The sequence below is a fragment of the Chrysemys picta genome, chromosome 3, assembly GCF_011386835.1.
Source record: "Chrysemys picta bellii isolate R12L10 chromosome 3, ASM1138683v2, whole genome shotgun sequence".
NCBI classification, from domain to species: Eukaryota; Metazoa; Chordata; order Testudines; family Emydidae; genus Chrysemys; species Chrysemys picta.
This window is the reverse complement of record NC_088793.1, coordinates 68,398,225-68,542,403: the sequence shown is the minus strand read 5'-3', so window position 1 is coordinate 68,542,403 and position 144,179 is coordinate 68,398,225. Positions and strand designations below refer to the sequence as shown.

The 144,179-nt window shown below is 43.2% G+C and overlaps 1 long non-coding RNA gene across 1 annotated transcript; it reads right to left on the bottom strand.

Moving 5' to 3' along the window:
* Positions 1-70,184: 70,184 nt before the first annotated feature.
* Positions 70,185-142,060, bottom strand: LOC135982266 (uncharacterized). The gene is made up of 3 exons (XR_010599533.1): positions 141,887-142,060; positions 139,749-139,829; positions 70,185-71,709 (listed from the first exon to the last, which is right to left on the bottom strand). It is a non-coding gene; the product is annotated as an uncharacterized LOC135982266 (long non-coding RNA).
* Between the last annotated feature and the right edge of the window lie 2,119 nt (positions 142,061-144,179).

The following is a 144,179-nucleotide window of genomic DNA, read 5'->3' as shown; positions in this document are numbered from 1 at the left end:
CTTTCCAAAAGCCACCAGAGGAGCGAGGGGAGGCGCAGGCTGGCGGCCCACAGCGCCGCCAGCAGCCATGGGGGGGCGGCGGGCGCAGCCGGGGTGGGGCTCAGCATGCAGCCCGCAGAGTGGCCCGCAGCCGCAGCCGGAGGAGTGGGGGGGGGCGCAGGATGCGGCCTGCAGTGTGCCCGGCAGCCGCGGCCGGAGGAGCAAGGGGGGACACAGCATGGTGGGCGGCCGGCAGCTACGGCCAGAGGAGCAAGGGGGGACACAGCATGGCGGGTGGCCGGCAGCCATGGCCGGAGGAGCGAGGGGGGGCGCAGCATGGCAGCTGGCAGCCACGGCCGGAGGAGGGGTGGGGCCGCGGGGGTGGCACGGCAGGGCTGGAGGAGCCATGGGGGCGGAGGGGCGGTGCGGCTGGAGGAGCCAGCCAATGGGGGGGGGGGAGCAGCCGGAGGAGGAGCCAAGGGGGGCGTGGCCAGAGGAAGAGCCGGGGGGGGCGCTTTTTTAATGTTTGCTCCCCCTCCTCTTAGAAGCTGGCTACGCCACTGAAAGAACACTGCCCAGCATACTGTGGGGTGGATGTTTTGCACACTTTCAAGTTAGTGTTGCCATGTTTCCCAAACTAATGCAGACCTTTCTTCTTTTAATGAAAACTCTCTTGTTATACACAGACTCAGTGGCTATGACTGGGGAAGTATGGCCTCTTAGAGGTGTCCAGGAAATTTTTTTCCTGTTCCCAGATTACTGGCTGGGGTATTAAACCAATTCTGTTTTGTAACATTAAGAAGAACCCCTAACTATTGAATCCAGCCCTTTTGCTCCTACACCACCTAGCAGAAGGTTTACATACAATTAATATTACTTGGATAGCCACACTAGCCTTGTGACTAGTGCACTAATGTAAAGCTACTTGCAAACTATCAGTATTTAAATGACAACTCCAGTACTCCTAGTTTTCTAATGTTTACGTGTCATAAAGCGAGATATGCATCTGAGTCTTATCAATTTCATTCATAATTTTGCAAGTCTCTGTTACTGTAGGCTGTTATCTGACGAGAGATGAATAGCTGTCTTGCAGTTGCTGCTGGGTTAATGTGTTCGAATAGCTATGAATCTCAAGCAGTACCAGGATCACAGGATAAGAGAGAAAACCACCTTTGTCAGCCACCTTTGTTTTAGTTAGCAGAAGCCTGCAATGGTGATACAGACAAAATCAGCATCAGAGTGGGGAAAGGAGAGTAAAGACACATCAGAGATTGAGCTGGGCAGCAATGGTTCATGCTGTACACAGCCGTGACACCATCTTTAGACTCCAAGGAATAGGAAAGGTCTTATAATCTGACAGATCAGAGGATTGGAAGCATTATCGCAATTTCCTGATAGGATTCTCTGGTGGGCCTACCTGGCTTATTGCTTGGACTGCCCATCTGTCATTTGCTGCCTCTCATTATATAAACATTATATAAACATGCTACTGTGCGCTGCAATGGGGGGTGCCGCAGATCAACTCTTCTTGCATGACACAGGACTGCTTTAAGATGAAACAAGCCAGGAGAGGGCACCCAGGATCAACTCCAAGCCCCTGCATCTCCTCACCTTTTTTCTACAAATCGCTGCATTCCTATCTTCAGTAGATGTGGTTGCATGCCATACCATGCTATTAGTTTAGACCCTAATTCTGCTTGGGTCAATCTGATTGATGTACCAGTGGTATACTCAGTAAAGTCTTTGGAAACAAAGTGTGGCCATTTCCAGCAAAGGACACTTTAGCTATTGGTTGGAGGAAGTTTTTGTTTAAGTGAGAAAACAAATAGATTCTCTGGTCCCTTTCCGCCAGCCCCATGCAAGTGCATGTAGCATGCTGAATAGGATTTATCACAGGCTAAGGATGGGACATTTTGTGGGTTGTCTCTTCCAGACAGACATTTCAAGCTGAACTGTTTAATTAGTTTAAATGCTGCTGTACTGAAGTGTGGGTGAATTATGTGCAAATGTATCTGAGGTCTTGTGTCTCTTGGGCTGCTAAAAGTTGGTAGTGGTGTCAAAAGCAATGAAATGGAAACAATTTTAATAGCTATAAAAGTGTGGTTCCCAAAGTTAGATTGCTAAATCACAATAGCAGTTTAATGAATATTTATTTGAAAAATATTAACTTTGGAACCACAGTTTAGGAAAAAATGTCCAGATATTTATATTTGCAAAGTTAAGTTAATAGCATGCTATTATATAATACAGCACAAGTGAAATTGTTTTGTACACACCAGCCACTCTTTTAAAACCACACTTGACTGAATAAAAATACACAGTAGGAAAAGCTATTGTGCTACAGAACTTAAGAGAGCAAAAATATAATCAGGATAAAAGTGTTACAGTAGCTATATACACAAGCTTTCAAAACTCAGTTCAGAGTTAACTCTTTGTTGGCAAGGTCTGAAGGAAAATATTCTAAAATAATCATAATAACAAATTTAGGCCCCGCTCCTGCAAAGACTTCAGCATGTGCAGAACTTCGAGTACTCCCCTTGACTACAGTGGGACTACTTACAATGTGTGAGCTTCAGCAAGTACGTTAGTCTTTGCAGAATCAGGGGCCCTCCTTATTATGAGTAACCCTAACTGTTGGCATTAAACGTGAAAAAGGACCAAATAGCTGTCAACTGTACAGCATATAAAATGTTGAAACACTTCAGGCACAAAAGTAAACTTCTGTTTCACCACACTAGCTAACAATAACTCATAAAAGCAGATTCCCTAAGCATACCAATCCTTGTATCACCACCAAAAACACTAGGCTTAGGCCTGGTCTACACTGGGGGGGGGAGGGAGGAAATTGATTTAAGTTACACAACTTCAGCTCCGTGAACAACGTAGCTGAAGTCGATGTACTTAGATCTACTTACCACGGTGTCTTCACTGCAGTAGGCCAACTGCTGACGCTCCCCCGTCAACTCTGCCTACGCTTCTCGCTCTGGTGGAGTAATGGAATTGACGGGAGAGCGCTCAGCGGTTGATTTATCGTGTCTTCACTAGACGCGATAAATCAACTCCCACTGGATCGATCACTCCAGAGGTAAGTGTAGACATGCCCTAAGCGATGAGTGGTTCTTTAAAACCAATCTCCTCAAATAAAAGGTTCTTCTGATCCCAAAGGACCAGCCACACACCCAGGTCAATATATAACTCAGCTATTACCCAAAAAGCATGCTGATGCCAATCCTTTAGTATCTAAAGGTTTATTTATAGAAAGAAAGAAAGGTGAGAAATTGGTTAAAGGAGTCAAATACATACAATAAATGCAAAGTTCTTGGTTCAGGCTTATAGCAGTGATAGAATAAACTGCTGGCTTGATAAGTCTCTGGTTGCTTCCAGATCATTGGAAGGTCCTCAGTCCACTGGTTTGAATGCTCCCATTAGTATAAGATCATAGTCCAGAGGCTGGAGCAGGAAAGACGCAAAACTGAGATGTTTCTAGCGCCTTTTATAGCTTCTGCCATGTGAAGAGAAATCCACTGTTTCAAGCAAAGCCCTCAGCACAGTAAGTGGAAAATTACAGGTACAAGATGGAGTTTGGAGTCACATGAGCAAGTTACATGTCCATGCATGATTTTTCTTAGTCCTGGCAGGAAAGTCCATTAAGAGTAGATAGGTGTCTTCCATTGTAAGTTAAGTGTCCTTTAATGGCCACTCAATTTGAATAGTCCCTCTAAGATATGCTGGCTAACTACCTTGTCGGCATTACCCCAGGAGCAAACATTTGAAATCCAGGTATAGAGCCAATACTCATAACTTCAAATACAAAAATGATACATGCATATAAATAGCTTAATCATATTCAGCAAATCATAACCTTTCCATAGACATCTTACATGCCACATTTTGTACAAGATTTGTTGCAAATATATAACAGTGGTTGCAACAATGATCTATATGGTTATATTTTAATCAGATAACGTCACACTCAGATCTGTAGATTTGTTTTCAGTCCTCCTCTGATAATCATATAAATGCACACTTCTACCATGACAGGAAAATGTGAGCTGTTCAGTATGCTACCTAACAGTGCTAGACAAGAGACAAAATGTCTCTTGGGAGCAAAGGAACTTTCATGTCATTTAATCAGCTTTACACGGATTAAAAAAATAAACCTGCAAGAGAAAGTCATTGACTTTTAATTTCCTTAGACTTGGCATTAATGAAGGACTTACTATTTCTTCCTCTTCTTTGGTCTATTCTAAAAGCCTGGGGAATGCAGAGACAATGTGGGACTTCATAGTTCAGTTCTTTAATAAGAAATTACTTGTTAGGTTATTTTATTCAGATGTTAGTTTCTTCTCAGAAGTGAAGGACACTTTCAAGCCAGATTCAACCATCCTTTCTCACAACGAGGAATACCTTCCTCCTGAAGTAATTCCATTACTCTCCCTGGAACTATTTACAGAGTAAGGTACCACTCGGCCTGAACAGGGTGCTGGACTTTGGCCTTTAGTCTTTAGGTTCTCAATTGCCCTTTGTTAGGGTGACCATAAAGGCCATTTGCACATTCACTGGTTTTGTATACATAAAGCACTTGCAAATATTTGCATGTGTAAATGCCCATATGTGCATGCGAGACAGATGTGCTTCAAATCTGATATGTATATTAATGAAGGTCACTTGAAAACTTGGTCCTTAAGGGGAGGGAAATGTCACTGGCATCTTGTCTCTTTTTCTTTATTTTCCCTTTGAGACTGAACAATCTATACACATTCAACAATTCAAAATGGTATATTAGGCAGGAGAAGCTGATAGGAAAGAGATTCTGAGGAAACAATGGATGGATTGCATCACAGAAGAAAATGAGCAGGTGGACCTCAGTGCTGCCTCAGACAAACTAAGATGGCAGATGCTTGCATGATGACCCACCCCCAGATGGGATAAGGGGAAGAAGAAGAATCGCAGGAATAATTCAGTAATGTTTTTGTTTATTAAAATGTACACTCCCATTAATTTTTTGCTCTCTCTTCTGGCCTGCAAATAGTACAGAGTTTTCAGTTAGGCAATAGCCTTTTGGTAAGTCCAGCATCAGCATTCAGATGATCAGTGCATCAACACCAAATGCACAGAAACAAATCCAAAAGTATACCAAATGAGCAAGTAATCTGTTGCGTCTCTGTACAGCATTCAGCACAATGGGGTTTCAATCCCAGCCATGGCCTTGGACCATCAAATATCATAAACCTATTTAGTACTAATACCACTGACCTGCATACACTGAAACTCATTAGCCACAAAATTTAATAATCCTACTTTCCAAAAATTGCAATTACAATTTCATCTAAGAACAGTACTTCTCAGATGTTGTCACCACAAAGTCCTTTGTCTAATGCATTATAACATCAAGTCTTGCTCATATAACAGCACAACTTCAGAGAGAGGGGGAGAGAGAGAGAGCGTGCAATGGGGTAGGAAGAAAGACAACTTTAAAAACTGATGTGCATCTGAAATTTTATATTACTTATGTAATGGGTGACATTTTGCAGACTTTACTTAAGCAAAGGTCCTTTTGATTTCAATGGAAGTTTGGCCTCAGAAAGGACTGAGGATTAGGTCCTTACTCATTTGTTAACCATTTTAGATTCACCCCCAAATTATAATTAATTAACTAATTACATAACTATTCTTCACTAACCAGTCATAGTTATTTAGTCCTCCTTCACGTGGCCAATTGGTATTTTTCACAAGGGAAGTGTGATGACTTGGGAAATCTGTGTAAAGCTTATGAATTCTGTTTGATATTGCGGAGTGTCTACATTTGTCTCTAATCAGACTGAAGACTCCATTTTGAATGTGGGGCTATTGCCACTTTACTTCCATGTTGGACTGAAATTCCAAGGGCTAGTGGCACAGACTGACAATGGAGTCATTAACCTGAACTGTTCCCATTCAAGTGGAAGCAACTTGGGAAAATGGGATGACTGAAACCTGGGGAAATCCATTTTTCTCTGATATCTCTGAAGGGGGCTGGGGTCTAGAGCCATGGAATTTTCCCCAGCAGCAGAAGAAAGAAACTAGGTAGTGGTGCATCCCTGTAAAACTGCAAAGGTTGAGAAGGTGGGGCAGGGACTCTGACCCATAGGAAGCTTGAGCAGGAGAGAGGGAGATGGGCATGCTTTCAGAGCAAAGGGGTGCTATTTAACTGCAGGACCAGCTGAGGAAGAAGGTAACTGGTTGCAGTAGAGAAAAAGACTCCATGATTTGGCACAGAAGCAATGTGCAGGTGGGAGGACTCTGATCTAAGCCCAAAGAATGCTCAGGAGTGGTGAGGAGACTGAGGCAGGGAAATGGATGTAGGTGTACTTATTGTTTTGGGTAGGTCTGTGTATCTGTTGTGCTATATAAAGAAATGAATAACTGTGCTTAGGAACCCTTTGCAAAGTCTGCTGATCTTTTGCTTTCAGCTATCCTATGGGTGCCCACAAGGTTGAAGCTCTGGGACAGGGTGTGCTTAAGCCACTGGGGGGTATGGGGTCAGCACTGGTCCTGGGAGAGCTGGGCCATAAGGTCCCATTTCTCTGAAAGGATAGCAGACAGAACTTGGGCCCAGGAAGTGAGCCACAGTATATGTCTACACTGCAATTACATCCATGGCTGGCTTGTGCCAGCTGACTCAGGCTCGTAGGACTTGAGCTAAGGGACTGTTTAGTTGCAGTGTAGATGCTCAGGCTAGGGCTACAGACCAAGCTCTGGGACCCTCCCACCTCACAGGGTCATTGGGCTCAGGCTGGAGATTGGGCTGGAGAGTGTAGACATACCCAGAGAGGCCAAGAGAAGAGATGGTGTTGCAGCCTACCCAGACCAAGTGAAGCTTAAGAGCACGCAGGTCCAGCATACCACGCTCCAAGCACAACAGCTTGGTGAGTGTCCTGCAAAGGGAAGTTCTACAAGAGCTGTGACAAAAGCCTTTAGATGTAATCTGCAAGACTTAATGAAGGGCCAAAATCCATGTGCTGTGTATGTAAAATCTTAACACAGGCTATGTCAGCAACTTTTTACAGGCCCAAAGTCCAGAGTTTGGTCAAAGAGCCTAGCAAACAGTGAACAATATTGACTAAGAGAAGCAGAACAAACAAGAGACAATCTTGCTTTTTACTAAGATAAGCATGGTCAGCAAAACGCCAGATGGGGAGCAGTAATTGGCACTCTTACGTGAAGCTGCAAACAGACCAAAGGATTGAAAGGGGCCCTGTGTCTGTCTGAGTCCACAGCTCTGCAAGAAAAGACAGCCATGCTCTCCCCATATACCAACCTTGAGTTCATGGAAGAGGTTCAAGCATGTCAGTACGAGATATGACATCCTCCCTCCTAGATATCAATGTTAGCCTTTAGAAACACAATGGGCAAACTGAAAAACAATTTCTATTGCCATGTACTTTTCAATGTCTTTTTGCTTTAACCCCCGGGAATGTACCTGTTGGACAATCAGAAGGGCTACCTCATTCCTGTGGACCCCAAATCAGAATTCAACATATATATTTTATACTAATACACTTTATACATTGTTTAAAGGAAAACGCCTGTGTACTAACAGTATGTTACTTGTTAACCTGACACCATGGGCGGAAACATTATGTAATCTTTAGACTATTGGCTCCTGTGCTTATCTTGTCTTGCTGCTAGACCTATCCAGGGGCCCGGGACCTCCCACCCTGTCACTTCCCTCCGCCCATGAAGATTCCATATAATCCATTATAATCAATTGTTTGGCACAGTCTCTGAGCCTAATAAGCAAAGTGACACTCCACCAGCACTATGCATAATAAACTCATGTGCTTGATTCTACATGGTGTCCATTTTGTTCCTTCACTTAATAAATTCTAGTAACTTCTGAAATACATACTCAATGTTCCCACCACCACTCCTACAGTAGCAAATGTATTGATAAGTGTAATGGGTTCTCCCGGGGGTGCCACCTGGAACTGGGGGACCACTAAGCCCCCCTGACCTACCAGCCTGGGCTCCCTTTACACTGTACTGCTGTGACCACCCTTCCAAGCCCTCTCCAAGTCTCCAGCCTGCACGTTCCCAGCACATATATAGGTATGACACACCCAGCTGCAGTTATATGCAGATGCTATGACCAGCTCTGCATGGGAAGGCTGCAGCTAAGGAACTTCCCAGGTACTCAGGTACGTACTTCCCTCTTCAGTGTAAAACAAATATTATACAGTCTTGCGCTGCACAGGGAACTGTATAGCGAAAGCTCATTAAATTCGTCCCCTCCCTCAATGTGGAGAGAAATATACAACAACTTTCTGCCCTGAGTTATAACTCCCACACACTGGTTTTAGACAAAGCAAAAACAACTTTATTAACTACAGATGATAGATTCTAAGTGATTAGAAGGGATAGCAAATGGATCAAAGCAGATTACCTAGCAAATAAACAAAAACGCAATTTAAGCTTAATATACTAAAGAGATCAGATATGAAGAGCAGATCCTCACCCTAAGTAGGATGACCAGACAGCAAATGTGAAAAATCGGGATGGGGGTGGGAGGTAATAGGAGCCTATATAAGAAAAAGACCCAAAAATCAGGACTGTCCCTATAAAATTGGGACATCTGGTCACCCTAACCCTAAGTGATGATACAAGCATGCTGCAGATTCTTAAGGGGCAAGCTGCAATTGATTACAGCTCAGAATCCCCAGGTGTTCCATTCACAGGCTAAAGATCCCTTTAGCCTGGGTCCAGCTCTTCCCCTAGTTTTGTCTCTCTTCCTCAGTGTTTCTAGGACTCTTAGGGTACGTCTACACTTACCGGAGGGTCCAGCAGCAGGCAATCGATGTTCTGGGATCGATCCCGGAAGTGCTCGCCGTCGACGCCAGTACTCCAGCTCGGCGAGAGGAGTACGCGGCATCGACGGGGGAGCCTCCCTGCCGCGTCTGGACCCGCGGTAAGTTCGGACTAAGGTACTTTGAATTCAGCTACGTTATTAACGTAGTTGAATTTGCGTACCTTAGTCCGAAGTGGGGGGTTAGTGGGGACCAGGCCTTAGGGTGGGGAGTCAGTGAAGAACTCCATGATGATGCCACTCCCCTGCCTTAAATAGTTTTGTATATGGTGGGAACCCTTTGTTTCAAAGCTTGGTTCCCATGCCAGTCAGTGGAAAAACACTGATATTGCAAGATAGAGTCTAGCACCAGGTAACCTGGTCACATGTCCCTGTAGTGTCACAGCAGCCATGAGTCTGAGGCTGTCTGCAGCATCCTCAGGAAGGCCCCCGGGTAGGAGATAGGCTTCTTCTAAGGCCTATTGTTTTCTCTAATGGCCATTCAACCTGAATGGGCCATTCCCAGCCAGATTTTCAGAATGAAAGCATTTTGTCTAGTGGGTGTTCCCTTGGTGTAAACACATTTGTAATACAGATGTATAGTCAATATTCCTAACTTCAAATACAAAAAGATACATACAAACAGGATAATCATATTCAGTAAATCATAACCTTTCTAATGACACCTCACATGACTTATCTTGCATAAAATATGTTATGATTACATCATAATCATATAATATCACTGAAGAAGATGGTACAGAATTTATTTTGAAACTTTTCTCCCATTCCAACCATCTCCAATGCTCAGATAACTTCACAATACTGCATCAAATACTTTTATCTGCTTCTACATGGTGGAGCAGCCATTGGATCCATTTAATTCTCATCTCCTGGATAAAATTCAGTAATCTTCTTAAAGTGTCCATAGCTCTTCTAACCAGCATTAATCAAAATGGATTTCGATTTACCCTCACTTTAGTCAACCTGATTGTCTTCAACTGTGTAAAGCACTTGTAACCAGCAATAAATAAGGTTTTAATCCTAAAAGGCTCCAAAACGTTGCAACATTTTCTGTTTTCAGTGTTAAGGAGGGCATTGTCTCTCTCTATGAAGAGCACCCACCCTGATGCTACAGATATATTTGATACAGGGCCTATTTTCAGCCCCTAGATTTCAGACGTGCACACACAACTGCCCACCTACATATATGCACTCACAATTTCCAAGTGCAAACATCTGCACCTATACTTCAAAAAGTCTAACCATTGTGTGCACACAAATGCCAATATTGGTACTTGCAAAAATCATTGGGACATATGGGCTTTGCAAGTGAAAATCCTAACATGTTACTTCAGAGGAGTAGCTCTGTGTGTACAGTTCCATTGACAGCAATGAGTTACTTTGCATGAACATAATCAAAATGAGGGGAAAAATGGCTTTTAACCTGCATCCTCAGAATATTTGAGTTTTTTTCAACTGTTTTAATTTTCATGCTTTTAGTTTTCTTCTTTTTCCCTCCTTGTTCCCTGCTCCCCCATCAGAGATCTAATTTAATCTGAAGAAATCATATTTAATTCATGATTTTCCTCATTATTTTAGTGGCCTATGCTGCATGGGATAACCCTGATATGTAGATGCCTCTGGTTTTATTTGTTCCTATAGTCCCTTTGTTGTACCATTTTCCTGTTTTGCTAGCTGCCATTTTTAGCATGGAGACTCTGATGTATGCCTGGCTAGCTTCTCACACCACGTCCTTCTGTCTCCAATCACCTGTCCTCCCCAGAAAATAAATGCTACAAAACTTAGTTCTGATGTGTTGAGTAATCCTCTTCTCTTTTATAATGTAGTGTTCAGATTCTGTGATATTAAACAACCCACCAGTCTCACAGGGCCCTCAGCCCTGTGCCTTAACAAGCCTGGCTTTCCACTTTTTCTGACAACTCACCCAAACACTGCATTAACTTTTCAAAAGTTAAAATGCAGGGGAAGAGAATGCCCCAGCTCTGACTCTGAGGGCAACAGATACATGTGGGGTGCCCCATTGGGTGCTAAAACATGATAAGATGCACCACAAGTGACTAAAGACAAGTCATGGAGCAGTATAAAGTGAGGGGACATGGATGGCAGTGAGAGTATTAAGGCTTGCTACAGAGAGCCATGGAGTAGAAGGGGATGAAGTGTAACATGAGAGAAGGAAATGAGCTGATTGGGACAAGATGAGGGAAGAGAGGAGATGAGGACAAATACAGAACAAGGAAAACAGAAGGGATAACTAAGACAAAGCAAGAGATCCAGGTTGTATATGTGCTAGAGAATACAGGTAGGACGGGGGGACCCTTAGCAGAGTTGGGGAAGAGACTCCTCCACCACCTGAATAACTCCAGTAAAGGCACGCTTTAGATTAGCAAACTTCAGTGAAGGAAATCATTTGAAGTCATAGAACTTAGACTGATATGACAGCTTAGAAAATCTGTTGTGCAAATTCTCTCTCTCTCTCTTTTTTTTTAAAGCTGGGAATCATTAAACCTGCAAGTTTCTGGCTTCGTGCGGTGTCCAGAGGCGGCTGCTGGTCTTTTTGAGACACTGCATAAAGACCATTGGCAATGTTGTAGAGAGGCTCATTTAAAACCATGCTCTTGCCTCTCCTTCCGCCTGCTGCAGATCCTGCTCCGCCCCTCCTTTTTATCCATACGTTTTAGCGACAACCATCTCAAATCTTCAAAATAAAAATATCATTTGTCACCTTTAGTTCTGGTTCCTGTTTTCAGCGTCAGATGATAGAATTATTTCATAGAAAAATCCAGCCTTTTCTAGTGCTTTCTTCAAGGTGACTGGCTTGTCTTTTACACCAACTTGACTATCATCATCCAAGTGGGACAACACGAGTGCTTTCAGCGATAGTTTCTACAGTCTCCCTCGGCCCTGATCTACCCTGTAGTGGCTAAGAAGATGTGGGGGGAGGGAAATCACACCCATAAGTGACGTAGCTATGCCGGCAAAAGCCCTAGTCTAGATTCAGTTTTACTGGCCAAAAAAAAATCCTTTTTGCCAGTATAGCTTATTCCATTCAGAAACTTGTTTATGCTATGCCAGCAACAGACCCCTTTTGTCTATAAGTTGAGTCTCTGCTGGGAACATTTGCCAGTATAGCTATTCTAACAACCCTTTCTCTGCTTGTAGACAAGGCCTCTGTAAAAAAGGATTAGGTATATTCAGCACCAAGGAAGTGACATGTCAGCTAGGAGTGAGAATGGTGAAGAAAGCAGAGTGTTCATTATTCATGCAAACCTACATGGGGTAATTTACCAGAGTCCAAATATGGTGAACAGCTCACTGCAGCTCGGACCTCTGTGGTGAGTTACTCTAGGTCAAGTCAGGGTGTGAATCCACAACACGCTAGCTTGCTGCGCACTAAATGGCTATGTGGCCCCTGCTACTGGTCATGAAAAGCTCCGCAATGCACTTTTACATCCTCACATTTGAAAGAGCAGAACGTCAAAGTGCACTACGGAACTTTTAGTGCCCGAGAGCAGCGTGTACACAGCCAGTTAGCGTCCAGCAGTCTAGTGCACTGCAGATTCATACTGTGGCTTGCTGTGCACTGACTCAGTGTAGACAAACCTGGAAAACCCAGTTTAGGTATAGCTTAAGTGAAATGTGGCACAGCAGATACAGTGCCTAGCACCAGCCTTTGTTAAGAGTTACTGGGTATTCTCCCAAGCTATGGAGAGTCTGTTCAATACTGGTGCTTAACAGGATTAGGCTTGCAGGATAAAAGTTTTATAATGCCCCAGAAGAACTGAATTTTTCCACATATGTTGAATTACAGCACTTCCAGGAGCATCTTATTTCTCAAACATAGAAATCTCAAAATCTCGACAAAACCATTATAGGGGAACATTTTGGATATCTGTGTAACACTGAACCACAACTTGCTCCTGCCCCTGCCTCCCCCAAAAAGCACATTGCAGAGTAGCCAAGCTTCTGTAAGTGGCTTGCGATGCTTTTCAAAGGAAGATGACGCTGTACAGTAACATACACCCACAGTACCACAAAGATGATGGTTTGGTAGGAATGTTCTATAAACTGGTTTGTTAGGAACAATCTATGTTGAAACTTCTACATTCTGGCAAAGTGAAAAAAAAATTAAATTCCCCATTCAAAAACTCGGTAATTGCCTTTCTGGATCATAGCAAATCATTCATCAAAGCTGGTATCTTATCTTACAATGGTCAATGCCAAATGATTCAGAGGTACACATAAGATCACACTAAGGGACCTAACTTCACTTGTCAATATTGTGTAGTAGACAAGACACTGGCTTGAAGTCAAAATACCTGGGTTCTATCCCTGGCTTTGCCATGTGACTTTGGATAAGTCTCTTTACCTACGCTACTTATATGGGCTCACTGCCATGTGATCTGACCACCACAGAATCTTTAGCAGATTTATCCTCACAACATTCTTCTGAGAGAAGGAAGTGCTATTATCCCCATTTTACAGATAGGCAATTGAGGCACAGAGGCTAGGCAACTGCCCAAGGTCACACAGGAAGTCTGTGGCAGTGTAAGAAACTGAAATCAGGTCTCCTGAATCCCAGGCGAATGACCACTAAATCATCCCTCCTCTTTGCACCCAGAATAAGACTTTCAGGACAAGGGGTGTCACTTATTTTTTTGTGCAGTGCCTAACACAATAGTGCTATTGTGACAACAAATAATAACAGCTGTGTGATATTATATGGGGGTGAATGAAGAATGAAATTTATTCCTACTTGCTATTAAACAATGTGCGCCCTGAAGCCTCTAGACTGACAACCCTTATAATTTTTTATCTTAGCTAATGAAATTTCAGAGTCTTCCTGTCTCTAAAATCCATATTTGAATATAATACTAAGGTCTCCTTCAGTAATAGCCAATGGTAGTGAACTAACCGCGTTAATTTTATGTTGCATGAAGACCATTTGCTTCTCTTCACTGCATTTTCCATTGGCCAACATTTAATTTTGGAATGCTCTATGATACTTTTAGTGAAAAATGTAAGAGAGCCCAGCTGACTTCCTCTATACCATTCATTAACCCATAGATCTCTATTGTATTTCCTCTTCTTCTTCTCCATTCCAATCAAAGTAGTCCTCCAAACCTTTACAATCTATTTGCACGCACACCCACCAGTCCCCATCCCATTATGGCCCCCGCCCCTCAAAAGTGTTTGAGTGGCTCACTCCGCTCCTGGACACCCTGCTTGTTCAGCACCACCAATTTCTGGCTGGGCATTTTCCCAAGCTATCTGGGATGTAGTAGCTGAAATGTATCTAGAAAGGGGAAAGCTTTCCACACACACACACACACACACACACACACACACACTTGGAATATGGAAGAGGTGCACCAGAAAATAAGATTCTACTGATTTCAATGGTGTTTCTCCAGTGTTGTATTCCTGTAACTGAGATCAGAATCTGGGGTGCTGTGTGTTGGATGTATGACAAGCCAAATTTAATTTCTGGAGGCTATGTCTGGAAAACCCTACATGGAATTTATGGCCTCTTAAATTAAATGTTGTGTGAAGGGATGTAATTGAAATTGACGAATGGCTGTGCTAAGTCTAGGAGACGATTAATTAAACAATGCACAGCTATCTGGGGACTGCAGAAGCATCTGGAAATGCAGAATTCAAAAAACCTGCCTTTTGGATTTTCCTGTTTAGGAGTGTAAAAGTGAATATATTGTTAGGTGTCTCCACTTTCCTATGGTAGTATTTCCATTATTTAAATGATGTACAATGAGATATGTATATGAAAAACACATGTGATTAAGTTGTACCATAGTCTATATTTTAAACTGAATTTTTAAAATAAAAAATAAAAAAAATCTCCTCCTCTACTGTATATTGCAATTTGGCTGGAGCTTGTTTGTGCTATTTCACCTGGGGTGCAATGGTTAAAAACTCTAGAAAGGAGAAATAAAACAGGTACTGCCCTACAAAATATCAACTAGTAGGATTTCTGAGTACCTATGAGGGCATGTGAACAGTTGCTGTGGTTCAAATAGCTCTATATGAGGGCAAGAAATCACTGTCATGGATGGCAGTGGTGTTTATTTCCAGAAAACAAAGTGTTAAAATGAGCATCAAGATTTTTTTCTTTATAAGCTACCTTGTACAGATTCTGAGACTCCTATAGAGTCCACTGATTCAACAGCCTTTGTCTCTTTTAAGTCCTTTAACTATCATATTCCAAACTAGTACAAAATACCCTATTTGGATAAGTTTAGAAACTCATTAAAATTCCGAGGACCTGATTTTTCTCTCACTTACACCAATTTAAAACTGGTGTAACTCCACTGGCAACAATGGAGTTGCTCCTGATTTACGCAGCATGAGAGAAGAATTAGGCTGAGAGTTGTATGCTGGCAAAGGAAATTACTCTGACCTATAAGATGAACAAAAAAGTAGAATTAAAAAACAAATCATCAAAACTGAGAGAGCAAATTTTAAGCAAGCCTCAAAACATAACTTTTTTCCCTTCGCTTGCTTATCTGTATTGCTCTGATATCAGCACCACCTGGGAGGGAAAAAAAGAAGAACAAATAACTAGAGACAATCACAATTACACCATCTAGGAAGCAGGCAGCTGAGACAACAAAGTATTGCCTTGTCAGGTACCATTAAAAGCAATTATGTCAAGGCCCTAACATTGAGACACCTCTCAAAATGCATTTCCAGGAAAATTTCTAATGAAGTTTATGTGTAGATTCACAAACAAAACTGGACTTCGAATAAAAAAAACCATGTTTAAATAAGATAAAAAGTGTTGACATTAAAGAATTATAGCATGCTTTCCAAACTCTCCTCCACAAATAGATTAAAGAGATAACATATACTGACCGATAATAACGTAATATAAAAATGAACAATTGCCAAATAGTCATATTTTAATCATTTGTAATTATGGACAGTGAATGAGTACAGATGAGGTAACAGTTCAGCCAAGGCCTTGCTGACATAAGCGTGGTTTTGCCAATTCTTCTTTTACATAGAATTGATGATCTGCTTAAGATGATGTTATTGCTGACAAACAAAGGTAACATTGTGCTGGATGTTTTGAGATAAAAAATGCACAAACCTGTAATAAAAAAAATCCCTTTTTCTGAAAAGACCTAGGGCAGGGTGACATAAAATGACATGACCCAGTTCCTGCAAAACCAGCAGAAAAATACAGAAGTTGGGTGATTGCACATGCATAACATACAGATTACCTTAAACCCAAAGGGCTGATGTGTTAAAAGCCAGTTGGATAAAGATTAAGTGACCTGTAATGTAGAAATATATAAAAGACCTAAATGAACATAGGCCCAAACAGGAGAAACACTGAACCAGAACTCGAAGGATGGGTCTGAAGGACCCCACCAAGGCATCAGAGAAGGTGACAACTATCAGGGAAGGTGGAAGGACTTCCTGGTGCCCTGGAATGTGGTAACTTGGGCCCCTTTCCGAATTCAGCCTTGTCTGTTATTTTTTGTCTGCCATAAAGATGGTATGTCCAGACACTATAAGTGACAATAATTCTGTCTGAAATTGTACAAATAAAGATGAAAACTGTTTAAGCCTCAACTGGGTGGACTTATGACTCAGTTTCCCAACTTTTACCTCCATGACTTGCAGGCAACAGATCAGCTCATTAAGAAAAAACAACAAGGAGTCCTTATGGCACCTTAGAGACTAACAAATTTATTTAGGCGTAATCTTTTGTGGGTTAGAACCCACTTCATCAGATGCATGGAGTGGAAAATACAGGAGCGGGTATAAATACATGAAAAGATGAGAGTTGTCTTACCAAGTGTGAGGTCAGTCTAACGAGACAATTCAATTAACAGCAGGATACCAAGGGAGGAAAAATGTCAATTGTTTGAAATGGTTATTTTTCCTCCCTTGGTATCCTGCTGTTAATTGAATTGTCTCGTTAGACTGACCTCACACTTGGTAAGGCAACTCCCATCTTTTCATGTATTTATACCCGCTCCTGTATTTTCCACTCCATGCATCTGATGAAGTGGGTTCAGGCCAACAAAGCTTATGTCCAAATAAATTTGTTAGTCTTAAGGTGCCACAAGGACTCCTCGTTGTTTTTGCTGATACAGACTAACAAGGCTACCACTCTGAAACCTCTCATTAAGAAAGATATCCAGCAATAAGGAAACATCTTTTGGTACCTAAGACAGCCTAAAAGTGTTGGTAGAGTGGAGACAGGTTTCAGAGTGGTAGCCATGTTAGTCTGTATCAGCAAAAAGAACGAGGAGTCCTTGTGGCACCTTAGAGACTAACACATTTATTTGGGTATAAGCTTTTGTGGGCTAAAACCCACTTCATTGGATGCATGCAGTGGAAAATACAGCAGGAAGATATATATACATGTAGAGAGCATGAAAAAATGGGTGTTGCCATACCAACTCTAACGAGACTAATCAAATAAGGTGAGCTATTATCAGAAGGAGAAAAAAAACTTTTGTAGTGATAATCAGGATGGCCCAATTCAAACAGTTGACAAGAAGGTGTGAGTAACAGTAGGGGAAAGATTAGCAAGGGGAAATAGTTTTTACTTTGTGTAATGACCCATCCACTCCCAGTCTTTATTCAAGCCTAATTTAATGGTGTCCAGTTTGCAAATTAATTCCAGTTTTGCAGTTTCTCATTGGAGACTGTTTTTGAAGTTTTTTTGTTAGAGAATTGCGACTTTTAGGTCTGTAATTGAGTGACCAGGGAGGTTGAAGTATTCTCCGATTGGTTTTTGAATGGTTTCAGAGTAACAGCCGTGTTAGTCTGTATCCACAAAAAGAAGAACAGGAGTACTTGTGGCACCTTAGAGACTAACAAATTTATTAGAGCATAAGCTTTCGTGGACTACAGCCCACTTCTTCCGATGCATCCGAAGAAGTGCGCTGTAGTCCACGAAAGCTTATGCTCTAATAAATTTGTTAGTCTCTAAGGTGCCACAAGTACTCCTGTTCTTCTTTTTGTGGTTTTTGAATGTTATAATTCTTGACGTCTGATTTGTGTCCATTTATTCTTTTGAGTAGCGACTGTCCAGTTTGGCCAATGTACATGGCAGAGGGGCATTGCTGGCACATATCACATTGGTAGATGTGCAGGTGAACAAGCCCCTGATGGTGTGGCTGATGTGATTAGGTCCTATGATGGTGTCCCTTGAATAGATATGTGGACAGAGTTGGCAACTATCCTAAGCACCTCAGAGAGGAAAAGAGACAACAAGGATTTGTGAATACCCCCTAGAGAGATGCAGAGAACAACAGAGATAAAATCTTTATCCTTTTGAAGTCTTAACACTGACCTCAGTGGGGCCAGGATTTCAACCCAGGATGGGTCAGAACTATGATATCCTTGATGTGGGCATCTGAAGAACAATTATCCAAGGCCTCATACCTGTAAGCCCATCAGACCTAAGAAGCCGGCACCTGCTTATCTGAAGAGGACAAACTGGATCCCACCACAACATGAATAAAGATAGTCATGCTGAGAATGCAGAACAATGAGCCTACTCATAGTGAGAGCTCAAAGTCTTAATAGTACATAACTAAAGTTGTCCAAAGCCCCTAATTTTTATGGCAGGAACCAGAACAGGAATTTATAATGACAAGGAACGAAACCCTCACAATACAAGCAGAATCCAGAGTGAGGGAGAAATATAGAAAGGCTCTAGAAAAAGATTATTTGAGCTAGGGCAGCCATCCAGAGAAATATTAATTTTCTATTTCTAACACAGGTATACACATTGCTAGGCAACAGGTAAACCACACTATGAATAAAACCTTGGTTCCCCAAACATTACTATTTGAAGAAATGCCAATACAATCAAGTATTTAAAAAATGACAAAAATAAAAGTGGTGTGGTGTCATTACAGCAATAATGCTTTGCAGGACAGGGATTTTCTAACTATGATTCTTATGGAATCAGTGAAAAGTCATGAAAGTATCCAAGTTAATTACCAAATCTGACCCCTATGATGTGGATTATTTAATGGAAAAGTATGTGGAAACCACTGAAAACCCTTACACGGGATGTACAGAGACAGGTATAATGTGCTTCTACCAGGTTAACTGCTCACTGAGAGTAAAGATTTGGCTTAAGTCCTAACTGGATGCTACTCAAAGGAATTTTGAAAATGTATGTAAATTGTTAATGAAGAGGTCTGGTGCTGAAGCCCTAGAAGTGGCATATGCATTTAGGGTGACCAGACAGCAAATGTGAAAAATCGGGACAAGGGTGGGGGGTAATAGGAGCCTATATAAGAAAAAGACCCCAAAATCGGGACTGTCCCTATAAAATCGGGACATCTGGTCACCCTATATGCATTGAACTCTATGAATGATAAAGCCACAAAAGATTTCTATGAACAGTTGAGCTGGCAAAAGAACAGATCCGGATAATGAGGAAGATTTCAGGTTAAAAATAAGGTTAAACCTACCCAATGATCTGTAAAAGCTTCTGATTTTTTGCTATCATGTACACAGACATCTGTATGGAAGAAGCCTAGGGTATTTGATGTGCCAGACTCAGCCTAGGGAAAAAGACAAATACAGCCAATTAAAGTGTCTTACATCATCAGTAGCCCTTCTGAATTGAAGTGCAAGAATGACCCAGACCCACCCCAGAACAGCCAATAGGGTGATGGTTAGGGCACTCAGAGATGTGGAGGACCCAGATTCAGGGCAGGAACCCTAACTGCCAGCCTATTGGCTAGTCTAATGTAAGGGGGAGGGCTCTCACTCATGGGTTTTCGTGAAGTTTTGAAAGGTCTCATTTTTATTCCGCATGGGAATAAAAACAAATTTCAAGGCCTCAAAATGTTTTGCAAAACCTCACTGTTGTTTCCCAGCCAGCCATACTGCATATTGAAAGAGGAGGACTATCAATGACACTGATTCTGACAGGACAACAGAACTGAGATTTCGGCCAAAAACAGATTGTCAGTAGAGCTGGGTGGGAAATGTTTTTCCATCTTGCAAAAATGTTCAAAGTTTTTAAAAATTTTCTATTCTAGATCAGAATGGAAAGATAAAACCTTGAAATTTTTCCCAAACCAAGTAAATGATATATATTTGGTTTGGGGGGGAAATTGTATATATGGAACAGGTCAAACTAAACAAACATTTTGTTTGAGACATTTCAGAATTGCTGATTTTGATTTCTGCCTTTGTACTTTAATATAAATTACCTTAAATTTCAAAACAAAAAGTTGTTTCAAACCAAAAATATAACTTTTTATCCAGAGAATGTGTTAAAAAAGGACAATCATTTCAAAACTTTTTTTTCCAAAATAGGAAACTCATCAAAATGAACCCTTTTCTACAAAAAGCTTTGTTTTCATCAAATTGGCATTTTCCAACAGAAATACAGGTTTCGTTGAAAAATTCCCAACCTGGTCTAGTTGTAAGCAGTGCATATTTCCCCACTCCTTTAAGCCTATGAAGAAAGTTATCAAGTGAGAGAGGTTTCAGACAGCATTCAGGAACTGAATACCCAACGCCAAGACTCTACGATGAACTAAACCAAAGGGAGTTAATAAGGAATTAATTTAAAAGTAGATTAATATCCCAGTGGCAAATTTCCCAACCTTGGGATATGGATGAAGATTTAGGCTGCCAACACCAACCTCCTAAATTCAGCGAGCATCAACAGCATCAGCAGTAACAAGCTGCCTACGGGAAAGCAAACATTCAATCCTTGTCTATGCTGATGATAGCAGCTATAGCAGACAGAGGATGGTGTTTTTATCAACAGTTCATCTGTGTAGGCTTAAATGACACAATGGTAAAAAAACCACTCCTGTCTGTGCTCCAACTTCTGACCTTTCTTCCACTAGTAGAGAATTATGCATCCATTTGTTGACAACATATATGCAGCCCTTTTGATGGTGTAGTGTCAACTTCTCAGAAAAATGTGGTGAAAGATTCCAGAGGATTCTAGAGAGGAACTGTCCAAGGAGGTAAAGTGAAGAGATGCCAAAAAAGGGAAACAAATCAGAGTCAAGACTTTTGTGGCTGAGATGCAAATCATGATTGTGTGGGAATGAGGTAAATGATTTGTAATGAATCACCTGTGACAATGACTGAGAATGTTTCAGGTAAGCGGACAGGCACTGGGATGCAGACACTCAGCTGGAATGGTAGCTCGCTGAGGGATGGGCTTAAGATGAAGAGCCACAAGATATCTTGCTTCTGTGAAGATCCCTCCAGTTGTAACAATATGAGAAGTCACCAGAGGGCACTATTGCAAATGTTTCTTGATGTTTCTGTTCATCTGAATGAACAGGAGTTAGACCTTGGAGAAATACTTATTAACAGCCACCATACAGCTCTTTGTAGAAGCTTAGTATATTTGCCTAGTAGTATCAGAGTGCATCTGACAATTATCACTAGCAAAGTCTGTTCTGCCTGAATCTCTTTCAAAATCACTCTTAGGCGTAACTGCTTTCTGCTAGTGATATCCACAATGCAAAAGCATTACATAGTGCCAAAACTTCACCCTAGAACCATCCCCTTTGAGTATGTCATACCCACAAAATATAACTTCTTGGAATGTGTCTCAGAATAGCCAGAGATAGCATATTGCTCTAGCAACTTGCTATTTGTTACTAACCAGGGTTCTTTGTGTGATGCTGAAAAACTGACTCTTTTGAATTTTAACTACAATATAGTAGTATCTATACTTGACCACTAAGAGCTGATCTTCACATATTTTAGTACTAATTTAACTATCATTTTAGAAACCAATATACTTAAATTGGTGCAAACCCTTAATGTGCACACAGTTATACCAGTATAAAGGTGCTTATATTAATATAGATTATTTCAGTACATTTATTCCATTGAAGTCACTGGGGATCCATGTGGACACAAGGGTCTGGTCAGGCCTCACACTGATCTGATTGCAGGATCTGAACATGAATCAACACAGGAAGGCATAACACAAGGAAAAATTCTCCCCCTCTGATCTCTCAGATTACAGGGATCAACAGAACACTAGAGTTAATAAAACTCCTCTTCAGTGAGCCTTCACTCAGATTTTTGTTGTTGTTTCTTCACCTTTTTGAGCTGCAGCTCAGCAGCTATTTAATCTCAAGACCCACAGAACTTTTTCCTCCTATATCTTGAAGCTTGATGGATAAGACATGGCTATTGTGATGTGTTTTTTCAGGGAGACCTTCAGCCCTCCAACATCTCTCCATTGATCAGGTTAGGGAAGAATTAGCAACATGGGATATCATTTCATTTTTCATCCTGAAAGCTTCTAAGGGTGGGATTTTCAAACCATTCAGTGCTGGCCTGATTTTGTGCCCAATGGTAAAACCCCCATTGACTTCAATGGCAGCAGAGTTAAGCCAATACTCAGTGCTTTTGAAGTTTCTTGGATTTTGCCACCTTTCCCTCAGTTCCCATTGAGCTGGTCATCGTCATCATCATGTTCCCATTACACCTCTGGCATTTAGGGCAGCAATGGAGCTCCTCCCCTCCTGCCCTTTTCTGGCAAGTCTTTGAATGGTTCCCCAGCTGTGCCCCAGGTTTTTCAGCTTGGCTTCCACAGCTCTTCGCCATGTTGGTTTTGGGCGGCCTCATTTTCGCTTGCCTTCAGGTGTCCATCTTATTGCTACTCTAGTGATGGAATCAGTTTCCATCTGAAGCACATGGCCAATCCATCTCCAACACCTCCTGGCAATGACGGTGCTCAGATCCTCTTGGCTGCACTGTGTCAATAGATCTTGGTTTGAGATTGTTCTGAGCCAAAAGATACGGAGGGTTTTTCTGAGGCAGGTTGTATGGAATGAAGACAGTTTGGACATGTACTTTCTCATTCCCCAGCATTCTGCACTATAAAGTAATGTTGAAAGTACGCAGCTCTGATAAATCTTGAGTTTGGTTTTGGTGTTGTATTTTGATGATTTCCAGACTTTATTTAAGCTCCTGAAGGTGTTCCTGGCTTTATTGATTTTGTTCTGGATGTCCTGGCTTGTTCCACCTTCCTGACTGATGATGCTGCAAAGAGTCCTGTGGCACCTTATAGTCTAACAGATGTATTGGAGCATGAGCTTTCGTGGGTGAATACCCACTTCGTTGGATGCATGTAGTGGAAATGACTGATGATGCTGCCCAAGTATATGAATGTTTCTACATTGGCGAGAACATAATCCTCTATCCGTACTGGTGACGATGAGACAATATTAAAGGTCATGATATCTGTCTTATTGTGGTTGATTTTCAGTCCAATTTGCTGGCTGAACGTGTTGAGTCGAGTTGTTTTTTCTTGTAAATGGTGTTGAGTACGTGATAGGAGAGTGAGAACACCTGTGAAGTCCAGGTCTTCAAGGGATGAGAAGGGTGTCCATTTAATGGCTCTTGGCATGTCTTCTGTTGTACGCTGAATTACCAAATCAATGGCAATGTTGAAGTGGTCTGCAGGGGTTACACACCTCCTGACGTACTCCTGTTTTGACTTCCAAACTGAGCTCACTGTGATCAACACTGCATGTAAGGTTGAAACTGATGCTTTTGATGATGTTGATTATACGGCGAGGGATTCCATATACCCACAGAATGCACCATAGGCTTTTGTCCTGTGAATGCTATCAAAAACCTTTTCAAAGTCTATGAAGTTTATGTGGAGTTGTGGAGTTGTGGTTGCCATTTTAAGCACTGTCCTATTATGTCTCAGATTGAAGATCTGGTCTTTGCATCCACACCCTTTCTGAAAACTGGTTTGCTCATTTCTAAGAATGCTATCGACTGCCTGTGCTATATGCTGGACTATGATCTTACATAATACACCTCTACCCCGATATATCATGACCCGATATAACATGAATTCGGATATAACGTGGTAAAGCAACGCTCCAGGGGGGCGGGGCTGCGCACACCGGCAGATCAAAGCAAATTCGATATTTCACCTATAACGCGGTAATATTTTTTGGCTCCCGAGGACAGCGTTATACTAGGGTAGAGGTGTACTTTGGCATAGATAAAAGTATGATACCACGCCAGTGATTACAATCACTGAGAGTTCCTTTCTTTGGTATCTTCACTATAACCCCATTGGTCCACTCATCTGGCACTTTTTCCCTTTCCCAGGCCGATATAAATAGAGGGGCCAGAATAGATGCTGCTAACTCAGGATTTATCTTGAACAATTCTGCATTCAATTTATCCTTGCCAAGGAACTTCCCCATTTTTTTAAGGATTTGATGACTTGAATGATCTCTTCCTTAGTTGGGCTGTCTGTATTGATATCAAGCTCTTGTTCTGCCTCCTGGATGTTTGCTTCATCTTTAGGTGGTTCCCTGTTCAGCAATTCTTTGAAATGCTCTGGCCAGCGCATTTCTTATTCTTTTTCTGTTATTAGGTGGCCTTGTTTGTCCCTGATGAGTTTGTTGATGTCTGCCATATTTTGGATACAGGAGATATATTTATGTTTATTTCCCTATATTATGTAGTAATATATTATGTAGCTTTAGATCCACTCAAACTTTCTAATTTTTTCATTTAAGATTTCAGTGTTGACTTTTACCTAGCTCTAGTCAACTTCTTGGAAAGATATTTTAAAATACAGAGAGTTTTTCATGATCCATTCATAAGCATATAAATAGAGTTTGTTTTACAGAAGCTAGTGGGATTGTCTTCCTTAACTAATTTAAATGATGGACACTTGAATGCACTCAATATTTAAAACCACTACACAACAGTCAAAATATTATTAATTATGCTGCACATACCCAGTGGTATCTCAAATATGTAACAGTAATGATTGGCTCTGAAATTTATAAGCCTAATTTACTTCTTTTACGTCTAATTGCAGAAGATGAAAAACAGAACGTCTGGTAAATGCTAAGGCCTGGTCTACATTACAAAGTTAGGTCGACATATGCCGCGTTAGGTCAAGTTAATAATGTATGTGTCTACACTACCGAGTCCCTTCTGCTGACCTAACGGGCTTGTAAAGTCGACTTCTGTGCTTCACCTCTGCGAGAGGTGTAGTGCTTCAGTCGACATCCACGTGTCAACATGGGGATAGTGTAGACACTGCGTTGTGTAATTCGAATAAGTTGGCCTCCAGGAGGTGTCCCACAGTGCTCCGCTGAGACCGCTCTGGAGAGCACTTTCAACTCCACTGCACTTCAGTCAGGTACACAGAAAACAGCCGCTCCCCTGTTAAAGCCCTGGGAACTTTTGAATTTTCATTTCCTGTTTGATTGGCACGGCTGACAATGGATGCTCAAGGCCGTAAACGCACTCCAGCATGGAGTACACAGGAGGTGGTGGATCTTATTGGTGCGCAGGTGAGCTCCGAATCAGCAGAAGAAATGCTGACATCTATGCCAAAATTGCGCAGGACATAGGGGAGAAGGGCTACACCAGGGACACACAGCAGTGCCGCGTGAAAATAAAGGAGCTCAGGCAAGTGTACCAGAAGACAAGGGAGGTGAACAGTAACTCTGGTTCTGAGCCACAGACATGCCACTTCTAGGAGGAACTGCATGCGATTCTTGGCGGCAACCCCACCACTACTCCAAAATGCTCCGTGGATACCTCCCAGGAGCCCCGGGCGACTTCGGGCAACAACGAGGAGGACATTGTTGATGAGTAAGAGGAGGAGGAGGAGAATGCATGGCAAGCAAGCAGAGGTTCCACTCTCCCAGATAGCCAAGAACTTGAACTCTGGAGCCCATCCCCTCACAGGTGCCTTCCCCAGCATCCAATTGTCGGTGGAGCATGATGCTGGGGAAGGCACCTCTGGTGAGTTCACATTTCCAATCAAACTGTAGGGGTTACGTGCTATTATTTTTTAATGTTGAATCTGAATAAAAACATTGGGATAGAAGTTATCAGCAGCCACTACAGCTATGCAGAGGGTGCTCTCCAAAAAAGACTGTTTATGTGCACGGGGATGCTTTCACGGAGATACTCTGCAATCCTTTTCAGCATAAGGACCAGGTCTGTACCCAGATGCTTGCAGCATCTGCTCCCTTTCCGCCTCTGTTACCCTCTGTGATATTGCATAGGGTCACCTAGGGGAAACGGGGTCAGTTTTATATGCTAGCCCTTAAACCACAAGCAATTCAATAAGTAATCCGCCCCTGTTTGGTGAATTCTGGGTCACACAACCACAATTCCCAAGCATGGCCTGGTTGTGGTTGGAAGGGATCACCAGATATTGCAGACAGCATTTAAAAAGGGGCAGGGGGAGGGGGGACACACGCTTCCTGTTCGTCTCCCTTCTACCCCACCCGGTGCCACTTTTGTAACAGTCAAACTATTTGTGGGGCTTTACGCTGGTGCCTGCCTCAAGCACCATCCAGGTTGCTATGGGAAAGGGGGTTGTGCTGAGGTTGCAACCATTGATCCCAAGGATGTCTTAACAAAAGCTGCAGCACAAGACCTCTTGCCCATGCCTCATGGCCTTACTCATCATAGCTGGAGCAGCAAACTGACTCTTGCAGTAGCCAGTGGTTCTGCTTAAGTTGTGGCTTGCAGGGAAGTGCATTGAGGGGTGTTTTTTATATAAAGATTTAACCTTGCACCAGAAACAATGTATGCACTGTCAATGCTACCCTTGTGCTTTCTATTCTTTGCAGCTGAAACCTTCTCCATAGGTGCATCCTCCACGCCGGGACAGAGACTTTCCCAGATTAGAAGGCGGAAAAAGAAGACTTGGGAGCACATGTTCAATGAGTTAATGTGCGCCTCTGGGAGTGACAAGATGAAGTTCAGTGCATGGAGAATTGCACTGTCTGAGAGCCTGCACAATGACCACGAGGATAGAAGAGCATGCAGGGAACACAAGCATGACACGCAGGACGAGATGGTGCAGATTATGAGGGAGAAAACAGACATGTTGAGGCGTCCGGTTGAGGTTCAAGAAAGGCAGCTGGACGCTAGAGTCCCGCTGCAGCCTATGCTGAACTTGCTGCCATTGTCGCCGACTTCCACATCCTCCTCTCCCAGACATCCTAGGATGTGGCGGGGGGGAAGTCTGGTATCCCTTGCACTCAACTCCAAGGGAGGATACAAGAACTAGAAGATGCCCATTCCCACAACTTTGATTGTTATTGTAGTGCAACCATAAGCAAGCTGTCCTTGTTCCTCCTCCCCCCTCCCTGGCCACTCAGTGTTATCAGCCCTTTTGCCCCAGGTTATCTTACTTTTCTTTGCGGTCTCTCAGTGTTTGTGAGCATAATAAAAATTAATGGATTGAGGAGAAAAGGCTCTTTATTCATTCAGGACACTGTGGTTAGTGGGGGTGTAGTTTACATGGGAGTACATGCAATGAAGGAGACAGCAAGGTAAGGAACAACACACGTAAGTGTCATATTACTGTAGGTCATTAATTAAACTAGTTTCCAAAGCTTCACAGAGACGCAGCGCACCTGAGTCTGCTCTTATTATTGCCCGGGTGTCTGGCTGCTCAAAATTGGCAGCCAGGCCATCTGTCTCCACCCCAGCGGAAACTTTTCTCCCTTTGTTTCACAGAGATTATGGAGCACAGAGCAACAACAATGGGGATATTGCTTTCACTGAGGTCTAATCTAGTAAGCAAACAGTGCCAGTGGGCTTTTAAATGTCCAAAGGCACATTCCACCAGCATTCTGCACTTGCTCAGCCTATGGTTGAACCGCTCCTTACTGCTGTCCAGGCTTCCAGTGTACGGCTTCATGAGCCATGGGACCAAGGGGTAGGCTGGGTCTCCCAGGATCACGATTGGTATTTCAACATGACCGATGGTATTTTTCCTGTCTGGAAAGAAAATTCCTGCTTGCAGCTTTCTGAACAAACGGGAGTTCCTAAAAATACGCACATCATGCACCTTTCCCGACCATCCCACATTGATGTTGGTGAAACAGCCCCTGTGATCCACCAGTGCTTGCAACACCATTAAGAAGTACCCCTTTTGATTTATGTACTCTTTGGCAAGGAGATCTGGTGCAAAGATAGGGATATGTGTTCCATCTATCACCCCACTGCAGTTAGGGAATCCCATCTCAGTGAAACCATCCACTACATCCTGCACGTGTCCCAGAGTCACTACCCTTCTTAGCAGAAGTCTATTGATTTCCCTGGCAACTTGGATAACAGCAGACCCCATGGTTTTACCCACTCCAAATTGATTCCCCACTGGCCGGTAGAAGTCTGGCATTGCAAACTTCCACAGAGCTATTGCCACTCGCCTTTCCACTGTCAGAGCAGCTCTCATTTTAGTATTGACGCGCTTCAGGGCTGGGGAAAATGCTTCACACAGTTCCATGAAAGTGGTCTTGCACATTCAAAAGTTCTGCAACCACTACTCGTCATCCCATAGCTGCATAATGATGTGGTCCCACCAGTCAGTGCTTGTTTCCCGAGTCCATAAGCGGCACTCCACCACGTCAAGGTGATGTGCAACTGTCGCCAGCAACTGCAAATTGCTTCACTCCATGGCTTCCACCAGGGCCGCTTGCATGGCTTGTTCCTCGCGGCGGCTCCTGCTTTGGCTGAGCAAATACTGCAGGATAAGGTGCAAGGTGTTTTGTAATGCTCACAACAACAGTGTACAGCTGAGCGGGGTCTATGCTTATTGTACTATGATGTCAACGCGGGTAACCCAGGCTTAGAAAAAAGGTGTGAAAAAGTCTTGGTTTGTTTGCCGTTGATTTCAGGGAGGGAAGGAGGGAAGTGCATCATGGAAGGCTGATGCCATGTTCCCATAATCACCCGCACAAATGTTTTGGTCCCATGAGGCATTGCAAGCCCAACCCAACATTCCACTCGGCTCCGTGCACTGTGGAATAGCTACCCACAGTGCAACGCTCCGTGAGTTGATGCAAGCCCTGCTAGTGAGGATGCACTCCACCAACACAATGTGCATAGTGGGGAACATGCAGAATCGAGTTGCTTAAATCGGAGGCTCAATGTCGACTTAAATAAAATCGACCTAATTTTGTATTGTAGACATACCCTAAGTCTCTGTACATAACGGCTGTTTTTCCACTAAGTTATTGTTATAGCACCTACTAATAGAACCTCCTCCTCCCAAATCCACCATGACATCTCTTCATGTGGAAGTTATTATTTTGATAAACATTTGATTGTAAAATTATTATAGCACCACTTAATAAGCTACTGGTCTGCATGGGCCAAATTCTGCTCAAGCAACTCCATTGCTGTTAATGAGATCGTACAGGTGTAAGTGAGAACAGAACATAGCCCTGCACTTTTCCACTGGCTTGACACATTGTTTTTGGACTAACAGCAATTGTTTTTATTTAGCACTAGTTTCATCCTTAGCTTTCCTTTACTGTAAATATACAATATAAATATACAATATAAAATGAAGTTTTTAAAAAGGGACAGAATTAACTGACTTGCAATGTCTGTAAAAGCCACTCCAGGTTGAGGAATTGAGGGAACACAGCTGTCCATCAGTCCAGATTGTACCGTGGGTAATGACACACCCATGTTATTTGACCAAGAACCCTGTCATAAACCAGGGTTCTCTCACCCTGGATTCTCAGTGCAAGCTGTCCCCATGCACAGCTGTGGCAAGTTCAACATAAAGTGATTTATAAATGTTTGTTCCCCTCAACCTAAGGTTTTCTCAAGGCCTAGTCTTCACTTACCGGCTGGTCCGGCGGCACGCCATCGATGTTCTGGGATCGATTTATCGCGTCTGGTTAAGACGCGATAAATCGATCCCGGATCGATCCCGGAAGTGCTCACAGTCGGTGCCGGTACTCCAGCTCGCCGAGAGGAGTACGCGGCGTCGACGGGGGGAGACTTCCGGCCGCGTCTGGACCGCGGTAAGTTCGGACTAAGGTACTTCGAATTCAGCTACGTTATTAACGTAGCTGAATTTGCGTACCTTAGTCCGAAGTCCGGACTAAGTGGGGACCAGGCCCAAGTCTTTACCTATTACTTAGAGCTTGTCTACACTTAAAATGCTGCAGCGGCGCAGCTGTAGCACTTCAGTGAAGACACTACTTACACAGACAGGAGGGGTTGTCTCGCTGGTATAGGTAATCCCCTCCCCGAGAGGTGGTAGCGAGATTGACAAGAGAATTCATCTGTCAACCTAGTACTGTCTACACAAGGGGTTAGGTTGGGTTAGCTGTGTCATTCAGGGATGTGGATTTTTCACAGCCCTGAATGACACAGTTACACAGACCTAATTTCCTCGTGTAGACCAAGCCTTAGGCTCATGCAGGGGGACAGAGGGCAGAGATCTCACCTCTTTGAGATCTTGGGCTTCTATGGCCCTTTCTTTCAGCCTTCCCCATCTAGTGGTTCTTTTTGCCTCTCTCTTAACTGTCTCCAGCAAATGAGCTGAATTGCCCCGTTAATTGGTTAATCACTTAGTACTTACTACATCAGGGGTAGGCAACCTAGGGCACGTGAGCTGATTTTCAGTGGCACTCACACTGCCCAGGTCCTGGCCACCAGTCCGCGGGGCTCTGCATTTTAATTTAATTTTAAATGAAGCTTCTTAAACATTTAAAAAATCTTATTTACTTTACATACAACAATAGTTTAGTTATATATTATACACTTATAGAAAGAGGCCTTCTAAAAATATAAAAATGTATTACTGGCACACGAAACCTTAAATCAGAATGAATAAATGAAGACTTGGCACACCACTTCTGAAAGGTTGCCAACCCCTGTATTACATCATCAATGTACCCCATTTGGGGACACTTCCAAAGTGCACAAACTGGCAAGTCAGCAGCTACACACATTCTAGGCTTATCTATTATTGAAACGCTACAGCTGCACAGTTCAATGGGAGGAGTGCTCCCACTGATGCAGGTAATCCACCTCCCTGAGAGCCAGTAGCTAGGTGGATGGAAGAATTGTCTACACTGGGGGTTAGGTCAGCTTAGGTGTGTGGATTTTTCACACACTGCTCAGATGTGTGGATTTTTCACACACTGCTCAGATGTGTGGATTTTTCACAGCTGTGGGGGACATTGTTAAGCCGACTTAAATTTCTAGTGTAGAACTGACCTAAGTCACAAACCCCAAGTAGGCCAGGCTCCAGACATCATTACCTCTGCTTATTAGGTCCAATATTGTTTCACCTCTCTAAGTTGGTCGGTGTGAAATTAAAAACAGATCTAAAACAACAACATGAGCTATAATAATACAGGATTAAAAAAACAAAACTAATAAAGAACATTTCTGTATAACATATATGGCCTAAAACTCAGCAAAAGCTAGAGAGGCCTGACTACAGTACAGGCAAAAATCAAATCAAAACAAGCTTGAAATTCTACACTCTGAGAAAAGATAGTGTGACGGAAATGTCAACAGATATGGAAGACAATAGCCATAGTAGCACAGGCTATTCCATTTCCCCAGATGGTGCACAAGACCCAGGGCATCATTGTTGAACAGCTGATGTAATCTAGACTGGAATCCCTGATATTTGTCATCAAAAAAGTCACTGATTTTCAAAGGACTTACATCCCAGGGATCAAGAAGGGGCCAATGACACTTCCTGTTGAAACTAGAGTTGGTTTCTCCAACATTATATATATACACCTATGTATATGTATGTTATGCAGACATTCTCTCAGATTTTCTCTATTTTCTTATATGTAGATTTACTCCAATTGCTTGAAATCAGTTGGACTTAGATGCCTAACCTGCTTAGACACTTTTGAAAATCCCAATAGGCACCTATCTGCATCTTTAGGCACCTAAATACCTTTACAATTGTGGCCCCAAGTCACTTTGTCAAGGTGACTTAACGAGTCAAAGTCCCATTTTCCAGTTTACCCAGGGCTCTTCCTGCTTTTAAAATCTCTTGTTCATAAGGCCTTTATTATAGGACTGAAAAGAAAACAAAAAAGGAACACACATCTGCCAGATGTTCTTCAGGAATTCTGCACAATTTCCAGTCTGTGGCTCTTAGTCTGCTTTCACTGACACCATGCAATACTGCTGATGCCAATATGATTGGACAGAGGTAAAAGAGGCCATAAGTTGCCTCATTATTATTTCTATTGTGGCAGCACTTGCAAAACAATAGACACTGTGTAAACACAAGATACATCCCCTGACCAGAGAGCTTAGTCTAAAAAGAAAAACCAGAAAGGGGTGCAACAGACAAATATTACTGTTGTAGTAAGAAAGTGTCAAACTCCATAAGATATTACTGTCAAGCCTCAGCCAAGTGTTAGGAATTTCATCATTTTTGCCCCATCCTGGATTACAAGCATAAAATAGCTGTTTGGCCCATATTTACAATGACACACAAATAAACATTCGTTCCAAAGAATGAATATCATTTCAGTTGTTCATTAGCAGCAAAAACTTATGACCAACAGCCACATATGTTTGCACAAATAAAGATCTCTGTTAAATCAAGGCTCTGTTAAATGATAAAAAAAGATGTTAGCTAAATCTATATTTTAATAAAAAATAATATGCTGCATTTAGGCCCAGTGACTGAAAGTTCCTTTAAAGAGCTGTTGAACTTACCTCACAAATTTCAACAGTATTTTAAAAGAACAGGAAATTTGATTAGTGACTGGCGTATCAAAATAAGCCAGTGAAAACAAATGTAAATACACAATACAAAAATGGAGATGGGTGTGTGCACATGCATGTGTATATACACACCCATACACTCCCCTAAATCCATGCAAATACACCTCTAACCCGACATAACGCGACCCGATATAACACGAATTCGGATATAACGTGGTAAAGCAGTGCTCCGGGGGGGGCAGGGCTGCGCACTATGGTGGATCAAAGCAAGTTCAATATAACGCGGTTTCACCTATAACACGGTAAGATTTTTTGGCTCCCGAGGACGGTGTTATATCGAGGTAGAGATGTAGATACACACTAAAGTGTTCGGGCACAGTTTTAATCAATTCTAGTATACAAACTGAATGAGGACAGTTGTGTTGCCCCTTTTGATCTGAGTAGTTAGCCAAAATTTGGGGAATTGCAGGATGTTTCCCTTTGGAGGAGAAATTAATAATGGGGTCAGGTATTTCTTTGATGCAATCCTCATTATTTGTAAAGGATATACAAAGTCCTGTTTCCCTGAATGCAGCAGGAATCAAATAGTAGGAGACAGTTTCCTTGCTCACAGTTCCAAGACTCCAATCAGCACTCTACCCAAAAGCTCTCAACTTTTTCTCATGGTCACACTACAAGTCCTTCTCAGCAGTCCTTGGCTTGCTGCTGCTTTCCCTGTCTCTTTCTGTGGGGTGTCTCGCTTACACGCACAAAGAGACATACAGCTGCAATCCAATCAACCCCCTGCCTATAGCAGACCCCCAGGAAACCCTTTGGAGTGCATGGCTCAACTCCTACTCCAGCCTTATATGTGGCCTATTTGTTTCATCTATCTGTTCCGTAAAGGAGCTCCATTGCATTTTACATTCATCCTGAACGAAGGGCGGATGTTACACCCACTAGGTTCAATGAGGTTTTGCTCAACCCACCAGTATAACAGTTGTATAAATTGCTGTGGAAAGTTGTATACTCACAAAACCTAGTATTAAAGAGGCAAGGATGTTATTGAGGCAGAATAATGAAGGTGAAAGTCAAACACTTTTTAAAAGTAGGAAAAGGCCAAGAAAGCACAAGTTTGGGCAATAGCATTATACAATACAGTGTAAAGAACAATAAAAGGAATTGCACTGATAGCCAGCAGTATGCAAAATCAAACTTTGATGCCAAGGTAAGGATCTGCCCCCATATCATAAAATTATACTTATTGTACATAATCAGCTTCCATTGTTCTGACAGCATTTTCTGTGTTAAATCACACATCCTCCTCCACTCCCAATGTCTTTCAGAAACGAAACTTATCACTTTCTGTTAGTGCCTGAACTCGGGGTGGGTGAGGCTTAAAAATACAAGTCTTGATAGAGGAATCAAATGTGAGCACAGGGGAACTGTGTCTTGTTCAAATAAAATTTACTACTTGCTTCTCAAATGAGAACTTGCATACTGTAGATCCTTGTTAAAGTATGTAAGCACTTTTTCTAACTTTCTTGAAACAGCAACAAGAGCTTTGCCGTGCTGACTGCAACTGCCCTAGTCATGCAAATGTTGTGTTGTTTTAATAATAATTAATGGAGATATCCCATCTCCTAGAACTGGAAGGGACCTTGAAAGGTCATTGAGTCCAGCCCCCTGCCTTCACTAGCAGGACCAAGTACTGATTTTGCCCCAGATCCCCAAGTGGTCCCCTCAAGGATTGAACTCACAACCCTGGGTTTAGCAGGCCAATGCTCAAACCACTGAGCTATCCCTCCCCCGAAAACTGGATACTATTACTAGAAATATTTTAACTCCCTACTAAATAGGTATTGGACTTTAACCTCAGTACTGGGACCAATTTATAGTGCCACTGCCAAAGAATAATCATGTAAATTAGGAGTTCAGGAGACTGCATGGATCCTTTAAGTCAGGTGCCTATTTGGAGACACAACCTTGGTTCTTAGCAGCAGATAGTGGATTTAATGAGTGTAAAGCAAGAAAACTCTCGAGTGCCTCTGTGCATGAGGGGCCAGGTGGATTTCGGATAGACTGATAGTACAAGGCACAGGGTTCCATCCTCTAGAACCTCCCACAATTGGGAAACCAGTGAGAGTTGAGGATGCTCAGCAATTTGCAGAACCAGGTCCTTCATTGTTGCCTTTTGCCTTTTTATTAATCATAACACGTTGCTGTACATAACTCTTCTTTGAGATAAAGAAGGCGCTAGAAGATGATAGAATGACAGAACCTAAAACCTAAGCACAACAGGCACTTCACAGCATAAGCTTTGCCTGTTTTCACATCCATTTCAGTACAAGCGTGCAGGAAAATTATCATGAGTCTGAGCAAGTCTGGGAATCACTTCAAATATTTCAGAAGCAAACTGAAACTCAATTCCCAGTGTTCCAAGGTCAGTGAGTCTGCTGTCTACCATTGCAGTGAAAACATATGTTTTGATTAGGTTGAGTCAGAACAGCTTCCTTCATAACACGATGCACCGATGATTGACAAGGTGTAAGAAAGTCTGCATAAAACTCTGCAGATGGAGCACAATACACTGCACCAAAAAGCTAGTGACTTCGAGGTGATTATTTTTGTACTTCTTTAAATGTCACATTACTGCTATTGCTCAGTCTCATTGTCAAGGAAGTAATATTTCGCAATTAGGGTGCATGTTAGTTAAGAACATAAGAATAGCCACACAGGGTCAGACCAATGGTCCCTCTAGCCCACTATCTTGTCTTCCAACAGTGACCAGTGCCAGATTCAGAGGGAATGAACAGAACAGGCAATCAAGTGATCCATCCCCTGTCATCCACTCTGAGTTTCTGGCACATTCTTACACATTAGCTACAAGGATGGGTACAAAGTTTGCTTTTCACCCTGGTAGATGAGGTAGCATTTGAAAAAGCAAGTTTTCAAGATGACTGTGTTTGAAACAATTAGTGGGTCCTTTATGAAGGAGTAGCAGTTCGTCTTTTAATAACTTGATAAAACTAGAATAAAAAAAAACAAGAGCCAAATAAAAGATTACAAAAATATTTCAGTGTCAAATATGTTCTACAGTAATTTGAGTTGTAGAAAATGCAAAACAAAGACCCAGAGGCAGAAGTTTTAAATGAATCCTAATTACATACAGGTGTAAATAGATAGATTTCTTTAATTACTTGTAAAACCTCCATCTAAACAGTATCTGTGCCAGTGCACATAGTAGCACAAAATCAAACCAAAGGGGCTCAGTTCATAGAGGAACCAGTGCACGAAAATGCTGGACAAAAATAAGTTCCAAACAAAGAGGAGCAGCATTGTGAGGAAAATGGAGACAAAATGGACAAATATTTACTGGCCAAAATAGAAAGACTTTGTATCGGGAACTGAAGGAAACCACTGTGGATATCATTGGGCTCAGCCCCTGGATTAATTGGTTCAAGTCTAAGGTCCTAGTTGTATACTCACGGCCAGGTACTTCCAGGTTTGTGACTCCCATTGACTTCAATACGGTACATAGATCTGAGAGCAGAATGTGATCCTTTAAATAGGAAACCACACTTATTTTAGTGTTTCTACTCAGAAGTTTTGGGGTGCTCATTTAGGGCACAATTTTTTATGAAAATGCTAATGTGCATAGCTCCCTGGGGCATGCAGGTTTCAGTATTAAATGTGCAAAGCAGGGGCATCTTTATGACAATTTAGTCTGAAAAGAATTACAGAAGAACTATTTGTGTTTGTACAGAGACCAGCACAAAGGGGTGCCCACCTGGATTTGGGCATTATAACAAAACAGAAGACCCACAATTCCTCAAGATAGGTTATTATGTTGAGGCAATGTTTATGAAAAGAATATCCACCAAGGCAAGGCTCAAACAATGATTCATACTATTCACTAGGCATTTCAACAAAGAGCCCATTGCCTGACCCCGAAACATGAGTTGAGGGTGCTTAACACTGCACAAGATCAGGCCCCATGCCACTCCCCACTCAGCAGCACAAATACAACTATCTTGTCCTTGTTCTGACAGCGCTTTCTTATCTATTCCCAGCATTCACAATAGTTTAAGCAAAACCAATATTAAGGATTTACCAGGAAAGGAATCCCTTCTGCAAAAGATCAAAATTCCTTCCTGGTCTGCTTTATTATATAGATACAGACCTCTGTCTTCCCCTCTGTGATTGCTCCATCTTGCTCAGTTTGATAGTCTTGAAATAGACGTTCTCTAAAAGGCAGGCATTAGAGGCAATAGTTCATTCTGAACAGAAGAAAGTATTGGGCATTTGAGGCCAGACAACATTTTCCTTCAAATCATGCAGCAAGAGAAATCTCTCTTTTCTGTGGCCAACGTCTTCCTGCCTGTAGTCTTTTCCCCCTCTATGGTCATTTCATATTTCTAATTAGGGGAAGAATCTTTGCAATTGGTTTTATGGAATGTTGATTTTTGACACTTTTTTTTTAATCTATGGGCATCTACCCGCCTGATTTATGATTAATAGTAGTAGAGCAAAATTGGGCCGTAAGTAGTAATATTGCTAAGCTTTCCTTTTCCTTTGAGAATCTCTCCTTCTCCCATCTGCACTCATTTCACATACAGATGGGTTTTTTTTTTCTATTCACCGAACTATATTCTATCTTGTTTCCTCACATGGTATTTTCCCAGTAAGGAAAGTCTTCACTAACAATAGCTAATGGTCTTGTTGACTTCAAGTGGAATTTCAAGTGCTTGAGTGCTTCTCGGAATAGGGATGGGATTATTCATGAGTTTAAAGTTTAGAGCACTTCTGCAGAGGGAAGCTGGTGCAAGAAGGCATCCCAAGTGCCCCCCAAAGAGTGTGCTATATACAGTGCTTAATTTTTACTCAAAGGGATGCCGGGGCTCAAGCAATTTTTTTACAACCATAACTCATTCAGCAAGCCCAGAAGTGCTGGGGCTATGAACTGCCAAGCCTAGAGATGCCAGGGAAGCCCTGACACAAATTAAGCACTGGCTATATAACGCGAGATGAAACATTCCAAAACATACATACTTTCAAGACCACTGGGATAAACATTATCTAAGATGAGAACCCAGTTTTGTCAGAGAATATTTTATTTCAATGCTTGTCTGACATGGGTCCCTTTGCAACATTCCAACTAGCCTCACAGTCACACTTCCATTTGATGCCAAAGTATTTGAAATTGGAACCAAAGCACAATTACTGATATATTGCACTGTATGTCCCTTAAATGGTACACATTTCTTCTCTTCATCCTCGTTCCTGGGCTCATCACACTATGCCCATTTCAAATTCAGAATCTAAAAAGAGTTCTTGTTTTGAGGACTGGGTTTTTGTTTCTCTCTGATGTTGCTGCTGAGATTATTTTTCCTGTCAATTAGAGACTTTAAACTTGGAGCACTGTATGTCATAAGGAGAAGGGGAAGCTAAGACTATGGGTCATTACTGTGAGTTCTTTATTCCCCAGATATAGGCTAGTTAAGTCTTCAGCAATTAAGTTCTTGCTTAAGGAATGCTGAGCAATCTATATTCAATAAATGAAAGACACTATATTAAATATTTTCCTTTTACATGTTAAAAAAATGACTTTAATCAAAAAAGCAGATTTTAAGGGCCCAATTTTTATCAGGACTTTAAATATTTGCAGGCACCATTTTGCCCCACAAACAACTTTGCCCAGTTTTATTCCTGCAACAAATTGTGGGCACAAATGGTGGCAACTGGACATCTACCTATCTAATCCATGATCATTTTTGGAAAATACACAGGTACTGACCTCCATTAATGCACTAATTTAACACTGAATCTACCAAAGCTATATTTTAAAAGGGCATATATCTGAATGATTTTAAAGTTGCCACTGTAAAAGAATAAGTTATTTACTAGAAATATTCTATAATAATAAATAGATAATTAAAAAGGGAACAGAAAGGGAAAGAAGGGATAAGGCTGATAAGAAAGTGTTCTTCATGGGCCAGATCCAAAACCCAATGAAGTCACTTGGAGTCTTTCCATCAGCTCCAACGGGATCAGGTCCCATGAGGTTGTTTTTCTTTTTTGAGAGAATATTGAGTCTAGATGTAGATAGCACATTTTTGTTACTTGTTAAGAATCCAATATATCTTTAATAACTGCTAAGGAAACATTGTACAAATAGATTCGGTATCTTCTTAAAACCTCCTGGTTGCAATTATAAAACAATATGAGCACTTACTGAAAGACCGTCTAGTCACAGTCATTCTTTCAACATGATATCATTTCACAAAATGTAAAATGTTGATTCATAGGATATTTTTCCCCGTGGCGTTGCAAAAAACCTGAGTCAGATGCTTTCACTTGTTTCTGACTCAGTGTAGGATGATACCTAATACTGAGATTGCACTGACAACCTCTACATCTGGTCTATAACATGTCTATCTTTTCCCAGCCTCATTAAAAAAGTTTCTGACAACGGCATTTTGGATGAGTTTACTGTTTGGTCAAGCTGTTCCTTCTCACTGAATACAGTTTCCAGCCACTGACTTCAAAAGTAAAGTGTCGAGCTCTGACAAGAATATGGTCAGATCCATGTGGGTAAGACTAAATCAGTCAGTTTATCAGTCAATAAAGGGATTGCCACACAGCGAAACTTTAAATAGAGAATAAAATAGCAAGCACTGAAAGACAAGAAGCAGCTCTCCCAGGGTCTCCATCAAAGTATGAAGATCCTCCTTTAACAGTAATTTGTATTAGAAAATTCAAAAAGCAAGAATTCTATTGCCATCACAGGCAGTTGAGATGAAGGATAGTAACAATGGGATTTTTTTATTTATACTGTGATAGTGTCCAGTGAACTCAACCAAGAATGGGGCCCCACTGTGCTGGGTACTGTACACAGGGCCCTTAGTTGAAAAATTTATAATCTAAAGCCCTGATCTTGCATTGTGCTCCACATAGGCAAATAGATGCACTGAATTAATTGGGGCTCCCCATGTGGGGGCAGCACTCTGTCTAGGGCAGGATTGGAGGCTAATTTCAGACAAGATGCAACAAGTCAGTACTGAACAATAGAAAGGAATTAGAGGAGGACAAGAGCAATGGTAGTATGACCATGCAGTTTCACACACTAGCTATGTGCTTAACACAATGGTTCCAAATCTTTTAAATATGTACATAAATATGCCTTCTTTAAAAATACCTCTGCATCTTTCCAGTGTTTTCTGTAGGAACCACTGTAAATTTTTATATTTACCCATTTCTATTATTTGAAATTTATTTTTAAAACAATTGTCTATTCCTAGTTTTTACTACACTGGTGAAAACGAGTGAGAGAGTGAAAGCTATTCTTACAGGGATAGGATCTTCTTTAATCCACTAATCAAGTTGATACAAAGTCTGCTCACTAGAAATACTACAATTTTATTCCTCAGTAAAAAGTTACAATTTTCAAAATATTGAAGCTTTACCTCCAAAATCAGAAAAGTTGCTTTAAAAACAAATCTGTACACTGTCTGTTTCCTAAGAGACAGAGGCAACAAGTATGCATGTGTTTGACTTCATCATTAACGGGGCCATCACAAGTAGCCTCCTAGACTATGCCACAACCATTGAGGCCTGGTCTATACTGCCCGCAGCCCATAGTATGGGGGTGAGAATAGCAGTGCACACCAAAGTGGTGCACTGCAGCTCCCCCATGTGAATGCTGCAGATGCAAACAAAAAGATCAGTTCCCATTAGAGGATGTCTACTTCCACACTGACTACGTTAATGCGAACTAGGAACCTTCTAGTTTGGGTCCACAGCATCCACATGGGGGAAGTTCCAGTACAGCACTTTGGTGCGCATTGCTGGTCATACCCCCATAGTCCTGCACAGTGTAGACCAGCCCTGAGATGGGCTTCATTACATGCATTGAAGATGTTGGAACAGAGTTCAACAAAAATGGCCTGCTTAAAAGAGAACCAGCCCAGAATCTTTTAAGAGAGGGGGTTATACCTTATGTGCTCAGCACAGCCTGATGGGGGTCAGTCCCACTGCTTCCCAAAGCAAAGGAAGGATAAGAAGGAGACTAATGGTGTGATAGAGTACATCACTTAGCCAACAACGTGTATCCCTAGGTTATTTGCTACACAAAAAATTGACATGTAACCTTAAAGAGGGTCAGTGAAACAGAGGGAGACAGCATATAATTAGGGACAGTTTTCTTTATTTTAGGAAAATTCCTTGTTCAATGTTAGAAAAAAAAGTGACTGATTTCCTATTGTCACATGACAGTATTGGGTTTTAATTGCATGTACTCACTGCACCATTGGCTTTCAGAACAGGTAAGCTCTAAGGAGGGCTAACTCTTCAATGAACCAGTAGCCCCATTCATAGCACAGGTGTTTACAAGTTCTGACCTCTGGGGACTAATTCAAGACATCACAGTTTCTATCGCTTCACTGCTGGTATTACTCTGACAAAGTGAAATTTAGTCATGTCCCTCTGTGCTCTTCACTCCATCACCATCTCTGGACTAAATGATTGAGTCCACGTTGTATTTTCTGAAAACTTCAGGGCTCTTCAGAAACGTCTCACTCTTCTGTTGAACAGCTTTACAGGAAAAGCCATTGTGCTTCCATGAATTTTACATAGTTACCCAACTGTGACAAAGGGGGGAATTATCTGTGATATTTTTATGATCCAGCTGCATGACTCTGTACCTATTACCTTGGTACTGCTACACAGTGGGTGCAGAGAAAGGTGAAATTGCTACTTCTGGGTCAGAGCAGGAGACATGAGGCATTTGACTCACATAGCCAGAGACCAGAATCATTAACAAACTGAAAAGACCTTATCCCTGTGAATGGAGGATTTAGAAGAGACAACAGAAACCCTAATGACCAAAGCTTAATACCTAGCGGAAGAGGCAGCTGAACATGTGACCACAGCATGGCAGTGTCTGGAGAAGAAAGACAAGAGGTGTCATGTGGACTCCTTGAGACAAAGCACCTGCCACTTAAGATTCTGGAGACTGGGAGATAAAGGAGACAGAGCAGATGAGGATGGGCTCAAGGGATGGAAAGCATAGCAACTCCCTGGCATCCACCAACAGGAACCTTGTCTATCCTAAGCCTGCCTCTCTCATTCTAAATCAAAGACTTTCAGATTCTGTAGGCCAGGTGACTAATAAACAGCTATCTTGTTTTGCAAAGACTGACTGCTGTCTCTGCAGATACTTACTCAAAGCATTGCACCCAGATTGGGAAGAAACAAGTCTCCCTCAGGAGTCTGGACTGGCTGGACTCATTGCAGTGAGTCAGAGAGAGAGACAGGGATTGCTGGCACCCAAAGGCCTAGTATCAGAGTGATGGAGACCACAGGCCTGCCCCTATGGAATTGTGTGGGTCCTTGGGGTTTGGTACACGAAAGGGGTTTCACAGGAGACTGTCTATGGTCAGGGCATAGCACAGACCATGTAAATTCATGACACCAAGAATAATCACAAGTTAGAGGTTATTGGGTAACATACTTAACTCTTAAATTGATCACAATCAAGATTTTCAGAAGTGACTTGGGATTTTGAGAGCACAACTGGAAACATCTGAAAGTGTCCTGAGTTTTAGATATTATTACTTACTTACCTTCTGTGACTCGGGCCTCTTTTAAGGTGTCTCAAATTGGAACCCAAAAAATGAAGCCACCAAATTCATCAGTCACTTTTGAAAAATCTTAGCCTACATGCATGACTGTTAGTTTTGAACATATTTAATATATGACCTGATTACCCTTAAAATCCACACCACTTTGGGAGGTGGTCTTCCTTAAATTTCAGAGGGCTAGAGAGTTCTTTTAGCTCATGTCCCCATAGACTGCCACATACCAATATGACAATCTGCATCTCCCTGTTCCTTGTTGTGGCTTTTTACAACACTGAGGTTTGGTTCAGCTGAGGCATTATGCTGTTGTCTGGATAGGTTCTTATTCCAAATGAAACAATTTGCCCAACCTAAATTATAAATTACCCTTTTCTAAAAATATCTAGTTGAAATGCTAATTTTTCATGATTGGTGGCATATTTAGGATGAAATATACAGTATTTAGGGTCAACAGCTAAACAATTAACCAATCTTTAGGAATACTTTAATGTTCATCCGACTGCAGCGTATTTCCCCCAAGGATATTCCATCGAATATTTTCTTTTAGGCTGAAAGGACAAGAAGTTCTCACAGTCTGTTCATGCTTATTGTGCCTCTGGTAGCCAAATAAAGAACACTGAAAATATCATTCATATGGTATATGGACATACAAATTAATAGAGCTGGATTGTCTATCATTTTATCATACTAGGTTTGCTTCAAAACTTTGTTTTCTTTGGGAATAGATACTTTTTTGCAGCTGCAGCAGTATATAGTATGTTTTATAGTTATCAAATGATGATGCCCAAAGAATGCAATGATGACAACAAGGGTAGAAAAAGATTCAGCATAGATACTTCTCATTACAGTGGGTGGAGGGGAGAGACCAACTACAGTCAGTGGGGATTGACAGTGGTTGTCTTTGTTGTCAATACCAGAAGCAAATTCCTCATTCACAGGGTCCCAGACAGGGGTCGGCACCATCATGTTGTGTGATGGATGTGACGGGTTGGATCACAGAAACCCCCTTGGGAGCTGCCACCCGATGTGCAAAGACTACCCCTGCTTCTGTTTTCCCTGCCAGCTCAGGACTCCAGCACCCTGTCTTGCTGAGCCAGCCACTCCTGTTTGGCTCCAGACACAGACCCAGGGTCTGAATCACTTGTCCCAAAGCTGCAAGTTTACCTGAAAACAGCTCACAATAGTGTGCTTGTCTTTAGCACTCAGATGCCTAACTCCCAATGGGGTCTAAACCCAGATAAATCCGTTTTACCCTGCATAAAGTTTATGCAGGGCAAACTCATAAATTGTTCGCCCTCTATAACACTGATAGAGATATGCACAGTTGTTTGCTCCCCCCAGGTATTAATACATACTCTGAGTGAATTACTAAATAGAAAGTGATTTTATTAAATACAGACAGTAGGATTTAAGTGGTTCAAAGTAGTAACAGACAGAACAAAGTAAGTCACCAAGCAAAATAAAATAAAATGCGCAGATCTATGCCTAATCAAACTGAATACAGATAATTTCCTCACCAGTTCCAGAGTGCTCCCTTTTACAGGCTAAGCTCCTTTTAGCTGGGTCCAGCTATCACTCACACCCCCTGCAGTTACTGTCCTTTGTTTCAGTCTCCTTCAAGTATCCGGGGGTGGGGGGGTGGAGAGGCTCCTTCTTTAGCCAGCTGAAGACCCAATGGAGGGGTCTCCCACAGGTTTAAGTAGACTCTCTCTTGTGGGTGGAGACCTCCCTCCTCTGCAAAGCCCAGCTCCAAGATGGAGTTTTGGAGTCACCTGGGCAAGTCACATGCCCCTGCATGACTCAGTCTCTGCATTGTCCACATGGCATCTTGCATGTCTCCAGGAAGACTTCTCATGTGGATTGGAGCATTCCAGGATGCATTGTTCCCTAAGTGTCTCCTGATCAGGTACTTAACCTGGCAAATTCCTTCCTAAAGAAGCTGACCAAATGCCTCACAAAGCTTACTTAGAAATCAGGCAAGCATACAGCCCATATTCTTAAGCTCGAGTAGAAAATGATATATACGTACAAATAGGATGAATAGATATAGTAGATCACAACCCTTACGGAGATATGTTACATGGCACAGGCAGCACAAAACATATTCCAGTTATGTCATACATACATTTATAAGCACCCCCTCCCCATAAAGCCTTATGGGGTACACTGTCACAATGGACACTTGACAAAATTTAGTGATGGACATTGTGGGGGGGGGGAGGGGTTATATCATTCAGTCATTCCACTTTTTGAAAAATTACTGGGAGACCCCTGGTTCAAGTCCCCCCTCTGCCTGATGAGGTGGAGGGATTTGAAAAGGGATCTTCCATCCCTCAGGTGAGTGCCTGAACCACTGGGCAATGGGCTGTTCTGATGTGGAGCTCCCCGAGTCTCACCTGGTAAATGTGTTACGCTGTGGATAGATAAAGAGTCATCAGACAGAGTGACTGGCCTGTGGGTCTCCCTCACCTTGGGTGAGCGCTCTCACCATCAGACTAGTATGTTATGCCTGAGCGCTCTCTTCCTCTGGCCCAGTGACTCTCTCATTATTTATCCAGAGTGCAACAGCTTCCACAGGAAAGGCTGAGGGAGCCCCACATCAGAACAGCCCATTGCCCAGTGGTTCAGGGAGGGCAGATCCCTCTTCAAATCCCTTCTCATCAGGTGCCGTGGGTACCTGAACTGGTGGTCTCCCACATCCCACCTAAGTGCTCTAACCACTAGGCTACAAGTTATGAGGGAGGTCACCTCCCAGCCCGCCCACCTGTTCTGTGTGAACTCATGTACAGGGCCCAACCCAGTAGGCGTGCTCCAGGCACCATCACCAGCTCAGGCCCTGCATGCAAGTTAGACAGAGAATGCCTATCTTCCCCAGTTTGTGAATCATTCTGGGGCTTAGGTGAGAGATAGGCACCTAGTGAGAGGCAGCAGCACGCAGGCCAGGAGGCAGAAACCAGAGGCACTGAAGGAACTTTTTACTGCAAAAACGTAGGTGCTGTGAGAGTTTAGGAGTCTACATGGTTCAACAGGAGTTTTATGAATTGCAATGGAGCCTAAAACTGGGAGGTAGGGGGCCATGACTAGGTTTAAGTGCCTAAGTACCTTGGGGAATCTCAGCCTAAGAGAACAGATGAGACCAAAGTGAAATATTTAATGATTTCTGCATGGAGTACCAGCAGATATTTCATCAAGACATCCAGTAGATTTTAGCCAATGTATATATAAGACTTTATAAAGCAAGACAAGCTTGATGCAGACTTCCTCGGCATTGATTCTGTAACTTGGACTCATGGAGACGCAAGATTGTGGGCCAAATTCACACCCCTACTCATTCAGGGAAGTGCAATTTGATTCTCCAGGTGCCACTGCCAGTGAGAGGAGTTTGGGGGCAAGGGACTGCAGATTTTGGAGGCTGCACTCATTGACAACCCTATAGATATTGGGGATCCAGAGCAATGTAATCCCCATTCTGTTCTGAGGCAGGAGTGTTCCTGCAGGGATGGCTCTGAGCTTTGGCTGTGCCACAATTGACTGGGTACCCTCACAGTTGATCAGTACCAGCTGCAAAGAGAAGGCACCCATGTACTCTAGCAGCAGCCTGGAGGTTTTATACAATGTGTGGATGCCCATAAGTAGTTCAAATTTAGCCACTAGCACTAAAACTATTCTGCAGAAATGTCAGGTGCTCTGGATTGTTACAATTAACAGATAGCCAGGACATTGTCTTTAGAGACAAAAACTAGTACATACATATTGTATATAGTCATCAGGAGGATATTTTCAGACTTGTGTTTATCTTAAATCCATGTGCAGGTGCTTATTAGTATCTGCATGCGCTATTAGCTTGTTAAACTAATTTGTCCATTTTCCAAATTAAAATGGAGAATGAACATTTATGCATAACTCACAGTACTATGCTAGCTATGTGATCCTCTGACAGATCCTCGGGCAGTAAAGGAACCTAATCAGGTCATTAAGAAAATAGAAAGTAACCCCCATCAAATCAGATCTGGTACAGATATTTAATTGTTCATGCCCAGCCAGATAAATCCACAGATTCCAATTTGTGTTAATAAACTTTCTTCTCATCCAGTTCAAGCCTAGTTAGGTTCTAGAAAACCATCCCACATAAAAATCAAAAAGGCAACACGGGATAGTCATGATAAGTTTATCAGTAGTACTATACCACACAGATTTATAGAATGGCAATACACAATTTAATACTGAGGGCTTGTCTGCACAAACATTTAGTTTGTGGCAAGCTGGGGTGTAAATCTACCCCACACTAGCCTGTAGTGCACTAACTGTCCATGTGGACCCTACTGCCATGCACTAACAGTTCTCCTGTGTGCTTTGATCTACTCCCATTTCAAGCAGGGTAGATCATGTTGTTCTTTCAGGGTCAGATTCATGACCTTGGGCACGTAAATAGCTTTGTGCAGGTTTAAAATGCTCATAACCGACCTTAGATTGTGGCGAGAGTACTGCCATATGTGAACGCTGGGTCTAGAGCACCGTGAACTTACCAGTCATGCCTCTCCCCATCCCAAACCTCTGCACTGGGTTCTGTGGAACTAGCACAAAACCCAGCTGTACAAAGGGGGTTTTGTCCCCAGCTGCACACATTCCCCTGCACACATCCTGAAGCTGCACATCAGAACCTAAGCTAAACATTCTGAGGACCCCATACAACTGGGTGTCTGTTGGCCTACAAACATCTATTCTTAGCATTGGGTTTTCATATATTTTAGTTTTACAATCTCAGCTGCACTGATGCATTTTATACCATGTGTTTCCTGGTTCAGTATAGTAAAAATGCCCAGCCACAGTTCCTCTAGAGAGATGTTAAATCCTTTGTATTTTACCACATGAATGCAATAGAACTACAGGTAGCTCTTGCAGTAATTTTTTCCATTCATACCCACGGAGGATATGTTTTTAAGATAAAGGCATTAGATTGTAAACAAAATATTTAGGCTCTCATTGGTTTATTTATGAAATTAGACAAAAGTGCAGAAAAGCTCAGACTTCATCGGAGTCTCTAGATTGTTATTATTTGATTTATGTTGTTGCAATGCACTTTGATTATAAATTATAACACGTGATTGGTCAAGTCTTAGAATTCCCATTCTGTGGAAAATTCTGACATTTAAACAAAGATAGTTCCAAAAGTTGAAATTTGAAAATTTTTCATGAAGTGAAATTTAATTCCATTCTATTCCAATCAGGTCAAAGGTTTCAACTTTATTGAAACATTTAGGGAGAAAAATCTAAACAATGTAATTTTGTCAAAACCAACACATTCCCATGGAAGGTTTTGATTTTGACAAACTGGTATTTTCTGATGGGACAAATGTTCCAGTGGAAACGTTTTCACCAGCTGTAATAACAAAGCAAAGTCAACTTTATAGCACACTAAACATATAATTCCTGTCTTTGGCTTTCTCTGCAGTAGCAGAGCAGTGCTATATTGTTCAGCCCACTACGGCTGTGGCTATACTTGAATTTTAAGTAAAATCTCCCACTGCTGTGCTGACACCAGTGGATCTAGTGCAGTCAAGGCTTATTCTACTCTTTGATCTTTGCACCGGCTTCACATTGACTCAGTGGGAGATTACAGAATATCTTATTATGTATTTGTTTCAAGAGGAAAAGACCAAATCCATTCTTCACTCTCTGGGTATGCACAAAGAACAAACACTTCCATTGAAAGGGGACAGAATGCTGGTGCTTCTAGTTTGCCATGCAAAGGCATGTAATCCAAGATGCTATATTTGCATTAATCAGAATTCTTTCCTCTCCTTAATATTTGGCTGCTCAAGGATTAACTGTACTTGCTCACATGAATAAAAAAAATCCAGTTTTAACAAAACACCTTCATTCCAGGAGCCAGAACTCAAAGCAGAATTATAACAATCTGAATACAAATGGATGTCTCAAAAGTGTTAATGAAATCCTTATGCTGATAACACATGAGAGGCTCTAAACACCACAAGTCTGTGGCAAGGAGCGTGAAGAGTATTTTTCACTGTTCAGTGATAATGGATGGGACAGCAGATGCTACCATAAGGACTGTGGTAATGAAGCACGTTCCCTAAAGGCAGTGGCAGATCTATGGAGGAGGAGGAGAAATCTGAGGGTGGTTACTCCCATGAGGTTCATCAGCATTTGTAGAATCTAAATTTACTGCTACAAAGAAAACCATCCATATATGAACCCCTGAAGCTGTGTGGAGTCTGTGGCAGATAAATTATAAGAGGTGTGGAATCCTCCCTCTGTATCTCCAGGGGGTCAGAACTGTCTCTGAAGGGCAGTTTAAATGTCAAATACATTAGAATCATAGAAAATCAGGGTTGGAAGGGACCTCAGGAGGTCAGCTAGTCCAACCCCCTGCTCAAAGCAGGACCAATTCCCAACTAAATCATCCCAGCCAGGGCTTTGTCAAGCCTGACCTTAAAAACCTCTAAGGAAGGAGATTCCACCACCTCCCTAGGTAACCTATTCCAGTGCTTCACCACCCTCCTAGTGAAAAAGTATTTCAATAATATTCACAGGCATATTGTTAATGCATTTGTTAGGAACCATTAGGAAAGGGATAGATAATATTATAATGCTGCTACATACATGCATGGTACGCCCACACCTCGAGTACTGTGTGCAGTTCTGGTCGCCTCCATCTCAAAAAAGATGTATTAGAATTGGAAGAGGTATAGAGAAGGGCAACAAAAATGACCAGGGGATGGAACAGCTTAAAAAGAGTGGGACCTGTTCAGCTTAGATGACTAAGGGGGGGGGGGGGGGGGGAGATATGATAGAAGTCTTTAAACAGAACCCTACAAAATTCCTGGCCATTAAAAACACATCACAGACCGTGAAATCTGCCCCTCCTCTCCCGCCCCGTGAAATCTGTCTGGTCTTTTGTGTGCATTTATCCAATACTATACAGATTTCACAGGGGAGACCAGTGTTTCTCAAATTCGGGGTCCTGACCCCTAAGGGAATTGCAGGGGGGGTCACAACGTTATTTTAGGTCATGGTATTGCCACCCTTACTTCTGCGCTGCCTTCAGAGCTGGGTGGACAGACAGTGGTGGCTGTTGGCCAGGCACCCAGCTCCGAAAGCACTGCCTGGCCAGCAGCAGCGCAGAAGTAAGGGTAGCAATACCGCAACCCCTGTCCTACAATGACCTTGCGACCTCTCCCCCCGCCACAACTCCTTTTTGGATCAGGACCCCTACAATTACAACACCAAGAAATTTCAGATTTAAATAGCTGAAATCATGAAATTTACAATTTTTAAAATCCTATGACCGTGAAATTAACTAAAATGGACTGTGAATTTGGTAGGGCCCTATCTATTAACTTATGAATGGTGTGGAGAAAGTGAATAAGGAAGTGTTATTTACCCTTTCACATAACACAAGAACCCGGGGTCACCCAATGAAATTAATAGGCAGCAGGTTTAAAACATACATAAGGAACACACAGAGCACAGTCAACCTGTGGAACTTGTTGCCAGGGGATGTTATGACCAAAAGTATAACAGTTCAAAAAAGAATTAGATAAGTTCATGGAGGGTAGGTTCATCAATAACTAATAGACAAGATAGTCAGGGATGCAACCCCCTAACCAGTGACTGACTGACTGCCTGAAGCTGGGACTGGATGACAGAGGATGGATCACTGGGTAAATTGCCCTACTCTGTTCCTTCCCGCTGAAGCCTCTGGCAACAGCTGCTGTTGGAAGATGGGCTATTGGGCTAGATGGACCATTGGTCTGACCCAGTATAGATGTTATGTTCTTAGGCAAGAGAGGGGGCAGGATAAATACTCAGTCTCAGGGGGCATGAGTACAGGAAGTCTATGGGAACTTCAGAGGCCCAGAGAGAGACTACTGAAGTGACTCTGGAAAATGCATACCCCATGTGATTGTCTTTTAGCCTTATTCAGCAGAGCACCCCCAAGAAAACTCAGGAGAGCACAGACAGGTATGTAAGCTTCAAGCAAGTCACCCCATGAACAAGACACAAGATTGATTGAAAGGAATAAGGAAGATCATAAAGTTTCTTTGAGATGTTTGTTGTGTTAAATTAAAATATTTTAGTGTATTTTTGTATTGATTTAAAAAAAAATCTGAGTTGATTACTGCTTGTCCAAAACTGTCCTCCCCGCAAAAAAAATGCCTTTTTTGTTAGAAAACTGAATTTGTCAAAAAAATGAAACCTGAAGGCCAAAACAGGGGATGGGGGAGAATGGTTTTCCAAGTGAAAAACTGAATTTATCAACAACAAAAAAGAAGCCACCTTTTATGAAAGTTTTCGTTTAGATAAAAACTTAAGTTTCTTCAAAATAAGTTTTTAAATGGAATTGTGTCAGCTAACTCTAGGTTTGACAAACCTTTGGTGATCAAGTTAATTTGGGTGGGTTGAAGTGTTTTGATTCCTTTCTCCCCCTCTGCTACCCAGCTCCCTCTCCTCCTCAGTGCAATTGCCAGTGGAGTGACATTCAAGCAGCAGGAAAGTAGGCCCCAGGGAAGAGCGCAGGACCCAACGTTGGATGGGCAGGGGGAGAGGAGTACAGGCTCCAGGATACTCTGGGAGCCAAGGAAGAGAACAGGCTCTGGGGAGACAGAACCAAAAGATGCAGACAGGGGCAGGAGACATACAGAGGAAGGAGTAACCAGCAGAGGGAGGCAGACAGAGACAAGGGCCAATGAAAGAGAGGAACAGCCAAGGGGACTGAAAAGGAGAGAATAATTGAGGAAATGGAATAGGATGAAAGAAAGATTTATAGGAGGAGCACGGGTGCCAATTCCTCCTCAGTCCCTACTCTCTTTAGGGACTATTAGCCCTCTTTAGCCTTAACCCTTAGTTTTATTTTTGCTTGTTCTAAAAGGGAGTTGGAGCAACTTTATGTTTGACGGAAAATTGAAAATTTAGTTATTTATGTTGAACCAGCTGTGATCCCACTCTCTTCAACCCAGCCATGCTCATTTTCCAGAGTCCATCTCCTTCAGGTCTGGGAATGCAGATTTCCTCAAGGGAGCGCCTGTCCACCTAACACTTTCCTGACTAGATTGACTCTCCACTTTGTTTATTCTCCTGAGAAGATCTACCACAACATTGCCAATCCCAAGCATCAAAATTCAACCCCTCCTCCTCCTCCTCCCCCCCCCTCCAATAAAAGTCCAAGTCATTAAATACTTAAAGTTTGGATTCTTTTCATTTGTCTTCTGGGTTTTGTGAATTTCAGGTTCATGTGATCAAGTTTTCTTTGCCACCACAAGAGCTAGAATCTGATTTTTGTGAGCAGATGAGAATCTCAACCTTCATTATACTCCAGGACCCAGGACAGGGCCGGCTCCAGACACCAGCGGAGGAAGCACGTGCCTGGGGCGGCACATGCTAAGGGGCGGCATTCCGTCCATTCTTGGGGTAGCACAGTCAGGGTGGCTTTTTTTTTTTTTGCTTCAGCAGTTCGGCCGGAGTCTGAGCGACTTTTTTGCGGCAAAAATGGTAGAGCCGGCCCTGACCCAGGACTTTAAAAAATGCCAAATATCAGAAGACTCATGAAAACATGATGTAAGCTGGCTATACAGTTTCCCAAGAGGATTTTTCATCTGTAAAAGGGTATTGTTTGGCAACGTCTTTTCACCCCTGTACAAAATTGAACACTTGGTTCATTCCACCTTATGTTTTCAAATCTTTTTTATTTCTCAGTCCATATTGCCTGCTGCAAACCAGTTAACACGAGATTCATACCAAAAGTGCTGAACTCCAGAAACAAGCTGTTTGACAAGCCTGAGCCATTGATGCACACCCAGGCAAGTTGTCTCTGGTGACATCTGTTCTAGTAACAGCACATGAATTATCCTTTGCTGAAGCAGCTGAAGATGAAATGATCCACACTGATGCCACCTCTCCCTTTCTCTCTTCCAGCACTTCCTCCCTCTCGAGCAAATACTGCCTCACTTCCTATACCCACTGCTCCATAATGACCACTCCAATTGCCTATTAGGATCCTAGCCTATCAGCACCTCTCTCATTGTCTGCAAGGATTATTGGACTGTTCTTAGTGAACAGGAGTGCCAAGATGTCTTGCTTAGTTCAGGGGAATCAGATCGCACCTTCATCAGAAATGCTGGATGTTGCATGTGATGAAAGTATCAGCTCTCTGTATCTTCAGACGCATGATGGGGTAGCTCACTTGGATGTGTAGAAGAGTTTTCTGCACTTACTGTGTTGTTTTTGAGCAACAAAAAGGGAGTTGTGGTACAAACAATTTGGAATTAGTGAAAAAGCCCTTAAACGAATAACAGTGCTGGATACACTCTCAGATCCTAACTGAACAGATAGCTGGCAAAGAACTATTTAAGGAGACCAAATTGTTCCTGAAATTAAGAGGACTTAGAGATGTTGTATAAAATCATACAGGCAATTCTTGCTCTTGATTGCTGCAGAGAACCATGTTGTGTTCACTCCGATGACAGACAGGTCCTAGAGAATGATAAAATTCCATTATTCTGAGCTGAGTCAATCTCACAGATTGGTGACAAGGAGCATGCCCCCAAAATGCACAATATAACCAAACTATTTAAAAATCAGACGATTGAGTTTACAGGTAAAGAAACAAGGCACACAAAGCACACTAGCAGTTACAAGTTTGCGAATGCAATTGCAGATGAAATATGCAGTGGGGAAAAGAAACAAACAGCCTTTCTCTTGAGATATTTGCACATTGTGTACCTCACCTGCAGCAAGCCAACAAAGCTAAAATGGGATGGGGACTTTCTGAGAAATGTAGTTTCCTTTTCTTTCACCATGGATCTACATTTTCACCATTCTAACTTCCACTAGCTACCAAGACAGGTGATTGGAACGGTTGTCAGTGAAGTGTAGTGCTGTTGGCAACACGGGTAGTCTAAACTGAGTCATCAACAGTTACTGCACTTGTGTGCACGCAAATTTCTGCATATTGTTGGCCTGGTTTTCAGAGGTGCTAAGCACCCGCTGTTCACATTGACTTCAGTAGAATAACTTTCATTTAAGAGGACAGCCTCCACTGAGGCTTTAGGTCAGTGGTTCTCAACCAGGGGTACATGTATCCCTGGGGATATGCAGAGGTCTTCCAGGGGGTACATCAACTCATCTAGATATTTGCCTAGTTTTACAACAAGTTACATAAAAAGCACTAGCGAAGTCAGTACAAACTAAAATATACAGACAGTGATTTGTTTATACAGTTCTATATACAATACACTGAAGTGTAAGTACAATATTTATAGTCCAGTTGATTTATATTTAATTATATAGGAAAAAATGAGAAAGTAAGCAATTTTGCAGTCAGTGTGCAGTGAAACTTATATTTTTATGTCTGATTGTATTAGCAAGTAGCTTTTTAAGTGAGGTGAAACTTGGGGGTACGCAAGACAAATCAGACATCTGAAAGGGGTACAGTAGTCTGAAAAGACTGAGAGCCACTGGTTTAGGTGACTATGTTAACAGAATTTTCCACAGGTAACTGAAGCTGCTAGTTCATACCTGTGATGCTAGTTCATAGCTGGTTCACCCACACCAGTAAGAAGTTGTGTCGCCTCCTGCCCTGTAATTCTGGATGCTGCTGTGCTGTGCAGCTTTGACTCAGAGCCCGGACATCAGCAGCTCTCTCACATATAATGGCCTCACCCTGACACCAACAGCTCTTCTAGTCCTGAGTGTCCCCAAAGCAGTCTCCGCTGCAGTGCCCAGTCCGTCTCACTGGACCCTAACAAAAGTGATCAAGTTCTCTGTCTCCAGAGAGACAGAACACACATCAGCCTGGTAGTTTGGCTTAGGATTTTACTCTTTCATTTGATACACAGCATTGAGCTGGTTTTGTAATAAAACAATAATAAGTTTATTAACAAAAAACAGAGATTTAAGTGATAAGTGAGAATAGAAGAGACAGGGATGGTTACAAGTAAAACAAAAACTAGCTTCCTAGTGACTAAAACTTAATTGGAGCAAGTTACAACCGCGATCTAAGCAGGTTTCTCTCCTATAATCAGTTTCCAGCTATTCTTGCCTCCCAAACCAAGAGCATCTATTTACCATCAATTCAAAGGGTGCGGCAGCACCTTTGCCCATAAATGTTGAATACTCCCAAAGTCTTTCAGCAGTTCTTTATAGCCTCAGAGTTTCATCTTTGTTTTCAGAGTCAGGAAGCCCTTCTCGGGGCTCAACTTGCTCAGTCCACCAGGGAGTCGATGTCATGTTAATTTTTGCAGTCTCCTGTGATTTTACAATGCAAGTGTTCTTCCTGCAATCCCAGTGTAAATGATTAGTCCATTGTTCTTGGCCACACCTGGTTTGATTTGCAATTGGCCAGCACTTCTTGGGCTCATGCTCCTTTGTCTGGAACAAACCCATTTTGCCTCCTTGGTCTGTTTACAGACTCCATAACATAATATCAGAGAGTATCCACAATTTCACCTACAGAGTCGTTACATACATTTCACAATGATCCTAATGACCAGCATATTATTAGTTTTAAAGTGATATATTACAAGACCCCTTTAAATAAATATCATGACAACAATATATGAGGTGTGACCTGGTCAGGCCAGCTGAGTTTTACTGTTATGTACAAGGGCCACTGGTATATATTATTAGTATCTATTGTTATCTTTATGCCTGCTGTCTTGACAGTTTGCAAGTGTCAGAAACCAGGAGGAATCTAAAGGAAAGAGATGTAGGGACATTTTATAAATGTGTTTTTGTTTTTTCAAACAACATTATGGAGAAAAGTCATTGAGAGAAGTCCCACGCAAATGTCAGTTGGCTGAGGTGCGAACCAACTAATGACACTGAGGTGTTAACATCTCTAGAGACCTGTCAAAGAGCGACTCACTGGCCAGTGCACCCCCTCATGGCAGGGCATAGCAGGGCCCTTGCTGACAGCCATTTTGGCTCTGTGGTGCTTTACTTCTAGTCACTCAGCCCTCCGGCCAGGTCACGTTCAGTCTCAGCCCTTCAGAGTAACAAAGTTCCCCAAAACAGTAGTCCCTACACAAGGTCTTTGGCCCAACTTTGGGCTCAGTGGTTCTTACCCCCCTTATATCAGGGGGTTGTCATTCCAACTTCCTCAGTGGCCAGTAGGGGAACCCAGGCCCACTCTCTACTCTGGGTTCCAGTTCAAGGACCCTGTAGCAAGCACACAATTAAATCTGCTTCCTCCAATGCCTTGCAGCCCCCTCACTCCTCCACTGCTCACTCCTTCAGACTCTTTGCCTCTTCCCAGGCTCTGCGGAGCTCTCTCTGGCTCTTGTACCTATGACATCTCCCAGGCCTTTCTTCCGGGAGGGCCAGGTCCTGTCTGTCTCTCCAAAGGCTGTGTGCCCGTGTCTCTTTCTTCTGGAAATTGGACCCTGAGCTGCTTCTCTGGGGTCTTGCCCTTTTGTCAAGTCTCACGGCAGGAGCTCACTCCACCACTATGGCTTCCCAGTGTCTCCTGGACCTTTACCAGAGCTGCCTTCCCAGGAGATGATCCCAAAACCTATTGTCCTTTGGGAATCCTGCCTCCTTTGTTAGTCACTCTGCTTCTCTCAGCTGAGACTCATCATTAATATAGATACCAAATTCCACCTCAACCAGGAGCTAATCCTAAATTGGGCCTGGCCCATCCTCCAGGTGCAATCAGATGCACTAATTGCTCTGTCTCCAGCTAACCCTTTCTCTACCAGTGTGGAGTATGCACTCCACCCTAGCCAGAGCAGAGGGAGTTTCACTTGAAAGGCTCTGTGGCAAAGTTGCTGCCCCAACAAACCCCACTGACTGGATGTGGCACTGCAGCAACTTTTGCCTCAGTTTCCCCCACCTTCTTTTGGCCTGCTACCACCATAAGCATGTCCTGGCCCTTCAGCCAGACCACTTCACAGTGTCCTGCCTCTTCCGGGGCCACAGAATCCTTTATCAAAGTCCATCAAAAATGTATACAAACCATACCTTCATCTTGGCTGGGCTTAGCAGGTAGTCACCTCAGCGCAGCTATGCCTCTACTGCTGCCACTCGATCAATCGTCTGATCCGGGGGTTTGCACACTCCTCCCCTTACTCAGGGTTTCCAACAGGCTCATCAGGGCCCCTGTCTCAGTGAAGCTTCCCAGCTCATTCTTGGAGAAGCCCTACCTCCTCTTGTGCCATTTCTCCCTCTCAGCTGTCTTTTTCAGGCTGGCTCCCAGAGAGCGCCTCCCACCTCTTTTCCTCTCAGTCTTCCCTCCCCAATTGGGCTCACCCAGCTATTTATGGAGATAAGCCCTGCTCTTTCCAAGCTGGGCTTTATTTCTAATTAGGGCTGGCCCATCCTCCAAGTGCACCCAGACTGGATAATTGGCCTCTCAGGCCCATATTAACCCTTTCACAACCTGTGAGGGGGTAAAGACCCTATCACAGGTTCCATTTTCTTCTCACTGAAAGGACATAGGCCAGGGTCAACAATGTTTTAGGTGCCATTATGATCCACAAACCTCCCCTTCTATGCCACCTAACCTTGTAGGTGCCTAAGCTCACTTGGCACTTAAGTTTTTGCTGTAAAAGTTCTCCCATCAAAGCCCCAGTGCAATCCCTGATCTGGTAGGCATGCTCAAACTGCACAGGACTGGGCCCCATTCAAAATCCCTCTGGAGCAGCAGCTTCCCCTTTTATAAGTTCTAGCCCAGTGGTTAGAGCATTCACCTGGGATGTGTAAGGCCACGGTTCAATTCCCTTCTCTGCTTGATGGGGAGCAGGGATTATGAACAGGGGTGTCTCACCTCTCAGCAGAGTGGCCTGAGCAACAGGACAGTCTGACAGCAGTTTCCCTCAGTCTCTCCTGTTGAAGCTGTTTCACTTTGGATAAATACTGCAGACCTAGGGATCCTTTCACTTCCAGTGTGAAGTCCCTCTTCCTGTTCTGCCCAGGCTGGAATTGACTTAATAACCAGCAATGACACAAGAAAACAACTTTTCTTTAAACAAGTAGAAGAACTGAATTTTAAAAAGCTTTCTGGGGTGAGAATGAAGCATTAGACAGGCTAAGCCTTTCCTTGCTGCTCGCTGTGACAGTCTCTCTCCCAGCCTCAACTTTCTTTTCTCTATTCCCCGTTACCCGGGGTTCTTTCAACCCAAAGCTCTTGGTAACTTTTACTCTGTGCGAGGAGGTGTCAGGAAATAAATCAGGGGAGACACGGCCGTCCGACCGATAGATGGCTGGCACAAACAGGACAACACAAGAGTGCTTTCACTTAAAGCTAAACTTTACTTAGTCTCAAGCACTTACACACATCCGCAACAAGATTAATAAAACACTCTCAACCCTTGATAATTACCAAAGCTGAGTGTGGCTCTCGAGTGGCACAGGGGCAGCCCGTCTGCCGGTGGGGAACACAAGATGCACCCAGAGGGAGAGACCAGTCCTGAAGAGTCCCCCCAACTCAAGCTTTTTCACCTTATTTATACATTAGTAATAGAATGACATGTCCCTTAAAGAAACTTTGTTAAGTAAGCAGTTTCAATGATCAAGCAAGAGGTTCCTTCTGATTATTGATTAAGCAGGTGTAGGTTTTTCCAGAGCTTCCAGCCTTGAGACCCCAATAGACATTCCTGGGGGTACATCCTGCTCTTTTAAAATGTATATATCAGCAACTTCAACACCATTCTTATCAAGGTCAAGCTGCCCTTTCTGAGGCACCCAACCCCCCCCCCCCCCTCCTGCCTTGGTCAAGCTGAGACTTGCTTTTAACAATAAGCCATAGTGGTTTCAGGCACCTTACTGGTTTGCCAAAATCTCCCCGTACACCCCTCCCTCCCTCCACTTCTCTTCCCATTTTCTTCTCCTTCCTCCTCTTTCTCTTGCTATCATTCCACTTCCCTAATTTGTCTTTCCTGATGGCCCTTTAAATATTTACATAAGGATTTCACTAAAAAATTCTGACAACACTGGCCCTCATTTCCTTTTAGTCTGTAAGAGTCTGAGATCAACAGACACATCTATTTTAAACAAGAATTAGAAGAGCCATGTGGCACAGTGGGTTGATTTCATTTAAATGCCTCTCCATTTTGATTCACATTTTCCTGATCCCATAACTACATTGTTCCAATTAAAAGTAAGGATTTTGTGCTTCCCCTACATATCATTCTGGTGGACACGGTTCATTCAGTTACATTTCATCAGCTGTTTGGAAGAGATACTGCAAAACAAAATTGTCTACCCCATTTCCATTTAAATCCTGATAAACAAATCTTGGGACAGGTTCCGGCTATTTTAGTAATGCATTCTGATGTCTAACAAATTTCATTTGCTGCAGTTAAATATAGAAGATATCAATTCAGATTTACAAAGTAGAGAAATATAACACAAATACATTTTGCCACAATATACACAGACGATTTTCTTTAAAAATATGTAATTGTTGGGCTCATTTCAATCGTGCACAGCAAGAACAGAGGCAAGGCAGAGAGCAGTGGGGAAGAAGGAAAAAGAGAAGGGGCTGGATAGCATAGAGGTCTGGCATTCTTTGAGCCACCTCAATGTTTTTATCCAAATGTATCTAGAAATGGGGCCCAAATTTCTTCAAATTCATATAATAGCTCTCTATGATCTGAAACTATTCTTTCTTTGGCTAACATGTTACGTCTGTGTAGTATTGTCTGATTTTATGTTGTCTGGTGTTGCAGTTTTGCCAAGTTGTAAAATTGCTTTATGCCAGCATTCTATCTGAGATCTTGCGAAACGTGCAGTATTTGGAAATATATACAAGCTGGAAGTCATTTACCTTTTGTACTTTTCACTGCCTGTTTCTTTATGAAAATAAATAAAAATAATAATAAAAAAAACAGAGGGGAAACAGGTGAGATCCTTTTTTCAAATCAGAACTACTGACAAGAACTAACTTGAGTTTCCATCAGTCACATGGCTGGGGATTTCATTGGAGATGGGTTAAACCAGCTTAGAAAGGATACCTGTATGTAAATCAGGCATATGATGCTATATCCGCATCTCACCAAAGTCAATAACAAAGTTTACACGAACTTTAAAGAGCCCAGGATTTGGCCCTTTGACTTTTCAATATACTGTTAGTTTAGGGCAGCAGTTCTCAAACTGGGGGTCACCAGGGCCAGCTTTAAATTTGCTGGGACTCAGGGCTGAAGCTGAAGCCCGAGTTCCACCTCCACCCAGGGTGGCGGGGCTCAGGCTGTGGCCCTCTCTCCCCGCCCCACGTGGGGCAGTGGGGCTTGGACTCTGCTCTTCCCCCCTCCCCTCCGCCCCGGGGTCATGCAGTAACTTTGTTGTCAGAAGAGAGTCATGATGCAATGAAGATTTAGAACCCATGGTTTAGGATGTAGATAACCCAATTTGAGTAACTATCCAGAAGCTCCTTCAATTTTATCTTACCACTTTAGGGGCCCATTTTTCTGAAGGTGGCCTCCTATTGTGCAGACACAAACACTTGCATGTGTACTTTTCAAACACAAAAATCATGTGCATAGATGATGCGTTTGTGTTTGTAAATTCTATCATGTGTACCTCTACAACTTATATGCTCACTTGTTAGTGCTTGAAAAGTGTATGTATGCCCACAGCTGCTGGTTGCAGAGTTGTAGTTGTACTAAATGAGGCCAGGTTGAGACGCCTTTGAATATCAGGCCCTGTGATTATTATTTGCTGCACACTCAAGACCAAACAGATCAAAACAATACAGCCCTTGACAGAGAGCACAGTAGAGTGAGCTCAAAAATATTGCTGTAGTAACAAGGACATCAATATTTGAAGCGAGACCATTGTTATTGATCATATTTTGCTCTCATGATATTATCATTAATCTTTGCTTATTTATCTCCATAGAAAATTGATTATCAGTATTTCCACTCATCATATACACTAAGAATGTCTTATATCTAATATAAGAATGCTTCATCAACTGACAAGCTTAGCCTGCAGTCACCAAACAAAAACATAATAGGTCTGCTGAAAATCTGCATATATAAAAACCTGAATCAAAAATGGTATAATAGCACATTCCCTTATATCTGAGACCTAACTGAATCAAAAGACTGTTAAAAACAAAAGTAGCTAATAGCACACTGCAATGTACAGTGATATGAATTGTAAAAGGAAATGAGAAAAGCTAATTCCTCATCCATACAACCAAATATTAACTGTGAGACCAAATGTCTATCAAGTCTATTCAAACACAGCTGGTCTTGAGGCTGTTGAACATTTAATGGTGCTTTCATGAGAAATTCCAAATAACCTGATAGTCCTCAAAAAACTCCTACCGTGCATGCACCCCCTACAGTGCATATGTGCATTGTGGGGAGTGAGGGCAATGCCAAAGGAACCCACCACAATAGCATTTAACTTAAAAAAAGGGGAATTACACAAAAATGAGGAAGCTAGTTAAATGGATATTAAAAGGATCAGTCACAAGGGTGAAATGCCTGCAAACTGCATGGAGACCATTTAAAAACATAATAAAGGCTCAAACTAAATGTATAACCCAAATTTTTAAAAAAACAGTAAGAGGACCAAAACAATGTCATCATGGCTAAACAGCAGGGTAAAAGAGGTGGTTAGAGGCAAAAAGGCATCCTTTAAACATTAGAAATCAAACCTTAGTGAGGAAAATAGAAAGGACCATGAGCTCTGGCAAGTGAAGTGTAGAAGTATAATAATGCAGGTCAAGCAAGAATCTGAAGAGCATTTAACTGAAGACACAAAACTAAACAGCAAAAAAAAAATTTGAGTACATCAGAAACAAGAAGCCTGCTGAACAGTCAGTGGGGCCATTAAACAATCGAGGTGCTAAAAGAGCACTTAAGTAAGATGGAGCCATAGTGGAGAAGCTGAATGAATTCTTTGCATCAGTCTTCACTGCAGAGGACGTGAGGAAGATTCCCATACCTGAGCTATTATTCAGGGCTTTGGAGCTGTGCTCTGGCTCTGCTCCAGCTCCAGGCAAAAACCTGCAGCTCTATTGCTCCGGAGCTGCTCCGTGCTCCAACTGCCAGAAGCTGGGCCTGGAAGACAAGGAATGGATCACTCAAAATTGCCCTGTTCTTTCATTCCCTCTGAAGCTGGCCACTGTCAGAAGACAGGATATTTGGCTACATGGACCATTGGTTTGACCCAATAGGGCCATTCTTATGTTCTTATATGCCACTTTCAGCACCATGGCCAAACCTGGTAAGCAGTTCATAAGCATTTATCCCTGACATCTACTTATACAACAAGAGAGAGACAGGGAGAGGGATGAAGAAGATAGAACAGTAAACAGGATAATTCTGAGAATGTTAAAGATGAGGGATGGGGGAATACTGCTCTGATTATATAAAAATCACAGCAGCATTTATCATTTTGGAGATTTCATGGGGGGAGGAAAATCACAAGGAATTTTTTAAAGAGAATTTACACTGATTTTGCCAATCCCTAGTTATGAATAAAATTGCTATAATTTTATAAGGAGATTATGGGAAATCACCAGTTAGCGGTGTGTTAAAACACTGCACAGATGATGGCCTACTGATGACCTCTGATCCCCAATCCTGTATGACCAGAGTTGTGCAAGAAATTATAAACTTTAGCATAGTCACAGGATTGAAAGTGATTTAGATGAAAGCAAAGCAGTGGACCCTGGATTAGTCCCTAAATTCTAGAAACACTTACATACAAATTTTAGATGCTGATAGGTTTAGCTAGTACAACTCACTCAGCATTTAAAGAGACTCTTTCATTGTATGCTTATTCATAAATGCCTTAAAAATCTAATTAATTGGCAAAATCTCCCAAATTATTCCTTAGATGAAATGCAGCAATAAAAATGAATTCGATAGCAAAAATTTGCTTTCTGTTCTTAACTCTGTTGATGGAGATCACTACAAAATACTAGAGGTGATGCCATCAGTACACATATTATCTGAGGCAATAATAATTACCTAGGGTCACTCAGATAACACTGCAGTGAATAGTATCAGAGGGAGGCTTGGCAGCTAAAAATTTCAATGAGCAGTTCTGGTGCCCCATTATGTTCACTAATAATTTTATATCCTGGGGATCTACAAACATTGGACAAATATTTAACAGAGTCAACTTCCAGACACTCCCAAAGGTGCATTAATATTTCAAAGGGACAGCAGAGACTCTGCCCGAAGGGTTGTCATCTGTTTGAAATTTACATTCAAAACCTGTGAGTTCGTCAGCCATAAAGCTAGCCTGAACCCTTCTCCCAGGAGGGAAAAAAAATCCCCCTTGTGGAAATTCAGAAGGTATTTCTGTAAATGAATGAATAGGCTTATGGAAAATATTTATAATGGAAAAATAAATTAGGTCACTCCTATACAACAACTTCAAATTGGTGTCAATTCCAAGGTTCACTGTATTTCAGCTGAAGCATCACACTTCCCCTCTAAGATGAGGAATGATTTAAGAGGCTTACCAGGACTGCTAACTGTTTTCCAAGTCTCAGGTTCCAAGGCTAATTGTTGGAGAGGCTTTGAAATAAATGTGAAGACACACGTGAAGTACATAATCTCTAACCTATACATAGAAGTCATAAAATGAGAAATGGAACAAAAGAAAGGGGGGGTATGAAAAGATAGAAATAATCTATGGAGGAAAAAAATCACCTCAAACAGTGGCCAAAACTCTGGCAAAAGGCAGCAACATACCCACAGTATTCTTGCCACCAAGTTAAAGAAGTTTGGGCTGCATGAATGGACTGTAAGGTGGATAGAAAGCTGGCTAGATCGTCGGGCTCAACGGGTAGTGATCAATGGCTCCATGTCTAGTTGGCAGCCGGTTTCAAGCGGAGTGCCCCAAGGGTCGGTCCTGGGGCCGGTTTTGTTTAATATCTTTATTAATGATCTGGAGGATGGTGTGGACTGCACTCTCAGCAAGTTTGCAGATGACACTAAACTAGGAGGCATGGTAGATACACTAGAGGGTAGGGATCGGATACAGAGGGACCTAGACAAATTAGAGGATTGGGCCGAAAAAAACCTGATGAGGTTCAACAAGGACAAGTGCAGAGTCCTGCACTTAGGACGGAAGAATCCCATGCACTGCTACAGACTAGGGACCGAATGGCTAGGTAGCAGTTCTGCAGAAAAGGACCTAGGGGTCACAGTGGATGAGAAGCTGGATATGAGTCAACAGTGTGCTCTTGTTGCCAAGAAGGCTAACGGCATTTTGGGCTGTATAAGTAGGGGCATTGCCAGCAGATCGAGGAACGTGATCGTTCCCCTTTATTCGACATTGGTGAGGCCTCATCTGGAATACTGTGTCCAGTTTTGGGCCCCACACTACAAGAAGGATGTGGAAAAATTGGAAAGAGTCCAGCAGAGGGCAACAAAAATGATTAGGGGTCTGGATCACATGACTTATGAGGAGAGGCTGAGGGAACTGGGATTGTTTAGTCTCCAGAAGAGAAGAATGAGTGGGGATTTGATAGCAGCCTTCAACTACCTGAAGGGGGGTTCCAAAGAGGATGGAGCTCGGCTGTTCTCAGTGGTGGCAGATGACAGAACAAGGAGCAATGGTCTCAAGTTGCAGTGGGAGAGGTCCAGGTTGGATATCAGGAAAAACTATTTCACTAGGAGGGTGGTGAAACACTGGAATGCGTTACCTAGGGAGGTGGTGGAGTCTCCTTCCTTGGAGGTTTTTAAGGCCCGGCTTGACAAAGCCCTGGCTGGGATGATTTAGCTGGGAATTGGTCCTGCTTTGAGCAGGGGGTTGGACTAGATGACCTCTTGAGGTCCCTTCCAACTCTGATATTCTATGATTCTATGATTCTATGAACATCTTTTATCTGTCTGATAACAAAGGGTACGTCTTCACTACCCGTCGTATCGGCGGGTAGCAATCGATTTATCTGGGATCGATATATCGTGTCTCGTTAAGACGTGATATATCGATTCCCGAACGCGCTCACCGTCGACTCCAGAACTCCACCAGAGCGAGCGGCGGTAGCACAGTCGATGGGGGAGCCGCGGCCGTCGATCCCGCACTGTCTGGACCCCAGGTAATTCGATCTAAGATACTTCGACTTCAGCTACGCTATTCGTGTAGCTGAAGTTGCGAAGTTGCGTATCTTGGATCGATCCCCCCCCAGTGTAGACCAGCCCACAGAGGTAAAAGGCAAAGGGATGCAACAGTGGTAACTCACCCTTTGCTGCTTCTCAATACTCTACACACGTAACACTTCTGCATATTGGAAAGTTCATAAGGACAAGGAGCCTTCACTTACATCTGGGAGGAAAAAGCCTCAAGTACAAAACTGTTGGCTACAAATCTCAGGATTTACATTCAAGCGGGCTGATCCCCTTCTACATACCAGTGTAACTCCATTGACTTAAATGGAATTACTCTTGATTTACACTGGTGTGGGAGAGCAAGCCTAATCCAGCTTACTGGTTCCCACTTGTAGTGGTTCCAGCAGTTCTGGTGAGGGGTAGCAAGCCAATAAAGATGCAGAACTGAATACACCCCTCTAAGTCTCATGTACACATTCTCTGCAGAAAATTGGGAAAAGAAAGAATCCACACATGCTGTTGCTTGGTTTTGAAGAGCGTGGGACACTTTAATAATGGAGTAATTAACAAAGATAAGAAAATGGGAACAAGTGAGTCATTTACATTTTATGGAGTTTGACCTCCATTCTTGGAATATGGAAGAAATGAGAAAAACACTACGCTGCCAAATTAAGGTAAATCCTTTATAATAACACAAAGCATTCTTGTCCTTATTAGTGGAAATTTGTACATATATCATTTCTCCAGACAGTTATTACAATTTTCTTTCATTATACACTCACTTTGTGTGTCCACTTCTCCTTTTGTGTGGTTTGTGCTTCATGTCAGTTTTTGAAAATTAAAATATAATAAAAAATAAGACAATGGCTACAATTTTTCAATGGAATATTATTGTAGTAGATCAATAAATTAGCTTGTGTATCCAAAGTTAATTGAGTATCCCTGTATTTGGAAGAATTTTTATGTGACTCTCTTTGGGTAGTTCTGCATCCTTCAGATATTTACTCATACTGTAAGTGATAACAACACACAGTTGTGAATGAATGTTGTGGTTTGAATTAAACTACATTTGTCCATGTTAATAACAGACCTAGAGCCCCCTCTGCTCCATTCCAAACACAGTTGCTTCCTTTCTTTTTTCTTGTCACATCCACCTGTGTGGATTCTTCAATCTCTCCACAGGCTTTCACTTTCCTATCACATCAAGTTCAAGTTTCATGTCCTTGGCTTCAAGACTTTACGCTATTCTGTCCCCATTTCATCATTCATCCACTCCTGTTAGCTCCTCCCCTTATCCACCCTCTTCCAGAAGCACCTTTGCACTTTCTTCTTTCTGGAACGAATTCTCTCCCCAAACTGGGCTCTAAAGTTACCACCCAGACTTCCTTCAAATCCCTCTTTAAAGTCCAGTTCTACCTTGGAGCCTGCAGCAAACTTCCAACTGATAGTGTCCTGGTAGATGGTCAGTGCGGTTTGCTGATACATAGTTTCATTAATTTTTTGTAAATTTTTAATATAAATTAAATAAAATAACTATCCACATAGTCCTTCAGTTGGCTCCATGTTGGGGGGGACCCCTGTGCCCATGTAGAGCCAGTTTCAGGATCAGGACCATTGTTAGCCTATGATCTTATCATTGTTATCCTGCTTATGCTGATGCTCAGTGCAGTGCACCCTGGATAGGTGTCCCAGTGTGCAACCCACCACCATCCAGTGCACTGTCTTTTGGAAAGTTTTAGCAATGCTCGGTGGGGCAGAAATGAGTCACATAGAGGTGACTAGGAGCAAGGGGCGGGGCCAGCTCCAGGCACCAGCTTACCAAGCAGGTGCTTGGGGCAGCCACTTCGGAGAGGGGTGGCACATCCAGCTATTCGGCGGCAATTCGGTGGAAGGTCCTTCGCTCCAAGCGGGAGTGAGGGACCGTCCGCCGAATTGCCGCCGCAGATCGCGATCACAGCTTTTTTGGGCGGGGGGGGCTGCTTGGGGCGGCCAAAACCCTGGAGCCGGCCCTGGCAAGGGGTCTACTTCACAGCGTGTCACTGACTCCATCTCATAATGTCATCTATAGCACATAATTTTTGTACCATCTCCAGAAGCATGCAGCCTGCATAGTTCTGCACTATTGTCATAAGTGTTGCAAGCACAGGATGCACAATCCTCCAGTATTTGCAGAACTCCAAGAAGAACTGAATCAGTGAGGGATATGATGATTTCATGGAGGATAAATTGCTGCGGGATATAGTGAGAACCAAGGTTGTTGGTGACATTCACAGAGTAGCTGCAGATGGTGAAGCACCACTTCTGGGCCCAAGAAACATGCAATGACTGGTGGGCTCTCATCATAGTGCAGGCTTGGGATGACAAGCAGTGGCTGCAGAACTTCCAGATGCACAAGTCCACATTCGTGGATCTGTGTGCCAAGCTCATTCCAGCACAGGGACACCAGAATGAGAGCTGCACTTTCCTTCCTTGCTCCACTTAGGAAGGAAAAATCAGTTTCACACATACAGAATGGGAAGAGACTGTCTAGGAAGGAGTACGGCAGAAAGGGATCTAGGGGTTATAGTGGACCACAAGCTAAATATGAGTCAACAGTGTGATGCTGTTGCAAAAAAAGCAAACATGATTCTGGGATGTATTAACAGGTGTGTTGTGAGCAAGACATGAGAAGTCATTCTTCCGCTCTACTCTGCTCTGGTTAGGCCTCAGCTGGAGTATTGTGTCCAGTTCTGGGCACCGCATTTTAAAAAAGATGTGGAGAAATTGGAGCGGGTCCAGAGAAGAGCAACAAGAATGATTAAAGGTCTTGAGAACATGACCTATGAAGGAAGGCTGAAAGAATTGGGTTTGTTTAGTTTGGAAAAGAGAAGACTGAGAGGGGACATGATAGCAGTTTTCAGGTATTTAAAAGGATGTCATAAGGAGGAGGGAGAAAACTTGTTCACCTTAGCCTCTAAGGATAGAACCAGAAGCAATGGGTTTAAACTGCAGCAAGGGAGGTCTAGGTTGGACATTAGGAAAAAGTTCCTAACTGTCAGGGTGGTTAAACACTGGAATAAATTGCCTAGGGAGGTTGTGGGATCTCCATCTCTGGAGATATTTAAGAGTAGGTTAGATAAATGTCTATCAGGGATGGTCTAGACAGTATTTGGTCCTGCCATGCGGGCAGGGGACTGGACTCGATGACCTCTCGAGGTCCCTTCCAGTCCTAGAATCTATGAATCTATGAATCTATGATAGTGGAGAAGTGAGTGGTGAGTGTGGAAATTTGCAATGCTGGATTTCTAGCAGTCAGTGGGAAATCGTTCTGGAGTTGGAAAATCCATTGTGGGGGCAGTAAGTGGGTGCTGTCAGTATTGCTAGGCATTCTGCAGCATATGTTATGAACTAATAAAGACAAATTATTTTCCAAAGAACAGAATTTTATTCAGTAACAAAACCAGTGCAAAGAAAAATCTGGGCAATTTCAAAGCAAATACATCAAAAACATAATACATTAATTAATGGAACAGAACTTGAACAAGGGGAAAAAATATTCATGTCAATTTTAGCTACACATACAGCAACAGTGGCTTTCATAGGTCAGGATAAGTGAAGCTGTGGTGGTCCTTACTGTCTCCTGGGGTGGAGTGGCAGGGGTAGGGGTAAAAGGGGTGGCCCCTCATGCCATGTGGAATGTTGAGCAGGAATGTAGGTAGGTGCTGCAATGAAGTTCACCATGGACTGCAAAGGGAGGCAAGTCCATGATCGTTGAACCTGCAGGTCCACAAAAGTCTGCAGCATCTGTGTTTGCTGCTGGAGAAGCCCCATTATGTCCTGGGGAATCTCCCTCTCCTTTTCCTGCTGGGACTCCTGGGCCTGTCTCCTGCCCACTCTTTCCTCCTCCAGGCTGTCTGCAATATTCATCCTCCTGGCCCTTTGCTCATGGTCTGATGCAGCACTGGCTTGCAGGATCTCATTGAGCATGTCAGCCTGAGTCATGCTCTTTCTCCTTATCTGGCTCAGGTGTTCCATGGGTGTGGAGGGGGAACCTCTCAAGGCCGCAACGGCAGCAGCTATAGATAAAACACACAGGGGTAACACTGTCAGTGTAGTCACAATGGAAAGCAAAAATTAAGCTTCTGAATTCTCTTCCTTTGCTCCCCTAAAGTTTTAAACAAGACATGCTTATTGACACTTCTGCTTCAGAGTGCTTCTGCACAGCACCACTCACAGCACCCGCCGTGGTGAGTGTGGCCGCCCGGAGCAAGGGAAATGAGGAGGGAATTGCTCAGTTGCATGAAACTATGCATATAGGGCAATGGCACTGGATACTGGCACCATTTTCCACAGGTGATGGTGATTTTAACTGATCTTATACTCCTGAGGGTAACAAAGGGACAGAGAGGACAGCTGCTGCTGGCATTCCGAAGCTGCCCAGGCTAGTGTGCCGCTAACCTGTTTACTGCAATGGTGGCTGCCAAAGTTATCACTGACTGGCATGGGAAAGCATTCTACCATGGAGGAAGAAATAAGGGAGCCATCCCTAGAAATCTTCAGCAGAAGGTTGCAGAGTACCTCCATGGAAGCTTCATCGAGATCTCTCAAGAGGATTAAAGGGACATCTGTGTGTACATAAACTCACTCATCCTCATTGTCCCCCACCCCTGCCTAACTCCAGAGGGGAAAGTGGTACCACTACCTCTTCTAGTAGGAGTAAATTAATGAAAAGTCGATAGCTGTGTCCTGTTAAGCTGGGGATGCCATCAGTATATCACTGTAATGGGAAATACAGATCAAAACTTACCCAAGGTTCCTTACCCTGCATTGGGCTCACCCATGCTCGACTGCCGGGACAGACTGGACATTGGTGGAATCAAAAACAGTTCCAGGCTTGTGCCATAGCTGGCCCCCCAGTTGCATATCCCCCATCGTCCTCTTCCATCATGTCCTCGCTGTTCATGGCAGGGGCCTGTGACTCGGTGATGGGGTGGGGGGGAATCTCTGCCAAGTATGGCACACAGCGCTTTGTGAAAGCAGCAGGTCTGTGGATTGGCATCGGATTGAGTTTTGGCTTTCCTGGCTTTCTAATATACTTGCCGCAGATCCTTCACTTTCACACAGTACAGCTTCTGCTCCATGTCAGATGCTTCTCCTGCATCCCCCATGCAATCTGCTTGTAGACATCCACATTTCTATGGCTGGTCCGTAGCTGTGCCTGCACAGCCGCTTCTCCCCACAGGCCCAGGAGATCCAATATCTCCTGTCCGCTCCAAGTCAGAGTGCATCTGGAGCATGTAGCCGGCCTGGGCATCTGGGCAGCTGCGCACAACAGTGGAGAGCTGGTAGGTATTCTCACGAAACTGTGCAACCATGAAAAAAGGCATTTCAAAAATTCATGGAGCTTTAAAGTCTCCATGACCCCTGGGCAGTGGGGTTCATAATTGTGACCGGAGAGGTCCAGGTCAGGCATTGTGGGACAGGTGCTGGAGGACTGTTAGGGTTGACATAGGTAACACAATGTCTACGCTTACGCTGTGTCAACCTTAGTACATCAACCATGGCTCAACGCTGCTGAGGGAAGTGGTGTTACTGTGGTGTTGTAAAAGAGCACTTACATCAGTGGGAGACAATTTTAAGTGTAAACACATGCACAACTAGGTCGATGCAAGATAGCTTACGTCGACGTAACTTTGTAGTATAGAGCAGGCCTTTGTCTCCTTGTGTTGTCTGGGCAGCACAATAGGATCTTGACCAGTCCTGATAGGGCATCTGGGCACTACCATAATACAAATATGTAACAAAGTTTGCTAGCAATTTAGAAGATGTCTGCTGTATATATTATTTAATAAATAGCAGAAAGCAGTGTTCCCTCTAATTTTTCCCACCCATGTGTGGAATAAATTTTGTTATGTGCACCAATATGGAGGTGATGTGTGACACAGAACAAAATTCATGTGGTGGGGGTGAGGCAGAGGGGTTCGGAGTGTGGGAGGGGGCTCAGGACTCAGGCAGAGGGTTGGGGGGCAGGGATGTGAAGGCTCCGGCTGGGGTGGGGTGGGGCCGGGGATGAGGGGCTGAGAGCTGGGGCAGAGGATTGGGGTGTAGGGGTGCAAGGGTTCTGGCTGGGGGTGCAGGCTCTGGGGGGAGCGGGGATGAGGAGCTCAGGGCTGTGGCAGATGGTTGGGGTATAGGGGTGTGAAGGCTCTGGCTGGGGGTGTGGGCTCTGGGGATGAGGGGTTTGGGGTGTAGGAAGGTGCTCAGGGGCTACAGCGGGGAGAGAGAGGACTCCCCCCAGCTCTCTCTACCCACAGCAGCAGCAGCACCTGGGGTGGGGTGGAGAGGCAACTCTCCCCGCCGTGGAAGCTCTGGAATTCGGGCTGCAGGACAGGCGCCCCTCCCCCAGCCCCAGCAGATCTGGGCTGGGGGAGGGTTGCCCCGACCATGCTTGGGGTTGGGCCCAATCCGGCTGCGCCGCCCCATCAGTTCTGGGTGACCTGTCCAGGGCTGGGTCTGGGCCGCTCCGGACACGCTTGGGGCCAGCCCAGGCCACAAAGCAGCAGGAGTTGGGGCCGGGGGAGGGGCACCCCGCACCTCAGCCATGGCAGGTTGGGGCCCAGGGTAGGTGGGGGCTGGAGGAGGGGCACCCCTCCCCCAGCAGGTCCCCAAACAGGTTCCTTGAGCGCCTGCGCGGCACTAAATAGGCTGCTGCGCAGCTTACAGGGATCTTAGGCAGAGAGGGAAACTATCATGCTGAGATTTCATAGCAGAAATAAAGGTAAATTCTGTCATTAGCTTAAATTCTCTAAAATCTGCATCACTCTCAACCTTGAGGAGAATCTTGCAGAAAGTGGGGCCATTGTTTTGAATTCTATGTCTCAGAAACATAGCTTACACAGTTCAGAACCAGCAGTGTGCTTGGATTCTGCACACAACCAGTGAGGATGCGCTTGAAGTCTATAATAATACTAACATTTTACTTTCCAGAAGTGAGATGACCTTGATGACTAATGTAAAAACCTGCGTCACTGCAGCTCAGTAAGAAATACACCATGTAAACAGAGAGGTTTTTGTAAAAACAGTGTAAGAATGATACAGTAGATCAAAACACAGACTGGAGAGCTGTGTAATTGTAACACTAATTATGACTTACATAGTTTCATCTCTTTTGAGCAGTAAAAGTTAATTGAAGCAAACAGATTTATTGTACAATTACCATCTGCCATAGATAATGTATATGCAGTGCATGTTATAAAAGTGAAGAAATGAGAACAATTAAGAGAACAAAACTGGATGCAAAGCTTAAAAGAAAAGTAACTCTTCCATTGAAAAGAAACAGAGACCTTTGAAAGAGTGCAGGAACAGAATCCCTATAGCCACTCTCTAGAATATGTCCAAATGTGTACATTTTGTAAAGATTGGGTGATTCATGGATTGATAAAACATTCCAGCGTTTTCATCTTTATTTTACCTATTCAAATCTGGCCAGGTCAGTAGCGACTGCAAGTCATTGCCATCTGATGACTGTTTAGCATCTAGTGTTAAGTAAATCCGTGGTGCTAGTCCATTGCCACATCAATAAAATCTTCCATTGCAATTTGCTCTTATTGACAGTCTTAGCAGAGAGGCCAATCTTGGAATGGACACGTCTCAATGAACTAGTCTCTTGTTTCTAGAAGTGGTTCCTCCAGAACAGGGTTTAAGGCACACTGGATGGGCACTGAGGACGAGTCACCTATTTTTTTTTAGAAAAGGGTGTAAAAAAATTGTTACCAGTTGAAATACATTAATACAATTTCCCAGAACTGACCTGTTTAAACAATTGACAGGAAACAATTCAAAACTACAAAACAAGCCTGACAATCTATAGTGGAGATAGCTACAGGAAAAAGGCACATGCTACTATGTAATCAAATAGATTTACTGCAATAGAGTCAGCCATTACTATAACTAAACGAAGACCATAAAAGTTTGAAAGACTGGTATTGACAGTGGTACAGAAAGATGCTGCCCTACAAGGATACCTTTAATGGAACATTTAGGAAATGCATATTTTTAAGCATGTACAGCTCCTTGCACAATGGGGTCCTGCTCCATGGCTGGGGTTCCTAGGTGCTTCTTCAATACAACTAATAATGCTATAGACTGACATAATTATTAATGTTCACTACTTTTACACGACTATGATACATTTTGTAAAAATTATGCCTTGTGAGGTATCTTTGAAGTGGGAGGAGGCACAAGTGGGGGCTGAAGTGGACGAGACAGAAAATGGGGGGGGCTGAGCCCCCCCTTGCTATGAGACCACGGGCCCTCCAGACCAGGTCAGAGGCTGGAAGCCAGAGCTGGGCAGTGCAGGGCGCTGGTTGATCACAGCCAGTAAGAGCTGCCTCAGCAAGAGGACCTGGCATTGGAGCCAGCAGAGCCCTCAGGGAGCAGTGACTGTGGAGGGTGGGGCCCAGGAGCCCGGGCTGAAGCAGGTCAGTCTGGGCCACTGTGGGGAGTTCCGGACCCTGCACCTGCCCTGGAGAGCAGCGACATGAGCCGAGAGCTGCTCTTAGGCACCCCGGCACCCTGCCTGGGCTTACTTCTTTGCTACTGCTACAGCTGGGCACCCACTCAGCAGCCACTTCTGCTCTCTCCATTCCGCCTTCAGAGTTGGGAGGCTGGAGAGTGGCACCTCCTATGGTCTGGCTATGGGGGGGGGAAATTTTTGCTTAGCTATAGCCCCCACAAGCCCTCTCCCAGCACCACCCCTGATTTGAAAACTCATAATATGCTGAACATTATTGTCCTGGTAAAATATGTGTATCAACATTGCATGTAAAATTATAAGTTTCTACTGTATAATATCATTGTAATCAAGAGTTAGAAAGGCAGGCCCAACCAGTTCTTCCAAGACAAAGACACACTGGCACCCCCAGACAAGTTTCAACAAGTCAAGTGGGCTATCACTTAGTTAAGTGACCATTTTCTGGCAAGGGGAAGGTGTGAACAAGAAATTTATATTTCATCACAAGGACAGTTCAAACCTCACGTTCACAAGGTGTTAGTCACCATGATTCAGCAAGAATGTTTCTAGCACAAGGAACTGAATTATAAAGAAGGGAGAAAAATGCTTGACCTCACTTTCCTCCTTCATCTCTGCTCATGACATCAACGACTCTTAAAGAACTGAACTTGGGGGAGGGGGGAGTAGGGGAGTCTTGGCTGAAGCAAGCCAGTACAAACTGCTGTACGCTTATGGTGAGAGAAACCTTTTTGCTTTTAAGTTCACTTAGCTTGTTAAGTTAGGCATTTAGCTTGCATGTTATCTTTTTATTTCTTTTGTAACCAATCCTGACCTTTATACCTCATTACTTGTAGTCACTTAACAATCTCTCTTTTCTTTCTATAGTTAATAAACTTGTTTCACCATTTTATCTAACCAGTGTGTATGGATTAAAGTGTGTGGGAAACTCTATTTGGGATAACAAAGCTGGTGCATATCATTTTCCTTTGATAAAATGATGGACTTTATATGAGCTTGCATTGTTCAGCAAGGTGCTGGGCAATACAAGATGCACATTTCTGGGCAAAATTCTAGGCCTAGAGAATCTGCTGGTGTTTTTCTGCAGTGTAATTCGTGAGCGGCTAGTTAGTAGCACTCAGTACCGTGTAGCTGGGAGCAAGTTACATGCTGGAGGCTGTGTGTTAACTGGCCAGGAGTGGCTGTTCAGCAGTACAGAAGTGTAAAAGGCATCCCAGGCTGGAGAATGGAGGAGGCACAGTAATTCAGCAGTCCAGATTATACCCTGGGTAATGTTGCAACAATAATAAATAATAATAAATGACAAAAATTTCATCCACAAAGAAACACATAGGACCTGTGCTCATCTGAAGTTAGTTAATAAAAAAATGGAACTTGGCTCTATGGAAAAGTTAGATATACATAAAAGAGACTTGCAATTTGAAAGGCTGTGAGATTAAATCATCCATATGGCTTTTGTACATAAAGACAAAAGAAAGTCTACGAATTTGCCTGGGTCCTGAAGATTTAAGTATTACAGTTCCAATGGAACACTCAAGCTGCTCCTCACATATCTTAGATTACTTAAAGAGCTACAAATATTTCTGTGTTCAGTGAGCCAGAACTAGTGGTTTTGCATAAGCCTTTTAGTTATGCTCTCTATGCTTTGTCACAATAAATGGCAGGTGACTTTCAAAGTGTTGCCCCTTTCCTGAATGCCAGCAGATTTTGAGGCATTACACACTGGGTTATTTTCCAACAGGAAAATAAATTGGTGACAAACATTATGGGGAATTTCTAATGTAATTTCTTTATGTACAAAATACACACAAGTCCTTTTTACCTTGAACACAGATGCACTAAACTGCATACAGGTAATTCCCCTCAACACCCCCTCACCCGCCCAGATAAGACACCATAGAGGCCTAGTCTGCACTACAGAGTTAGGTTGATGTAAAGGAGATTATGTCATGACTGCTCTGGTCTCCATTTTGAACTCTGCTGCCTGACGGCCAGATACAGAGGCACACACCCCACCCTCTATAGCCCCACCAATTTTAAAAAGTCCATTTCTGTTTGCTCGGCGTGGAGAGCTCGCCTAGCAACTGCCCAGCTGTCCATGCTGGCTACACACTGCAGATGCGCTCCTGCCTGGAGTACACAGGAGGTGTTGGATCTCCTGGGTTTGTGGGGAGAAGGGGCTGTGCAGGCACAGCTCCGATCCAGCCGTAGAAACGTTGATCTCCATGAGCAGATTGCTCAGGGCATGGGGGAGAAGGGCTGCAAGAGGAACGTGCAGCAGTGCCGTGTGAAAGCCAAGGAGCTGCGGCAGGCATACCAGAAAGCAAGGGAGGCCAACAGTCACTCTGGTGCAGAGCCTCAGACATGCCACTTTTACAAAGAGTCGCATGCCATCCTCGGTGGAGACCCCACTACCATCCCCAAGAGCCCTGTAGATACTTCAGAGAAGTCAGAGGCTCCTGGAGTGAACAGTGAGGAGAAGGTGTTGAATGAGGAGGAGTATGGGGGACAGGCGACTGGGGGATCTAGTAGTGCAGTGAGCCAGGACCTATTTTTGACTCCAGAGCAGTCCAGCATGGGTTAGCCTGAAGCAGGAGAAGGAACCTCTGGTAAGTATGCAGTTTGCTTTGATATTGCAGGGACACAGCTGTTCATTTACTCTTTTTTAATCATGCTAGAAGAGGTAGTGAAATAACCAATAGCGCTAGAGTTGCTTTCTGCTTCTCACTCCCCTGTACAGATGGGGCCCTGAAGAACAGTTTGTTTATGTGCACCAAGATGTCCCTCCATAGAGATCTCGAGGAAACTTTCCTGGAGGCAGTCTGAAATCCTCTGCCAAAGGTTTCTGGGGAAGGCTGCTTTATTTCTTCCCTGCGGTAGGACACGTTCGCATGCCACTCAGCAATTACTTCAGCAGGCACCATTGCAGCATACAGGCTAGCAGCATACAGACCCCAATCTGCAGCCAGACATGTGCAAGAGCTTTCAGCCTCCGTTACCCTCAGGAGTGAGATATCAGCTAAAATCACCACCGCTTGTGGAGAACAGTGCCAGTATTCGGTTCAATTGCCCTAGCCGCAAATACTCATGCCCATCCCCTCCCACAATTATTGTCCCAACTCAGACCTCCTCCCCAGGCCAGAATCACCACTGCTGGGACTGCTGCCATGCTCTATGAATCCCAAGGAGAAGTGAGCCTGTAGTGCTTGCAACTTGCGTGGATCAAGGGGAGTGAGTTCTGTATACCCAGTTTCCATTTATCTTGTGAATACATTCACCATAGTACCTCTGTGCATTGTACCTTTTGCAGCTGGAAATGTGTCCGGGAGGGTCTCTCCATCCACGCCAGTGGGAGGAGAAGGAAGAGGACAAGGGATGACATATTCCAAGAGATCCTACAAGCCGCTGGTGCTTCGGATACAGAGCACAGGGCTTGGAGGGTCACCCTCATGGACAGAATGGACGGGGATAGAGCGGAGAGGAGAAAAGGAGAGAGATGTACAGCAGAAGATGGTAGCACTTTTCAAATGGCAAATAGACATACTGGAGACTCTTGTTGACCTTCAGAGTCAACAGACCTGTGCTCCCCTCTCTCTGCAGCCTGTAGAGAACTGCATTCCAGGACTTCCTACGTACCCCGCATCCACATGGCCTCCGGGGCCACTGCACTACCCCACCACTCCACTCCAGAGGAAAGTACAGATAATCACAACCGCACATACACTGACCTGAGAGAGATATGGTTGGTGTATGTGCTTGTGAAATTAAAATGACTATTCTTTCCCCTTCAAAAGTTTTTTTCCCTGTATTTATAAAGTTTCATTCAGTTATAAATATGTCTGTTTGCATAAGTTTGCAATAAAAGTCTATTTATGGAAACTTAATTCATCTTTATTAGTTCACAACATATGCTGCCTGGGGCTGACATCAATCACAGATAATAGCAATAGGTGCATTTGCAATGTTATATTACTACTGTAGCGGGGTGGTCACCCTGCTCCTGCCCTGAAGGGCTTAAAACAGCCCTGGGAGAGGGCTGTGGCGGGGAAAAGCTAGGCTGATTGGGGGAAGCAGCCACAGGTGGGGCCACGCCCCAATCAGGCCACAGCTGGCCCTATAAGAGGGCTGAAGGTTAGAGGCTGTAGAAGAGACACTCTCTCTCTAGCTTCTGGAGAGAGAGAGAAGGACCTGGCCATGACAGTAAGATTCAACTCCTTTACCATAAGAATAGGAAATATTTTGGAATTTCCTGCTTAATAGAAAGCACACAGTAAGTAATAAAATAAAGCCTTTCATTTATTGCCTTCCATTCCACTGTACACAACAACCCAGCACCAGGCAGATGCAGCAATTAGAATTAATTTATCACCGCCTTTTGGGGCCTGAATGATATAGCATTACCAGGTCCAGACGTGTCTCTGTAGGTTCTGCAACAAGGTTCAGAAAAAATCATAAAAGACCGAGGAAGAATCCTCAGCAGTGAAAGCAGTAGGTGAAAGTTACTTCTATGAAAGCTATGAAGCAGTAGGTGAAAGTTACTTCTATGTGAAGAAGATTTTTGTTTGTTTGTTTTTGTACCATCTTAATATACAGGCTAAAGTTATAGTGCTTCAAAAATGAGGCTCTTTTATGCAGTTTTTCAGTTGGCAGTACAGTGACACCTACTGGTGAGCAAATACATTGCAGAGAAATTTATGCTTGAAAAAAAGTGTGCTTATTGAGCTGTATTCGTTTTGTTTTTTTGCCTCTGTCTCTGAACCCATGTAGCTCCCAGTGAAACAAGAATAACATGCCTAAATTATTGTTCAAATGAAAGAATCCAGTTTCAGTTTAAGTTATCCAGTGACACTACAGATCTCAAGTTGTTCCTCTTAGTGTGGAATGAGGAAACTATTCCAGATATAAATATAATGCAACCCATTTTTGTTTATTCCAGGGCCCAGGTCGGAAAACATCATTTCCGGGCTGTGTCAGCTCTATAACACCCATATTAACTTATCAATAGCAACCTGATTCTGTGCGGTATTTTGATGTAAAGTTTGAATCTTTTCTCAATGCAATTTAAGGTTTCAGAATCTTTCCAAGAGATATCAAAGCTCTTCCTCATGACAGATTTTTCAGAACTTCTTGATATTCTATGGCCTCCCAACAAATATGTCTTTAATAGATAACTGGGAAATTGATTAAAGTCAAAATGTTAACTGCCTCATTCTGGCTTTTCAGTTACCACAAAAGTTATTTCATCTTGTGCAGCCCTTTTAAGTACTGCATATTGTTGTCTACAATTACAGTTTTATCTTTGCAGCTAAAAACTGACTTGTATTTCAAAGAATTATAAATAGACTGTTTCAAGAGTGTTAAGCACCATTTCAGCCCTCAAATCATACAGACCTCAGAACCTCCCTCTCATTCTTTCTATGTTTTAGATATCCTTTTCTTAAATAATTGTATTACATTTCAGAAGAGCGAGAGCAATCTGATAGAGTCAATTAATATTTATTTGGGGTTGTTTTTTTAAAATGACTGCAGACACAGGCTATGTCTGTACTTGCGGCAGCATGTCGTGTATGTACACTGCAAGCCCTCCTAGCATGGGTATACATACCAGTGTAGATGGTGAGACATTGTTTGGCGTGTCTTTTCTCTACTCACCTAACCTTAGGGTATGTACCCTACAGGGATCTCTACATGCCCAAGCAGTTTCTCCCACGTCTACACAGGTATTTTGAGCAGTGTAGCATCCCACTGCCTTCCCAGGGAAAGGCTCTGCCAGTGAAGAAAGGCCCTGTCTGGAGGAGACAGCAGGGAAAGGCTCCAGGAACTCTGATTCAACGCCTACAGATCAGCCAGTGGTGGACCTTACTGCATCATTGTAATAGGGGAGGTATGACCCTAAGAGACCCTCAATGCCAACTGGCAGAAGGCAAATTGCTTTGTAGCTTCTATCAGGCCACACACACTCGCTACACCTAACACACTGCTGTTATAGTATTTATCGTAAAGAATGTCATGTAAGATATCAAATGAAAACTCATGTCGTACGCATCATCATAGCCATTGAGTGCTATATGTGTGGGTGTTAATTAAAAAGTTGTAGGCGTATATTAAGAATACGTTTAAACCATGTAACCTAAAAGGGTTGGTAAACAAGTCTTCTCCAGGCAAAGGAATGTTGATTTACCTTTTGTGAATCAAGTATTGTGAAACCAACACAAAGGACACTTCATTTGCATTTTAAGTCAACAGAAAAGCAAGGTATTAGGAGGATGGGGAAACTTCACAGTATTAGCACACTGGAGGACATCCTGAGGTCTGAACCCCAGGACATCACCTGACCATTGAGACAAAGACGCTGGACTTTGGGGAATATAAAGAGAAGCAAAAGGGCATCTTGTTTTCCATCACTGAGGAACCAAAGAGGTCAGTGTTCTTTGCATCTATGAATGGATCTCCAGCTATGGTGGTGCTGAGAAGTAGCTATAGGTGAGATAACTGCTTTGGACAAAGCTTGGATCCTACTAAGGTTATTTGTTGTTTCTTAGAAGCATGTTATACTTTTGTTTTATTATAATAATTTCTGTTTCTATTATTGCTGCATAGTATCACTTAAATCTCTGCTCTTTATTAATAAACTTATTCTTGTTTTATTATGAATTCATCTTAGTGCTGTTGTATTAAAGGGAGGTGTGTGTCCTCAGCTGAGCCGGCAGGCTGCTGTGTATTCTGTCCCTTTGGTATTTCTGTGGGCATCCAGTGACTGGCTGGATGCTGGAGGGAGAAGCTTCTGAAGGGTGGCTGGGCCATGGGATGGAGAGTCTGGGGCTAAACCAGCCCTGATTACAAATTGAACCTCACCTGAGATAAATCAAGTGCTCCCAGGATAAAATAAGCAGGAACCTACATTGAATGGAGGGAGCCTGGGGGGCTATAGTGAGCAAGAAGGCTCTGGCAGGTCCTGGAGTCAGCAGGGGGAAAGCAGAAGAAGCAGGGAGAAAGTTCTCCAGGCAACCAGGAAGGCAGGCCTGGGAGAGACCATATACAAGCAGGGGAGAGTCTGAAAAGGCTACCTTTGTGAGAGTTTGTGTTTTCTGTTATTTTGGATTGATTAGAGGCACTGAACTGAGTTTGAGGCCTAGAGGGCCAGTATGTACCAGAGGACTAAATAAATAGGTTCTCTTGTGGTGATTGTCTGAACCACCTTTGAATGCTGAGTTCTTAAAGGGCCCTGAAGAGGGTGAAAACAGGCAGAGTGCCACACAGTGACCTCTGGCCATGTGGGGGTGCTCAGTAACTGACCACTGTGCTCCGGGCTCCTTTGGAAGTCCCAACCATAATCTATTACCCAATTCTTCCTTATATGGAGACAAGATAGTTGGTTCCTGTATGGATAAATTTTGGATCTTACTATGCACACTTCACTTTACACAGTAGACTTTACCCTTGAACACAGGCTGTACCATATTGAGAAGAAAAAACAAGGTTTCTCTAAGTGACTGTCTCAAAGGAACAATAAATGAGTACACAGCCATCAACTCTGCAGTCATCTGTAAATGTCTTATTACACTATGGAAAACACTTTCTAATGGACTTGTTTCAACCTGCTGACAAACACACAGTTTTACTTAATTCTCTGAAACCAGGAAAGAAAGACTGGGGTTCTCACTTTCTGTTGGAAATGTGCCAGGACCAACTACAGTGCCTTCTCACACACACACACACACAAATAATTCCTCTCACCTATTACCTTACTAAAGCCAATAGTATGTCTTATGTTTGTCATCCAAAATGCAAGCAGCTACCAAAATGAAAAAGCACAATCATTTCAGTTCTAAACTTGTATAAGATTACATCAGAAGTAATTTGATGTGTTATGACAAACTATTATAATCACACAGTATTACAGGATTGCAAGCTTAACTGGTATTCTTTTCTTTGTCTTCCATCTGCTTTGTTTTACATTTTGGATCATACATGTATTTTTCCTTTTTTTATGTACACATACATATAGCTTATTCAGATTTTAAACCAGATTTTGTCCTCCCTATAGCATGACCAAAATTTCTTAGGAAACGAGGGTAAAATTTTCAAAATCATCAATGTGACTTTGAAGCCTAAGGGCCAAAATTTTAAGGGTATGTAGGCATCTAAAGATGTGGACCAGCACCTAGTGGGATTTTCATGTATGTGCCTAACTTCCATTTGCATTGTTGTTTTTGAAAATTTCACAAGGTGCCTATCTGCCTCATAGGCACTTATATCTTTGAGGATCATAGAATCATAGAATATTGGGGTTGGAAGAGTCCTCAGCAGGTCATCTAGTCCAACCCCCTGCTCAAAGCAGGACCAACCCCAACTAAATCATCCCAGCTTTGTCAAGTCAGGCCTTAAAAACCTCTAAGGATGGAGATTCCACCACCTCCCTAGGTAATCCATTCCAGTGCTTCACCACCCTCCTAGTGAAATAGTTTTTCCTAATATCCAACCTAGACCTCCCCCACTGCAACTTGAGACCATTGCTCCTTATTCTATCATCTGCCACCATTGAGAACAGCCTAGTTCCATCCTCTTTGGAACCCCCCTTCAGGTAGTTGAAGGTTGCTATCAAATCTCCCCTTACTTTTCTCTTCTGCAGACTAAATAAGCCCAGTTCCCTCAGCCTCTCCTCATAAGTCTGGGTCTGAGTCCCTTTTGAAAATGTGACTTAGGTGCATTTGAAAATGTCATCCCTTGGTTTTTCCACATCTGAGCAGACAAAACTGTCCATCCAGTTTTATCCAATCTGCAGCATCAGTCAATGTCCAAAGCTCCAATCTTGCTAAGAGCTCTGAGCAGGCAAGCCTCCATTGACTTCATTGGGGTTCTGTGTAGTTATCTGGGTCCACCCACCTGTAGCTTACTGCAGGATCAGGACCTAACACTTCAGCAGATGGTAAAATAGAACACCGCACGCGCGCACACACACACACACACACCAACAGAAACCATGATGCACTGACGGAATTGTGCCATGTGAAGGAGTTTGATTCCTTCCTGAGCCTTAAAGTGAATAGTGTATACCTAGAAGCATGAGATACAATTACACTTCTCTTGGCTTGCATAACTACAATTATTAGAATACTAAACTTGCCTGTGCCTCAAATCTTGATCAAAGCTTTATTATGTCTGTGGTCTATCTATCCATCAAAATACCAACATGGCCCTCATCATCACAATATCTGAGCCATCAGAAGGAAACTACTCCAGTTGTGGCTACGTCCAGTCAATTATTTATTTTTCCTTGCTCTCTCAGGACTTATCCTACTAATTTAAATAACCTGACGGCCTCTGTGAAAGGTTCATACCTTGATTCCCTACCTTTCAGACTCAAGTAGATGGTATTAGTAGCAGCTAAACCTCTTCTATCCTGGCTGATTTTTTTTCTGAGCACCTCTAGTGACTTTTAAATATCTTAATTATTGCATCTCTGGCAACTGTCCTAGGAAAATTAATTATTTCTGTTTATCTTTATTGTTTAAACGATGATGCTGAGAGAGAAGATGCCTTTTCTTAATCCCTTGGCAATTAACACCCAATGTTTGTTTGTTCTATTAATTTAGAGTTCTATATTTATTTAGGGTTACCATATCTAATAAATAAAAAAAGAGGACCTCCATGGGCCTTGACCCCGCCCATTTCCCCAACCCCAGCCCCGCCCCAACTCCACCCCTTCCCCGCCCTAACTCCGCCCCCTCTTCCCTCCCACTCCCAGCCACGCGGAAAGGGCTGCCCAAGCGCTACCGGCTTCACGGTTTACCGGGCAGCCCCCAGACCCTGCGCCCCCGGCCAGCGCTTCCCCAGCGCAGCTGGAGCCCGGGAGGGGAAGCGCCCAGCCGGGGGCGCAGGGTCTGGAGGCTGCCCGGCAAACCATGAAGCCGGTAGCGCTTGGGCTTCGGGCAGCCCCCATGCCTCCGGACCCTGCGCCCCGGCCGGGCACTTCCCCTCCCGGGCTCCGGCGGCGCAGGGTCCGGAGGTATGGGGGCTGCCCAAAGCCCATAGCGCTCGGCTCTTAAACAGAGCCCCCATGCCTCCGGACCCTGCGCTGCCGGAGCCCGGGAGGGGAAGTGCCCGGCCGGCGGCTGGGGTCCGGAGGCAAGGGGGCTGCCTGAAGCCCATAGCGCTCGGGCAGCTCGGCTCTTAAACAGAGCCGAAGAGTCAGGGGAGGAGCAGAGCCGCCATTTTCCTGGACATGTTCGGCTTTTTGGCAATTCCCCCCGGACGGAGGTTTGAATGCCGAAAAGCCGGACATGTCCGGGAAAAAGAGGACGTATGGTAACCCTATATTTATTTTCAATAGTCCTGACTTCTGGGCAGAGCTGTGTGGAACACGGAATTCCCATTCCATTTGCATTTCCAAAAAAAAAATTTCATTCAGAACTGGAAAGACAAGTTGGAAATGTGAAAGTTTCTTCAGGGCAGAAATTTAAAAAAATTATGTTTTGCAAGAACCAGAACAGACGTTTTTGAAAATTTTCAGGCCAGCAAGCCTACTAATTGACTGACTAGTCAACTTACTTGGCCGCTCAGCCTACCTACTACCCAGGCAGGCATCCCAAGGAGCCAGCGAGCTGGGGAGCTAAGCAGCTCAAGAGTACAGGATCCCACCAGGGAAGCTGCTAAGGAATTGGGTGTCCCAGGGAGCTGGGCAGGCTGTCAGGAAACCAGGTGTGTAAGTGGACTGGCCAGCTAGCCTGCCTGCCTCATGTCCAATACATTCCCACAGAATGTTTTCAGTTCTGTCACATCAGCATATTCCCATGGAAAACTCTTGCATGAGAATTTTTTACCAGTTCAACTGCTGTTGGGGGCAGTTATGTTATTCTCTGTGATGGACAGTCAGGTACTATCCCTTACCATACAGGCACATGTTCTTTGTGTACTTCTGAGCATGCTTCATATGGGAAAACAGGAGACAGTCATTACAGACTTGCTCTATACTAGAGATAATTACTGCATTCAGCAGTGCAGAGCTGTAAATGCTCAAACATAATTATGCCTTCAGCAATATCTCTCTCAAGGGAATTCTTTGCATAGCATTATATTTATGCGGTTGTGCAACATGTCAAAATTGTATATTAATTGATAAGAAATAAGGTTTGTTGGCCACCTGATGACAATGTATATTCCTCACGCAGATCTGTGTCATCAAGGTTTCTTAAAGCTGTTACTAAAGACTTAGGCCTTGATCCTGAAAGTAGTCCCATTAACATCAAAGGGACCAAATTCAAGCTTGTGGAGTGGAGCTCTGCTGTGGGCAGTGAAGCTCTGCTGGGCAAGTAGAGATTTCCTAAGCCTTTCTGCCAGCACAGGGCAGACACAGGTGGAATTGCTCAGTGGCATCAGGGGGCTACAGCACTACTTACTGTTAGTCCTAAAAGCAGCAGCATGGGTAACCAAGAATATTATGAGGTAGAAGAGGCTTAGCTATGTTTCCTCAGCTCAACTGGCCATGCCACCATGGAGTCAATGAGCATTGCAGACTATGTTAGACATAAGCCTTGCCTACCATTCAGTGGAGGACTAGGTAATCATTTTGCTTGAGATTTGTGCCCTTTTCACTTCTGCCCAGCAGTGCACCTGCCCAGCTGCAGCCAGAAAATAGCTCCAATTCGACAGAACAGGCATGAAGAACTTTACTGATACTAAGAAATCGGTCATTAAAAATGTTTTGCATTCTTCATTTTTTACATCGTGGAATTCCTTAACACTAGTATTTAGTTTAACAATGGAAACGGCATGTCTATTGCCAGGGTAAAGCTTGTTTTGCCAGAAGACGCAGCTTTCTAGGAGGGCCAGTTGCAAAGTTTGGAATGAACAACCCCAAGATCTAAAAAACACCTCAAATCTCACTGCCTTCTGTTCCAAGGTCATAGTGTGCTTCTTCAACCTGCCTTCAATAATAAAACACATGGCACAGCAGCCATCAAATAACAATTGACAAGAAAAAAAACATTTTTAAAATCCACACACAGTTACAAGGAGAGGAAGAAGGAAAGACTCACAAATGACAGCTGCTCATCACATTACTTAATGCAATTCTGAAAATACTGAATAGTACTGTATCCAGGACAGACTCCTACGTGACCGCACTTATATGTCCCCCCCAGTTTGAGAGCAAACCATGGATAACCACTCTTTGAGTACAGACTTTCAACCATTTGTGCAGCCACTTTACAGTAATTTAATCCTGGCTTTCCCTGGCCTTTATGGGGCCAGCTGGGTCTGTTTGGGGCATGGCCACAGCTGAGGCTGTTTTCCCAATCAGCCCAGCTTTTCCCCCTGCCCCAGCCCTCTCCAGGCAGGAGCAGGTGACCACTCCACTACAGTCATTCATATCATATAGAGAATATGAGAAAGCTAAGACAAAGAACTTTTGGGGCAGAGTGATAGTTGGAAAAAGAGGCTGAGAATATTGAATAAGGAAACTGTCTTCTGATTCTTCCTGTATTCAGGGAAACAAGACTTTATGCACATTCTTTGTAAATAAACAAGATTGCATCAAAAAAAATCTGACTCCATCATCAATTTATCTTTTTGACAGAAACAATCCGCAAGACCCTGAATGTTGACTAACCGCTCCTCACCTCTCACTTACCTCTGTCTCCTTTCTTGCTGCCCCCATGGTTCCCATTCCTAACCCCATCCATTATGCTTCCTCTCTCTCCTACCTCAAACCTCCTTTCTCCAAATCCATTTCTTCAAGGAGGCTTATTAACTACAGATGAAAGGCCAGATAAGGGTTTGGAGTTTTATGTGCTACCTTCCAGACATTTGCATTCACCTCCTGTCTTCTCTCTCTCCCCCAGTTTGTATGGTTGCTTCCTCCAGTCTGTTGTTGTCTTAACTTAGGTCTGGCCTGCACACCTGTTATATTATACTGATTTAGTTAAACCAGTGGAACTTTTTATGTGGACACTCTTAAATCAATCTAAACCAGCATTATATTGGTTTTGTTTGCATCAGTAAATGTATAGGCACAAACCAAACTGATATAACCAGGTTTAAACCAATATAAGAGTCCTCACAGGGGGTTGCAACTAGTTTTTTAACCAATTGAAGTTAAATTGGAGCAACTTGTGTGTAGACAAGCCCTCAGACTAAATTCTTCAGGACAAGGGAGTCAGTCTTTATCTGCATTGCACCACATAAATAATCCATTCATAATGCTACATTCTAAGCCCTGGTCTACACTACAAGTTTAGGTCGACTTTAGCAGGGTTAAATCAAATTAAGCCTGGACACGTCCACACGACGAAGCCCTTTCTTTCAACTTAAAGGGCCCTTTAAACCGATTTCTTTACTCCACCTCCGACGAGGGGATTAGCGCTAAAATCGGCCTTTGCGGGTCGGATTTGGGGTAGTGTGGACGGAATTCAACGTTACTGGCCTCCGGGAGCTATCCCACAGTGCTTCATTATGACCGCTCTGGACAGCACTCTCAACTCAGATGCACTGACCAGGTAGACAGGAAAAGCCCCGCGAACTTTTGAATTTCATTTCCTGTTTGCCCAGCGTGAAGAGCACAGGTGACCACGCAGAACTCATCAGCACAGGTAACCATGATAGAGTCCCAGGATAGCAAAAGAGCTCCAGCATGGACAGAATGTCTCGCCATATGGGGAGACGAATCAGTGCTAGCTGAACTCCGTAGCAGTAAACGAAATGGCAAAATATTAGAAAAGGTCTCAAAGGCCATGAAGGACAGAGGCCATAACAGGGACGCACAGCAGTGCCGTGTGAAAATTAAGGAGCTAAGGCAAGCCTACCACAAAGCCAGAGAGGCAAACGGAAGGTCTGGGGCAGAGCCACAAACATGGCGCTTCTACGCGGAGCTGCATGCCATTCTAGGGGGTGCACTACCCCACTACCCCAACCATGTGCTTTGACTCCATCAATGGAGAAACACGCGACAGGGAAGCGGGTTTGGGGTACGCGGAAGATGATGATGATGATGATGAAGACAATGAAGAGAGCTCACAGCAAGGAAGCGGAGAAACCGGTTTCCCCAACAGCTAGGATATGTTTATCACCCTGGACCTGGACCCAGTAACCCCAGAACTCACCCAAGGCAGGCTCCCAGATCTTGAGAGCACACAAGGGACCTCTGGTGAATGTACCTTTGTAAATATTACACATGGTTTAAAAGCAAGTGTGTTTAATGATTAATTTGCCCTGGCAATCGCGGCCAGTACAGCTACTGGAAAAGTCTGTTAACGTGTATGGGGATGGAGCGGAAATCCTCCAGGGACATCTCCAGAAAGCTCTCCTTGATGTACTCCCAAAGCCTTTGCAAAAGGTTTCTGGGGAGGGCTGCCTTATCCCGTCCGCCATGGTAGGACACTTTACCACGCCAGGCCAGTAGCACGTAGGCTGGAATCATTGCATAACAAAGCATGGCAGCGTATGGTCCCGGTGTTTGCTGGCATGCAGACAACATCCATTCCTTATCGCTCTTTGTTATCCTCAGGAGAGTGATATCATTCACGGTCACCTGGTTGAAATGGGGTGATTTTATTAAGGGGGCATTCAGAGGTGCCCATTCCTGCTCGGGTGAACAGAAATGTTCCCCGCTGTTAGCCATGCGGTGGGGGGGAGGGGTGAAGGGATCATCCCAGAGAATTGGGTGTGGGGGTGGGGGGAGTTGGGTTTGTGCTGCATGTTAACCCGGAAACCCCAGCCCCTCCTTTTACATTGCAAACCCATTTTAAATGGCCAATGGGTCCTTGGTATGGGAAATGAGGGCGCTATTGTTTGAAACCATTCCCACATGTTATGAGGGTTAAAAAAGCCAAAAGACTGTGGCTTACCATGGCTGCCTGCAAGCCAAATTCTGTTGCCTCGCACCGCGTGAGTGATCTCTCACACCAAACCGGCAGGCCCTCAATATAAGAGGAAAAATGCGACCTTGTAACGAAAGCACATGTGCTATGTAATGTGACAAGCAAAATTTAATGTGAAAGAGTGTACCCATTGTTCTCTAAAATGTGTCTTTTTTAACCACCTCTCCCTTGTCCTCCACCAGCTGCAAATGTTTCTCCTTCGCAGAGGCTAGCAAAGATTAGAAGGAGAAAACGGTGGACTCGGGATGATATGTTCACGAAGCTCCAGATGAAAGAAGCACAGCAGAATGCGTGGAGGCAGTCAATGTCAGACTACAGAAAAGCACAATATGAACGAGAGCAGAGGTGGCGGGCTGAATCGCGGGATGATCAGAGCAAGTGGCGGGCTGAAGATGATAGGTGGCGTCAGCTTGCAGACAGAAGGCAAGAGTCGATGCTCCGGCTGCTGGAGCATCAAGCTGATATGCTCCAGTGTATGGTTGAGCTGCAGGAAAGGCAGCAGGAGCAGAGACCACCGCTACAGCCCCTGTGTAACCAACAGCCCTCCTCCCCAAGTTCCATAGCCTCCTCACCCAGACGCCCAAGAACACGGTTGGGGGGCCTCCGGCCACCCAGTCACTCCACCCCAGATGATTGCCCGAGCATCGGAAGGCTGGCCTTCAATAAGTGTTAAAGTTTTAAAGTTTTAAACTGCAGTGCATCCTTTTCCTTCCCTCCTCCCCCACCCCTCTCGGGCTACCTTGGCAATTATCCCCCTAGTTGTGTGATGAATTAATAAAGAATGCATGAATGTGAAGTAACACTGACTTTATTGCCTCTGCAAGCGGTGCTCGAAGGGGGGAGGGGAGGGTGGGATGGTTGATTTACAGGGAAGTAGAGTGAACCGGGTGCGGGGGGACGGAGGGTTCATCAAGGAGAAACAAACAGAAGTTTCACACCGTAGCCTGGCCAGTCACAAAACTCGTTTTCAAAGCTTCTCTGATGTGCACCGTGCCCTGCTGTGCTCTTCTAACCGCCCTGGTGTCTGGCTGTGCGTAATCAGCGGCCAGGCGATTTGCCTCAACCTCCCACCCTGCCATAAATGTCTCCCCCTTACTCTCACCGATATTGTGGCGCGCACAGCAAGTAGCAATAACAATGGGGATATTCTTTTCAATGAGGTCTGAGTGAGTCAGTAAGTTGAGCCAGCGCGCTTTTAAACATCCAAATGCACATTCCACCACCATTCGGCACTTGCTCAGCCTGTAGTTGAACAGGTCCTGACTACTGTCCAGGCTGCCTGTGTACGGCTTCATGAGCCATGGCATTAAGGGGTAGGCTGGGTCCCCAAGGATCACGATAGGCATTTCAACATCCCCAACGGTTATTTTCTGGTCCGGGAAGGAAGTCCCTTCCTCCAGCTTTCGAAACAGACCAGAGTGCCTGAAGATGCAAGCATCATGTATCTTTCCTGGCCATCCCACGTTGATGTTGGTGAAACGTCCCTTGTGATCCACCAGGGCTTGCAGCAGCATTGAAAAGTACCCTTGCAGTTTATGTACTCGGTGGCTTGGTGCTCCGGTGCCAAGATAGGGATATGAGTTCCGTCTATTGCCCCACCACAGTTTGGGAATCCCATTGCAGCAAAGCCATCCACTATGGCCTGCACGTTTCCCAGAGTCACTACCCTTGATATCACCAGGTCTATGATTGCCCTGGCAACTTGGATCACAGCAGCCCCCACAGTAGATTTGCCCACTCCAAATTGATTCCCGACTGACCGGTAGCTGTCTGGCATTGCAAGCTTCCACAGGGCTATCGCCACTCGCTTCTCAACTGTGAGGGGTGCTCTCATCCTGGTATTCTGGCGCTTCAGGGCAGGGGACAGCAAGTCACAAAGTTCCATGAAAGTGCCCTTACACATGCGAAAGTTTCGCAGCCACTGGGAATCGTCCCAGACCTGCAACACAATGCGGTCCCACCAGTCTGTGCTTGTTTCCCGGGCCCAGAATCGGTGTTCCACGGCATGAACCTGCCCCAGTAATACCATGATTTGCACATTGCTGGGGCCTGTACCTTGTGTGAGGGCTGTGTCCATGTCAATTTCCTCATCACTCTCGTCGCCGCGCTGCAGTCACCTCCTCGGCTGGTCCTGGTTTTGCTTTGGCATGTCCTGGCTCTGCATATACTCCAGGACAATGCGCGTGGTGTTCATAGTGCTCATAATTGCCGCGGTGATCTGAGCGGGCTCCATGATCCCAGTGCTATGGCATCTGGTCTGAAAAAAGGCGCGAAACTGACGGAGGGAGGGAGGGGCGACTGACGACATGGCGTACAGGTACAAGGAATTAAAATCAACAAAGGTGGCTGTGCATCAGGGAGAAATACAAACAACTGTCACACAGCATGGCGCCCCCAAAGATTGAACTCAAAACCCTGGGTTTAGCAGGCCGTTGATTTCACAGAGGGAGGGGGAAGCAAATGAATACATCTATTTTTTACATCTTAAGCTGGCAGCAGACGGTGCAGCATGACTGATAGCCCTCGGCATCTTCTGGGCGCTTGGCAGAAGATACTGTATTACGATTGCTAGCCATCATCGTCAAGATGGTTCAATGGGACTGCCAGCAGGACTGAGTCTCCAGGAGACAAAGCATGTCTGCCCAGGTGCCTATGATTGAACTGGAATATGACGACAATGGATACCAATCGTAATACACCATCTACTGCCAAAAGGCAAGGGGCTGCTGCTGTGTAGCAATGCAGCCCCACGTCTGCCAGCACCCAGATAGCCGATGACGGCTACCAGTCATACTGCACCGTCTACTGCCAAAAGGCAATTAGCTGCTGCTGTGTAGCAATGCAGTACCACGTCTGCCAGCACCCAGAGGACATATGGTGACGGTGAGCTGAGCTGAGCTGAGCGGGCTCCATGCTTGCTGTGGTATGTTCTCTGCACAGGTAACCCAGGTAAAAAGGCGCGAATCGATTGTCTGCCGTTGCTCTGACGGAGGGGGAGGGGCCTGACGGCATATACCCAGAACCTCCCGCGACACTGCTTTGCATCATCAGGCATTGGGATCTCAACCCAGAATTCCAATGGGCGGTGGAGACTGCGGGAACTGTGGGATAGCTACCCACAGTGCAATGCTCCGGAAATCGACGCTAGCCTCGGTACTGTGGACGCGGTCCGCCGGCTTCATGCACTTAAAGCATTTTATGTGGGGACACACACAATCAACTGTATAAAACTGATATCTATAAAACCGGCTTCTATAAATTCGACCTATTTTCGTAGTGTAGACATACCCTCAGATACTGTATATTTTTCTGGTTAATTTCTGTAGGAAATTTTAATTTGAATCTTGCCCACTTGAATTTCTTTTCATTTGAAAAGGATGCAACAAAGGCTACAGGGCAGATCTGGAAACAAACATCTCAGAGTTAATTGTAGATTCTATTTGCATGTTCTCAATTACAGGGAGGTCATCATCATTTACTATACTGGGAATAATGAATGGAAATAGCTTTTCTGAGTAGCAGATTGCTTTGTCTTACACTATGCTATTGTCTTATTGACATCATGATGTCAATCATGCCATTAAGGACCATCTCCAGTCTACTTCACATGTTGCAACACCAGAAATAGACTATACTGCATATCTTTTTTCATTTTCATTTTAATGCTGTTGTTGAACGGGTTTGACTTTATCAAAGTATTTCTGACAGCTAAAATGAATGTTCCCAGCAAATGAATGCTATCATTAAAGCAGATGAGCTGTGGTGAGTAGAACAGAAGATGAACTGATTATATTCAGGCAGTCACTACAAAGAAAGGGAAGGGCACAGGTATGTTGAATGAATAGGAGATCCATCTTGTTATAGATACTGTGCTAGGGAACACAGAAAAAGACCAGGGAGAAGGGTGGGTAAAGACATTTTTAAGAACATTGCAGCACTGAGAAGGGAGTGATTGAGAAAGCAAAGCAATTTCACTCAGTTTTTCTGGATTTTAGTTACACTAAACTAAAGGTTAATCATTTGTGTCTTGCCTACATTAGAATTTACAGCTGTGTTAGTTAACACGTAGAATCACAGAAATGTAGGGGTGGAAGGGATCTCAAAGATTGTCTAGTCCATTCCCCCACCCAGCCCTGCACTGAGGCAGGACCAAGTATACCTCAATCATTTCTGACTGGTGTCTGTCTAAATCGTTCTTTAAAAACCTCCAATGATGGTGATTCCAAAACCTTGCTTGGAGCCTATTCCAGAGCTCAACTACCCTTATGGTTAGAAAGTTTTTTCCTAATATCTAACCTAAATCTCCCTTGCTACAGATTAATCAGATTATTTCTTGTCCTACCCTTAGTGAATATGGAGAAGTTAGTTATCACCCTCTAGGTTTTTTGGTCCCACCTCAGCACAAGGGACTGGACTTAATGACTTCTCAAGGTTACTTCCTGCCCGACATTTCAGATTCTATAACAGCCCTTAACATCTATGAAGTAGAGCTCTTGGGTTACCTGAGAGAGGAAACTGAGGCACTTGTCATGTCACAAGAGACCACTCCAGGAGGGGGCACCTCATCACACACTCATTTTGTGCTTTAGTCTTTCTGATTTTGTCCCTATGTGCTTGTGCTATTCTTTGTACTCCTCCTTAGCATTTGTCCATGTGGCCATTTTTTGTTAGATTCCTCTTTTATTTTCAGGTAATTAGAGAGCTTTTGATGCAGCCACATTGGCCTCTTACTAGTCTTCCTGTCTATCCTTTACACTGGGATAGTTTTCTGTTATGCCTTAAATACTGTCTCTTTGAAAAAGACAGCCGGCTTTCTTGGACTGCTTTATCCCTTAGATTTTCTTCCCATGTTAGAACATGATTAAAGATTCTAATATAGACAAGCCCTAAGTGGCCACAGTTTCCATTTTATATCTTTTCCTCCAGCAGCACAGGGTCCCCAACAACTACTAGAACACTGGCTTCCCAGAGCATCAGAATGAAGTCTTCTGACTTACCAGCAATCTTTTCTGAAGCACTAAACTGTTCCTTGGAGGACTCCTGTTGCAGTGCTACCCCAGCCTATCCCAGCTTGGCTTGGGAGAACTGATGTGCATACAGCATAAAGGGTGCCACAAGTGCATTCATGCTATTCAAAGCTCCTCTAGCATATGGTATACACAGTGGGTCTCGCACTTTTCCCTACTGAGAACCCATCTTTTATCAGAAAAGTTTCAGTACTCTCCTAACCATAAGAAAGGGAGGATGGTTATGGCCCCTCTGGACCTGCTCATTACCCCTAGAGTAAGAACCCACTCTCTACAGTACAAAGCAATGGATTCTCTCACCAGCAGCAGTCTAAAGGTTTGTGAACCTTGTGCTCTCACTCCTTGCCTGCAATCTTCTACTGAAAAAAAAAATTGATCAAGTACTTGCAAATTCAAAGACAGCCTCCTAAACCACTCACTGATTCTGGTGGCACCTCCTTGGAAGCACAGCTGGTTTTGAAGCCACCTATGAAATGTCACTGCAAAGGATTTGGAGTATAGCTGAAAAAATTACAAGTAACTGAATGTGGGGTCCTGGTATAAAAATGGTTAAAACCCCTGGTATAAGTGAGAGATGTGCCCGCAGCAGTTCCTCAAGTTTCAAGTAACTGAACACCTTCATCTATTACACTTACACAAGTGCAGGTTTGGATGAATGCTCTCTGGAGAGAGAGTTGATGTTACACCTCCTGACAATCCAATTTTCACCTGCTCACATAACCAGCACTTGGTAGCTCGTTGGCAATGTAATTTGTGTGAGGGTGAGGGAGGTAAAAATTCACAGGGAGGCTTCCGCCCTTCTTCCTTTAAGGTGTGTTTCCCCGCCCCCAGGGAGGAGGTTTGTTTTTCTTGAGTTATGTTTTGTGTGCTCTTGTACATCAGTGGTTAACACCTTCACATCCTATTTGAGATGAGTTTAAATGTGTGAAACAAAGTACATTTGAAACTAAAGAAGTGAAAAGCAAAAAAGGAGCAACTTGTTTTAATGGATGTTGCATTGATGGGATTTAATGACTAACTCAGCTTACAGTTGTTGGCTGCTAAAACAGCCAGGCAGTTAATATTATTGCAGTAACGCCCATGATTCAGAGATTTTAAGGCCAGAAGGGACCACTGGATCCAGGGCCGGCTTTAAGCCGATTCGGCCGATTCCCCAGAATGGGGCCCCGCACCTAAGAGGGCCCCGCAACGTCCAGGGCTGCCGGCGGAGCAAAAAAAAAAAAAGCCGCGTCCTGCTTCTCCCCCCTCCCTCCAGCGCTTGCGCCGCCATACAGCTGATCAGCGCAAGCCTGGGAGGGAGGGGTGAGGAGGAGGAATGCGACGTGCTGGGGAAGAGGCGGGGCCAGGGTGGGGATTTGGGGAGGGATCCAATGGGGCAGGAGGGGGCGGAGTCGGGGCAGAGTTGGGGCGGGGGGGCACGAGACAATTCGTGTCCCGGCGTGGGGCCCCGCACATGCTAAAGCCGGCCTTGACTGGATCATCTAGTTCTAGTCTGATCTCCTGCATAACGCACACACCAGGAAAACAGAAAGGATTTAAAAAAAAAGCTTATTTCCCACAAAAGTGATGTTAGGCTCTTAGAATGGAAGTGCAGACCCCTTTGGAAATCTTAGTCTGAGGCCCCCCAGAGGTCTGCAGACAACAGGATGAAAACCACTGCCCTATATTCATAGTTTCATGTAACCGAGCAATTCCCTCCTCATTTCCCTCGCTCCCGGCAGGCCATACCTCACCAGGGCTCATGCGCTGGCCGGACCATGACCAAGCACTCTCACACAGAAGTGTCAATAAGCATGTCTTGTTTAAAACTTTAGGGGAGCAAGGAAAGGGAGTTCTGCTGAACTTTCACTTTTTGTTTTGATTCTATTGACAATGGTACTTCTGTGTTTTATCTGCAGCTACTGCCATTGCAGCTTTGAGGAGTTCCCCCTCCACATCCATTGAACAGGTGAGCCAGATAAAGGAGGAGAAAGAACATGACTTGGGATGACATGTTCAGTGAGATCCTGCAAGTCAGTGCTGCATCAGACCATGAGCACCGGACATGGAAGGTGAACACTCCAGACAGCCTGAGGAAGGAAAGAGTTGTCAGGAGAAAGTCCCAGTAGGAAAAGGAGAGGAAGATGCACCAGGACATAATGGGGCTTTTCCGGCAGCAAACACAGATGCTGAAGACTCTTATGAACCTGCAGGTTCAATAATCATGGGCTTGCCTCCCTTTGCAGTCTATGGAGAACTCCATTAGAGCACCTCCCCATACACCCCCTCTATATTTCACATGGCATGAGGGGCCTTACCCCTACTCCTACCATTCCATCCCAGGAGACATTCAGGACAACCACAGCTTCACTTACCCTGACCTTTGAAAGCCACTGTTGCTGTGTGTGTAGCTAAAATGGGCCTACATGTTCTTTTCCCTTGGGCAAGTTCTGTTCCATTAATGTATTAAGCTTTTAATGTATTTGCTTTTAAATTGCCCAGATTTTTCTTTGCACTGGTTTTGTTAATGAATAAAATTCTATTCTTTGGAAAATAATTCATCTTTATTAGTTCATAACCTATGCTGCAGAATGCCTCGCAGTTCTAAAACCACCCACTTATTTGGCACATTACAGTGTGACAACTCCCAGGATCAATGACAAACAGTGTAATAATTGTAAATGTACAGCAAACACCACAAAATTAATAGGTGTGTTATCAGTGGTATATTCATAGATGTACACCAAGCACTACACAATTCCTAACAGGCCCCAGAACAGCAGGGCCAGGTAAAGCACAGTATGCCACAATGCATTACAGTGACTAACTGTTAAAGTGCTCTTTCAAAGCCTTCCTGAGCCATATAGCTCCAAGTTGAGGTCTTCCAATAGCCCTTGTGTCTGGCTGTTCAAACTCAGCAGCCAGTCTCTTCACCTCTGCCCTCCATTCAGGTGATAACTTTGCCTCACAGATGTTATGCAGAACACAGCAGGCAGCTATAACCCTTGGGACATTTTTCTTTATTGAGGTCCAATCTTGAGAGTCAACAAAGCCAGCATAACTTCAGTCTACTAAAAGCACATTCAATTGTCATTCTGCACCTGCTGAGCTGGTAGTTGATGTTGGTGAAGCCTCCCCAGTGATCAACCAATGTTTGCATAATCATAGAAAAATAGGCCTTTCTGTTGATGCATGCTGTGGCATGTGGTCTGGTGCCAAAATAGACATATGCATGCTGTCAATTGCTCCCTCGCAGTTTAAGAACCCCATTGCTGTAAATCCAGCCCCTATGTCCTGCACATTGCCGAGAGTCACAGTCCTGCATAGCAGGAGACAATTAATGGCCCTGTAAAAGTGCATGATAATGGCCCCCTCAGTGGATTTTCCAACGCGAAAATGATTTCCCACTTACAAGTAGCAATCTGGCATTGCAAATTTCTACAGTCAGACTACCACTTGTCTCTCCACTATCAGTGCAGCTCTCATTCTGGTGTGCATCCAGTAGATGGCTGGTGCGAGCTCAGCCCACAGATCCAGGAATGTGGCCTTGTGCATCCAAACTTTCTGCAGCCACTGCTTGTCATCCCAAGCCTGCATTATAATGAGATCCAACCAGTCAGTGCTTTTTTCTCAGGCCCAGAAGCATCTCTCCACAATCTGCAGCTGCTCCTTGAATGTAACTAACCACCTTGAATTGGTTCTTGCTATGTCCCACAGCAATCTGTCCTCTAAGAAATAGTGATGATCCCTGCTGATTCAGTTCTTCTTTTGGCTCTGCAGAAGATCATGCAACACATATGATAATAGTGCAGAGCTGTAGGACTCCACACTTCAGTCAAAGACAGTGGACAGTGAGGAGGGCTCTGCGGGTTTGTGGAATTCTTTAAAGAGGCCCGAAATTTATGGGATATTGATAACATCATGGGATGGAAACAGTTGCACGCTAGGAAGTTTACCCCTTGCTCCCAGTCAGTCCTGCATGATTCATTTCTGCTCCACCATGCATTGCCAAAACTTTCCAAGAAACAGTGCGCTCAATGATGGCAGGCTGCACACTGGGATACCTACCCATAATGCATTGCCCTGTGCATTGACACAAGCACTCCTGGTGAATATGTGCAGTGCCAATCCAAGCATGCACACGCAGACAAGCAATGCACTAACAGTGGCAGCTTAATGCCGACATAACTTGTGCTGACCAAAGTTTGTAGTGCAGATATGGCCTAGGTGAAGTCAATGGATGTACTCAACACCCTTCGTTCAGACACATGAAGGAGCAATGAAATGCCCTTTGTCTACAGAGTTGAAACAACAGAAGCCACTGCCAAAGGCAGAGCATGACATAGACTGAGTTGAAGATAAATCATCTGGGCCAAGGGGTTTCCCTCAAGACTGATTGCAAACACTGGGGCTGGGGCATTGTCTGGTTAGTAGTTGTGTCCCCGTTAGTGTCAGAGGCAAAAAACAACCAGAAAAAAATAACATAGGAACCAGCAAGAGAGAAGCAGGCATGAGTGTGGCCCTGAATTGGAGCAGAGACATAGAGCTCCTTGGGGCACAGCATTGATGGGAAAAGCAAGCATAGAAACTGTGTGCAAAGAAACTGCCTACCACTATTTGTTCCTATTGTCTTCAGGGAAACAGAATGTTTTGTACATTCTTTGTGATTGAACAGGATTGCACCAAATAAACACCTGACTCATATTAGTTCCTCCTTCTAATGGACATAACCTAGCAAGATCCTGAATGTTGGCTAACCGCTTGGACCATGGGGCAACAACTGCATCAAGCAAAAATGTGTAAATTTAATAATAAACCAGAAGACAAACCATACTCAGATTAAGAGCTATTTTACAGAAATTATTTTCAGAATGCATAGAGGACCTGCTAAACTGATGAAGGTAGGGACAAAAGAAGGTGAGAAATGATGGAACTGCAGGCAAGGATGAGAGAATTTAATATGTTTGCTATGTCAATGCCCAAGAGAACAATCATAATAGGACGAAAAAAAGAAACAGAATAAATATTATCTAGACAGTATATCCCAAGAGATCTGAAAGGTTTTTGTAGCAAGTGACTTGGAAAATCTCATGAAATTAAATAAGGCCCAGAGGAAATAAAATGTTAATTTAAAAAAAAAAACTTACAAAAATGGAAATGCGCAAGAGGATTAAATATTGGAAAATGGTACGTCAGAACAAGTGCACTGGTGAGTTCAGAAAAGATGATGTTTTGTTCACATTAGAAACACAAAAGGATCACATGGTGGCTTCAATCTGCAAATACAATTCTGTAAATCACTCTTTTGCATCAAGGGCACAATCTGGCCTGAAGGCTTTGACTCATCATTAACTATAAAACAGTTTTACTTTTAAAGTGCCTGATCCAAAACCTACCACATTCAGTGGGAGTCTTTGTACTGATTTCATTGGACTTAGGATCAGGCCCAAAGTATTCACATATGAAGAACTTCAGGGGCTACTCAAAAAGATTAAACAAGCACATTAAAAGAAGAGGGCAATAAGGACTGATAAGCAGATTGAATACGTAAGCAGCAAACTAACAGAAAATCCTGATTAATGTAAGGCTTTTAGGAACCAAGACCCTGAGCCAGCAGATGAGACTACTAATGGTATTAAAGTGACGCCCAGAATTAAATACGCTTTTCTCTTAATTGCATCTTTTTGTGCAGCACCCCAAATCCTGTATAAATGAGCACTTCTGGCCTGATCCAAAGATCAGTGAAATCAATAGCAAAACTGTTATTGGACGTGAATGACGCTACTTACAGATTTCTAGTTAAACATATGCCTAAAGGCTTTCCTGAATAAGACCTTCATCTAGACGTATACTTACTGTAGAAATATTATAACTATTTTCATTGCAAACAGCCTGCAGTAACGACAGAGAATCCGTGTGAAGAGCTCCAGGTCTGGAACAGGGTGCTGCAGTCTGTAAGAGTGGCTGGACACTGGAGGTGGGACATGGGGGAACAAGCTCACTGGATTTTTGAATGCTAATGAGACAGAAAGGATGTCTCTGCTGTCCAGGATACCATAAATGGCTACTACAGTTGATCAACTTTCTTGTTGCTTTCATGTCTACACAGAAAATAGTAGAGATCAAAGTTTGTTAGATATTTAGTCAGACAGAGTTGCTGGGAGTTTGTCCCCAGGGATTTGACTTTAGTCTTTACCAACAAGCCCCTCTAAGCTTGCCAGTGCACTCACATTTTTTCTCTAATCCACTTTAGGCTGAAGGGCCATCCAAAAACAAACCCACTGAGAATGTCATTGAGCTGCCAGGATATACATAGTATAGGAAATAAAGGGATTACTGAAACTCTAGGGTAACACTTGGAAGGAGATCAGCATCTTCAGTCTCTCTCTTGGGGCATTTTCTGGGACTCTTGTGGACCTTGACCATAAAAGGGGGAAGAACGGGTAGAGAAGTGAGATTAAAAACTGAGGCTTAAGAGTTTTAAATTTCCTGGGCATCACAGACAAAAAGACAGGCAAGTGAAATAGGCCACTTTATAAAAAAAATTCCTTAAATATGTTTCAGATTTCATTTTTATTATATCTGTGAAAAGAGAGACAAAATCCCAGACCAAATTCAGCGGTTGTGTGAAAGGATCCATCGCTTACTGAAGTTAATGGGAGTTACACCTGCTTACACTACAACAGAATTTGACCCATTCTGAGGACAGTGCTAGACCAGAACAAACACATTTCAGTGTAATTACTTTGCATTGACAATTGACAGTATTTTGTTTTAGCATAGTTGACACAAGTCAAAGAAAGTGAAAGGCGACTGCAAACCTAACCCAAAAGTAACACAGCACATTGAAAAAGCGTTATTTGTAAGTTCTTGGAGATAGATACAATTTGTCACCTTTTATCTGATATTAATTAGGAGCTATAGTGTTTATGAATAATCCATTCTGTGATCTGTGCTGGTCTGAGGACTGAGTAGTCCATTCCAGGTTTTGGTTTTGACTGGAACGTTCAGTTAGATATAGAGACATGCATGTTGTGTTCTGTGAGCTACAGGATTAAACCAGTGGTCTGTAGAATCTTACTTTAAAACTGTATATTGTATCCATGTGATTCATTCCAGAAGTTCCTACTCAGAATACAACATTGGTGACTAAGATGGGATCAACAAAAAACAGAAAACAAAAAAACAAACAAAGAAAAAGGACCACAACAAAAGGAAAAAAAAAGATATGAGCTCCTTCTAGCAGTTTTAAACTGTACAACGCTGCCCACAGAAACAATAGTCTCCCTACGTGCAGTTGCAGAAGCCACTCTCCTGCCATCCTGTGATTGGCACTTTGCAAGCATTGTGCCTTGCTCTGTCAGACGGGAAGTGTGGTGGCAGCCATTTTGAGCTGGACATATCCTCCGGATTGTATCAGAAAGCCTGGGCATTTCTGCCTTAAATTAAAACAAACAAACAAACAAACAGAACCAAAAAATCCAAACACACATCAGTGTATACAGCTATGTAGCGGTTTTAGTTTAGTTGTACAGTGATGACAAATCTGTCAAGCGTCCACCTTATCTCACACAGCCACACTGTACACCTTGCAATACTGTAGTCTTAACTTATTAAAAAAAAAAAAGTTCCCAAACTTCCCTGAGTTTCCTGTCCATGAATCTCATTCTACTCTGGGACCCAGATGGGCACACTGGTTTGAAAGATTAGGAAATTTATTTATTGCAGTGAAGGAAGATGCCTATCACAAAACGTGCTATGCTCCTACACTTTGCAGGAAGCAAGGTGCACCATATTTTTAAAACATTATCCAACAAATGGGGACCGTAAGGACTTGAGAAAGCAAAAATCAACAGTCATAAGGTAATTTAAACCACATAAAAAACCTGACTATGAACAATATATGTTCATGCATGTATGTTAGCAAGAAGGGGAAAATACGGATGGATATCATGCCCACCTACGTTGCCTTGTGAGTTTACTAATGTAGATCACAAGATAAGAGGGCAGATAACAAAAGGATGTTTGTCAGCTAAGCTGAGAAGACAAATTCTCCAAGACCCCCAAATGATGCTTGTTAGAATACTGGACACTGCTCAAGCAAACTAGATGTTGGAACACATGCTCAACAAATAGAGCAAGGAAGCAATACGTATAGAGGCAGTACATGCACTCCACACTAAGAACTCAATCAGGAATCGAGCGTGGCATTCTCAAGACAGTAACCAACCCTGGAAAACTCAGGGTCCAGCCACAAAGATGACAAATGTAAAATGTTACAAATGTGGAGGCTCATACCCACACCAAGGTGATTGGCCAGCAAAAGGGGTTTTCTGTGATAGCTGTGGAAAACAAAACTACTCCCCCACAGGTCAAGAAAAATTTCTAACAAAGACATCAAGATCAATTGAACATGCTTCAAGCTGACATCTCAGTAGATCACAGCTCTCATGTCTTCATAGTATTCCCCAAGAGAACAAAGTATTCCAAGCACAGTGTTCAACTACAATGCCACATCACCATACGATGATACGAGTCTGAAGTTTTAATTGACATCGGTTCATCAATGAATGTGATGGCTCAACATATGATGCCATGCCACAGAAACCGCTTTTACAACCAATAGCAGTAAAAGTATATGCCTATGGCAATCCAGACCAACTGACAATGTGTGGTGTATTCTCAGCTCATTTTGTATTTAAGGATGGGTCTGTTACCAGTTTGATATATGTGCTGACTAATGGCACAGATACTGAAGGGTTAAAATCCATGTGCATTTTATATAACAACCTGCTATACGGATTGGGCCAGTTCTTTTTCAGACCCAAAGTCCAGAGTTTGGTTAAGAGATCAGAGGCCTAGCTAAAAGTGATTAGCTAAGAAAAAGCAAAATAAACAAGACAACATTGCCTTTGCTAAAATATGCTTGGTCAGTAGAAATGCCAGATGTTGAAGCAATAACTGAATAATTATGTTTCATCCAATGTTTCAAATTGAACAAAGGATCCCTGTTGCTATTGTATTTCTCCTGAAGGGAAAACAGTCTTCCCACAAATCCAACCTTGAGTTTATGAAAATTGGCACATGTCACTATAATGATATGGCAGCCTTCCACCTCCCTTCCAACGGACCAATGCCCTTCCTTAAGACATAAAGGAGACAATCTCTATTTCCATATGCTTTCACTGTTTCTTTGCTTTAACCCCTAGGAATGTACCTGTTGGACAATCAAAGGAGTTGCTCCATTCCTATGGATCCAAATCAGAATTCAACATATATATTTATACTAATAACATTTTACCAAAGTATTAATTAAATGTTAACTTGCTAACTTAAGATCATGGGCGGAGACATTATGTAACCTTTTAACCATTGGCTACTGTGCTATTTTGTCTTGCTGCAAAACCTATCCCGCAGTGTGGAACTGCCTACCCCGTCACTTTCCCCCGCCCATGGAAAATCTATATATTCTATTGTAATCAATTGATTGACAGTGTCTCTGAGCCTAATAAGCCAGGTGACACTCCACCAGCGCTGTGTGTAATAAACTCCTATGCTTGACCTCTACACGGTGTGGATTTATGTCCTTCAGATACACTATTAGTTATGCCACAGCAAGTGCACTAGGACTGATTCAGATTATCCAAATGGTACAGCCTAACAGGCTAAATCAACTCCTTCAATTTCATGAGGACATGTTCAAAGGAATAAGAAGGTTGAAGGGACACCAAATAAGATTGCACATTGATTAAATGGATCATCCCACAGCTCAACCAGACAGACACATTTCTTGCTATGTAAAAAAGCTGATGGAAGAACCACCTGGAAGAACTTGACATCACTGAGTGAGAGGAAGGCCCTGCATCATGGGTCTACCCTATAGTAGTGGCACAGAAACCAAAGCAAGCAGGCAAAATGCAAATTTACATGGATATGCATTTCCCAATCAGGCTAACACAGGGATCGGCAACCTTTCAGAAGTGGTGTGCCAAGTCTTCATTTATTCACTCTAATTTAAGGTTTCAAGTGCCAGTAATACATTTTAACATTTTTAGAAGGTCTTTTACTATACGTCTATAATATATAACTAAACTATTGTTGAATGTAAAGTAAATAAGGTTTTTAAAATGTTTAAGAAGCTTCATTTAAAATTAAATTAAAATGCAGAGCCCCTCGAACTGGTGGCCAGGACCCAGGCAGTGTGAGTACCACTGAAAATCAGCTCATGTGCCGCCTTCAGCACATGTGCCATAGGTTGCCTATCCCTGGGCTAACACATCACCCTCATGGTGGGAGACATTACTGTAGATATGAACGGAGCAAAGTTCTTCTCCAAGTTTGACTTCACAGCAGGATACAATCAACTTGAGCTTCACCCTGAGTCAAGGTACATAGCAAACTTCACAACACATGTGGGTTTACTCCACTATAAACAACTCAGTTTTGGCATTTCTTCAGGCACAGAAATATTTCAAAATACCATAGGTGAGATACTAGCTGGAATCCCTGGAGTTCTTAATGTGAGTTAATGACATATTAACATTTGGCATGACATCTGAAGAGCACAATACTTGATTAGCAGCTGTTTTTGAATGAGGAGCAGACATTCATGTTAAACCCAGACAAATGTGAGTACAATAACCCACATTAGAACTTCTGGATACACATTCTCCAAAGATGGTACCTCAGCAGATCCTAAGAAAGTGAAGGATATACACAATGCTATCATGCCCACAAACCCCACTGATGTTCATAGCCCACTAGGGTTTGCAAATTACTGTGGCAGATTCATGCTGAGGCCACTGTCACACCATCTGTGAGAGTTCTTACCAGGAAAAATCAAATAAGGGTTTGGTCAGATGAACATCAAAATGCATTTGAGGAACTACAGAAATCCCTTCCCAGCAATGTAGTCATGTCATATTTTGATTCCAGTAAGAAAACTGAACTCCTAGTAGATGTCAGCCCTGTTGGATTAGGAGCAGTCCTAACCACAGATTGATCAGTAGTGTGAGTTTGAACACTCTGCTTATGCAAGCAAGACTCTTTCTCCCACTGAACAATACTCTCAGACAGAAAGAGAAGCTCTTGCTGTAGCATGGGGATATTCCCATTTATGGATGTCATGTCATGATTCCGATGATGATCGCAAACCTCTTGAAAATATGTTCAACAATCCCTCTTTTCGCCCCCTAGCTTGCATTGACCTGCTCAAACTGCAAAGTTATCCATTGCTCTGGAAAGGATAACCCTACTAACTACTACTCCAGGTACCCTGATTCTGAAACAGCTAATAATCACAACACTAAAGAGAAAGAAGAAGCACATGTAAACTTCCTCCTCTCACACATCATTCCTAAAGCTTTCATTACAATAACTAAAACCGCTACAGAGTCCAACACATCTCCAAACGGTCATTAAAACCACTCAGAATTACGTCTGTGTAGCCTACATTTGACTTCTGAAACAAGCTGTTCTACGATCGTTTGCCCATGCTAAAGATTAACTTAGTGTCATGGACAATGATCTCCCGCTCCGTTGTGGGATCACACAATTGATTTGGCTCATGAAGGTCATCAGAGACTGGTAAAAACAAAATAAGTGCTCAAAGAAATGTCTGATTCCCTGGGATTGACAGATGTACTGAAAACTCTCATTAAGTCTTTCAGACTATGCCAAGAATCAGTTCTGCAAAAATCACACTCCTCCACTACATGTATCTCCTCTGCCCACATCCCTATGGATGGAAGTTAGAATGGATTTTTTGATCTCCCAAATGGAAAACATTTTCTGGTTGTTATATAGATGACTATTCTCATTTCCCAGAAGATGAAATATTCAGTACTACCTGTGCCAAGGCTGTTATACCCAAATTAGATAAGATTTGTCAGCTTCTGGCATACCTGCTGTTATTAAAATTGACAATGGTCCTCCCTTTCAAGGCTCGCAAATCACTCAATTTGCTGAGCATTTTGGTTTCAAACATCATAAACTTACTCTGCATTGGCCACAAGCCAATGGAGAAGTTGAGAGGTTTATGCGAACACTCAGGAAAGCACTATGAATTGCTGCAGCAGACAGATTGGACATGAAACAAGAGGTTTTTTTGTGTCCTCCACAATTATCGAACTGTTCCATTGGCATGGCACTAGCTAACAACTGTCCTATTCAGCAGACAACTAAGATCAAAATTGCCACAAGTTGACCTAAGACAGTAGTTCTCAAACTTTTGTACGGGTGACCCCTTTCACATAGCAAGCCTCTGAGTGTGGCCCCCCCTTATAAATTAAAAACACTTTTTTATATATTTAACACCATTATAAATGCTGGATTCAAAGTGGGGTTTGGGGTGGAGGCTGACAGCTTGAGACCCCCCATGTAGTAACCTCGCGACCCCTTGAGGGGTCCTGACCCCCAGTTTGAGAACCCCTAAGCTAAGAGCTGATGATTAATCTTTACAACACTATGACCATGAAGTGAAGCTCATAGTGAGAAAAAAATATGCAGCAGAGATATACCAAGACCAGATCTTTCAATGTGGGAGATGTAATTCTTGTCAGAAATTTTCAGCCTCGCACCAAACTCTCTTTTATCCTGAGCCTTACAAGATCACATTGGTGAAAAGCGTGATGGTCACTGCTCAGAAAGGCTCCCATAAAGTTACACAAACGTGTCTCAAATTAAACCACTTCATGGCACTCATTATGTTCTCACTCCACAATAAGATGATGACAATGATGACAACAACAACAACCTTACAGAGACTGAACCCCCTGTACACTCTCCAAGGCAAGTGAGTGGGTCAACCTCCTGTGCTCCAGAGGCAGAAAGTCACCATTACCTGAAAAGAAGTAGTTATCAACCTCCAGTGCATTTGAAGGACTGTATAACGTAAGTGACTGTGCTTTCGTGCAGGGCTCTGCTCCAGCTTCAGGCAAAAACCTGTAGCTCCACTGCTTTGAAGCTGCTCCGCACTCCAGTTCCGGGCTCCGCTCCAAAGCCCTGCTTTTGTGGATGTGTTGATTAATCACCAACCTCTTGACATTGCTTCATTTATTTTATGCTTCTTGCATTTTATTTATAAGTTTGAAGTATTTCAAAGTGGTGAATTTAATAACTGTTGTTAATTTGAAGTTTGTGGGGGGAAGGGAGGGATGTAGTGTTTGTGAAGAATCCATTCCATGATCTGTACCAGTCTTTTAGAGTACCGAGTATAGCAGCTAGGTCATGTTAGTCCATTCCAGGTTTTGGTTTTGACTGGAGAACTCAGCTACAAATACATGCTGTGTTCAGTGAGCTAGTGCTCCCTGGAATTTTACTTTAAAAACTACATACTGCATCTGTGTGATTCTTTCCAGAAGCTTCTAATCAGTTAGGACACAGCAGGAGCCTTGCATTATCATGGCCACTTGAGATGTACCTGCAACTCTCTTTGACAGGCAGGCATTTTGTCAATGGAAGTTTCAGGCAAACATTTGAGGGTGAAATTTGACAGAAAACTGATGGAAGGGCTTTAGCTGTGAGAGAGCCTTGACTCTGGAATTCACTCCTGTACTCCTGAGTCTGTTAACCATTCAGACACACTGCAAAGCCTATTCCTGAGGGAGGAGTATCAGATGATCTAGTAGTTCTGGGTGGCTTCAGCTTGATTTTCATTGTTTGGTTGGCTATTTTCTGGGTTTGCGGGTGAGGAGAGATTGCTGGATTTACTCCTGTTTGTACAGATGTCAAAAGATCTTTGGATAGGTGCTTTTATTCTTTACATATGCATTGAAAGATACTCAAATAAAATCTGCACAAGATGAATATTTCTGACTATCTTCAAGCAATTGGCAGTTGACCGCATCGCATGGCACCGCCCTGTAGGGTGGATGTCCATGACATTGAGAAGAACCGTGTTGCTCAGCTGGAAGCACAATGCCAGGTATGGAAACAACATGCAGCTCAATCAACACAAGCAAGCAAATAGCTTGGTGCAATAAATGTTCTTCCTGAATTGGTCTATAGAGCCATGCGAAGACCCATTAATGCAAACTGTGACCGTTGGTCATCCTCGAAACTGGGGTGACTACTATGATGATTATTGTTAGTATGTAGGCCTGTTTGTTAGCCTGAGATAGAATTTTGGGTTTGACCTTTGATACTCATATCCTTAATAATATGTGTGAACAAAGACATGGTGTGTTGCATTTCCCATAACCAGATGGGGCTTACAGCACAATGAGGAAAGACAAGGGATAGAGTTAAAAGTGTTCCTGGCTATGGTGGGAGTGTAATATATGAGTATACACGGGAAGGCTGCCTGGCTCCTCTCTCAAGCCAAGGTCAAGCAACCAGTCAGGAAGGATGTGGGGGGGGAGGCATAAGAAACACTAAAAGCCAAAGAAAGGCCTGGCCTTGGCCAGAACACAACCTCACTCCTTCCTCCTCCCATGGGATACAAAAGAGTTGGTACCGAGCCCCCAGACTCATGACCCTCCAAATGTAACGTGACCATAAGTTGTAAGGGGTGGGACCTCACTTGAGGTATTTCTGCTACCACAACATTGCCTTATAGGAGAATTGGCATTGTTAAGTGTAAAGCCACTTTAAATGTCAAACCCTTTTAAATTGTGATCCTTTCAACCTTCCACCATGTTTGCTTCAGCTCAGTTTCTTCCTCCCTCCCCTAGCTCATTTGCCAGTTGGTAGGTTTACAGTTCTATTTCCCAGTCTCCCCTGATTCATCTCCTTGACTGGCCACTCCATTGGTCAGGTCTGAATATTTTACTGAAGACATCCTCTGTCAATGTTTTATTCAAAGGACAAAAGAGAAAGTCCAGCTGCCAGAATAGATTTTCTTAGCTTCTAGAGACACTTCCCTTTTCCCCCACACTCACATCTACCACCACAATAGTAGTCAACGTTTTACCTCTGTTATTGTTCATGATACAATATCACATACATTAACAGAGGCAAAGGTAGGTGAGCTCAGGACCAAGCCCTCTTCAGGATCACTCCTAACAACATTTTGTTATACTAGGGATACATATGAGATGCATGGAGAAAAGCAACTCATCAGTCCTGCCTAAAATAGAAACAGAAGTAGCAAACTTTAATGTTCATCAACATTGTAAGAGTATGTGACAAGCGCCATTAACACAACTGGTACTAATGGGGGACTCTCATGAAGATTGCTACCAACTAGCACACAGGGGCTGTATTAAAATGCATATTTGCTTGCACCCAGTTTACCAAGTGATCCAGACTATTCAGAATCAGTGACCTGTCCTCTTCATTATTTACCACTCCCCAATTTTTGTCATCTGCCAACTTTCAGTGATTATTTTATGTTTTCTTCCAGGTCATTATTAAAAGTGTTAAAGCCATCTCTGTGGGACCCACTGGAAACACACCTGTTTTATTTTGAGACCTACCTGTTAGCCAGTTTTTAATCCTTTTAATGTGTGTCATGTTAATTTTATGTCATTCTAGTATTTTAATCAACATGTTGTGTGATACCAAGTAAATGCCTTACAGAAGTTTAAGTGTATTACATCACCACTATTACCTTTATCAACCAAACTTGTAATTTCATAACAAAAAGATTACAAGTTAATTTAACAGGATTATTTTCAATAAACCCATGTTGATTTGCATTAATTACATTACCCTACTTTAATTCTCTATTAATTGAGTCTTATATTGGCCACTCCATTATCTTGCCCAGTACTCATGTCAGGCTGACAGGCCTCTAAAGGTCATCCCATTTACCTTTTTAAAAAACTGGCACAACATTAGTTTTATTTTGCAACTTCCCCAGTGCTCCAAGACTTATTGAAAATCAACATTAATGGTCCAGCAAGCTCCTCTTCGAGTGCTTGACTTTGCAACCTTATTGTTCTTTTTAAGACACAACAAAGCGTCCTTTGGCACTTTAAAGACTAACAGATGTATTGGAGCATAAGCTTTCATGGGTGAATGCCCACTTCGTCAGATGCATGTAATGGAAATTTCCAGAGGCAGGTATAAATATGCAGGCAAGAATCAGTCTGGAGATAATGAGGTTAGTTCAATCAGGGAGGGTGAGGCCCTCTTCTAGCAGTTGAGGTGTGAACACCAAGGGAGGAGAAACTGCTTTTGTAGTTGGCTAACCATTCACAGTCTTTGTTTAATCCTGATCTGATGGTGTCAAATTTGCAAATGAACTGAAGCTCAGCAGTTTCTCTTTGAAGTCTGGTCCTGAAGTTTTTTTGCTGTAAGATGGCTACCTTTACATCTGCTATAGTGTGGCCAGGGAGGTTGAAGTGTTCTCCTACAGGTTTTTGTATATTGCCATTCCTAATATCTGACTTGTGTCCATTTATCCTTTTACGTAGGGACTGTCCAGTTTGGCCAATGTACATAGCAGAGGGGCATTGCTGGCACATGACGGCATATATAACATTGGTGGACATGCAGGTGAATGAGCCGGTGATGATGTGGCTGATCTGGTTAGGTCCTGTGATGGTGTCGCTGGTGTAGATATGTGGGCAGAGCTTGTTGCATGGATTGGTTCCTGAGTAAGAGTTGTTATGGTGCGGTGTGTGGTTGCTGGTGAGAATATGCTTAAGGTTGGCGGGTTGTCTGTGGGCAAGGGCTGGCCTGCCTCCCAAGTGAAAAGCGATGGATCATTGTCCAGGAAGGGTTGTAGATCACTGATGATGCGTTGGAGAGGTTTAAGCTGAGGACTGTAGGTGATGGCCAGTGGAGTTCTGTTGGTTTCTTTCTTGAGCCTGTCTTGTAGCAGGAGGCTTCTGGGTACATGTCTGGCTCTGCTGATTTGTTTCCTTATTTCCTCGTGCGGGTATCATAGTTTTGAGAATGCTTGGTGAAGATCTTGTAGGTGTTGGTCTCTGTCTGAGGGGTTGGAGCAAATGCGGTTGTACCTCAGCACTTGGCTGTAGACGATGGATCATGTGGTGTGTCCGGGTGGAAGCTGGAGGCATGAAGGTAGGCATAGCAGTCGGTGGGCTTTTGGTATAGGGTGGTGTTAATGTGACCATCACTTATTTGTACTATGGTGTCTAGGAAGTGGACCTCTTGTGTAGATTGGTCCAGGCTGAGGTTGATGGTGGGGTGGAAGCTGTTGAAATCGTGGTGGAATTCTTTCAGAGTCTCCTTCGCATGGGTCCAGATGATGAAGATGTCATCAATGTAGCGTAGGTAGAGAAGGGGCATGAGTGGACGAGAGCTGAGGAAGCGTTGTTCCAGGTCAGCCATAAAAATGTTGGCATATTGTGGGGCCATGCGGGTGCCCATGGCGGTGCCACTGGTCTGGAGGTATATATTGTCACCAAATTTGAAATAATTGTGCGTGAGGATAAAGTCACAGAGCTCAGCAACAAGTTGTGCTGTGTCATCATCAGGGATACTGTTCCTGACAGCTTGTATTCCATCTGTGTGTGGGATGTTTGTGTAGAGAGCCTCTACATCCATGGTGGCTAGGATGGTGTTTTCTGGGAGATCACTAATGCATTGTAGTTTTCTCAAGAAATCAGTGGTTTCACAGAGATAGCTGGGAGTGCTGGTGGCATAGGGTCTGAGTAGAGAGTCCACATATCCGGATAGTCCTTCAGTGAGAGTGCCAATTCCAGAGATGATGGGGCGTCCAGGATTTCCAGGTTTGTGGATCTTGGGTAGTAGATAGAATAACCCCAGTCGGGGCTCTAAGGGTGTGTTGATTTGTTCCTGTGTTAGTGTAAGGAGTGTCCTGAGTAGATGGTGCAGTTTCTTAGTATATTCCTCAGTGGGATATGAGGAAAGTGGTCTGTAGAATTTGGTATTGGAGAGTTGTCTGGCAGCCTCCTTCTGGTAGTCAGACCTGTTCATGATGACAACAGCACCTCCTTTATCAGCCTCTTTGATTATAATGTCAGGGTTGTTTCTGAGGCTGTGGATGGCATTACGTTCTGCACGACTGAGGTTATGAGGCAAGTGATGTTGTTTTTCCACAATTTCTGCCTGTGCACATCGGCGGAAGCATTCTATGCATAGGTCCATGCTGTCATTTCGACCCTCAGGAGAAGTCCATGTGGAGTTCTTCTTGTGTTGTTGGTGGGATGGTATCTGTGTACCAGTGCACTGTTCAGTGTTCTTTTTAAGGTAGTTCTGGATGTAATTTCCTAGGTTTAAAAATAAAAAAATAGCGTGGCTTCATATTGACATCCACGTGGTTCATCAGCAAGTTGGGAACCTTTAGATTTGCCACACCAACCTCTGCCACTTGAGTTAATGAAGTAGCTGAAAATTGACTATTGTATCATCCTCTATGGGAACCTCAGTACAAGAAAGGGATGAGATACATGTTTTGCCAGTAGGTTTCACAGCTATTTACTGACAGTAGAGGAATGGTGAGACTCTGGAACCTTGGGTTCCATTCCAGGCTCTGGAGGGAAGTGTTTGCTAGTGGTCACAGACTCTTTCTACCTACGCTTGACCCCCTTTCCCCCCATCTGCTCCAAAATCTCTGTCCCCCTCCCCAGCTCCTTGTCCCAATGTCTTTGCCCAGCTGGTCCCTGTTCTCCTCCCTTCCCCTAGGTTCTAGTCTCTCAGTATTCTCCCCCCCAGCCAATTGGCTCCCAGTCCCAGATCTCCTCCTCGACCAGTTCCAATCTCTCCCCTAACTCTCAGTCACATTTTCTCTCCCCCCTGCAGTCTCCCCAGAATTGTCCCCATCTACTCCTTTCTCTCACCTCCTTCTGGCTATTGTCCCCTCTTCAATCAACTCAGACAGTTCATGATGCCAGCAGGAGAATCACTGAAACCAAAGGAGAGACAGAATCTCTGCTCGCAGTTCTGGTACCCAGCCCCCAGTCTGGAGCAGCAACTACAGGGAAAGTCTAATATCATCCCTATAGCTCTTGACTGGAGCCCTGAGTTGCTCTGCAGAGATAGCACATGTGCAGTCCAATCACACATAGGAGTTGTGAGAGGCTGGAGCATGCTGAGTTCCTCTCTGGGAGTAGCTTGTATAGCCTGGGCAGCATTAGGAGCTGGGAGAGGCTCAAGCATGCTCAGTGAAATGGAATCTGTGGAGATTTTAGCTGCTAAAATCAAAGAAGTCTCTACTGGGCATGTGCAAAGTGTAACTTTTTATTTTGGCAAATTTGAGCAGATTTTCATACAGATGTTGAAACAAACATACCCAAGATAATAGCCAATATGTGCCAGTTTTGAAGTCACTGCTCCAAAGCATTGGGCACTAGAGCTATTCAAAAAAAAAAGTCATCAGAATTCTAAACATGGGCTATACCACATTGAGTGTTTTGTTTTAAATTTCAACAAAAAAGAGTCCCCCCAGTCCTCCCATTTCGGAGAAAAAGGCTAGAAAAAACTATCACACTGAGGCAGACACCTGACTTGGAATATTTCACCCCCAATGGTTAAAATTTCTCAAAGTTATAAGCAAGTGAAAACAGAGTCTGATAATGGGAAATGTTGGGTAATGTTATATAGCAGTTTTCATCAGCGCTTATGTTGGTGTAACTTATGTTGCTCAGAGGTGTGGAATATTTATACCCCTGAGTGACATAAGTTTTGCCAATGTATACTGTAGTGTAGATATAGCCTAAGACTTTGCAGTTTTTCTCTATGGGAAGGTAACATGTTGCTTTCCTGCCAGCATGTGTATTATATGAGGCTATGAATCAACAGCACTCCCAGGCCACTCATGTGATCTATGGTGCTGCTTAGTAGTGAGTACTGCTGGTTTTCCCTGGACCCAGAGGACCTCCAGAATGGTAGAAAAAACAACCTCCCATGAAGTAAGAGTACCAGACCCTCTTGTATAAGAGCAGGAGAAAGGAGGAAACCTGCACACCAATCTGCAGTCACTGCAGATGACCCCTGGGGTTTTATATTACAGAGGTGACACTATATGGGGAAAAATCAGGATGAATATTTTAAAAATTTTGCTTACAGTTGGTTCAGTTGTGAGCCGGTTAACTATGACAGTGACTCTATAAGTACATGCCCTGCAAAGCAAAAAAAAAATGGCATTTCACACTGTGCTGTTATAAAGCACATGATTAGATAAACCTTCAGCCTGTATAAATTGATGTAGCTCCCAGAAGCGTAGCAAGCGCCCTCCATACCCTCCGACCGGAGGGGGCCCTGCAAGGAAGGGGGCCCCTAAAAGTGGCAAAATAAATACCGCATTCCAGTTTCTGCATTGTAAGGGGCCCCGCCCGGACATATGTTCGGAGGGGGCCACCGTTCGGAGGGGGCCACGTTCTTTGTTGCTACGGCCCTGGTAGCTCCCTTTGAATTCAAGTTAATCTACATCAGCTGAGGGTCTGGCCCATTACATATATTAGGGGGAGAAATGGGCATACAGTATGGTGATTTCCAAGACCAGCATGCAGCTAAATGAACACATGGAAAATAGAATTTAATTTAGCTCTTTAAAAAGTAATAAATTATAAAGAAAAGGGCCCTGAAAGAAGACATGGGGAGGGAGACAATAGTCCCTTCTGTAAACATATTTCACCTATATGTGATGTGATTGAAAAACCCAAGAGGATGGCATCATGCCCACCCAAATATCAGCCAAAGAAGAGTATTATGAGATTGTATGAAAGCACCAGGAAAAACTCATTCAGGTTGGATTATCACATTATTAAACAATCAAAGCACCACCGAAGGTACACAGAAAAGGCAACAGGGATAATCCCAGAGTGGCCTATGAGGGGCGGCTGAAAGTTGGAGCTGGCAGAGCTTGGAGAAAAACAGCTTTGATTAAAAGTAAAGTCACCAAAAATACATGCTTAGGAAGATCTTTTTTAAAGTCAATGGAGAAATTAGACATGGAAACAACTTGGACAGCAAAAATACCCTTGCCTAATTTTCTGACAATTTCATCTTACTTTGTAGGGTTTAGTCTATTTTTATTTCTTTTTCTATTTCTTTCTTTTTATTTTCTATTTCTTACTCCTGAAAGTTAGATAGCACTAGGATCTAAATTCTTCTGTCTGTCTGTAACCAAGAGGTCAGTGTTTCTCACACATCTCCTCTCTGTAACCAATACACAGAGGATGTGAGTTTATTTCTGCCCCAGTTACACAGCCTGGCTCTAGCTCAAATGGGAGAGACTTATGCTACCAAGATAGCAACTGTCACATAAGTGGTGGCTTATCTGGGGTTCAAACTGCCCTGGGTCTCAGATACTGAAGATGAGCTTTCTGTATCCAAAGGAAGTATAAAACCCACTGGTCAATGAGTATTATGTGCTCCAGATACACAAAGCATATGAGTCTGTTACAGCCCCAGCTACAATGCCTGTCTCTACAGGTTGAGTTGAAGAGCCTCATGCTTTCAGCTCTGGAGATCCGGGAGTCAGTTCCCGGCATAGGCCACAATAGCAGCTGTCACATAGCTACAGCGTTTGTACAGGTTTAGACTGTATCTTCACTAGCAAGCTTGATATCTGTAATTCTTCATCTTTGGGAAAAACAGTGGAAGCTGTAGCACAAACCAGGCTCAGATATACCAATGGCCTTGGAATCTATGAATATCTTTAATAGCTCCTTAGCTTTTGCGTACTTAACTTTGCAACCTTAATGTTCTTTCTAATCAGGGCCGGCTCTAGCGTTTTTGCCGCCCCAAGCAGCAGAAAAAAAAAAGCCGCAATCGCGATTGGCGGCAGCTCTATCGCCGCTTCATTCTACGACGGCAGGTCCTTCGCTCTGAGAGGGAGTGATGGCCCCGCCGCCGAATTGCCGCCGAACGGCCGGACGTGCCGCCCCCCTCTTCATTGGCCGCCCCAGGCACCTGCTTGCTACGCTGGTGCCTGGAGCCAGCCCTGTTTCTAATGTAAATTTGTGTGTGTAATGCCAGTTGATTTTACATGTTATTTGATTATGAAGTCTATTTTCAATCGTATCATTGTAAGTGAATCACTAGAGTTTTATTATATTTTACATGTATATTAGGGAAGCTCAGGGATTGGTTATGGGCTATGTTGTTAAAATTTATTATTTGTATTGTGATAGTTACTACGAGCCCCAGTCATGGACCAGGACCCTTGCAGGACTCTTCTCACACCCACACCGCTCTGCCAAAAATCCCTGGGTGAGTTCACACACACTTTAATGGGGTTCACTACTGGGGTGGTGATCACTACTTGTGGATCAACTCATGACCAGTCTGATGCTCCTTCCTTCAGTTTTTCACTCTGTGGTCTCCCTCACTCTCTCCATCGCTTGGCCCTCCAGCCAGGTAACTCTCTGGTTCCCCCCATCCCCTTCCAGGGTATCAGAGTCTCCCCATATTGGCTGCCCCAGTATTTTTCCCAACATTGTTCTAATTCAAAGCAATGCCACTTCCCCAGTGGCTGGTAGGGGAACCCAAGTCCACCCACTTCTGCAGGTTCCAGCCCAGGGACCTTACAATCAGTAGTCAAGGTCTGCTCCATCCCAAACCCTGGGCTGCTTCCTACTCCACTTCTATCAGAATTCCTTAGCCACCACCTTTCTGGGTAAACCCTTCCCTCAGGGCCATGATCCCAGGGCTTCTACTCTTCCCCGGGGTTTCCTCCTTTACCTCTCTGAACCCAGAAAGTAACTGCAGGCATCCATGCTGCAGTATCCTTTCTGTTTCAAACTTCCTGACTTGATACCAGCCCCGCCTGTTCCTATCCAGCTAGGCTCCATTCTGAATCAGTACTTTCCTATAAAGCATAACTCTCCCTCAGGTGTGGCCTATTAGGTTACTTAGCCCCTTCTGAGCCATATTAACCTCTTCCAGGACAGTGTTCTGATCTGAAATCTTGTTAGGAGTTGAGTAAAAACCCCATTGACACTGATAGATGTGTTTTAGGTTAGTGCTTATGCTTGCAGTTGTTAATTGAAGGGTGAGTTCATATCTATCAGTGTCAATGGGGTTTTTACTCAACTCCTAACGAGATTTCAGATCAGAACACTAGTTAGGCCTTGTCTACACTGCCACTTTACAGTGCTGCAACTTTCTCGCTCAGGGGTGTGAAAAAATGCACCCCTGAGCGCTGCAAGCTTCAGTGCTGTAAAGTGGCAGTGCCCCAGCACTGGGAGCCACACCCCCAGCTCTGGGAGCTACTCCCTTGTGGAGTTGGTTTTTTTACAGCACTGGGAGAGCTCTCTCCCAGCACTGGTGCCACGACTACACAGCTATGTTAATGCGCTGCCACAGCCACTAGCGCTGCTAGTGAAGACATGCCCTTAGTCATCCACCCAGTCTCGGTCTGTACAGCTGCCTCACTTGCTGTTGAAAATAGTTTGTGTCATGGTTTATATCACTCTTGACTGGGGGCTCCCAAGCCTCAAGTGGCTCTTTAATGTGGCTCCTACAGCTCTTTGCAGTGCATTCTGTTAAAACACTGATTTAATTATTAACCAATCAGGATGCTTTTACTATGTTATTAACCAATTGTAGCTGATAAAATAATGCTACCTTGTCAGTCATTTTGCAGTCATATATATATATATATATATATATATATATATATATATATATATATATATATAGTGTAAATGAAACAATGAATTCACACTATTGTGGCTCTTCTGGATAATGCTGATGGACAATTTGGCTCTTGAACCACTGCGGAATGAGTATCACTGGTTTATATGATTAGATCAGGGCCCATAAGAGGAATGATGTCTTATTTTATATTCTACTTGATTGGTTATAAGCATTTCATGTACTTTATTGTGGTTTGTATATGTTTAAAGCAAGCATTTGGGGTTCAGTGTAAATAAAAAACAGTCAAGACTCTGTCTCTAAAGCAGGCATTTCATTGCTGAGACCTTCAGGGTTCCTAATTAATTCTCTAATCTGTTTATTTCTCCAAGCTCCCTGCTTTAGTTTACAAGTTTAAATTATCAGCGCTGCAGGGATGACTAATAAATTGACTCTGAAATTATTCTTGGTTTTCCTTCTCTGAAGTTACAAACATTGAACGAAAACAAAGATATTGCAGCAGTATGTGGGACCACACCTTTATGATAATCTTATGAAAGCAAGAGCTAGTCTTGAATGGCAAGTATACAGTAATGAAACATAAGCAATTAGCCATATGAATACCCATATTATTTCAGGCTCTTTATGACAGGTACTCTAGGCTTCCCTTCCCTATATATTAAAGAAAAGCTTCTGTACTAAGTAGGCTTGGCAAGCTGGTCAATTAACCAGTCAAATAATGGCAATTGACTCCCTCTTATTTGACCATCATCAAATATTCCAATAAGAATGCCCTGCTAGAGGTGGCAGCCTACTTTTTTGATTGCATCATGGTTCCATCTGTAGCAAGCTTACTTGAATGTATTGATTGTTCACTTTACTCCGTGCTAACGCCACATGTTGGGAAAATGCTGAACTAACTGAAAGATGAGCATCTTGACTGATTTGAATATTCTAGAACAAACAGCGTATGTATGTATATCTTTATTTGTTAATCAGGCCGTCAATGTACATGGTGTTTTCCAAAGCACATTAAATAAGTTAAAAGACAGAGTCCCTGCCCCAAAGAGTTTACATTTTAAACTGACTAGACAAATACTGAAATTAACACACAAGAGAGTGAGGGAAGGAGAGGAGGATTCACGATCATTAAACTTCCTGCTCCAGCACAAAGAGTAACGATGTACAGCCATTAAGCTGCTTGAAGAGTTGGCCTGCTGCCTACTTAGCATGAGTGCATTTAAAACTGATGACTTCTTTTCTTTTATGGTTGCTATTTTTTGGTCTTGGCTACACTTGCAAGTTACAGCGCAATAAAAGCCTCCCCCAGCGCTGTAACTCACTCCCTGTCCACACTGGCAAGGCACTTACAGCACTGTATCTCCGTGGCTGCAGCGCTGCATGTACTCCACCTCCCCGAGAGGAATACCGTGTATTGCGCCGCCGCTGCAGCGCCAGTTTGGCCGCCCAATGCGCTGTGACTGGCCTCCAGAAGTATTCGGCAGTATCCCACAATGCCTGTTCTAGCCACTCTGGTCATCAATTCAAACTCTACTGCCCTGGCCTCAGGTAACCAACCATGTGACCCGCCCTTAAAATTCCACGGGAATTTTAAAAATCCCCTTCCTGTTTGCTCAGCCAGGCATGGCGTGGAGTGCTATCAGCGAATCTTTCCAGGTGACCAAGCCTCCACATGCCAAGCGAGCCCCAGCATGGAGCAATGGCAAGTTGCTGGACCACATCAGAGTTTGGGGGGAGGAAGCTGTCCAGTCCCAGCTACGCTCCAGCCGTAGGAATTACGATACCTTCGGGAAGGTATCAAAGGACATGATGGAAAGGGGCCATGACTGGGACGCCCTGCAGTGCAGGATTAAAGTGAAGGAGCTGTGGAGTGCCTACTGCAAAGCCCGCGATGCAATGGCCGCTCGGGTGCTCCCCCGCGACCTGCCGATTCTACAAAGAGCTGGATGCGATACTTGGGGTTAACCCCACCTCCACTCCGAGCACCACCATGGACACTTCAGAGCCGGGGTGGGAGGAGGAGGAGGAGGAGGAAAACAGAGTGAGGGTGGTGGGGCAGATGGAGACACCCTGGAGGCATGCAGCCAGGAGCTCTTCTCGAGCCAGGAGGAAGGTAGCCAGTCGCAGCAGCCAGTACTTGGTGGAGGACAAACAGAAGAGCAGGTTCCCAGTAAGCGGGGTTTTTTTTTGGGAAGGAATTTTTTCGGTGCGGGCTCTTTGGGAGAGGAGGGTTAGGCATGCATGCCTAGATGCGGAATAGTGCATTGATGTGGTTTATCACATTGCGGTAATCGGCCTCGGTAATCTCTTTGAATGTCTCATCCAGAACGTGTGCAATGCGCTTGTGCAGGTTTATCGGGAGAGGCACCGTGGTCCTTGTCCCAGCCAGGCTAACGTGTCTGCGCCACTGTGCCGCAAGGGGCGGGGGGGCCATTGCCGCATACAGGCAAGCTGCATATGGGCCAGGGTGGAAGCCGCATTGCAGTAGAAGACCCTCCCTTGCTTCCTAGGTCACCCTCAGCAATGAGATATCGTCCAGGATGAACTCCTGTGGAAAATGTTGGGACAGTGTTCAGTGTAGGTGCCCCCTGCAGCTTCCTGAACAGCCAAGTGTTCCGAAAGATGCGTGCATCATGCACCTTTCCGGGCCAGCCTGCGTTAATGTCAATGAAACGCCCACGGTGATCCACAAGCGCCTGAAGAACCATAGAGAAATACCCCTTCCGATTAACGTACTCGGATGCTAGGTGAGGTGGTGCCAGAATAGGAATGTGCGTCCCATCTATCGCCCCTCCACAGTTAGGGAACCCCATTTGTGCAAAGCCATCCACTATGTCCTGCATGTTACCCAAAGTCACGGTTCTTCTGAGTAGGATGCGATTAATGGCCTTGCAAACTTGCATCAACACGATTCCAACGGTCAACTTTCCCACTCCAAACTGGTTTGCGACCGGTAGCTGTCTGGAGTTGCCAGCTTCCAGATTGCAATAGCCATCCGCTTCTCCACTGGCAGGGCAGCTCTCAATCTCGTGTGCTTGCGCCGCAGGGTGGAGGCGAGCTCCTCACACAGTCCCATGAAAGTGGCTTTTCTCATCCGAAAGTTCTGCAGCCACTGCTCGTCATCCCAGACTTCCATGACGATGTGATCCCACCACTCGGTGCTTGTTTCCCCGAGCCCAAAAGCAGCGTTCCACGGTGCTGAGTATGTCCGTGAATGCCACAAGCAATTTCATGTTGAACGCGTTACGCGGCTCGATAGCATCGTCAGACTCTCGCTGTCACTTTGGATCTTAAGGAATAGTTCGACAGCCAAACGTGACGTGCTGGCAAGACTCATCAGCATACGCCTCAGCAGTTCGGGCTCCATTTCCCGCAGACAGATCGCGCTGCACAGAAACTGTTGAAAGATGGCGCCAAAGGTGGACGGAAACAAAGGGATTTCTGGGATGCGAAGCAATGCATCACGGGGCGTTGGGACAGGACCCAGAATCCCCCGCACCCACGCCCCCTTCCCACAACCCACGGCGCCAGAATGGGAAGAGGTGCTCTGTGGGATAGCTGCCCATAATGCACCGCTCCCAGTGGCGCTGCAAGTGCCGCAACTGTGGCCACGACAGTGCGCTGGCAGCTGTCAATGAGGACAGACTGCAGCGCTTTCCCTACTCGGCTGTACGAAGACAGGTTTAACTCACAGCGCTGTACAGCTGCAAGTGTAGCCAAGGCCTTCATTTCTTTTGTGCCTATTCAGTCTTGAATAACATACATTTAACTGCTAACCTAACAGTGTTAATAAAAAGGAATTATTTTTCCATTTTTTAGAACTTCATTTCATTGTGTTTCACATTTTTCTGAGTTAATATAACTCAGTTAAGTAACTTTTTTTTTTTTAAATTAGGCATAGTGTCTAAGGCTAAGCCTACTGGAGACCATAAAGTCTTACTCTTTATTATGGTTGTTACTTTTCTAACAAATCAGTGCTTTAAAATATTTGACAATTTTTGAACCAGTCAATTGACCAATTATATTTTGACCTGTCAAATGCCCAGCCCTACAACTAAGCCTCACTGCAGGGCTGGTGCCCCCTTGCAATCCATAAGCAGCTCTGGCCTGTTCCATTACAGCGAAAGTTACAGTGTAAGTTAGAGTGTAACAACTGAATGGAAGGTGATGACTCCTGTATAAAGGCACGCCACATGCAGGAGTATGGATAAGAGACTGAACTATATTTCCTGGCCTTAGTCACAATGAGTGTAACTATTTGGTGTTCTTGTCCTAGTATTTCTTCTGTTCTAGTTTCCGGCAATGTAGTTCTATGAACTTCTTCAATTAAGAGTGGATTGTCAGTTGCTGGTATAGCCCACTGTGCCCAATCCACAGGGGATGTGAATGTGTTATAGCTCCAGCTCCAAGCGTTTAGCTCTGGAGGTCCCTGTTCAATCCCCAAATTGGTGGCCATCAGTTTGGCATTTAGGATTTTGTCCTTTGTCCAAAACTGGAACTGATACACCTTTTGAAGTGTGTTGTAATATTGTAATAGTGTTAAGTGTAACCCACACACCTCCTGGGTGTGGTGTTCTGTCCCATCTAGTGGCACCGAGACCACTTAGAGAGAGAGATTAATGAGTCTGCTCTACAACCTTAGCTCATGGCCATGTGGCTTTTAGCTCGTGCAGTAGAGGCTCATACACTAAGCTCCAAAGGTCCCAGGTTTGATCCCACCCACCAACAACCAGGGTCTGTCAGTGTTATGTTAAGCATGGATCCTTAAATCCTCGAAGGCTTTCTTAACAAAACAATACAAACCAACTTTTATCCTATTCTATTTTACTGTGTAAATGCTTGAAAAGTATATATCAAATTTCCAGAAATGAGACCCCACAATTCATGAGTGAATTATGTTTAAAGTAGGGGTGTGAAAGGATTATAAAAAATTAATCGCAATTAATCACAGTTTTAATCGCACTATTAAAAAAATAGAATACCATTTATTTAAATATTTTTGGATGTTTTCTATATTTTCAAATATATTGATTTCAATTACAACACAGAATACAAAGTGTACAGTGCTCACTTTATATTATTTTTATTTTATTATTTTTATTTATTACAAATATTTGCCCTGTAGAAATGATAAACAAAAGAAATTGCATTTTTCATTTCCCCTCATACAAATATTGTAGTGCAGTCTCTTTATCATGAAAGTGCAACTTACAAATGTAGAATTTTTTTTAGATAACTGCACTCAAAAACAAAATAATATAAAATGTTAGTGCCTTAAGTATATTCAGTCCTACTTCTTGTTCGGCCAATCACTAAGATGAACAAGTTGGTTTACATTTATGGGAGATAATGCTGCCCACTTCTTATTTACAATGTCACCAGAAAGTGAAAGCAGGCATTCTCATGGCACTGTTGTAGCCAGCATTGCAAGGTATTTATGTGCTAGATATGCTAAATATTTGTATGCCCTTTCATGCTTCGGCCACCATTCCAGAGGACATGCTTCCATCCCAATGATGCTCCTTAAAAAAAAAAGTGTTAATTAAATTTGTGACAGAACTCCTTGGGGGAGAATTGTACATCTCCTGTTCTGATTTACCCACATTCTGCCATATATTTTGTGTTATTGCAGTCTTGGATGATGACCCAGCATATATTGTTTGATTTAAGAACAGTTTCATTGCAGATTTGACAAAATGCAAAGAAGGTACCAATATGAGATTTCTAAAGATAGCTACAGCACTCAACCCGAGGTTTAAGAATCTGAAGTGTCTTCCAAAATCTGACAGGGATGAGGTGTGGAGCATGTTTTCAGAAGTCTTAAAAGAGCAACACTTCAATTTGGAAACTACAGGATCTGAACCACCCCAAAAAAAAAAAATCAACCTTCTGCTGGTGGTAGGGTGACCAGACAGCAAGTGTGAAAAATCAGGAAAAGGAGGTGGAGGGTAACAGTAGCCTATATAAGAAAAAGCCCCAAATATCAGGACTGTCCCTATAAAATCGGGACATCTGGTCACCCTAGCTGGTGGCATCTGACTCAAGTGATGAAAATGAACATGCATCGGACCACACTGTTTTGTATCATTACTGAGCAGAAACCTGTCATCAGCATGGAAGCATGTCCTCTGGAGCAGGGGCCGAAGCATGAAGGAGCATACGAATGTTTAGCATATCTGGCACATAAATACCTTGCAACACCGGCTACAAGAGTGCCATGCAAATGCCTGTTCTCACTTTGTGGTGATATTATAAATAAGAAGTGGGCAGCATTATCTCCCATAAATGTAAACAAACTTGTTTGTCTGAGCAATTGGCTGAACAAGAAGTAGGAATGAGTGGGCGTGTAGGCGCTAAAGTTTTACATTGTTTTGTTTTTGAGTGTAGTTATGTAACAACAACAAAATCTACATTTGTTAGTTGCACTTTCACGATAAAGAGACTGCACTACAGTACTTGTATGAGGTGAATTGAAAAATACTATTGTGATGGGTTGTCACCCCTGGAGTGCAGTCTAACTGCTTTTCTGTCCCCACTTCCCTTTCCCGAAATAAGCAAACAGAAAATAACAAATTGGTAATCTCTTTGACTGATTTCTAGCCACCACACTTAACTTTAACTTTAAATCTCCACCAGCGCATAAAAGACAAATCTCACTCAGAACAACAAGCTACGCATTTCACTTTGCTCGACTACACCACTGTGACGGGTTGTCACGCCCAGGGTACAATCTGGGAGCCGTGGGGACCGCTTTGCCCCCTAGCCCTACAGCTGGGCTAGCCCTTCTCACACGGCTCTGCTGGTGACTCAGCCAGCCTCTCCAGGCCCTGTTATCACCCAACACGACAGCAGATGGTGCCACACACCAAACTGAGCTACCTGAGCGCTTTACCTAAGTCACTCAAGGACACGCAAAAGACAACAGCCAATTTCCCAGCTCCCCGGCCTTGCACCCTGTGACGTTATTGACATGAACTGTGACCGTATAGATCATTGTTGCAACCAAGGTCCTATAGTTGCACCAAATCTTGTACAAAGGAGGTCCAGTAAGGTGTCTATGGAAAGGTTATGATTTGCTGGTTATGATTATGCTATCTGTATGTGTGTATCATTTTTGTAGTTGAAGTTATGAATATTGGCTACGTACTTGTACCTCAATGTGTTTTAATTCTAAGTAGCCTCGGTGAAGCATTTGGTCAGCTTCTTGAGAAAGGACTATTCTCAGTAAGTGCCCAATCAAGAAACAATTAACTAACTGACAATGAACTTTGGGAGATGCCAATCCACATCTGAGCTTTCCTGGGAACGTTCAAACTAACATGTAAACAACAGCGTCGGACTGCAAACTGAGTCATGCATGGACATGTGACTTGCCCATGTGACTCCAGACTCCATCTTGCTGCTGTGATTTTCCACAGTAAGAACAAAAGGGGTCCTTCCATGGGCAGAGAATATACAAGGCCCTGAAAAACCCTCCATTTTGTCTTCAATCCTGCTTCTTACTTCTGGAGGAACCTTGCTACAAACCGAAGCTCTGAACAAAGGACTGAATGACCCATCCCAGCTGTGGATGTACTCCAGAGTCTTGATTTGAACCTGCAGTTTAATCCATCACCGCTGCAAGCCTAAACCAAGAACTTTGCCATTACTGTATGTAATTGATTCCATTGAACCAATTTTAACTCTCATATATATTTCTTTCTTTTTATGAATAAACCTTTAGATTTTAGATTCGAAAGGATTGACAACAGTGTGATTTGTGGGTAAGATCTAACTTGTATATTGACCCGGGTTTGGGGCTTGGTCCTTTGGGATCGGGAGAGCCTTTTTTCTTTTACTGGGGTATTGATTTTCATAACCATTTGTCCGCATAACGAGTGGCACTGGTGGTGATACTGGGAAACTGGAATGTCTAAGGGAATTGCTTGTGTGACTTGTGGTTAGCCAATGGGGTAAAACCAAAGTCCTCTCTGTTTGGCTGGTTTGGTGTTCCTTAGAAGTGGAGAAACCCCAGCCTTGGGCTGTAACTGCCCTGCTCTAAGCAGTTTGTCCTGAATTGATACTCTCAGAAGTGTCCCACCAAAGGCAGCATCATTACACACCCCTGGTGGAGCACAAACCCAGAATTATACCATCTTGCACTGGACAGGGATCTGTACAACATAAGCACATTAATATAGTTCACTTTCCCCTCGATGTGGGAAAGGTATGCACAGCAAGCTTGTGTTAACCAAGCTGAGATTTTCCAGACACTTCATTCAAAACACACTGGTTAAGATAAAGCATAAAACAAGTGTATTAACTACAGAAAGATAGATTAAGTGATTATAAGTGATAATAAACAGATCAAAGCACATTACCTAACAAATAAACAAAAACTGCAAACTAAGCCCAACATACTAGATAGATAGGATTTGATTTAGCAATTTCTCACCCTGACTGGTGATACAAGCAGGCTTGCAGATTTTTAAGGCACAGACTGCAATTGCAGCGCAGCCTGGGTTCCCCTCCCCCGTTCCAAGTCCTTTGTCTTTCAGAGCTTCCTTCAGGTGTTGAGTTGTGGGGGAGTAAAGACCAATCATGATGTCATTCCCCACCTTATATAGTCCCTCCCTATGGTGGGAACCCTTTGTTTTAACCTAAGTTCCCAGCCCAATTTGTGGAAAAATACAGGTACCAAAATGGAGTTCCATGTCATGGGATCTGGTCGTATGCCATGCTGACTCATAGTAGCCATTATGCTCCAGACAGCCTATGCGTTCTCAGGAAGGCTCACCAGGTGGGGGATAAGCTTCTCCTAAGGCCTATTGTTTCCCTTAATGGTCCATGACCTTGAATAGGCCCTTTACAACCAGTTGCCTAGTGGGTACAGTATTACTCAGGTGTAACCATGTTTGAAATACAGATACATAGTCAATATTCATAACTTCACATACAAAAATGATACACGCATACAAATAGGATAGTCAGATTCAGCAAATCATAACTTTTCCGTAGACATCTTAAATGACACATTTTGCACTATGTCATAATTATTTCATGATACAACTATGATGAATATGGGGTGCAGTGTCACAACTATTTCTTTTCTCTTTTTTACCGTGTAAATATTTGTAATAAAAATAATAAAGTGAGCACTGTACACTTTGTATTCTATGTTTTAATTGAAATCAATATTTGAAAATGTAGAAAAACATCCAATGATATTTATTATAAATTTCAATTGGTATTCTATTAACAGTGCAATTGAAACTGCAATTAATTGCAATTAATTCTTTTAATCAAGTTAATTTAATTTGTTTTGAGTTAATTGCTTGAGTTAACTGTAATTAATTGACAGCCGTAATTTAAACTCATTTTGTATCCCATGGTGAGCAAACTGTAATTTTTAATATGGTGTTGCATTGGTACTTGATATGTTGCACAATAGCTCAATTTAAAAAAAGAGTAAGTAGTAGTTCACTCATAAGACGTAATGATTCCTGTTTAATTAAAAAAAAAAAAGTCTATGCCAAACCTTGGAGCAAGGGCAATCAGGAATCCCATGGAGTTTCATTTTATTTGTATTTCTTTAATTTCACACTTGGATAATCTTGCAGCAGTAGTGGATTAATGCATGGGCCAGGGACACCTGGCCTATTTGGGGTCCCCGCAGGAGCATCAGAACCCGGGTAGATGTGGGGGGGCCATCAGTGCTGGAACTGTGGCCTTGCCCCCTGCTCCTACTCTTCCCCCATGATGCCCTGCCCCCTGGCCAGGCGGGAAGCCAGAGCCGGCCAGGGGTCGGAGCCAACCGGGGACCCAGTCTGCTATGGGGAGCCCGGACCCTCCACCTGGCCTGGGCAGGGGCCTGGGTGCCCAAGAGTAGCCCCCAGCCTGTGTCCCTTCACCCCAGGCATGCCGCCCCTGGTGGGACTCAAGGGGGGGCTCCAATCTAGCCTCTTACCCCCTCCCCGGGGCCTGCAGACACACGACCCTGCCCCAGCTGGAAGGTCGCAGGTAGCCCCAGGAAGATCATAAGCAGGGAGTTGCCAGGCAGGAAGGGCTCCTCTGGCATGGCTCCTGCTGCTAGTGGCCTGGCCTCAGCGGCCACCGCACTCCATCTGGGCTCACTCAGTGCCTTCATCTGGCTTCCGTTGCCAGGCTTCCCCTGCTGGGTCCCACTGCTGCCCTGCTGCCCCCACCAGGTCCCTCCTGCTCTTGGTGACAGGCTGCCCCCACTGCTATCTGGGCTTTGTGCCTGAGACAGCAACTGTGTACAGCACCATTCCACCTGTCACCTCTGGCCTGAGGTTTGCAGTTTGGGGGGGAGGGGGAAATCACCCCCCTGCCCTTCCCAAACTATGCCCATGCCATCACCGCTCCACACCTGCCCGAGGCTACTATGCCCATGTTAAAAAGTGAGCAGGCATGGCCCTCTCTGTCCCCCCAGTTCTGGCACCCCGGTCTCCCAGGATGTGGGGCACCCAAATGTTCTTTGTGCCCAGGGCCCCAATGAATCTTAATCCACCTCTGTCTTGGGTGAAATCCTAACCCTATTTCAGTCAAAGGAAAAACACCCATTTACTTCAGATGGGTTTGGATTTCACCTCTTATCTTCAATGGCAGCATTCGTGCCTTGTCAGAGTTGGACATCTCAAGTTCAGTTCTTACACTTCTCACTGTCTACTTGGGCACTATGGATTGCATTTACCATTTCCAACTTTGTGCTGCATGGTTGTATAACCTGAAATCCTTGCTGCATCTGATGGGATTATGCATAAATGTCATTGCTCTTGTCCCATCTCTTTCATCCAGACCAGGTGACCCAAGTCTAATTTATATAGCAGCTTTCTTTCTTATGGGTCTCAAGATTTTCCATAAAAATTTTCCAGAGAAATTGGACTTTTTTTCCAAAATTTTCAACAGAATGTTTCAGGTTTTCATTAAAAAAATTTTTTTTCAACAAATCATGAATGCTCTTGTGAACATTTCCATTTAATCATAAGAACATTTTTTGGACTAAAACTTTTAACTGGTTCTATTCAGAGTTAAAAAAAATTAAATTATATCTAAGAACAATTAAAGCAGCAGCAAATGTATATCTCTACTTTTTAATTCCAGAAATTTACATGCAAATTCTCAGTAGAAGTGTGAATCCCACATTAAGGAAAACATTTATAAAATGTTCTAGCTCCATTTTCTCAAAATTATAATTAGTACATAACCAATTAATGTTGATCTTATTGCATGAGAAACCATATACAGTGGCAAAAGTAAAATTACCAGGCTATAATGCTGTTCCCATTCAAGTCAGTGACTTCAGTGAGAGCAGGATTAGACTCTACTTTATGAGTAAGACATTACTATCTGACAACTATTCATTGGCCTAAGTGAACTAAGATGGCCGCTCCCAGGGGATGGATATTCATACACAAAAATATCACAAGTGGCACACTTCTTAAAAATCCCAATATAGCAGAATTGACTCTGGACGCTGACCACCCTTCCTAATCCATAAATGGGGTCCTTCCAAGTCAGAATTGAGGCAACTACGTAGCAACATAGTGTGAAGACGTCTGCAGGGATACTACTCATGGGCTCTATCTGTTCTGTGGCTAAATAGAGTTAATACTATTACTCACACCTTTCACAAGTACTGTACTTCTTTTTAAAGGAGACAAATCTGGAGTTTATGCTCTTTTTGTTTTTTAGTTTGAACAGTATTCTTAATCTGCCCACCAGTGTCAACTGCTAATGCTAACCTGTCAACATTTCATTTCAAGGAGATTAATTCTTAATGTACTTTCACCTGGACAAATAGTTATTTTCCTGTCACTCTGACTCCTACAATCGTATACACAACACAAACCACCAGAAAGACAACACATTGTATCCATGTCATATGTAACGCATTGGTTTTGCAAGTGTTCAATTAAAAATGTCTAATTTCACACATTGTCATTGCAATAGAACCAGGATAACAAAACTATGAGCAATAAGCAGCAACTTGGCTGTATCTTTAGATTGAATAAAAATCAGTGGATAGAGGGGAAAGGGTCAATATAAATATATTTGGGGTTACTGAAGTATTTAATAGAGGGTCTCGCAAATTTTACATTGCATTTTAATTTCAATCAGTTTGGATAAGAGTAGTGTCATGGATTGAAACCTGACAGAGTTGTCTTCTAAAACTATATGGTAATTTGATTTTGAATTCAGTTTGTGGTCTAGTCTGTTATAGTTGCCTCTTTTTTAGAACAGCAGGATAGGATCTGTTGAACACTGAATAATATTTGCCAAGGTCTATACATTTCTGTAGGTACTGACTGACAGTGAGTCAATTCTGCATTTGGGGTTTTATAAATAGTCACGGGGAGAAATTTAAATTGGTAGAAAAGGAAAAGAATTTTCTATAATAAACAGACATTATACAAATAACCATGTGTAACTAAATAAAAACTCATCTCACTAGTGTTTCCAATACCCCTGTTTAAAGAGTGTGGGGAAAGAGGAAGAAGGGAAAATGTAAAATAAATCACAGTATTAGAAACAAGCAATGATAAAAGTAATGGAATTTCTGTAATATTAAATTACATCCTACTAGTTTCCAATTGCATAGGTTTGTACGTATATATCTGAAGGCACCCTTTACTAGAGGGGCCTCTGAGCTTAATTGGGAGTGTTCCAATTGGGAAGCTCCTGAGTGCTGCAATTCAGCCTTGAATGCTCCAACACCCATGATGTCAAACATATCAGTCAATTGAAAACAATTTAATAGTTTGATTTGATACAGAGATTTGAACCAAAACCAATTTTTAAAAAAAATTGAATCCATTTTTTTTCTTCAGATTTTTCAGTTTGGCCCCTAAACTAAAAACCTATTTACTCAGCTCTCTCCACCACCTTTCATTTAGAATTAATCAGCCTGCCAAAATGCTAGGACCCATTTGCCTCTGGGGGTTGCACAGCTGAGATGACTGCTTATATTTTGTGCTGTGTCAGTGACTGAAAAGATATGGCAGCGGTTCAAAGAAAAGAAATTTTAATAAATTGAAATAAGTCAAATAACTGTAATCAGGAATCGGTGTGGGTCCTAGATTGTTTCAAACACATGGCTTAGAGCAGGGCTGGATTTACACTTTACGTGCCCCTAGGCACAGCATCTTCAGCACAAACACACAGCCCGCCTATAGCTCACCATAGTGTTTTCCATAAAAAATGAAACTTTTAACCCACTTTTAACTCTGGGGCACCCCTAGAATGCCAGCACCCCTATGCACATGCCTATTGTGCTTAATTGAATGGCTCTCTCTGGAGAAACAGTATGTGTATCTAGACAAAAACATCAGGCTGTAACTTAGCGGGTACAGGCTGCGTCCTGTTACTCACAGAGATAACGTGTTCTTTGAACAGCAAATTCCCTAAGCAGCATTGCCCTTACTGTGATCATGGCCAAGGAGCTCCAGCCAGGAGAGAAAGGTGAGTAGGGTCAGCTGCAGCCATGACTCCTCCCCTGCCCTTGCCTACCACCTCTTTGCCCCCTATGCCAGGCACTGACTGCAGGGGCAGTGTAAAGCCTTCATGCCAGCTCTACACCAGATCTCATTGTCACGTAACAAACTGCACTTGCAGCAACCTCCTGTATCTCCTTAACATCAAAGAAAGCACAAAAGTAGAGCCCTGTTAACTCTCACCTACTTACATATATGGATCAGTATGATGGGGTGCACTCACCTCTCGTGAGCACCTCCTGGCAGCTGTTGCTCTTGGCAGGCAGGTCTTCAGTGGCTCAGCCCTCCAGCTGAGTCACACAGTCTAAAATGAATGAACCCTTTCCAGGTAACAAAGGTCCAACAGGGCCTATCACTGTGCCCTGGTCAGTTCTGCAGCCCTGTCTCTGGGCTCAATTCTCAGCCCCTTCTGAGTTAGCTTTAAGTCTGTCCCTGCCTTGTTATAGAGCACTACCCCCAGGGCTTTCGCCCTGGAGACTTTGTCGTTAGCGGTTCTGTGGTTTCCCAGCCACCTAACCAGGTCACTTCTTAACTTCAGTTGCCTTTCAGGGTAGGGTGACTAGATAGCAAGTGTCAAGTATCAGGGGGTAGCCGTGTTAGTCTGTATCTACAAAAACAACAAGGAGTCTGGTGGCACCTTAAAGACTAACAGATTTATTTGGGCATAAGCTTTCGTCCAAATAAATCTGTTAGTCTTTAAGGTGCCACCAGACTCCTTGTTGTTTTTGTAGATAGCAAGTGTGAATCAGGACACTTTTTTGGGGGGTGGGGTATAGTTGCCTGTATAAGACAAAGCCCCTAATAGCAGGACATTAGGTCACCCTGTTCCAGGGTAACAAAGGTTCAACAAACCTTTGGGGGTTGGACTAGATGACCTCCTGAGGTCCCTTCCAACCCTGGTATTCTATGAAATAGTTGACCCTCTTCAGGGTCTTCAGCCCCATCTCTGAGCCTGTTTAAACTCCCAGCCCCTTTCTTGGGCTTTTAATATAAAGTCTTTTAGTACAGAGTCTTATCCCCTCCTTGAGGCTTAGGGCACTTCTCCAGTGGCCAGTGCAGGGACGCAGGCCCACCCATTACTCCAGGTCCCAACCCAGGGACCCTGTACACAGTAGCCACGTACTACTTCCTCTAATAGTTGCTGCTGCTATTTTCTGGGCTGCCTCCCAGGGGATGGATAGGTAGGTAGCCCCTACCTCAGGGCTGAGGTTCTCAACTCCTCCTCAAATGCCAGTGTCCCCAGAACCCTTCTTCTGGGTCTCACTTGAGCTCCAGCAAGAAGCATCCTTCCTTACTCCTCTGGCCCAAGCCAGGAACTGATCTGCTCAGACCCTGCAGCTCCTTTTAACTGAGCCTGCTGGGCTCTGATGGGCTTCTTCCTTGCAGCCTTTCTAGGCAGGTCTGAAGGACCCACCTTCTCTGTTCCTTCTCTTGAGCGGGGTGTGGTAGGACTGCGATGTGTGCAGCAGGGAGCCTCAAATGGCCCAATATGTTCTGTCACAATCATTCATTATTGATAGATTATATATCAATGTGCAATCTTCCCATTCTCCCATAATGTACCGGCCTCTGCAAATCAATCCGGAATCATGGAGCTATGTGCTGTAAAGTTTTTTTGTGAAAGATCATACTGTATTTGTTCAACCTGCTGCATGAATCTTGGCACTAACCCAGAGATGGATTTACCCATAAGTTTGAGTCTGACATGCTTGAATAATATGATAGTGCCTGTACACAGAGGGGCCCTTGCTAAAACTCCTGACGCAGGAGACCTTGGCGTTGAAAGCAGCACTGAAACAGAGTGCTAATTACAGTTTTGACAGAAGACTCAAACTGCAGCTCTTTGCAAATTCATTTTCTAAAACAGAGTCTGTCACAGTTACAATGAATAGCAATTAAATTGCAAATATCAAAATGGAGAAATTTACCAGCCAGCACTTAATTCTATTGCCTTTCTAATTCTTGCAAGCTTTAGTATTAGTATAACAATGCATCTAGCTCTAGGTGATCCTTGTGATTGTAGTGCTCTGAAATTAAGCTCTGAAATTATCACCTGAATAACTCCAAGCACTAACACAATGATGTATTCGTCTTTCCCCTCCCAGAGATTTCATTCAAAATTTTTAATCAAGCACATAAAAACACCATAATATCTTACCGGGAAATCTATTTTAATATGAAATCATGCAACCTAATGCATTTTAGATGTTCTTTATTGTGGATGAGGAAACTGGGACTGGGATGAGAAGCCTGAGAAGTGGAGAAAGGGGCTGGCTAGGCAGGAAGAGACAGGACTAGGACAGAGACAGGTTGGAGGCAGATGGGGTCCAGCTTGAAGGGAACAGAAAAGGTCTGTGAATGGAACCTAAGATTCCTGAGTCTCTCCATTCCTCTACTGTCAGCAAATATCAGTGAAACCCACCGGCAAAGTGAATTAAGCACCCTTAATTCACCACCACCACCTCTTTTGTGCATACCTATTGTGACACAATATTTAATTATATGATCCCATATTATATTTTCCATAGGACCCCTGACTCATTCAGTGCATAAAAATGATCTGCTCTGGGAATGAATCAGGAGTGTGATGAATACAGCAGGGTTTTGTAGGGAGAGAAAGGATGGTCTTATGTTTAAGGCAGTTGAATAATACCCTGGAGAATTGACTCCTATCCCTGCGTTTGCCACAGAGTGCCTGCGTAATGCTAGTCAAGGCATTTAAAAATCATACTTTTTACAAGTGGTAATTAATTGTGTGTTCCTCATCCTCTGGGCCTTTGGGTCTGGGTGTGAGCTGCTGAAGGGTTCAGCACACACAGCTGAAATTGAAGTCAAGGGGAGCTGTGCTTTATATGTTCAAAGTTCCATATAAAGCTAAGTACTCTGAAAAATTGGGCCCTAGGATCCTCACATTGGGCACCCAAAATTAACTTTAATTTCTCTGTTCTTTAGTTCCCTGTATCTAGAATGAGGATAATACCATCCATCCCCTCACCTCCCAGGGGTGTTGTGAAAATATATTAATTAATGTTTTCAAAGCACTTTGCTACTATAGTGATGAGTGTCATCAAATTATTAATTTCCTCATGGGCTTTTCCTGTCTTCACAGGAGGAATAGAGCGCAGGAACTAAGACATGGGATGACATATTGAACAATGGGGAGAAAACAAAGTATTGGATAGTTGCTCATTAAATGACCACCATCCATCCCGAATACAGTCTCCATTGGAAAAATATGTTCCCACCTAATAAAGATAGTATCATAATGCATATGCATTAGCGGGCCAAATTAAGGTTGCACAAGCAACTGTAATTCTGGCATTATTTAACTTATTAGTGCTTGACATCACAACCTTAATGTTCTTTTAATGTCAGTTTTGTCTGTAGTATACTGTATACCATATTTTGTTTTATAGCTCAGTTAAATTATAAGCAGTGGCATGGCTTATCAAACTAAATACATCCTGACATTCTTCTAGCTTTACTGTAATGTGTAAGGCCTTTTCCCAGCTGGATGCTGCACTGTCAATTTTAGGTTGATTCAAACAATGCAAAGCTCTACAGATTTCTCCTCTTGTGCTTTTCTGTTGTTGTCTGATAAACAAAGTTTCCAAAATAATTGAGTCCCTTGGTAGCATTATTTTACTATCTGTCTGAAGTGCAAAGCTTCTTCACTAGAAAAATATATGTAACAGAAATGTTGTAAGCTCTGCATACCTTCTAATGCTTTCTTATGAAGGCAGTAGGTCAAGTTTATTTATTGTTTCTGGTTAAAATTCCCATTTCACTAAAATTTCTGGGCAAAATTTAGTTGGGTTCTCTACTTGACTGTATGGTGATAATTTGATGTATCACAAGAACCAGTCATACTTTTCCAAATTTGAAGTATATTATATACACTAGAGAATATGCTTAAATTTTAAGAACTTGGGGATTTGCCCATGACAGTGTTCTAAGGAATATTGTTTTTAATTCTGCTTCCATTTCAATCCATTACTAATCTGTAACATCTCAAATATTTTAAATTCAATTTTCATTGATTAAACTTTCTACCACAGGACAAAGGATTTAAGTATTTGTCTGTTTCAATTCCTAGCTATAAAAGCATATATAGTTTTGGTTTCAAGCAAGCATTTCACATAATGTATAGGGTTGCATTTTGTTTTTTTAAATGTTGTATGTGACAGAATTCTTCAAAGTCAACAATCAAAATGACTTCATTGCTCTTTTTTCCACTGGGATTTGCGGCTATAGTGTTTCAGAAATGCAGAGGTATTTTAAAGCTCAAAATCCTGATGGTAGAAACAGATTGCAATCAGGAGGTCCAAAACATTAGAACCATAATCATCTACTTTCAACACTTTTGGGTAAAATCGTAGTGCTATTGACTTCGGTGGGAATTTTGCTACTGACATCAACAGGAAAGGATTTCACTCCTTATGTATGGAAAAACAGTTTCTGTGTTGCATTCTGTGTGTGTTATTTTTGATTAGGGAAAACAAAAAGGAAAAGAACAAAAAAAGTCACCAATAGAGAAGAGTATGCATGACTTTCCAACAGCAACCATCCTGAACACGCTCAAAGCAGGATAAGGAATCCACTTTAACGCTTAAAAATGGAGTGCACGGAAACCTGGCTAACAGTTACAAAGTGACATATCACATAAAAGAAATATTATTTTACCAAATTCAATCAAAGCTGTTTTCATAGCTGCATACATCAGAAATGTTTTTGAAATGCCTTTTGTTCAACAGATCAGAAGATAGAGTGAAAATTTAGCAACAGTATTTTTCATTAAATATGAATTAGCTACAGCAGCTTGCTAATTAAGTTACACATTATCAATGTACAGTCACTGTTCCCACTGATGTCAAAAGCACTCTCATAATTCTAAGAGTTATAAATAACAGTTTCAAGAGGGTTGGAAGGAGAAGTTCTTACTTGAAGACAGACCTCATTCAAATATTGATTTAACTCTTTTTTTTTTTTTTTAGTTTTAATAGAAATTTGTATGAATTGCTCTCAGCCACAGTGGTAAAATTCTTTTTCTGCATCCACTGGAACCTCATGGGTGAAATTCTGACTCCACTGAAGTCAATGGCAAAACTCTCATTGACTTCAGTGGAGCCAGGATTTCACTCCATGTTTTCCTTTCTAAAAATTAAAGTCTTTGTCACAAAGACAAGTTTAACAGAACCACACTTTCACTCTCTTTGCTCAGCAAAATATACACATTTCCTGCTCAAAATTTACAAAGCATCTTTCAGTTAAGAGTAGGTAACATCTCACAAGATGGCTTATGTTGATGAAAAGTACCAAATGATGTAATGCAAAGCACTACTTTCAACAGAGGAATTGTTTTCCGTGTCAGATGCTATCTCCTCTGGACATAATCCCATGCTTGGGGCAACCCTAAACCTCTGACTGCTGAAGCTGGGAAGGGATGATGGGTGGATCTCACAAAGTTGCCCTGTTCTGTACACTCCCCCTGAAGCTCTGGTACTGGACACTCAGAGACAGGATACTGGGCTAGATGGATCATTGGTCTGACCCAGTATGGCCATTCTTATGTTCTTAGTCTCTTTCTCTCACTTCAGTTAGTTTGAAAAATTCATTCAAGGAAAAAAGTAGTGTGTAAAATTCATTTCAAACTATAGAAATAATTACAGTGGTAAAAGTATTGCAATCTGCCACAGCAGATATATTCAATAGCATCAAGTTAATTCTGTATTAATCCAAAAGGGACAAAAAGGGTTACTGAACAGCACCCTGATTTGCTAATTTATTGCAAAAAATGCAGGATTCTTAAAGAGCATGCCTTTTCCTTAATGTCCAGAATGCAGCCAGGTTGACAGAATACATTCCTTTATGTGCCTTGTGTGACTGTGAGTTGAGTGTGATTGTCTCTTTTACAACATACCACCAGCTGTTCTATATCATCCTGCTAAATGTCTCATTTTTCTATCTATACAACTACAATCCACATCTCAGGACCTGGGCTGAATGACAAGGGCAAAAGAAAAAAAAAGAGGTCTTTAACAGCAGCTCTCCTTTTCACCATCAGATAAAAAGAACCAGCTTTGTGAAAATAGAGTTGCAAAATACTGAAGACACTCCAAAGGTTTGATTTCTCAGCTGTTCTCCACCCGTCCCTTTAGTAGTATGTTCTTGGGACCGGGGTGAAAGTAGGCCGGTACGGCGTACCGGTAAGAAGTGGCTGCTGTTACCAGCACGTACACAGCCCACATTAAAGCACTGCTGTGGCTGCGCTTTAAAGACCCCCAGCTTTAAGGTAGCTGCCCCTTTTGCCCCCCCCCCCACCATCAGGGCCACCAACGGGGGGGCGGGGGTAAAAGGGGCCACTGCCCCGGGGCTCCAGCGGCAATTTAAAATGGCCCGGGGCTCCTGGCCGCCGCTACTGCTACCGTGGCAGCATCCGGAGCCCCGGGCCCTTTTAATTCGCTGCGGGAGCCCCAGGTGGCACGGGCCAGGCAGCGCGGATGGACTGGCTGGGGGAGGCTGACCCTCAGCCTCCGGGAGCCCGGAGCCAGGCCCCTGTACCGGTAACTCTTTTGTCTTACTTTCACCCCTGCTTGGGACTAAAGGTTAATCGTCTGAGGGTAAGCTCATAGTGCTGGAACTAGGGATTCTGGGAGTGTTGCTGCACCCCCCTGACTTGAAGTGGTTTCCATCATATACAGGGTTTACAGTTTGGGTCAATGCCTCTCAGCACCCCCACTAAACAAATTGTTCCACCACTCCTGGGTAACGTGCACAAAACTGCAGGACCAAGAGAGGTAAATAGTGGTGTCCCCCAGGGTTCTGTACTAGGCCCAGTCCTATTTAACATATTCATAAATGATCTGGAAAAAGGGGTAAACAGTGAGGTGGCAAAATTTGCAGATGATACAAAACTACTCAAGATAGTTAAGTCCCAGGCAGACTGCGAAGAGCTACAAAAGGATCTCACAAAACTGGGTGACTGGGCAACAAAAAGGCAGATGAAATTTAATGTTGATAAATGCAAAGTAATGCCCATTGGAAAGCATAATCCCAACTATACATATAAAATAACGGTGTCTAAATTAGCTGTTACAACTCAAGAAAGAGATCTTGGAGTCATTGTGGATAGTTCTCTGAAATCATCCACTCAGTGTGCAGCAGCAGTCAAAAAAGCAAACGGAATGTTGGGAATCATCAAGAAAGGGATAGATAATAAGACAGAAAATATCATATTGCCTCTATATAAATCCATGGTATGCCCACATCTTGAATACTGCATGCAGATGTGATCACCCCATCTCAAGAAAGATATTGGAAAAGGTTCAGAAAAGGGCAACAAAAATTATTAGGGGTATAGAACGGCTTCCATTTGAGGAGAGATTAATAAGACTGGCACTTTTCAGCTTGGAAAAGAGGCAACTAAGGGGGGGATAAGATAGAGGTCTATAAAATCATGAGTGGTATAGAGAAAGTAAATAAGGAAGTGTTATTTACTCCTTCTCATAATACAAGAACAAGGGGCCACCAAATGAAATTAATAGGGAGCAGGTTTAAAACAAACAAGAAAGTATTTTTTCACGCAACGCACTGTCAACTTCTGGAACTCCTTGCCAGAGGGTGTTGTGAAGGCTAATACTATAACGGAGTTCAAAAGGAAGATAGATAGATTGATGGAAGATAGAGCCATCAATGGCTAGCTTCTGTTTGCCAGAAACTGGGACTGGGTGACAGGGCATGGATCACTTGATAATAACTTGTCTGTTCATTCCCTTTGGGGCACCTGCCATTGGCCATTGTCAGAGGACAGGATACTGGGCTTGATGGACCTTTGGTCGACCCAGTATGGCCATTCTTATGTTCTTAAGAAGCTGAAAAGCGCATTACCCTATAGGGACCTCTCTGGGCAAACTAGGAGAGGAACTGATGAGCTCCAGGAGGAGTTCCATCATCAAGATCCCTTTGATCAGAGAAGGTCATCAGCAGCACAGGGCTGTTAGAGACTAGGTATAATATTAGAAGGGAAATATCCTCTACTGAGAGCTAAAGCAAAACAAAAAACCAACCAACATCTACCTGTCTTGTTGCCCTCACTATCATAGCATCTGTGCACCTAACGATGATGACAAGCATAGGTGGCCATGTCCAATTTTTGTTCATTAGTTCTCATAAGTAATTCATGATATAGACCTTTAACCTGCTTTGTGCTGCCCACTATCTTTGTGTATAACTGCTGTCATGGAAACACTTCCTCCAACTAATGCTTTATTCAGCACCAGGCTATATATTAGCCAGTAGGGGGTATTTGGAAAACACAGGGTGACTCATATTAATCCTAGGAAGCTGGTTAGTTGTATAGATCTGATAGCAGTTCCTGGAATAAAAGACCCCCCACCGGTCACATTTTAGCAAATATTTCTGCTCTTAAAAAATTATTACAGCTATTTAACTGCAAACTATGGATCAGAAGCTTGAAGTACGTATTTAGTTTTTTGGTTTTTTTTAACTGTGCGCTTATTCAGTGGGAATTTGCCTGAGTAAGGATTTCTGACCTTTGCTCCAATAACTGTGACCATTTCTAAAGATAGTTTTCAATTTTAGGTTTTACTTTTTCTTGTACTGTTTTGATTTTATATCTATGGCATTTTTGCCTTAGGTCACTTCTAAACGTAATAGGAATTCTGGTTAAAATCATCAATAAATAAGCCCAAGTATGTCACATGTGCACTACATCTTATTCTCCATTGAGAGGTAGTAGAAAGTCATTTACCTCAAAACCCTGCTCTCCTGGAAAATGTACTGCTGTTTCTTCACCAGACTACAACAATTTTTTCATGAATGGCTTTTACTGATCATGTGCCAGGTGTTCTCATGCTTCTGAAGTGAAGTGTATTTCACCTTTATCTGCTGTGTTTAACATGAGATGCCGGAACTCTGATTTGTATGAAGCCAGTGAGGTTTCTCATTCCATGGGCCAAACATAACCCCAATCCAGCAAAACTCATAAACACATGAATAGTCCCATGAAATCAATGGCACTGCTCATGCTTAAATTACGCAAATGTTTAAGTGTTTTGCTTGATCAGGGCCCCAGAATTTTGATTGAACCTCAATTAACTTAGTTGCTCATGCTTCGACCAGATCTGAATTCGGATTCATGTCCCCATGGAATTTAAAGAACTAAATAGGAGCCTGAATCTCAGTGTCACTTTTTTGCTCTGGAATTCTCATGAATTAACATCATGGAAATTATAATGCACAGAAACATACATAGTGTTTAATAGAAATTCTAGTAAAACAATCTGAAAAGCCCAATTCTAGGTTTATTGTAACTCTTTCTTAAAAGTCCTTCCAAAATCATGGTAAAATGATAACTTTGGAGGCAAACTCTTTCTACCTTGTACTATGGGAGATTTTCCAAAATATTTTATTTTAAACTTATATGAATAAATATCACACTGTCCCTTCCCCCGAATGATATCTGGGTTTATTTGCAGAATTTAAGAACAGCCATTTAAGTGTTGCCAGCTACTGGCAACAAACCAATTCATCCCATCCCCTCTCCCCCATCATCCACACCCACTCAGAATAATTCTTCGGGTACGTCTATACTTACCTCCGGGTTCGGCGGTAAGCAATCGATCTTCTGGGATCGATTTATCGTGTCTTGTCTAGGCAGGCTCCCCCGTCGACTCTGCGTACTCCTCTCGTGGAGCAGGAGTACCGGCGTCAACGGCGAGCACTTCCGGGATCGATTTATCATGTCTAGACAAGACACAATAAATCGATCCCAGAAGATCGATTGCTTACCACCGAACCCAGAGGTAAGTATAGACGTACCCAAAGAAAAGCTAGATGAACAAACATGGCTTGCTCTTTATAATTAGTGTTCTAAACAAATTTGATATTGCATTTAGTTTATTAGGGTATTCATGATGCAATGTTACTTTTAAGGGCAGGAGCTGTATAGAGCGGATGCAGCAGATTGTAGATTCCCAGTCATCTGGCCTGGACAGAGCAGGATGACACAGGGATGGCAGAAGGGATACACTGAGTGGTACATCTTTTTGCTGCTCCACAAATAAGTAGATGTGCCCCCATGCATGCCTGGGGCTAGTCACAGCATGCTGGTAGCTAGCTGAGGACCTGGACTCTCACCCAAGCCAGTAGACCATGACCCTTCGGCCCATGGGGTGCCAGGAAATTCAGAAGTCACATTCCCTTCCTAGGGCACTCAAGCGCCAAATAGGAAAGTTTCTCTGATGCTATGGAAAGCAAGTAGCTACCTACATCCTCTTCCCCATGACTCTTTAAACCATGTTATATGTACATCCACATGGTGATAGATCAGTTTATTCTAAAGGTATTCATAGAGGGCTGGAGGTTAGAGATACCTGGTTCTCAATCCCATCTATTTCCTTGGCTTGCTGTGTGTCTTGAGCAAATCATGTAGCCTCTATAATCTCCTTCCCAACCTGTAAAATGTGAATAAGGATATTCAGAGGATTAGTCCAGAGCTAAGTATTCTTATACATACACACTATACTTTCAGAAAAGAACTATCTCAAAATGGAATTAAAGTTGAGAGCACATATCAGTGATTTAGGGTAAACAGAGGGATATTGTAACTATCCCCAAGTGAAGAATAATTCTAGTGATTTGAAGATCGGTGATATCTACCTTAAACAATATTTTTTTTAATGTTAATGGTTAGGGACAGATTCCCTGGTATGTTCTGGGTGTTCTATGCCACGCTGGAATAGTACAAAGCAGCCAGAGTGCACTGGCCAGTTAACTTGAGTTTACATTTCTCTTGCTGGAGCAAGGGCTGAATAATTTTGAAAATTTCACTAAGAAACTGTGTTCCCCAAATTTTAAGGAAACCAAAACAGGACAAGATATATACAAGGTTAGAAAGATTCGATTTTTATCAATAAATGTTGGTAAACAGATTTCACCATACACACAAGCCAACAAAAATATTTCCATCAATAATAATCAAAATTTACAAATAAGCAAAGTAAGAAAAATGCTTCTTGGGAACTTAAAGTAAAAATCCAGTGATTCAGACTTTTGAATTAGACTTGTTACTAGCAAATGGACTAGCAAATGAATAGCAAAAACAGGTATGATTTTTTTGGTTCTCAACCTTTGTTGGTTCTCAACCTTTCCAGACTACTGTACCCCTTTCAGGAGTCTGATTTTCCTTACATACCCCAAAGTTTCATCTCACTTTTAAAGCTACTTGCTTACAAAATCAGACATAAAAATACAGAAGTGTCACAGCACATTATTATTGAAAAATTGCTTACTTACTCATTTTTACCTTATAATTATAAAATAAATCAAGTGGAATATAAATACTATACTTACATTTCAGTGTATAGAGCAGAATAAACAAGTCATTGTCTGTATGAAATTTTAGTTTATACTGACTTTGCTAGTGCTTTTTATGTAGCCTGTTGTAAAACTAGGCAAATATCTAGATGAGTTGATGTACCCCCTGGAAGGCCTCTGCATACCCCCAGGGGTACATGTACCCCTGGTTGAGAACCAATGGATTAAAGGATATTTACTTTGTATATTTTGACATGTGATGTTGACAATTTGTTTTAATGGTTTGCAACATTTTAACTTTTCGAATCTCAATATCTACTGTCCTTAAAAAATTACCTGACCCTCCCTTTCTTCCCCCCCCCCCCCCCAATTTCCCTTAGCTGGGAATTTTTAAATAGATACAAATCTAAAAAAATGCTTACAAATAAACAGATATTAATTGGTCAAACTTATAAAAAAAATAAAAATTGAATTAAGCCAAGCCTAGATATATATTTGGGGTAATAAGATGTGAAGATGAAACAGGAAAAATGGTAACTGAAACTTTTAATCTAAATCAATTAAATCAGTCCTGAATGGATTTGGGATCCCGACAGCAGCCATGGCATGAGACCCCACCTTTTGGGAGTCAGAAAGGAGGGGTTGTGACAGGATGCCTGGGGTACAATCTGGAACTGGGGTACCTCTGTGCCCCTTAACTCTCCAGCCTGGGCTCTCTGTCACAATTGCTTTGCTAGTGACAAGCAGCAAACCCCTCCCGGCCCTGTTATCATTCAGTGCAACAGCATGTGGAGCCCCACACCCAGCTAGATTGCATGAATGTTCCCTGAGCCGCTCACGAATCGCACAGAGAAAGATACCAGCCAAATCCCCCCTGCTCCCAGCCTTACACCCCAGAACTGTACCACCTTGCCCTTGGTAGAAACCTGACCACTGTAAGTTCATTACCCAGTCTGCCCCTCCCTCGATGTGGAGAGGACAAACACTATTCTTTGTAACCTAAGCTGAGATTTCCCAAACACTTCTACCATAACATATTGTTTTAGGTAAAATACAAAAACAGATTTATTAACTACAGAAAGATCGATTTTAATAAAAGGTCAGAGCTAGTTACCAAAAAAAAAAAAGGTAAGCGCCTAGTCTAAATCTTAAACCTTACTAAACTAGGCAGTATTTGGATCAGGCAGTTTCTCACCCCATTGGATATTGTAGATAGGTTACAGTTCTTAATACACAGGCTTCCCCTTTAAGCCTGGGACCAGTCTCCTCAGTTCAAGTCTTTTTCTTCCCAGCATTCTTGTTGCTTCCAGCATAGGTCAGGGAGGAGAAAGGCAAAAGCATGATGCCACTGTCCCCTATTTTATATCCTCAGTCCTGTGCCTGAAAAACACTAGCCCAGGCATGTCCTTATGGGCTTTGCTGAGTCATGGAGTTGAGCAATCCCCCATTGTGTGATGCTTGCACAGCCCTCTTACAGAATTGTAAATCCCTTAATTACAACTCCCTTGCTGATTAATGGTTATTTAACACCCTGCTGGAAATGGGTTACATCCTTTGTTGTCACTGGAGAACTAGGAGTGGAGACTTTCAAACTTACAGCATATTTAGTAACAACCATACAGCAAAATCTGATAACTTTATACACACTAATGATATACATAATTTGACAGAACAATCGGTTTCAGCAGATCATGACCTTTCATATGATATCTTACATGGCATACTTTGTATGAAATGTATCAATTGTATGACAGAGGTGAATATGGGGGTTTCAGGGTGCTACTGTGAGGTACAGAGTGCCACAGGAGTGTCTGGTATGACAAGACAAGCACAAAGAAACACTAAAATCATAACAGGATTGTGAGTCAGGCAAGGGGGTGGGGAGGGAGATGACAGGACACCCGAAACAAAAGTCTGTATGTCTGACCTGCCAAAAGGAGAAAGGAAAAATGTGCTCTTACAACTAATCCCAGCAGTATCTACCAATCTTAACTCTTGCCAGGTTTCTCTACACACAAACTAGCACTTGTTAATTAAACTGCTGCAACCCCTGCGTTGATACACTTGTCTTGGTTTTAAACTAGTTGTAGTAGTTTAACTTGTCCAAATTAATAAGAGTATTCACAGCCAAAGTTGCATTGATTTAACTAAGGCTATGTCTACACTACCACTTACGTTGCTCAGGGGGGTGGAATATTCCACACACACCCCTGAGCATCATAAATTACACCAGCATAAGCGCTAGTGTGCACAGCACTATGTCAGCGAGAGAGCGTCTCCTGCTGACATAACTACTGCCACTCGTTGGGGGTGGATTAATTATGTTATGGCAGAGCTCTCTCCCATCAGCATAGAGTGGTTACATGAGAGATCTTACAGCGACGCAGCTGTGCCGCTATAAGTTCTCTAGTGTAGACATAGCCTAAATTACTTCAAAATAAAAACCCCACACCCTTTTAGATAAACTTGTGCATTTTGGGGTATATTGGACTTAAATCTCGATTATACAGCCTCTTTATGTTTTAATTTGATTAGAGGAAAAATAGTCTTAATACAGCTTGGTTTTAATTAGACCACTTGAGTCTGATTGTTTAGGAATGTCACATAGACCACTCAGGGACATGAAAAAATCTTCAACCTCTAACATGATGGAGTGAAGGAAAGTTGCCAGGAGCATACCCCCATTCAAGATTCTCAGTCAAAAGGGCACAGACTAAGGCTATGGCTACACTGCCACGTTTTTTGTCAAAAGTTATGCCACTTTTATTAAAGCTTTTTAATTAAACCACTGTTGCATGTCCACACTGTGTTCCTTGTGTCACTGGAGCACATCCATACTAGCAGCTCTTGCAACAACAAAGACAGCAGTGCACTGTGGGTAGCTATCCCACTGTGCAACTGGCCAGAGGGTACTTTGGGAAGGGTTTGCAATGCCTCATGGGGCAGGTGATGCAGGTTTCTCAATGGGCAGCTGCTTTTCAACTGAAATGGGGGAAAGGGGGAAGAGTGTGTGACAGGGAGCATGTGTGCATGTGGGGAGAGACAGAGACAGACTGTGTGTGGGGAGAGTGAGTGTGTCAGCAGGCTGTCTCCTAAGTTCAGACAGCAGCGGAAAGCAACCTGTCCTGAGGCAGAGGGAGGGGGAAACCCTGACATCAGCCCTCGCCTCTAGGGTTACCATACGTCCGGTTTTTCCCGGACATGTCCGGCTTTTCGGCAATCAAAAGCCGAACATGTCCGGGAAAAATACCAGCCGGGCACTTCCTCTCCCGCAACTGCTCTGCTCCTCCCCTGACTCAGACTTCGGCTCTGTTTAAGAGCCAAGCTGCCCGAGCCAGCGCTATCGGCTTCGGGCAGCCCCCTTGCCTCTGGACCCCAGCCGCCGGCCGGGCACTTCTCTTCCCCGGCTCCAGCTACTCTGCTCCTCCCCTGACTCTTCGGCTCTGTTTAAGAGCCAAGCTGCCTGAGCCAGCGCTACCAGCTTCGGG